Below are 129,517 nucleotides of genomic sequence, written 5' to 3'. Positions count from 1 at the left end.
TCATTCCCTGCCTTTTGGCTGCAGCCATGAGAGGACATCTCTTGGGTTTGGTCACCTTGATTGCCTCGAGTTCAGCTTTCTAATTTTAGTTTTCTACCTATGTATTTTGTCTCAGAGAGGTATTTCTTACATACTGCAGCAGCAATGATGGACAAAATCATTGTTCAGTAGTCTTCGGATTCTTCTATTTGCTGCACTTTGAGCCAAGTGTTAACCACTTTCAGATAAAATACGTTTAGCCTAAGAATTTTTGTAACAATGCTGAGCCCTGCATCAGTTTTTAGCACTTCTGAATCAGCAGCTACTTCATTTTGCACTTTACTTTTAGTAGAATGACATTATTCTTCTGAAGTACCTCCAAACTTCTGTTTGCAAAGGCAGATAAGAGCTTTTAATTTCTTACTGTAGTCACAGCTTGCGTCTGGGCTTAATGGCTTAATTTCTCTGTGTGGAAATGTAAAGATGAGAAATGACGTGCACGTTCTCAGGTTCTGCTGCCTGACAGTTCCCACCATTCTAGAAATGAGATTTACATGGGGTAGGCTGAGCATTTAGATTTCACTGGTGCAGCTATGCCCGAGAGGATCTATTGGATGTTTGTTGGGTTACAGGACATCGATGATATAGAATCTGCGTGTGCTGGGCTTTAAATAGGAGGCATTCCAGACAGAGCATGTGTTTGAGTCAGAAGTACAACATGTAATTGCTGTTGGTATCATTACAGGTTGTAGGCAAATGCTGCTGGAGCTCTGAGTGCAATGAAAATTTGCCTCTGTTTCTAAACAAGAGCTAAAGTTTTTCTGCTTAAAGTTTGAAGGATAAAAATGTATCCATGACCTTCAGTGTTCAGATCACCCGAACAGCATCTGGCCAGCTGGATGCAGGCCCTCACAGTGCAGGGGAAAACACTTCACCCCCTTGCTTAAACTGGGGAAAGTCTGAGCTTGTGAATGAATTTCTGGCCAGTTTTAGAATTCTAGCTTGTAAATATTGAGTAGCTGGAATCTCTCAAGTACAGCTGTAGTATGCAGCACTGGTTACTTGGGAATAATTTGTGTTCCCACTGCTTTGTAATTACCTACATTCTGACAATGCAGATACCAAAACTGTGTTGCTTCCAACAGCTAAGAGTGATTTCTAAATTTTAGAATATATATATAGTAAAATATATAATATTAAAAGATATTAAGATCTAATACATAGAAATAAATCTAGAATACATAAAGACATATTAAGGAAATAGTCCTTTCAAGACCATTTGGCATTGTCTCCTGGAGAGACATCTGAGACATCTTCATCTGCTACATAAGACATAGGGCATTCAAGCCATAAGAGAATCACACCTTGATCAGATGCTCAAAGTAGATCACAAATATTCCATCAGTGTCCAGAGTAAGGGTAAAGCAGGGAGACCACATGCTGGATGGAGGAGGACAACTTTGTTTTCATGAAGTAATAATATGGTGGATAGCTGGAGTAAGAGGGAGAACTGGAGAATACTTGCCTACTTTCTGCTTTTTAGTTCCTCCTCCCTCTCCCTCGGGAGGCTGGGGCAGTCTCTGGATACAGAGCAGTTCTTCAGTGCATAAAGTATTCCCTGTCAGAATGGGATGAGCCAGCGATATCCAACACAGTACACTTGTGCTTCATTGTCTAATCCCCCCGTTTGAGTTACTGAGTGAGGCAGCTTGGGCTGAATTCTGGAATGTGCAGTGAGACAAGGGGAAAGCATGGATGGATACAGCTGGTATGATAAAACGAGAGGAAGTTCCCAGGACAGCCAGGCTTTCAGGGTGTTGTGTTTATCTCGCCTATATAAGAGCTCAGGAGAAGTGCCCATGGTGGCTCTGAGGCAGCAGAGGGTGTGTTGTGCTGGTTCTCTGACATACCATTGGCTTCCAGGAGACCAACCCAGAATCACAGACCTGGGGAGCAGCAGTCAGATAAGGATACTTGAATTGTCAAGTGTGTTTGCTTGTTGAATCTACTTGCACAGAATGGGTTCCTTCTGCTCTCTGATCCTTTGAGGTCACCTGACAATGAAGGGCTGCTCCATGGGTTGCAGTTTCAGATCAGTGGCAAGAATTTGCAGAGTTATTCATACCGTGCACTCCTAAGGAACTTCTGAATGGAGCCCCAGGATCTGTGTGTGGGTTCTTACACTGGCTGATTGTGGAGGTTGTATTAATAACTCTTTGTTGTGTAGTGCATAGATGTTGGCCTGTGTAGAAAGAGAACTAAAGGGCTGGACAAAGGCCACGATGAAGCTCTCTGGCACTTGCTTTGTGACATTCAGCAACTCAATGGCTGCTGTTGTCTTTGTCTGTAGGGAAGCTGTGCTCACAAAACCACTTTGAGCACTCAGCCTATGCTAGAAACAGCATTACTGATGCCACTCTATTTCCTTGCTCTCTGTGGATTTCTAGATGCCAAAAATTCCAAGGCAGCATCCAGGATGCTCCATAATTCTCTTTGCAGAGAAACCAAAGCACATGGTCTGGGGAAAGCTCAATTTGGTCTGCATTCCATCATCCCAAAGCAGTGTCACCAGCCTTGCCAGTTCCTATGAGCTACTCTGCTTGGTGACTAGGGAACTTTATTTAGCAGGACACGCAATCAAGTAGCTCAAACTGGGAACCTATTAAGAGCAAAATAAAAAAAAATATTATTGAAAGAAGCTAATTAGGTATATAATATCTGGAATCACATCCATGGATAACTTAGTTATGCATTGCAAAAGTGAATTGTTTATAAATAAACTGTAGAATCACTTCAGTCCCTAACTTCTGCATGTTGTTTGTTCCACCAGAGCTTGGATAATCATTTTATGAACCAATTTCCTGAGAGCTGAGCACCCTTCATGCTTTGCAGTTTCTCCTGACTTCACCTTTCAGGAGCTATACACAGTGACTGCAGTATGGGTGTGTGTATAATGGCTTGGCAGCCCTCCACAGTTGTGGAATTTACAATCATTGCTGTATGTGTAATGCTTGGAACAGCTTTTTTTTTATTTATTTCTGGTGTGTGATGAATTAGGCCATCTGTCTCCAATGTCTGCTCACCCTTCCCCCCACTCTCCTCTTGCCTGGTATGTTGGCACTCACACCCAGTCAGCCAAGGTCAAGGTTTGGAACCTGGCTGTGTGACCTTCACTGCTGAGACCTCGATGGCTCAGTCTTCAATTTCCTAGGGTAATTCTCCAGTATGTTATGCACCCACTGGTCTGAGATGCCGTGCAAGGAGCAGGGATCCATTTACAGTAGCATTAAAATGTGATAATAAGGTCTTCCTTCATGCATGTAGCGAATATTTGAAGAATACTTTATTTAAGCCCAAAGTTAACCAGAGGGCTAGTTTTCAAAACATAAATGGGGCACTTCCTGATTTGCACCAAAAATGGCAGAGGACACCTGACCAAATGAACTGAACATAGGTCTGAAGATGTTAAATGCAGATGCACTTAGACATTACTGAGATAGGGGGAAGCTTTGATAAAACACAAATAAGAAAGCCAAGTAAAATTGTCTTGGCTTGTTTAATTGTGCTCCTTGCCTAAAATGAAAACATATGATAGTGACATAAGTATGAGCAGCCAAACAGGTATGAAGGTGTACCCTTATAAACTGGGTTAGCACTAGTAACTGTAGAACTTGATCCAAATATTTCTGAGATTAATGGGAATTCTGTGGAGTTTGTTGGGCTTTGGATTAAGTGCATAGATGCGAAAGACTTTAGGTAACAGCTTGCAGTGGTAAAGATCTCTGCAAGCACTTGGGGAATCTTTGGGAAGCTCTTCTGTAAACAGCTAGATCTTTAGCATCAGTGTAAGACTGGAAAGCTTATTTACTGCTGTTGGCAGCCACCATAGGGATATATGAGTGCCTGGGCAGCTCTGCAGGGAAGGAACTTCTGCAGTATTGCCAGTGGTGTTACAAAATGATGAGTCAAGCATTTAGAAAAAAAAAAGTGTATGGAAATCATGGTTCTTTGTTTTTAAATAGAAGGCTGTAGGTTCTTTTTGTTTGATGCTTCCCTTTTGGCCTTTAAAGGTGCCTGCAAATTACACTTCAAAGCAGATGTGTGTACCCAAGAAGGCCAGGAACAACTTCTTAATCGAAACTTGAAATTGCCATGCAGTGATATGACTAAAAGATGATATGGAGTATTGTGCATTTGTATTAACATCTTTGGAAGAGATGTTACTGAGCTAGCAGAGGAATTGATGGAAGGAGATTTAATGCAGTTTACCAGCAATGAGGAAGGAGAGGAAATTCTTGCATGTGGAAAGTAGATGACAGAACAGATGCCTGGAAATGAGTACCTCTCTTGTGATTCTACATCAGGATTGCCTCTGACAAGGAAATACTATGTGTAGTGCCATACAAATTCTATGCACAATATTATTTAACCCAACAACTCCAAAGGGTTGTTAATTTTCAGCTTTTTTTTTTTTCCCCCACTTGACTCCGTGTTTTTGCACCTGTTTTGACTGCAGTTTGAGAGGTTTGTTCTTGTGGGTACAAGCAGTCCTGTCTGGACAAGAAGCAGCTGAAGAAGTTGATGCTGAAGGATGATAAGCTGTTCTCACCCCTTGAGAAGAGTCTAGCCTCCAGACTCAGCTGTGGTTGTCTATTAGCAGATGGGATTGCTGCTCTGAGATGAGATCCTGTCTGTGTCGCACCAAAAGGTTGGTCTTAGAGCAGACCCACAGGGTCCCCATGAGTGCCCGCCTTAGCACAGCAAGGTGGGTACTGTGCCACCCCCTCATACACGGCCCAGAGCACCCATTTACAGGCACTTGTAGGACCACAGTACAGAGAATCAGTAGATCTGCCATGAGGGAGCCTTGGCTCTTCCATTAGAGGCAGCACAAACATAGCCTCAGTTTTTCCTGTTGGGATTTAGCTTAAAAAAAACCCTTAAACCTTTCTCTGTGACTTTACTGGGACTTATTGTGGAGTGACCCAGAGGAAGAAAAAATGAATCCACTGCATGTAACCTCAGTGTGAGGAAAAGGGGGCTTGGTGCTGGGGTGACTAACAGAAAGTTAAATGTGAGTGTTTTCCTAATGCTTTTCTTAGTCTTGAAGTGTTAATTGGCCTTTGAGATTGGGCAACTTTTGATCAGATCTCAGTGTATACTGCAGCGTAAGGGATCTCAGTTTCAAGAACAGAGATGAGCTTTTGAGTTGATACGAAAATCAAACATTCCCTTCACTGTTGTAATAGTTTCTCTGTCTTAATAATCCATCTAAGACCAAAGCAGAAGATGATCTGCTCCTTGTAAGGAAGAAAAGTTTGGAACTATAAAATTCAGACTTTGAGACTTTGGTGTCTCTGACTTTATCAACTGGCAGAAAATTAGATGACATCAAAGAATTAATGGAAAAGAGCTTATTAAATTTTGAAATAAATTGCAAATTGTCACGTGGCTGTAATGTTAACAGGTGTTTTCGTGTCACTTTACTACAAAGAGAGCACCATTATGCCTGGATAAGGGTATAACAGCTGAAGCTGTGAACTGTGATAGAGACATAAGTTGAGCTTTCTGGATACACCATAAGTTAATTCCACTGTCAGTACTGCACGTGTTAAGGGCTCAAAAGTGCAGAAATTTTACTTTGGTTTTCTTAATAGTAGTTGAAATGAATTAAATTATTTCTTAAATTTAAATAAATAATTTTAGTTAAAAAGCATTCAGATGAAATATGCAAGTAATTCTATCCTAAGACAGAGTTGGAAAAATATCTAGGTTTTTTGTGCTTGTTTTTAAAAAATGACAAAAATACCTCTATTCAATTTGAGTTTTCTCTGTACAAACTTGGGATTTAGGAAAAAATACACCCCTTTTCTGAAAACAGAAGTGGGAAAAAAACCAATTCTTCATGTGCTCATTCAGAAATGAGAGACCTCACTGCAAGCTGGGTGAGAGATTGCTAAAACAGACCCATTTCCAAAGACCTTTCAAGTGGTGAGTTCATCTGCTGCATGAGCCGTTCCTTCAGCTTGTCTCATCTTTCAGCCAGGTGGGTGTGCAAGGAGTGGTGATAGATGGCTTTTGTAAGAAATGGAAATGTTTTTTAGCAGTCAATTTTGAGTTAAATTATCCAGGATGCTTAACTGCAATTTTCCAGTTTAAGTCCACACCGATGTGAGGACCTGAATGACATTTTTTGCTATATTCATAATATCAATTACATATCTTTGCAGATTTGATCTATGGCTGTTATTGGTGTCTTAAAAAAAGGTATGGCAATATTTTAGCAGTTATTTATAAATATTTAAGAAGGTAGAATAATCAGAAATGGACACAAGGTGAAGAAGTACTCTGTAAACACTGTAGAAGTGTCTAAATGCTCTGTAATTTCTACATGTTGATCTGGGTCATATGTTTTCATGGAAAGAACCCCAAAGAAGGATAGTAGTTGCAGTAAAAAATCAGCTGCAGGCAAACATGGATGAGTTTTGCCAATGAAGTTTGCTTGAGTGGTTTATTGGTCCCTTGTCACCTCTGATCTGAATGGCTTTACCTCACAGCTATGGGCTGCCCTGAAAGATTTTTGTAAAGCAGGGTGAGAAAGTATGCCTTTAATGAGGGGACAAGATTCGATGCACAGTGTATTTCTGAAGGATTATCAGAGGTCTGGGCTGTACAGTGAGATACGAGGCTGTGGGCCAAGTGCTTTCAACCTTTTTCAGTGTAATAATTCATGGAAAATGTGCCATCTTACCCATCCAATTGTAGAATTTGCAGAGAAAGAGATTAAAAAAATTTAATGCAAAACTGTGTAGGGAGTATCGATGACTGATCTGAAAGGCAAAACTGTTTCCAAATTTTCATATCTACTCTATGACCTATAAGCCCAGCTCCTTAAAAAACACATTTAAAGCCAAACAAAACTCATGGGGGTTAACAATTCCTACGGTAAGACTTTAACAGAATCCATGGTCCATAAATCACGTTCACTGGTGGGATGCCAGTTGCAGTATATCTGAGAAGGCTTATGGGAGTTTGGGACTTGGGTGTTCTGTTTGTTTTGAACTTCTTTGCACCAAAATTGGCATCCTTATAACAGCATCGCAAACTATGCCCTCATGAAAAATCTTATCATAGATGGTTCAAAAAAATTTTAAGTCTAGTTATTTATTGTTCATTTAAAGGAGTCTCTTTTATAGCAACAAAAGTCCTGCCCTTGATCTGGGCTGGTGAGAGGAAAAGATCACTCACCAACTTAGCCTGTCAGGAAAATTGTCTGGGATGTAGGAGGGCAAATACAGGTTGTGAACTGCCTGGGGGAAGGCTTAAAGCCAGACAGCATGTCTGTCATCAGTTTGTAGGCCTGCCCATCCCTTGCTTTTGTGCATAGGATGTTTTCGGTACTACACTTTCCACTGTAGTGGAATACTCAGTGAAGATGCTGAAAAAACAGCTTCCCCGAGTGTATTATACAATCTATTATGTGGAATTAGAGCTGAAATAGCCCATCCAGTGGGAATGGGCTTGTTTTGTGTTATCCTTCCAGCAGGGGTTTACCCATGTGTACTGGAAATTACAATATTAAATGCTTCAGCACGGAAATTTTGTGTGAGGATTATTGGACTTAAGTTTTCTCAGTGTACTGCAGTCTGGGCTTCCTGCTGGCACAGGAGCTTTCACCGCAAAGGTTTTCAAACACTAATGCCTGGAATTAGGAAACTGAAGTCTGCTGAGGAATAACAGAAGAGAATGTTTTCTCAGTTTCACTCCTTCCGCATGACAATCCCTGTTAAGAACCTTTGCTCTTCTCTTACTTCCCTCAAGCAATTTGTTTTAAGCTTCCCAGCTGAAACAGAGCCACAGCATTTTTCCAGCTTAGCAGAATTGTTCTTTTTTCTTAAAAGGCCATAAAGACATAAACCTTGGATACCAAAATGTTATATTTGTATTGCTGCTTTTATTTTTCCTTCATCAGATTTACACATAAAATATGTGTACACAGGAGACTGAGGTGTTTCAGATACTGAGTGTATTAGCACCCTCTCCTGAGCTGGGTCAAGGATGGTTATGTGCAAACGAAGCTGAGGCAGCTTCACAGCTGCTGCCTCCTCAAAGTAGAGCTTCAGTTGCTGTTGCCACCCCTATTTTGCTGGATACAGCTCGGCACGTTCAAGGTCACTCTTTCCCATTCTTGCAGCACAGAATGTGGTTGTGAGCACTCGCATCTGATTCCTTGGGATTGAATTCTTACTGTAGTGCTGAGACCTGTCCGGGGGTGCCATATGTCTAATCTTAAAATAGATCCACCAGATGTTTAGTATCTGAGTGCAGTGTGACTATTTAGTGAAGATTATATTTCTTTGGGTTTTAAACAGCAACGCAATTGTGCTGTATTTTTAATTCTGTGGTCATTGCAATGAGTGCAGCCAGTGCTGCAGTGGTGGAAGGCAGGTTTTGAATCCATGTGATGTATCACTACCACGTGCTTGGTGCCTTGCTGCTGGCCTGATCTTGTGAGGTGTTCATCACAGTCCAAAAATAAAACTTGCTCACAATGTGATGTATGGAATAGTCTTACAGGGGAAAATAAGGGAGAGCTTTATTGCTTCTATCTCTTCACATTGAGACTGCATGAAAACTGTAAAATATTATGCCATAGCAGTAGCCTTTCAAATTGCCTCTGGGTTTGCAAGCAGTGATTACAAAACTTCATAATCCTTTATATAGCCTTTTTTTTTCTTCATTCCACTAGCTTAGTTCCATAGAACTTCTTTCTTTTGGTGAATGTCAAGTAATCCTGAAGGGTAAAGGGATTGTTTTGGTAAAACATTTGCTGACATTTCTATCTGATTCTGATGGTTTATAAAAAAGTTGTATTAATAAACAAATTATTATTATGAACAAAAGAAATTGCATCATTTAACTACACAGACCTAGCATTTCACTGCAACCACTTTCAGCTACAGCTATGCCACTTCAGCCTTCATCTCCTGAGGCTGCAGTGCTCCCACTATAAAGCAATTGGTCACACCTCATTATTGAGGTTATTTGCAATAGTGTACAAAGGACCAAGTAACAGATGTTTTGAAATGGCTAATCAATTTTTATAGATTTAATTAAGTTGATGCCTCCACATCTTTCCAACATGCTTTTTTTACAAAAGCTAAGGAAAGGATCTTAATTACAAAATTCAGTCAAGCCTCTGTGAGGCTCAGGCTTCAACATTAGAGCACAAATATTGCTTGCATGCAGTTATAATATAATATTCTAGTGTGGCCACTTACACTGGAGTTTTGTGTCTCTGAACTTCACTCTTAGAAAGTTACATTTGGACTTAGATGTATGACACTTGTTGTTTGGAGTGACACACACAAATCCCCATAGACCAGAATGAAAATTCAGCCCTAATCATCAAAGGGAAGTGAGGACTAAATGAATGTGTCATGCGTATCCAATTTCTCCACTGATGATCCAGAGAAAATAAATCACAGCGGATGTCCTTCCATTTCTTCTTTGTTTCAAAAGCTAGAAGGAGCTCTCTATTAAAGTCGCCCTGAGTTTCCCCAGGGAATATTAAAATAAATTAGTATTGGCTGATTAAATATTTTGACCCATATTGAAACCACTGAAAAATGATAGACCTATTTTATCATGGCAGCATGCCAGCTTATTTTTTGTGTACTACTGGAATCAGAGGATAAAACTGGAGGAGCACATCTTAACTAAACTAATAACCAATTTCACTCATTTTTCATAAATCCTTTTTCTGAGATTGTACTCTCTCAGAGAGATTTCTCGTTCATCAGCCTTTTAGTGATATCTGGTGTCTATCTGTGCTGAGATCTCCTGTCATCTTCCCAATTATGCATCAGAAAAGACAGCAAAAGTGATACACAGAAAAGAGATAAAAATGGGGAAAGGCACTGCATGAAGGTCTGGCTTGATTAAGTGGAAAATTTTAAATGGCACCCAGTGCAGATAGGTATCCAAGTCACATTGGTTTTCAATGAGAATAGGATAGCTCATGGTCCCTCATCTCTCTGAAATGTTCCCTTACACCCTTAGGCAATTTAATTTGGAAAGAATTGTTGGAAGAAATCTGATAGGTGTATAAAATGAGCAGTATAAAAAGCATGCTGCCACAGCAAGGGCAGTGCCTTGAGACTCGGAACCTGCTCAGAAGTTAATTGAAATCAATTCGAAAGACTTCTGTTGATTTAAATAAGCTCTGGGTGAGCCCTTGGGAGAGCTGGTTTCAACACCCAGGTTTACCATGGATTTTTTGAATGGCTTAAAGCAAGTCACTCAGAATGGAGGCCAGAAATTTTAAAGGGATTGCTCGAAGTGGGGAGAGTGTGAGAGGTTCTCCATGCAGCCTCACACTAGGGCTCTTTCCAGAAATGTGTTATGAGCTGGTAATGTAAAACAAATAATAATTTCTACTTAACCCGTGGTGCTTACAGTTGTAGGATTCTGTCAAGACAATTTCAAAACATTTTAAAAATGAGGATTGAGCATTTAGGATTATTAAAACAGCATCTGTAGTCAGATTATCTTGGATAAAAGGCTGGGGGCCACCAATCCTCATGTTTCAGAGCATAAACTTGCCACCAGCTGGAATAACGAAGCAGACACCTCAAAGGAACAATATGCTACTGTTAAGCAATTTATTGTATCATTTACAATATGCTGTCATGCAGCCTTACCTTTATGTGGATGCTCCCTTGGAAAGGGGATCTGTTCTCACTGCCTGGGGAATGGCAGAGCCATCTGTAACTTGTGTAACTGGGGCCATTTCCTTGGGGTGATGGAGGTTCCTGGTGAGTGCTGCACACTCAGACGCCCTGGGCTGGATCTTTCTGGTTGCTTTAACCTCTCATAAGCCCTCACAGTGGTTCTGGTGCTGTCAAGAAGGTTCTGCAAGCTACAGGAGCCAGGCAGTGCCTTGTCAGATGAAGCCTTAGACATCTGTTGTGGTTTAAAAAATATGAACATATCCTTGTGTCTCTGGGGTCACACTGGAATTGCCTGTTTGTGCTGAATCCCAGACCTAGGATAGTGTTCCTGCTTTAACAGTTCATCACTGCTCAGCCCAGGGCCCTTGGGGGTGAGTGCTGAATGCCTCTCAAGGCTCTGAAGAGCTGAGATTCCCTACCTACACTTTGGTAGGTTGGTTGTTGCTACTGCTTTGCCAAGTGATATCTCGGAGACCCCAATCTGGAATTCCAGCCAGTCCTTAGCTCCTTCCACTCTTCACCTCCTAAATTCTGTCCATTTTTAGGAATTACTTCCTTCCCTCTGGCTCCCAGTCCTACTTTCCTTCTTGAGTGCTCCAGACAGGAAAGTGCAAAAGCTGCACTTTTCCACCTCCTCCCCCACCCTAATGCAGCACTCTTCTCCTTCAGAGGGCCCAGCAGGAATGCTGCTGCTGTCAGCAGGAGATGGGGTCACAGTCCCTGTGCCTTGTATTGCCCTAACCATCAGCAGCACTTGTAGTTTGGGAAGCTGAGATGAGTGTTAGCAGCTCTCAGATGAACACACACAGCCTGGGCTGGGCATGGATCACACCAAGTGACTGATGGCTCATCCAAGTCCTATGTGCAAAAAGCAGGAGACGGTTCAGATGTCTCAGAAAAACTTTTCTACAAGGTACTAGTAAGGCAGAAGAATTACCAGGAAAAAAAGATGACATTTAAAGAAATGTAACACAGATAATGCATTTTTTCCCCCAAGCTTTTAGTCACACAGGACAGGGAGAAGAAGCCACCAAATTCTGAAATTTTTTGTATCTCCTCTTTAGCAATTATTTTGTTGCTAGGTGAAAATTTACTGACATTTTTCTGGATTGTCTGAGGCTACCTAGTGAGGCTGGTGTCACCTTACTTTAACATATCTAACAAATATTGTCCTCCAGGATGTGATAATGGCTGCAAGTGCTACATGTTGAAGTGAATGAAAGATCAATTGGAAGTTAATTAGGGCTTTTGGCTTTTTCTGTCTACATCAAGAACAGAGCAGTAGAGATTTCTTGGAAAATACAGTTGAGGAGAGGATAAACATATGCTGTCACACTGCAATGTTTGAGCACCATGATCTGTGCCAGTGAAGCAGAATTTCTAGGGAGCTCGTTGCCTACCTCTGACAGGTCTCTAGTGATGATTCCATCGAACCTCAGGTTAAGATTAAGAGTGATTTTATCTCCCTACCTCATCCCCAGCTCCCTGGGATACCAGCAAGGTGCAGCCAGAGTAAGATGAGCAGCCTTAGTTCCCACTGCCTACAAATCCTGTATCCCCTTTGCACTTTGGGCCTTCTAGGAAGAGTCCATGGCTGCCTTTTCTGCTGGGTGCTGTTCCCAAGGCAGACAGAGGTATCTCGTGGGCCATGCTGAGCAAACTCCTGATACCCATCTGTACTGAAGTGGGCTGCAAGCTTCTTCCATACTGACAAACTATTTTCCCCCCATTGTTTCTCCTACTCTATAATAGGCACGGAAAAAGCAAATCTAAGACAGCTGGTTGGATTCCTGCCTTCTTCATGTCTCTTCTCCATTGTGAGAATTTCTCGATGAAAAATTTAGAAAGTTGTTTTTCACGATGTGAACTGAATAATTCATTTTCCTCTAATCATGTCTTAGGAAAGGACAGACAGTTTAGCTGGAGATATTAAAAAAGGTCATCTGGAAGAAAATATTGCATCCAAAGAACTACTTCTGGTCATTGGCCAAGGTCTATGTTGTTTCAGCTTAATCCAAGAAACAACTTTTATGAGAATATTTTGAGAACTGATGGAAGTTGTTTTACACTTACATGTTTATTCCAAAACAAAGAGAAAGAAAAATAATCACTGATCTTGTGAAAGCTTCACCAGAGTCAGATTTAGGGAGAGGTGACTTGCATATGAACCAAATTCCTGCTGCTTTGCCTTCTATATGTTTATATTAGCTAAAGTATCTTCAATACAAAAGGAAGACACCTATTGAGAGTCCCAGAAACTCAGAAGACTGGAAATCAGGGTAACTTTGGAGAGGTGGGAACCTGTAGTTCAAATTCATCCTCTGAAAAGGCAGAGGAGTAGTTTGGACTTTCCTGACATTTCTCTTTACTAAGAACCTATTTTTATTTACTTACAATTTTATCAAACTGGAACTACTCGAGTTTAATTTTCCCCTTTGGGTTCTGTCTTACCTTCCCTCTGCCTGTCCTTATCACTGGGCTTTTGTTTATATCACAGAGGTCCTGAGAAATTTCCTCACTTCTCTCAAGCATGTGACCTCACTTGTAATGTCTGTGACGCTGCTACACTTCTAGTGTGTGTTCTGAGAGGGTAAGGACACAACTGGGACTGTGAGGAAAATCAAGATGAATTATATAATTCTTTCAGGAGTGTTACCTTTCTTATGGGCTGAGTTCTACATGAGCTGACTGATAAAGCTTGCCCAAGGCTGCATATTTGGCAAGTGATCTGCTTACTGGAAAAAACTGTGTGAAATGTCAAGCTCTCTACGAAAAAACAAGTGGAAAGGGGAGAAAAAGGAAAAGGAAAGGTATGATTTTAAAAGTTGCTTTTTCTTTTTTATAGCTTTTTGTTCTGCAGGTGCCCTGCTAAAGAAAAAGAGAAAAAAATTGAAAAGTCTATGTTTTGTAACTACAACCTAATTAATTTCTTTGTGAATTACTAAAGCTAAGGGAGCTTCAGTGCCTAAAATTTTTTGTGTGTTGTTAGGTTCAAGGAAACTGCTGTGAGGTTTCCCAGTTTTATAATTGAGCATTTCTGGAAATCAGAATTAATTTCATAAGTGATTTTAAGTAAAGACTTTTCCTGGCCAAAGGCTGTTTTTGTTTTTCTTTGTATCCCAAGCAGGAAGTAATCCAAGGGCTTTGCTTTGGTCTGTTTGCAGACTGTATGGTAGTTCTTGCATTCCAGATTGTATGTGTGTAATATTTGGAAGATTAGTAATGATGTGTTATCACAGCCAAGGGCAGTCCAAGTCAAAGCTTTGTGGACTGTGACTGATGGGTGGGTTTTATGCCACTTCTTTCACTCTGGGATTACTGGATACATTCTCATCACACATCTCTTTTTAACAGTGGAGGGAAAAGGGGCTGGGTCTATTACTGTATTAAAGCATCTGACTCTGTTCAGACAAGATTCTTTAAGTGAGGAGTATCCTAATATGATCATATTTATTTTATATTTTGTATGTGGAGATATGTCTTCTTTGAGGCTCTTGCTTAAACAGATACTTCCTATTAGCCAAAATATTTAATAATTTGTATTTAAACAAGCATCAGTTAAACTAAGATTTCCTTAGGCTCCAGTTCAGGGCTTCCTGGGTGGGGCTGAATTTAAGGCACAATCCATGTGTGAAATCTTGTTTTCTGTTCAGGGTCTGTGCCTGCAATGGCTTCTCTCTCTGGGAGAGACACTCTATGATTTCCCTTCTCACCAAGTACAAATACAAACACTCAAAATATTTGTGTTATCTCTCCTTTTGTCTCTCTCCATTAAAACGGCCTTTTCTTCTTCTCTACTTTGACTGTATCACTTTCAAGGCCCTCTCCAGATGCATGGTCATGCCATTTATTAACATAAATTGTTGGCCATCTTCAAACTTCATGAACAAGGGAGGACTGTGAAGATTGCTGGACCTGCAATAAACACAAGATATATAAACTTTTGCACTTATTGCTTTCCAAGGGATTTGCATATTTCATTGCCATCCCAGAGTCTGCTCGCAATCCTGGAAAATGGGACACCTAGGAATATCTCTTGCCCCAAAGGTGGATCATGTTTAACTCATTCTTGATGGATATTTTGTCTAACCTATTTTTAAAACTGATAGTGTCAGGTGTTTCAAAATTTAGCATATTCTCTCATTTACCATTAGCAGGTTTAATCTGAACTTCTCTTGCTGTGACTTAAGTCTACTTTCTTCCATCTTCTTTACCCTGGGTATCATAACCAATTTATTTCATTCTTCTTTAAAGGTTATTTTCTGCTTTCAGTCTTCTCATTTCTAGACCGAACAATGCTCTTTCTGTCATCTTTTTTTTTTTTGTGGCTCTTCTTTTGTAGGCTTTTCGTTAGTTCTGTTCTTTCTTCTGAATTTCTCAGTCCAATTCCTACTTAAGTACCACTGCCAGACTGGATATAGTGTTCTTACTGAGGCCTTACCACCACCAAGAAAAATAAGGGAATAATTATTAGTCAGATGAAACTCCTATTTATACAGCTCAGGTTGATGGATGCCTTCTTTGCATGATATTGTTGACTCATGTTCAGCTCTGATCCTCTGTAATACTCCCCGAGTCCTATTCAGAACAACTGTTATCTGTCTAGTCCTGTACTTTCCCAGACAATATTTTCTCTTCCTAAGTACAGGACTTAGCACCTGTCCTTGTTCAGCTGAATCCCGTGTTTTTCAGACAGTTTCTCTGATCTCTCCAAATCATTCTGAAAACTCTTGCTCTGCTCCAATTTGCCTACAGCACTTTACCCCACATGCATGTTTCAGATGTGTGATCTGTTTTGTTACCCAGACTGTTGAATAACAAGATAGGAAAAGGACTTAACCCTTACAGATTCCCAAATTATACGCCTTTCTAGTTTGACAGCAAACTACTCACACCAGCTGTGAGTGCAGGTTTCCAAGAAGCTGTGCATCCATCTCCTTGTAGCCTCATTTACAGTGAGTCACTACTTTTCTTTTAAGATTATTTTCTGAGATAATGAAGCTTTTCCTGTGTTACCTGGGACCATGAGTTTTTGCTCTTTAATTCATGTTTCTTTTTATCCCAATATTTGTCTTTGTTGTTGGTTTTCTATGCCCTTTCTCACAAGATGCTAATAAAGAAAGAGGTAAACTTACTATTAAAGTGGGGAGTAACAAAGGAGAAGCCCTCCAGAGTTCAAATCAGAATGTTTTTCATTCTTATCATTTCCGTGTCCTGGGTGGCAGAAGTTTCAATAAACTAATCTGTCATCACAGATAATAATTTTGCCCTCCACAATTGTCTATCAAGACTGCTTTGCCATTTTTCAGTCCCTATGATAATTATTTACAAAATCTAATTCTACAATCCTACGGATATTCTTCAGAATCCCAATAGGAATATGACTTTAAGAGCCCTTTTAGTTTTTCTAAAGGGGAAGGACCAGGTTAGCAGCTGTGGTAGTTCTGTGAGACAAGCAAGAACTGCAGTTTATGAGCTGAAAGGCTAATTTTAGAAGATGCCCTCAACAGGTGAGCAGATCATTTCAGGTAATTTCAGAGTCCTTTGCTTCTCTGCATCAAATGTCAATGTGAATTTTCCTGTTGACTTTTACTCTGAATATATAGATTGCAGGAGCTGAGCTAGATTCCAGATCAGTAAGATCATGTTTTCCACTGGAAGCATTCCAGATGATGATAAACATCATCAAACAACTTCAGGCTCAGCATGAATGTTGATGAAAGCATACCCCAGACTTCAGGAACACATAGTCTTACCTACCTTATCTAAATGCCATGCGAGTTTGAAATCAGTGTAGTATCTGTGCAGCAAATGCTGCATGGATTTGGCACGCTTTTGCAAGACATCTTTCCTTTCAGCTGTAGGTCTGGTCTGCTGCGCTGGGCTGCCTCTCTTTACAGGGCTGCATGTCAGAACATCAGTGGATTCCCCACTCTTATTGTTCATTCAGGGCCCACGGCTCCCTCAAGAAGGTTGTCTCAATGTAATGGCTCAGCGCCACTGTCTGGCATGCAGAACATTCCTGGTTTGTCTCCGGAGATCCGCACTGCAAGTGCTGACATGTAACACCACAGCTGGGCAATTTGTCAGCAGACAAGGGGAAGGAGCCCTGCAGTCAGGTCAGTCGGTCCGTCAGGAGGCACTGCAGCCCTGCCCTTCGCTCCGCACGGGCTTTGCACCTTCCCGCGGGCAGAGCAGCTCGGCAGCTCACGCCAGCCGACAGGCCCTGCACAAGTGGCCTGTCAAAAACTCAGTCCTGCAAAACATCCTTCACAAGTGAGAGGTCCCAGGAATAGATCTGTTTGCCACAGGCCGGATCAGCAAGTGTCAGTCATTTTAGTCCGGACCAGCCTTCCTGACGGGGTCTCTCATCCCCAGCTACTTTCAGTGATATTTATCTTTTCCTACTGTCCACCACATGCTGGGCTCTAAGAACATCAAAGCAGAGCTTAGGTATGATAACTCCATCAGTCACCAGATCTTTCCACTAAGTGTTTCTGAGAAAACTTTACTCAGAAAAATAATGGTGAGAAAATAAATCTGGTTCTGTGTTGGAGACAGCATGTCAAGCACAACCCCCTGTGGTCAGTACTCCTTAAGGAAATACAAGTTTTTATTGATAACTACACACTCTCTTGTTTTAAACCACAGATGCTTTAAATGCTTAGCTCAGTCCATGCAGTTCCAGCATCAGTAGCAGTGTATAAGAACTATCAATAATCAAGCACATCCTTAAGTGAAGTGAGCTTTGTTTTAATACTAAAATTGAAGCAAAATTCATGCAGAACTTTGACAATGAAACTAAAATTTTTCTTAGTTAACAAGGGCCAGCTCTACAAATTGATAAAATCACCACAGCCAAACATTAGTTATAGCTGCATAAATTGTGCAGTGTTTGGTACTGTTCTACTTAGGCATACTTTTAGAAATCATGCATCTTCATATAAAATATAAAAACATCTTTATAATCTATGTCCAGTTTGTCCTTGTGCATCAGTAGTATTTATCCCTATCAAATGGTACTCAGCAGTTTTGCAGAAATCAGTGTTTTACCATGGAGAAGGAAACCATTAAGGCTTAGACTTTGCCTTCAGCAATGTATATATCCATAGAACTTGTATGCACATAAAGAGGAATTAGTATTTAAAGGCTTGCAAATAAAGCTTTTTAAGGGCTGGATATTATTTCTAATCTACTCTCTTATAAATCAAAAATTACTGAAGTAAAATCTGTACTGAATATATTAATTACAGGTATTTTTATTAATAGTAAAGGGGTACTAGTTATTAACTACAACTTTGGGGATGAGAAGAAAAAGTCCCCACCCATGTATTAGAAAGCAATGGGTTAAACAAATAAATGAGCAATTACTGTTAATTCTCTAGTGTTTCTGGGGTCATGAAGGATGAGAAGCAGAAGTGAGGATGACTGGGAGCAGACCAGTTATGCCATGATATGAATGGAAGTATGTAATAGTGAGGGCATGGAAAGATAAATTGGGTTATTAACATGCATATTTTGGTTATCTGAAGAGCTGAAAGTAACATCAAGGATTTTTTTAAAAGCCTGCTGTTCCTCAGAGTTGTTTAACAATCATTTTTTACTGTGCCCATTATTCTTTCCTTAATTACTTTTTGCTTTTCTTTAAGAAGTTGGGTAAAGTAGTTAAAATGGTAAACATTTGCCATTTCTGAAGCTAGAAAGGAGCATGATACTAGCCCTTAATGACATAAGCCAGTATTCTGGGATCAAACAGTGTGTATAAACATCCTAGGAATGATCAGTTGCGCATTCTAATGTTTTCTAAATTTATAATATGTGAATTGAGGATTGTACTGTCACTGGCTTGATGTGCTGAGGGAATACACAGCTTTTCACAGTAACCACAAAAAGACAACATTAATTTATTCCACATTGTTCTGCATCAGGACTAAAATTCTGCAGCATTTGTCTTTCATTAGCTGGCTGCCCCAGCATATTTGAGAGCCTCAGCTACCCACGATTGAGTGTCTGATAGCTTGTCTCCAAAGCTTATCCTTCTGCATCTTGATCTGCTTGAATCTTGAAGGCGCATGATCTGCACATTGCAGCCATCAGTCCAGCCCCTGAGTTTTGTCTTTCACCTTTCTCAGGTCTGAAACAATGCTGTCTCTCTCAGTGCATCATTCATAAGCTTCATTTTCTGATTATTCAGGGGTGATTATTTTGCTTCTAACCTTTGCTTAGTCAAATTCTTCAGGTGATGCTGTTCTCCTATAAAAACATCTGCTTTATAGCCAAATACTTCTAAAGGACTAGATTTCCCCTGTATTTTCCTTTCAAACCAATAGAAAACTTTCTGCTGCTTTCAAGTGTCAGACAATTTTGTTTGTTTGCTTATAAAGCAACTTGAGCTGAATTTTACCTGGTCCTTTGTAAATGTACCCTGAGTATTTCTGAGCACCACCATTCCACTGACATGCAGTCATGGGCAGCGCAGCCCGTGCAGGTGCAGGAAAATGCAAAGCAAGAGTAACTGCAAAAGAACCTACCACTTGTGGCCACCTGTTGCCATTCACACCCAGTGAAAAGAAAATCACTGAAAAGAAACAAGTGAAAAGTGGTGCTGATTGAAATATTTTTTAGGAGAAGCCAATAAAAGTGAATAGAGACTTACCCAAAAGGCAGATTTCATATACCCGGGCACTGTGAATTTCTGCTTCAGTCTTCAGCTTCTCTATCCAAACAACCATCAGAGAGAACATCAAGAAAACATGTACAGCAAGCTCCAGAAACAAAAGGGTTCAGCATCACCTGGGAAAAGCTAATATCATAATCTGCCAGGCCTGCAGTTTTTTTTCATTTTTTCAGGACTTTGTGGGTATTTTCCTTCATCAGTTTTGGAAGTCGAGTGAGAGAGCGCTTTCCTGCCGCCTTCCAGTGTGTTAAGGAGTACGATGTTGCCATTCTTCCTAGATGAAGTCTTTTATTCCTGCAACTGGATACTTATATTACTTCAATCCTATTTAAGAGATGACATCTCATTCTATATGAAATCATGTTTGTATTTTAATGACTATTGCTTCTGCAGAACCATCACAGCACTATCTAGATCACGCTTTATAAATATGAATTAAAATACCTGTGCACTGTAGTAACAGTGAAAAACAGAGTTTATTCTCTGTTTTGTCTGGGTGCCTCACCCACTTTGGGGATAAGCCCTGTTCCACACGCAGTGGCACCTAGGCTAGCTCTGCACTTTGCAGCTTAAGAGAGCAGGACACTTGCACTGGGGAACAAGGCTTGCAGCCAGGCCAACCCTGGCCCAGAGGTACTTGTGTTACCTGGGTTTTCCACCTCTCTTTTTTTTTTCAACCACATCTTTCCCCTGACAATGGAGAGATGATTATATAATAATTTTCAAAAGATTATATTTAAGGCAGTTGATTCACAAAATATTAAATGTCAGGTCACAGAATAACAGGTTCAGGCACAAATCAACAATAGGTCTTACTCAGACTAATAGGCAAATTGGCTTGTTATAGTCTTATTCTTAGATGTGGTTCCTTGCTGCTGTGTAATTCTACAGTTAGTTGAGCTCTTAAAGCAATGAAATTATAGCTGGTTTTGTTATTTGATGCTGGACTATTTGGGGACACAGCATCCTGTGTGTTCCCATCTCCATCCCTTTTCTAATTTATGCTTGTTTTCTTTTTCCTGGGTTCTGCTGTTAACCTACCTCCTAAAAATGTAGTATTCGGGGTGTGAGTTCATTTATACCAGAGACCTGCTCTTGATTTGTCCTCATGCAAGTTAGAACAGCAGTTAGATCAGGATTTCAGTTTTAGCATGCAGACTCCTACAACTGGAAAGGCATTATAGAACACGGGGATTGTTTAATTGTATTTGGAGATGCAGTAAGCATATTAATCTCAGCTGAAATTATTAGCTAGGAGCGGTTTTCTGCATGAGCACTCGTCCATGGCATAGATACTTTGAAAAAATCAACAGTTTTAATCAAAAATCATAGATATTTAATACATAGGAAGCCAGCAACGGGAACGTCAGTGTTTTGCCAGTATCATTGACAAAATTCCCATTAGCTGACAGTTACACAAATACAGAATATGACTCTAGCTGAGGGAAAAAACATACAGATACAATTTCTCTGTGTGCATAAGTAACCATGTTCGCTATTAGGAGAATAGGATCTTGTGTAGCAGTTTGCACTTGTTCAGTTCTACTGCCAAAACCAGACCCTAAAACTATGTTGTTTGGCCCAGCCACTGTTCTTATGGCAGCATTCCAGAAATACTGTAAGTCTTGGACAGAAAACTGCTTATGTTGATTTCTTGAATAAGAGGGTCCATGAACCTTACTCAGACTGTGCTTGCTCACACCCCCTCATTTATTTCACCATAGGACACCCTCTGAGTGAGCCTTGTGCTGGTGCATTGAGGTAAGGCAGGGACCAGCTGGCAGTGAGGGGTCAGTGCTCCTGATCTGCCACTGCAGATCATGCCAAGCCAAACACTGAGGCATGGCAGAAAAGGAGAAAAAAACCTTGACAAGAAGCAGACATGGGGATAAGGACTGTGGCATTAGAATGAATGGAGAAAATCTTTCACAGAGTTTTAGGACCCCATGCTGAGACTGAATGCTGAGTTGTACACTGTATGCATTAAGTGCAGAAATAGTAGTGCCTAGTAAAACACACTTGATCCATTTTTACAAGTGATGTAATATGTCTGTGCGAAGTAACACGTTCTTCTGACTATCCACCTTCTAATCCAGGGCCATGCATTAGTGTCATAGCTGTGCTCCTGCTGCCCTCTGAGCCATGAGTCACCATCTTTCACTTCCTCAAATAATTACAGGCAGCAGAAAGTGGCTGTCACTTGGTCTCTCGAGAGCTTTCTCTGCTGCTCAGGAAATTCACACAAAGCTGCTTTTTCTCTGAATGATCAGTGGGCACCTGAGATTTGCTTTAAATTTTGGGCAGAGATGGCCCCGCATGCTAAATTTTTGTTCCCAGGCATTGCCTCACCTGTCTGTCAGACCTTACTTTTCCTTTGCTGGGACATCAGTCATCTTATAGCTACACAGTGCTGACCACCACTTGGTCCTTGCTGAACCAGAAAACCCATAATATTGAAAAATTTCCTTCCTTGGGGGAAAGAATGTGGAGCCCCATTGTTTGTACTTCTCAGAATATAGTGTGTGCAAGTACATATGTCTAAACAAGTACTAATTGCCATTCATTTTTAAAAGGTGCATTTGGTCTTATGTTACCATTAAGTAACTGTGCAGCCCAAATCCAGCTCAATTGTCCACTGTCCTGCACCTGGTTGATGCTCTCCATCTGCAAAGTGCAAAGTACGTGATTAATGCAACTAACTTAAAATTTTCCAGTCACCGGAGGTGGCATTTTGTTCCCATTTAGAAGGCTACATACTTGTAAATGACTATACCAGGTGCAAGGGGGGGAAACCTGACCCCCTTTAAATTCATCTTTCCCCTGAATTAGGATTAATTTTTCAAAGAAGCCAGGATGTTTCTGCTTTCCTCGGTGCGTGTGTGAGTCTGTGTGCCAGGGGGAGGGTGCGCGGCAAGGAGAGGCAGAGCAGGAGCAAGTACTGAAATGGTCCTTGACTCAGCCCTCTCTAACAGAGCACGTTACAAAGGAAGCGGGAAGACCTGGAAGGAACATTTTCCGTGTTATTTATTTGGTATAAGAGTACAATTTCTGCTTCACTGGGCACCTGAAATTTCCTCCCAAAACATGTGCAGGCAAAACTTTTTGTCCCACTGTGTTATCATGCAGCAATTCCACTCCTTAATCCTGTGTTATTACAGCAGTGGGTAAAGCCTTCCCGGGTAGGTCTTGATCCTGCTCATGTATGTGTTTGGAAGGGGGAAGCCCAGGATCGACATCCTTTATTAAAAGCCCATATTAGTTGGGCCCAGACTTGGGGTTTGCTATAGAGATGACTTGTTACTCGAGAAGGTTTATATTGTTGGCTAGGGGACACTCTCCTCTCCTGTTTTGTATCAGCTGACAGAGCCTATGTCTGATAAATGACTAATAACATTTCTGCAGAGGTGCTACCGGCGAGGGATTAGAACCATATGCGTGCTTCTCCCCCTGCCCTTGGGAAAGGGAGAGATTCGATGTTTGTAAACCGCTGCCGGAGCGCGCAGGGGCCGGTGCCGCTCGCTCTTCGCTGTACAGCCCGTTCTTTGCTACGCGCGTTCTCGCCCCCGGGCAGGGCCAGGTGCCCCGGACAGGTGCTCCCCGGCCACCCCGAACCGGCGGGGACACGGGGCAGAGCCTCCGGGCTGCCTCGGGCGCGGGTCCCTCCCTCCAGACAGGTGCGGCGGAGGAGGGAGGGCACGGGCCCTGCGCCCAGGTGGGGCCGGGCAGGGCGGGGGGCACCGCCCGCCCCTCCCGCCGGGGCTCCGCGCAGCGCCGGCCGCCCCCGGCGGTGGCCGCAGCCCTCCCCAGGGCGGGCTCAGCCGCAGGGGGCTGCCTGTCCCGCCGCCGCCAGCCCGGCGGGGGGGCGGCAGGGGGAGCGCGGTTGTCTCCAGGGCCGGTCTTCTGCCCCCTCCCTCCCTTCTCGCTCCCTCCCTCCCCTCCCTCCCTCCTGCCGCCGCGGCCGCCGAGGGCTGCGCGGCCACCCGCGCCTCCGGGGCTGCCCCGCATGGTCCTGGCCGCTGCCATGAGCCAGGCCCCGGCTCCCCGCGGCGCTGACCCGCCGGAGAGCGATGCCCGCAGCGGGGCCCCCGGTCGAGGGATGCCGCCGCCCAGCCTGCCCCAGCTCCTGCACAAGTAAGAGCCGCCCCGCGTTCCGTCGCGCCGGGAGGGCGGGCGGGCAGGCGCGGGTCGCTCTCCCTCCCCGGCGGCGGTGCCCCCCTTCCCTCCCCCGCGCCCAGACTGACAGCCGGGGCGGAGGGTCGGCCCGGCATCGGCCCTGGCCCTGGCTGAGCGGTGGCCGCGGAGCTGAGATCTCCTGGCCGTGCGAGTGGCGGCGGGGCCGTCCCCTCTGATGGGGGCAGGGACTGCCCCAAAGACCGGCCCCGGCCCCGCTCCCCAGCAGAAGTTTTCTACCCGAAAAGCCGCCCGTGTGGGTTTGCCGAGGGTTCACCCTGGCACCGCGTCTCTCTCCCCCGCCAGGGAGCTGGGCCGGGGAGGTCTCCTCCGCCGGCCCCGGGGCGGTGTGAGCCGCCGGCCCGCACGGCCCGGCCCCGCTCTGCTGCTGCGGGTCTCCCCGGCAGGCCTGGGGCGAGGGGCTCGTGCTGTGTCAGGAGCGATCGCATCCCTGCAAAACTGTCACGGGAAAAGTAACCTGTGTGTGCGTTGAGGGCTTATTAATGAGCACAACGATGCGAGTGGCATTTTGCTGTTTCGTTTTCCATCCAGAAAGAGGGGGAAAAGCACTTCTGGTACACAGATGCAGTAGTGCCAGCGATACTTTTCTGGCTAAACGAGAAGCTTGAAGACAAGCCGAATGCTGTGTAGTTAGTACGTGAAGCATGAGTAACGCCCAAGTTGATCTGTGCTGATTCAAGGTGGTTGCGTGCACGGTATCTGACTTTGCCCAGGTCATACTGTATTAAAAGAGGTAAGGGCTTTTAACGGGGCACTTGATCTACTAATTAGCGCCCAGCCCCGGAGCTGTTAGAATTGCCTTCTATTACTTTAAGATTTGGTGCTTGTGTTGACGGGCAGGACGCTGGGTGCTGCGCAGTGGTGTAGATTGAGAAGCACTTTCGATATTATGTCCCAGACCACCAACTGGACTGAGCCCGTGTCCGACCGTCAAGCAAAGCCAGAGTATGACAAAGCACTGTGGAGCTGCCGCGGCCTCGCCGCTGGGCTTGCGCTGCTTCCCTGCAAAACGCCTTCACGAAAGGCGCTGGTTTAGGCATCTTCGTCATCAGTTTGTTAACAAAACCAAACAATGTAACTAACAGCAAATTATTTCAATTCTCTCACATTGGCAACATACATACGTACCTGTGTATAAATACATACGTGCGTGTATGCTTTTGCGTTACAGCAAACTTGAAGTCGTGAACGTTTTTTTAAGCTGAGAATCACATCAACTTTTATAAATATGTGTGTAACTGTGCTTTTAGAGTTGCTGCAGAGTGAGGCCCATAAATTTGATGCTTGGTTTTCTTTTAGTCTGTTTGCTTTTAAATCTTGGTTTGTAACTTAATCGTGAAAACATTCAAGGTTCTCATTACCTACATTTTTATTTCTAATTGAAAGTACAGACTTGGAGGTTTGTACTGAAACTGAAACACTAATGGTCTCTTCCTAAGTCCACTGGGTAGCTTCAGTGGCACATATGAATTATTGTGCAACTATTGTGCAAGGTAATTTACACTTACTCAAAATCAGTCTTAAATTTTATACTACAGTCTCTAAAGATAGCCTTTATTTTTTCGTATTTCTCAAGACTTTATGTGGATGTGTATTGCGAGTCAGATAGGTAGAGCGCTTCACGATCGTATTTCTGGTGTGGCGCATGTTATGTACGAGGGCATCACGTTTTTGCTGGTCACGCTTCCTAGCAAATTATAGGCAGGAAAACTTGAAATGGTTTCCTTTTGAGCCTATCTTTAATGGAAAGATTTGAGAGAGATGCCATGTTCTGACCGTTCTTTGTCATGGTAATGTGACGCCAGATGGCAAACATTGAACATCTCCATCTAAGGTCCTGCAACTCGATCGGATGGTTTTGTAACCGGTGGTTGTAATTTGGTGTGAGTCTCTGTGCTTACCTGATAATTAGTAAATGCATTGACTTGGAAATGCAGGCAATTTGTGTTTTGTTTTGCCGATAAGAACTTGGTACTTTATAATCTGAATTGGATATCAGTGATTTTTAGGAAGAGATATGTTGGGGAATGTCCGAAGTTCTCTTCCGAATTAATTTCTAATATGCCAGAACAGGTATTATGACTGGTAAAATAGGATGAAAAGGAAAGCAGTGATTCTTCTACAAAATGAAGTCATGGTTTCATTACTAGGAAAGAAAACATTGACCTCATTTCCTGAGCATTTTGATTTTCTTGTCTTTTTTTTAATAACAGTTGCTATCCTTTTGCTCTGCAAGCTGCAGTAAACAAGTGTGCAGCTGCAGAATGCTAATTCAGAATCATGTAGATGAGAATATTCCATGGTGTTTAACAGAGCACCTCTCTGGTTCAACATTTCCATTATAATATTATATAAAATATACCTTTTTCATTATACCATTTAAACTTAAGGAGCTCTCTGGAACCTTTCTTTCTTCCCCCCTAGTAGTTTTGTTAGAAAGTTTAACAGATTTTAGGTGAAGAGCAATGTAATGTAAAAAATGGCTTCTTAGATGGGCAGCTGGTAAACATTCACTGTGAGTGCTGAGTTTGAATAAGGATTCAAATTTAGCAGAACTGAAGATGTGAGATGTTTTTGGTAGCTGCTACATTGGCTAAACTCATGAAACATGGTAGCATGTACAATATCCATTAAATGTTTCTCTGCTTTAATGCTTATAATATAATTTTAATATAAAAGTATTACTAAATCCCTAATTTGAAATTCCTTGCTGATAGTACCCAAAAATAAGATATAAATTGAAATATGCTGTGTACATGTTGTACTTTTCCCCCCGAGTGACAGTGTCAATTCAGTTGATAATAAAGGTCCAATGATAAGATTTACACAGCAGTTAAAGCATTCTATCTATGCAGATTTTTGTGATGTGTGATGGGAACATACTTCTTATTTTCTAAAACGGAAAGCTTTATTGCAGTCAAAGCCTGCAAGTTGTGGAGCTGAGAATTAGAAATTGCTGGAGAAGGGAGACCTGAATTTACATGTTACAGAGGATGACTTACAAAAACCTACCCTTGCACTTGAAATAAAGCAGAAGACTAAGAAGAACAGTTGTGGCGGTGCTGGCCAGTGTTCATCACCGCTTTCTACTGCAGTTGTGTGGAAGGAGTGGAAATGCAGGGTAGGGACTGTAGTGCCAGCAAGTGATAAGTGTATGGGAAATCTCTGAAAAAACAATGTGTGGTTGGAACTGCTGGTTTGGAGGTTTTTTCCCCCTTTTGGTAAGTCTACTTTTATGAGAAAATTTCTGTTTGTGATTTGGAGGTTTTGTTTATAATTTTTGCAACTGAATTGCAAAATGTAATTTTTAGATGACAGGTTAGTGTGTGACAAATTTTAGCACCTGCTGTTTGATTGGCTGGAGTGCCTAAGCAGCATGAGGGAGTGGAGACTCCTATTAACTCCAGGTGTGTGATTCATTGCAGTCTGGATGAGCAACTTGCTGGAACAGAGAGAAAGGACTGAGTGGCTGCTGTGGGTTAACTATAAAGATGTTGTATGAGGAGTGCTTTTTGTGAGAGTTCTTGCTTAAAACATGCCACAAGTAAACTCCACAATTATAGGAAACCTAATTGTATTGAAATGCAACTCTTTGTATGCGTTTGGTTCTAATGATTTGTCAGGGGTAATATCTGTCCAGTGGAAATGGAGCAGTTTTTAGCTGCCTATGTTGATATAGAAAGATCTGTTTGTTTTACAAATTGAATAAAGACGCCTTAAAACAATGGGGGGGAACCAAAGTTAATATTTTTTTCCTAAGGGGTTTTGCCCTGGAGATTTTGAGCTCCTCTGGAAGGAAGATGGAATTTCCAACATCTGTGCCCAAGTTGTCATCAGTTTGTGCCAGGTCTGGGGGCAGAGAGGAGTAAGCAGGCTGGTGCTGAATGCTTTGAATCCTTTATTTTCTATAGCAGCAAGGAGGAAACTTGTCAGGAAAAATTACCTCCAACTTATTTTTGTGGTTTTTGTTTTTCATTTTTCAACTTAAACGCATTATGTTAAACGTGCTGGTTTTTTTTGCTTTCTTGTCTGTTTGTTTTCTGTAGTGTGGGATTTCCTTTTTCTTTTTTCTTTCTTTCTTTTTTTTCCCCCCTCCAACTCAGGGTCTCTCAGGAGAGATAAAATATGAAATGTACTCCCATTATATACATTAGTCATGGCAAATAGTTTGGCATATATGGCAAAGGCTAAGCTGATATTTAACAAGGGGACATTAGGAGAAACACTGGTTTTACTGTTTCTCTTCTTACTGTTACTGATACAGGCTTTCAATATTTATTTACCTTTTAAAGTACATCTCCAAAATCTGAATTGCTTCCTTACCCGACAGAGCCCTGAAAACTCAAGGAGTTTATGTTGAAACAACTGTAACAGCCCTGAAAGGAGATGAAAACAAAACAGAAAGGGCTGTAGCTGTCTTAGCTGAGCAGCTTTACTGAAACAAGGGGCAGGAGCTGCAAAAGCAGACTGGATGGTGTGGGACTTGCCGGAGAATGTGGGAACTAAACCTGCATTATTAAACTCCTCCTTGGGTTTCCCATTCATTGTCTCTGTATGTTATGAAACACACAGTGAGGGAACTGCAGTTTTCCTGGAATTGTCTGGTTTCTTGCTGTGTAACTATCAAGACTCTTCTTAGACCTCACCTGAGGTTAAAATCAGGACTTAAAATGCATGTACCAAATTTGTGTGTGCATGGAGGGGGCAGAGACAGGGGTCCCTGGAGGGTGCTTCTTCTAAGTGTAGTTGTTTTCAAAAAGTAGCAGCAGTGATGATGATGATGATCTTCAAGTCAGCTAATTAAATTTCTTTTTTATTCATTTATATTTTATATATTTTCTGTTTTGATGGAAAACATTGATCCCTCCTGTAAATCAGGTGTGACCCAAAGCTTAAAGATGACTTAATCATATGGATGTTCTCTGTTCTAAACAAAAAAGAATGAAAGTGTGGGGTTTGAGTTGGTTTGTTTGTTTTCTTTAATCTCTCATTTAAAACCCAACAGCTTGTTGTGAGAAAAGCACAGTAAGATTGAATTTAAGGCTTGAAGAGGGAGCATAGAGGTACAAAGTGGAAGAGAGTCAGAACAAAAGAATTCAGAAGGAATGCTTTGCATGCAAACATTTCCATGTAATCTGACTTGTCTTATCAGTTATCAATGAATTCTTAGTTGTCCAGAAGTGTCAAAACTCTATCAAATATTTTAGTGGAGAGACAGATAACAGTAGTGATAGCACCTTTAGTTAAAAGTTAAATAATACGTAATTTATAAGAAGCAATGTAGTAACTGGCTTTTGGAGTACAACACATGGCAATGGAGTTCTCTTCAGTAAAACTCAGTTGCCTGGATATTACTCTTTTATTGGAAATTTAATACTACTGTTCCCAACAATGGGAAGACTGGAAAATATGTTCTTTTGGTTTTCCTCTTAATTCAGCCCTTGTCCATCCAAAGCTATATGTGCCTGTGTGACCTGCTGAGCCACTGCTACGCTGTGGTGATGCTTCTTAGATTTTTTTGATCTCATTTGGAGGAAAGGAAAATAGAGATGGGTAAAAACCTCCATAATTTCTAGTTCTGATCAGTTATGGGGGATGTCAAAACAGGATGAACTAGATCTTCAAAGATGTATTTTTACTTGATAGCGGACTGGAGAAATTTATTTAGGAAGGTAAAAAATGGATTGTTTGCATGAAATAATAATTTTAGTCACTTTAAAATACTCCTTCAAATAGAATCTGCTTTTTCAGAAGAGTAAGCTGTCTTGATTATTTTTTTATTTAAATGAATTCATTGCATCTGATTTGCAGCTAGACGCTTTATCAGACTGACTTTACTCCCCTGCATATACTCCCCCCTTTTTTCCTCCTCTTCATCCTTTGTAACATTTTATAGTTGATTTAAGGATGTAATCTCTCTGTTAGCCTCTGCCCCTCTCTATGTCCAGCTGCTTTCTCTTTGTCACGCTAATGACCCGTCACAGTGAAGCTGTCACTTGACGCAGAGGGTGAAACCAGAAAACCTGCCCCTTTGGGTTTTAGAAACGTTTAATATCTGTTCTGTTCTGACAGCTCAAACCTAGCCTATTTTACAAATGCCTCTTGCCTATTTAGAAAAAATGCTCAATAAAAGCCTTGGTTATTCTGTTGCAGGAAGAGGGCAAAGGCTTGTTTTCTTAAAGGATCAGTGTGAGCACACAAGTGGTTGGTTTGTACCAGGCTAACTGCATTTTCATGTGTGTGGATGTAAACTTCTGAAATGTGAGTTTAGCTGATATTGATTGTACCACAAGTTGTGTATTTACCTCATGCATCTGAGGAACCACAAGGAAGATGAATTTGTTGTTTTTTTTCTGCATGTCCCTGGTGGAAGATGAGCTGTGCAGGACCAGGGTGCAGCTGTGCCATGTGGCTGTTGCACGCAGTGGTGCTGTTCAGATTTGTCCTTCATCATCTCCATTTTTTAAAAACATGCAAGTTTCTCAGCAGCCTTTGCAGAATGCTCCAAAGATGCCATAAGCCCTGCCTGACTCTGGAGGTGATACAAATCCGTAGCTCTACTGGTTGTGAGGTGTAGCCCATCTCCTGCATGATTTTAACTCCACAGCCTGTGTTACTTGAAACATTAATGATGGTGACTGCCTTCAGAGGGATTCTGCTTCACCACTTCTGCATTACTTCTTCCTAGGAAAAGACAGGGACAGGATAAGGAAGTGTTTCAATCCCGTTCTCTTGAATAATGTCTTCTGCTGGCCGGGATAGACAGAAAAAATGGTATTGTGGGCAGGTTATGAGCAAGCTCCCTGACTGATTTCTGATCCCCAGGTCCCTTCCCTGGCTTACTGGCTTTTGAGATAATAAAATCATCTGGTGTTACCTTGTCTCAGCTCTCCTCAACTTGCTTAAATCTTGTTATTTTCTCTAGAGTAGGATGCAGAGTATTAGAATTCAGGCAATGGTAAATGTCTTGAATTTGGTAATGTCAAAAGCTACAGTTTTATAGATTGTGGCTTTTCTTTTTTCCTGGGTGGGGGAGATGTGTGAGTTGATGGTGTCTGTGAGCTAGGGCTACTTTGGAAATGTGCAGGAGTTATGCTTGCATTTTTACTTTAATATTTGTTTCAAGAAACAGACTTTAAGTACCTCTGCAACAAGTGACTTGATGGCTGATGTTGCCTTTATTGAGGTAACAAATACTCTTCTGTGGGCTTTTGCATGTTGTATAATTGAAAAGCATCAGTAGGTTGACTACATTTTATTCGTGCAGTAAGAAATCTTATTTCTGTCTCTGCTGAAAGACATGTTCTCCTCTTAGGGGAAGATGTGATAAATAATTTTATCAGATCGATGACACATACAGTTCATTAAACCGACCAAGTTTTATTGTTCTCTTTTTGGCCTCGTTTTTTTAAAAAACTGTAAGATAAAATTGCAAAATACTTACTGAGAACAAAATGCCATATGGTGTTTTAATAGTGTCTTTTTCACTCTTCTTTCTGTTTTTCTTGGAAATAGAGTGAGAGCAGATTAACTTCGATACAGAAAAGTTTGCTCCAGTCCCTGCAGAGCTGTGCATACCTGTGTGTGTTTGTGTGGTTTGTAGTCTGTATGCTACTCCAGAGATTGTCAGAGATTTCCTCTGCTCCCCCACATTAAATTCTGTCAGAGATTGTACACAATTCAGACTGAGGACAGGATTTGGAGGAAAGATGGCTCTTGTCTACTGAAACCATAGAAAGAAATATTAGCAAACTAGGATGAGATTTTTTTTCCCCACCCCTAGGCTCTTCTTATCTTCCAAAGTCTTCCGTTAACACATCTTAACATTCACACCCTTGCTATCCATGTACTCTGCACCATCCATTTGTGTCCCACTCGTGGCACATTCTTGTAAGGTCATCAACAGCTTTCCACCATCCTGCCAACTCACAACCAAACACTGGGCTCTTTTCTCTATTTACTGTTTCATTCAAGGTCACTGTTCTATTGTGTAGCAACACATTCTCGTGGTGCAGGCAGGGCTTACCCTTTTGTTGGCATCTTTCTGTTGACTCTCTCTGAGATGGCCCAAGAGATCTGCCTCAAGTCACTGTGATGTGCATTACACTTAGGAAGGTGTTACTGATGTGTCTGTAGGTGAGCATGTTTTTAAGCACTGCAGAAGAGTAGTGGTTGACTGGGATGGTGTTTATAGATACCTCTGTAGGCAGCATGGGCAAACAGGTTCACAGGTAAAGTGCAGTAAACAAAAGAACAGAAGTTCTGTGGTACTTGAATCCAGGTCAACTTCTGTATTTTCTGCACTGGTCTGGATATTATTTGAACATATCTTCTCTTTTCCAGCTTCTGGAAACCCTAAATACTCCAAATTTGGCAATGAAATTTAAGTTTGTCGCATGCCATGTCTTTGGTATATCAGGCTTCTAAAAGACATGGGATCATTGCTGCTTAACCTAGGTTTTGTAGGTTTCTGCTTTGCAAAGTATTAAAGGATTGAATTTTCTTCTAAATAAAAAAAGGAGTTAAATCAAAATTTGCAAGGGCTAGAAGTGACTTTTGTAATTGTATGTAGATGATTAAAGTGCATCTGTGCAGAGTAAAGCAATGTGTCTTTATGTTATAAATTTATAACATAATAAATAGCATAACATAAATATGTTAGGTGGCCAAGAGTTTGCTTGTCAGTGGTAAATAAGACTTGAATTCCTCTTTGCATCTCATATATACTGTGAGACTTATCTTGCAAAGCCTTATTCATACACATGAGGATTATTCATGTGTATAAAGCTTTAGAGGATCAGATCCTATCATCTAAGTCTGCAAGGCTTCATGACTTTACTGCTTGGTTTGTGGGGTAATTACTAATAGGAGAGACCTAATGGAGTAGAAGCCAAAGAAAATAATAGAAAGTTACCTAGTGTTCCAGCATTGAAACTTCTCTTTTAAAAGAGGGCATGGATCTGTGTGGGGAGAAGTGTGGATCCGTGCTCCCTTGTGGTGCTTACTAGCATATTAGTGCTCTGATGTGTTTTAAAACAAGTACTCTGGAGTGTTGAAGCCTCACTAGCTGGAGAGATTTGTAGAGTCAGAGATGGAGAGGGGTTTACAAAGAGCCCATCAGCTCCTCTGCGCAGCGCTGCACTTACGGGTGGCCATCAATGCTGTCTCCCAGTTTGTGCTGAGCATTTGGGAGAAATAAGGCATGGCCTTGCATCTCTCATCTAAGTTTGACTACTTGCTTTGTTTTCCCTGTAAGTTCTCAGGACTTTGTTTTGTTACATTTGCTGCAGTTTTTGAGGGAGTAACATGAAAATAAAAGATATAATTTCTCCCTATATTCAGAGAAGCTTTTATAAATTTTATGAAGATCCCTTTTTATCCCCATCCATATGGCAAGGACATAAAATATCAGCAACTACTATTATTTACTGGATTGCTGGGATAATTTATGGGGGGAATCTGCTCTAAATTGCAAGACAGCATTTTGTAGCCTTTTCTGTACAACATACCGTCTCTTAGTGTGTATATTGGCAGTACTTGTCATCTCCTCCTGCTCTGTACAATATAAGTCTCTTTTACACAAAGATATAAACATGCAGAAGAGACTCCCCACACATTGATCTATTTAGTATGATAGATTTTTTTCCTTGCATATCCTTCTCTAAAGCATAAAAACCTACTATTTTGCTTTGATGTTTCTGTAGTTTCAAGCTGTATTATGTGGAAGTTGGTAGCAGTGTTCAAAGCCAAGGACTTGATTGGCAAGTTTTAGCTGTGAGTAAATTTTCACAGCTGATCCATAAATCCCCAACAGACCATTAGGAGCTTCAGAGCGGCTCTGGCAAACTCCCCTACAATAATTGTAGTTTTAAGTTTGTTATATTTAGTTTTCTCACCTCTTAGCTCTGTATCTACTTTTTATTCCAAGTTAGCAGTTTGCACAAATAGCACAGTGTGGGAGGAGGGCTCACTGGTTGGCTCCCAGTGGACAAAGCAGAGACTGACCAAGAGTGTGACTTGTGGCAAATGGACCCCAGATCTGGGGTTAGACATTTCATTTATTCAAGGAGACTTGGAGTATGTAATTTTTTGCCCTCCACCTCCATCCCCTGTTCTCAAGAAATAAAACCATCAAGGGAGGCAGAAAAAATGCTTCTTCAATCTTGAACATGATAGAGTTTAGTATATAACCATGTGAGACAGAGAGGCAGCTCTTAATTTAAGTTCCCTGAGGTAATTGTACTTATTTATCTGTAGCAAAGCTGGCAGAGTGACCAGCTTTTAGGAGTGACCACTGCTCTAAGAACAGAAGTGCACGGGTGGCAGTGGTGAGAGCAACAGGCGTTGGTTTTGGGTAGCAGTGTTTGGGTAGCAGGGTTTGATGGTAGCAGTGTTTCTGAACCAGCTGGAAGCCTGGCTTTGAGAACACATCCCTCTTGGGTTCATTGCTCTTTACACATGCAGTAAAACCAGTGCTATAGTGACTTTGTTGCATTTTCCATAAGCCCTGGAGAATGCTTCTTATAGAGTAGTGCCCCACCAGACAGCCTAATAAAGCTGGAGGAGAAGTTCCTGTCATTCCCCCGGATTTGGATCCTGCTGTGTGGGCTCTGGAAGCAAACTCAGACTTGGCTGCTTGTTTGAGCAAGTAATGAGTATTTTGTACTTTTCCTTCTGAAATCTGAACTGCTTTGCCAAGGCTGTACTCACCACTTGGTGGAGTCTGGTGTCTTACCTTGCTGAAGGGACAAGGGGGCTGTGTAGAAGGAAGGAGTGTGTCTGCGTGGGAAACTCTTTCAAAGGGATATTTTTCCTTTAGAGGATGGAAAGATAAATTGAATCTCTTTATCCTCTTCCAGCCTCTCATAACTGTAACCCAATGAATGGTTTGTTTACACAGGAGGGTAAAAGAGAAGCATTATCTGAACTATTTAGGAAAGGAAATTAAGCAGATTTGGTCTTTGAAAATTTTCAAAAAATTTTTTGAGCAGGAAAAGCAGAAATTTTATTCATATTAGCAGCTTCGTCAAACAAAAATGACTTCATGTTACAATTTTAATTTAGGAGGATCAGAAGCTTTGTTGATTAGGGTCTTGTTAGGATAAGGATAGAGTAAGTAGCTATAAATAGTGATACAGTGAGTGATGATCTCTCCCTACAAACTTTGTGTTGAACTTAAGTAGGAGAAGGTAAAAATATCAGCCAACAACCTTCTTGCAAGGAGGCATCTCTGACTAAAATGAAGGGATCTTCAGTGAAACAAAAGGAATTGGTCATTTCTTCAGTCTTCAGTTTCAAGTGCTTTAACTTCATTTAATGCAATAAGTCAAGTGGAAGTTGTCATTCTTGTGGTGAGAGTAGAGTGCTCTTGATGCCTGGGTCAGTTTTACTATCTGACACTTAAACTAGAAATGCTAGGAGTGATAAGAGTAAATGAGCTAATTTCATGTGTACAAATGAAATGCAGAACATGCTTCTGCTGAGAGAAAAGATGGTGCCCTTCATTTATATATCACAATAAAAAAAAGTTTTTAGAACTATATGGAGCTTCTGACATGGATTTGGGATAGGTTGGATTGTGGAAAAAATACAGTAATTAAAAATGCGAAGCAGTGTTAAGATTTAAACCAAAAGGTATCAGTTACGTGAGTGTGAGTGACATACATCTTCCTGGGGTCACCTGTGTGAGTGTTGTGCTCTGCTTTATTTCCTCACGAGCTGAATGGATGAGAAGCAGGTCACTAAGAGGACAGCATGGACCTCCTATGCGTTGGGACACACAGTTCACTAGGATAACGGGCTATAGATTAGAATGGCAGGGCATCCTCACCTAGGAACTGCTGACCAGCAGGAGGTTAATGCAAACTTCCACTAATTTGCATTTCACCTCCCTGGCAAATAAAATTTGCAAATGCTTGTTCACAGACGTAGGTGGAGTGAATCAGTGACCACTATTAATGTAGTGTTCCTCTTTAGGTGGAGCCTAAGGTGAATCTACAATTAAAGGCTAAACATAAGAGGGGGCGGGTGATTCTAGATTCTCCTACTGATTGTTGCTCCAAAATACAAGCAAGAAAATGTAGCTGTGGAAGATGAGGAGAGACTTTAGCAGGCTTGTTTTCATCACAGGATTAACTCCTGCCTAGGTTTTAACTGTTGCCATATATCAAGAAAATAAGCCTTAGTTAAAAAGGTGCTTTTGAGGCAGTTGAGGATTTGGGGAGAATCTGATCTTCACTTGGATAGTTGACACTTTGGGAAGAATATGCCAGAAAAATAATCTGCAAGCTGGTTATCCTCTATTTCCACCATTCCCTGGAGGACAGAAAAGTTCTCTGTGTGATGCCATTGACCAGGAAGGGTTTCAGTCCTACCCCACTGTGAGAATTTACCAGCCCCAAACAGTGTTGGATGGCCAGGGACCTGCTGTGGTGAAGCTTGAGCTGATTGATCAGAGATATGTCAGGAAGGTGAACTGCGTGAGGGAGCCATACCCAGGGGAAGAATCCTTCTTTATGTGGGAATACCTGTGTGCTTCTCCCCAGCTACTTTGGGAGAGCCTGGGCACTGTGCCATGATTAAGTCAAACAGCTTTTCTTCCCCCCACACCCACATGCCTTTCTGGTTGGTATTGACGTATTTTTTTCCCAGCTGTTAATTAAAATGAGAATGAAGTTAAACTTATCTTAAGGTGCAAATTCAATCATTTGCTTTTCCCCATGCTCATGAGAGAAAATTACACCTTTAGTAATTGCAAGAGATGACTGATGGGAAAACTAAGTGTTTTTTCCTGTGTGGATGTTATTTACCTGTGAAGTGGCCAGGGCAGTCGGGCTGTTCTCCAGCTCGTGTGTATGTCTTTGAGAGTGCAAGTGATTTGAAGAAATAAACCAGAACTTTTTCCTGTTGGAAAGGGTGCCTAGACTTATCTAGGGCTACAACAGGATATTAATAGAACATACTGCATTTCCTTCACATAAAAATACGAAGGGCACTTTGCTGAGAAAAAATCCTGCTGTCCCTTTCTGTCTTTGGGACCAGCTCATCACCCAGCTAAAATTAAAACGTGAAGTCAGGCAGTTCTTGCTCTCTATTTTTAAACTGCTTCAGCATATGAATGTGAGTGTGAAATCTTTCTTTAGGCCTCTCTTAACTTAATTACCTACTTATTCAAAATATTCTCTTCTCAAATTGCTGAGCTATAATTATATTAATATTTTCTGTAGACACACTTTAACTACTTGATGTTTGTTTACTTAGTTTTATGCTTAATTTGTAATTCTGTAGTTATTTACAGTGATGGAAACCTCATGGTAAGTGTTTAAAATCTATTTTGATATGTTAAAAATTAACAAGTAGATAATGTTTTTGTATATCTGTTCCATGTTTTCTTCTGGAAAATATCATGAGGAAGTGCACTTAAAGTATTCAAATGAAATGAAAACAAATGTCTTGTTATTCTTTCGTTTATTCAAGTCTTTTGTTTTCTGCAAGCTTATTAGGATTTTATTTTGGTTTTTTGTCTTTTGTTTGTGTGGAAGGAGTGATGTGGTCCCAGAACAAGAGGTGCAGTGGAACTGCTTATAGATTTGTACCATTTTTCTGCTGATTTGCCTATACTGAATTCTTCCTGCATTTCAGTCAGTCTAAGAAAAATCCCTGCAACTGCCTTTCAAATTGAGCTGTCTTTGCTTACATTCAGCAGTCGTGTTTTCCAGTGCCACAGTCTCAGCCTGCAGAGGGTGTGCTTCCTCCTGCAAACCCTCCTCTCCCAGCTCAGCTCCCTCAACACACAGTACCATGATCACTGTTCTGCGCCCAGAGGTACCAAGGGTGTCTGTCCACCTCTGTCTCCTGTGGCATCTGTCCCTTGATTTCTTTGACTATCAGCTGTTTGGATCACAGGCTGTAAGACTTAATTCCCAACTGACCCCTTTCACTGAAAAAGGACACTCCTGAGAGAACACAGCGTTCCTTTGCGTACCCTTTTGGGACTGGCTGTTCCTCCTAACCATAGTGCAAAATGGAAATGGATGCTCTTTCCTTCTCAGTGTTTCCCTGGTTCCTTTGCTTTTGTCAGTGGGGAGATCTTGGGAAGAATTTTCCCTGCAGTTTCCCGTGTCTGGTCAAGCAGTGTTCAGGCTCCACTGTGTTGGGTCGTTTGTGTTCTGTCAGGTAGATGAAGCTGGGTAAGGTGGAAAGTTTCGAAAGGCGTTACCTTCAACATCCGTGTTCTCCTGGGGCGTGCATATGGGACTCTGTTTGTAGTCCTGCCTTTGATATCTAAATGAGTAAATGGCCTGCTGCAAACTGTCTTTAGGGTGGCTGGTACCTGAGGACAACAGCAAGTGTGGTTACATCTCCCCAGGAAATCCCACCTGCTGTTCTGACTGGTGTATTTCCACATACCTCCAGCTTACCAGAAATACCGGAGATTTCATAGATTTGGGTATTAGATGACAGCGCATTTGTATCACTGGTGAGAAACATGTTGCTATTCACGGTGTTTAGTGGCAGTATAGTTAGATAGCTAGACAGTGATATTAAGTAACACAAACCTGGAGCCAGTCTTTTGGGCACATCTTCCCATGCCAATCTTGGTGCTTGGAACAGTTTGCTCATTAATTTGTTCCAAGCTTCCACCCCCGCCCTGCCCTCTCCAGAAAACCCTTGGCAAACCATCTCTTCTGTAAATGCTTCTGCCTTGGCTGGCCACTGCCCCTCTGTTCATGCTCTCCTGTCCTGTTGCCCATTTTTTACTTCAGATTGAAAATTCGTCAGCACAAAGATTTATATGAGCATTTTGCATCCTGTAAAGAAATACACAGACCCCTTATTCTTTCAAAAATGAAAAGTTTCATATTAAGACTTCAATACAGATGTGATGTTCACCTAGACAATGGTTTGGGGTTTTGTTTATAATGATAATTATATTAAGAGATTGGCTTTTCTCCAGCTGGAGTCTGTAGTCCCATATTAGAAATGCTAAGCTAACAGTGTCTGCAGAACTTCTGCTGCTGTGATCTTTGTCTGCATCTTCTGCTGCTGTTTAGCTTTCAAAACTGATTGTTTTGTATGTTTGTTTTTGTAAATGGATTAGTGAAACACATTCTTGACAAAAGTATCTTGGCAAAATCAATGAGTTTTAATGGTGTTCACATACTCCTGTGCTTGAAATGAAGCTTGAAGAATTTGTCCTCTGGAATGTTACATTATGTTTTGGCCACTGGAAATGAAGCACCTGACAGCATTAAGCTATCAGAAGGATTTCCAGTCATGGGCAAGCAGCCATTATGTATGTGTTGATCCACAGTAGGAGAGTTGGACAGCTTTTGATTTACTGGCGCTCATCTGTTCAATCTGAGCTGGCGATCAGCACAGCAGTTATCTTTAAAATTGATTGAAGAGTACTGAAAGGGAAAGGAGAATCTCATGGGTGTGATGCAAATCTAGAAGAATTGCTGACTGTTCTTCTAGATAATGTTAAAAGTGCATTTCTCAAGGTGGCAAAAAGAACTGTTTTGTAATTTCTCTGCCTGGTTAAAAATAGCTTGCCAGTTTTGTCTTATTTTAAAGCAGATGCTTTAAATTCTCAAATATCCTTTTCGATAGATTGCGTTAAATAACTGGAGAATTAGAAACTGTATCTGGTTTTCAGCAGCTCAAGCATTTATACATTTGTTTGAATGCTGCAGAGTTCACGTGAAGAGATGTATTAGCTGAGCTAAACATTTGGTTTTAAAACAACTATAAAAAGTCTCATGTTTTTGTAATATTATGGCTTTAAATAGTTTAAATAGCTGTAATCAGAAGAATTTGAAGCATCCTCATTTTTATTTCCAAAAATGGCGCATGAAATGTATTTATTTAAGTGGATAGTAAAACTAAAGAGCCAGGTCATAAAGTAGTGTTCACTGAAACCAACAAAAATAATGACAAGATTCCTGTCATGTGATCTGATAAGGAAACCAGAGCAAATAATTTTCTTGTGTAGCATATCATGCAGATGGAATAGAAAACATCTATTTCAACATTAATAATTAAGATGTATGTAATGTATTAGTATTTTTATGTGTTCATATGTTTTTTGTTGTTTGTGTGTGTTTGTGCACTTACATACAGTTCTATTTATTTAAGGAGCTCCTATTTTAGAGATTATGCAGGATTTTATCTATTAATATTGCTAACCTTTCCCAACATATAAATACTCCACTGTGGTCTCCCACACGGCTGATGTGTCATCCAAAAAGGCCTGTGCTCCTTTCACCAGGGAATTGTGTAAAAACAGTGTTAGGATGGTGATGTATATGATAAACTATATTGTCCAAAAAGTCTGTTGGTTTCTTACTGTATTTCTGGGGCAGCCTGGGTCAAAGCAATGGGATGGTGGAAACTGTCTTTTTATTTTCAGGGCATGATTTTAAAAACAAACAGACTTGAACTGTTCCAAATCCCCCCCAGTGGTCTGGCTTTTCTGTCAGTTGAGATTTCAGATTATTGCATGGCCTGTGACATGACCTAACTTCTACAGCAATTTCCAGAAGGTGCTCCTTCTATAAGTTTTACCACATTATTAGTACATTTGTGATGAGGTCATCCTGACCTGATTGTTTGGAGCTTTGGGGATTGTAAAAGAGTTGAGAATGTTGTATGAACATGGCTTTGTGTAGAATAGATAAATAGATAATGTTTTCTTGAGCTGTGGTTAATAACTTTGTTGCATATCTCCTTTGGAATACTAAAGTCTTGAAACTAAAGTGGGAATGGCTGCCTGGAAAAGCCAATCCACAGTTTTCAATTACTGAGCTCTCCGCAGGTTGCCCTGTCAAAGGCTTGGCTTTGTCTTCCTGGAAAAAAATATCTGAAGGAGCATGGTGGGATGTGTCAGCCCAGGGCTATTTGTAAAGGTGATCCACTGTGAATCTAAACTGCTTCGTGTTGTTGACCCTTGTTGGCTTTCAGCCGTGGAACAGGTTTCACAGAAATGGATCTAAGTGGTGTTGTATAAACTTTGCTTTGCATGTCAGAAGCAGTGCTAGTCCCTTGCTGGCAAGGAGGAGGTCTGGCTTATCTTGTAGCTAGAGTGAACCCTGCAGCGCACATATCACGGGCCAGGAATAAGCTAGGATGCTGTGCATTCCTAATGGGAAAAGTGGGTGATACTAAAGGCAGCTTTGACTATAGAAAACACAGTGTTTGTCTCTGAGTTGCTCTCTGGTGCATTCTTAGGGCAGCATTTCTCTTCAACAGTTGACCATGAGTGGTTTTTTCTGCCCCTGTCAGCACAGGAGTAGCATATAACCCAGGAATAACCTATAGCCCCTGTGACTGCAGTGCTCTGCCTGCTGCCAGCCTGTCCCACACACTCACTGAGCCGTGACCTAACTTTGTGTTGTTGTCTAATGCCATCACGCCTCTGAATCTCACTCCATACCTAATAGAAGGTGCTAACCAGTGACTAGGGAATCTTCCAATCACCTTGCTGGTCCTGGAGAGCTATATCCCAGTATGGTTTCTCTGAGCTAACTAATCCACCGCAAGAATGGATTTAGCAAGACAACTTATCGGTGGAGATTTGCATTGGTATATAATTGGTTAAGGATATAAACTGAAATTCAAGTTTGTACTTAGATATGGTTTTTATTAAGAATAATATCCTACTTAGGATTTCAGTAACATATTTTACAAATCACTCTTCAGATGCTCTTTCTGAAGCTCAAACAGTTACGTTATAAATGAAGAACGGATTCAGGAGGCTTCACAGTATTAGTGATTATCTTGTAATGTTTTCCAGATGGCAGAATATGATGTAATCCATACTGCCCAGTTTGTTTCACTGCACTGTATACTGTTATACCCAATAAGTAACCAAGAGACTTTAAGAAGCTCATCAGGCTGTTATGACGATAGCTGGTTAATCCATATGTTCTTTTTACTTTAGGAAAACTGCAGAATAACAAATCACTTGTTGGTGAATTCAGGAAGATTGATTGCGACTCAAAGCTCTGAGAGAACTGGATATGCAACTCGGATTAGCTTAGCTCAAGCTACACACTGGTGAATGAATTCCATTTTCCTCAGGGCAATGAAGTAGTTTACATCTGCTCGATTGCAGATTTCCCTAGCTGCACTGGGTAGTTTTGATTCCTCTCTGGAGAAGTGGCAGGAATGTTTATTTGTTGTTGTTTGAATTGATCCGAAATAAAACCACAGCACTAGCATCACTGGTTGTGTGGGCATGGTGGCGAAGGTCAAATTAATTGTAGCTTGCAGTTGCTCATAATTCTGCCAATGTTCGTGCAGTAATGTTGTTTACTAACTGGTGCTTTTATTAGGCTGACAGACCATTATTTGAATGGCAGACCCATCAAATTTAAGTAGGCACTTAACTCAGGATTTTCTCAGCATTAATTGAAGGCGCCAGGGGTACTGTGTGGGACAGGTGCAGTCTTGCTGTGCAGAGGGAGGATTTGAGGAGTACATGGGGAACGAAAACTCCCTGTGCATCCTGACATCCAGCTGTGTAGGATTTCTCACTTGAACCCACATGCAAGAAGTCTTCAAAGGAGATTAGAGCTGGGGTTGGAGGTTTCAGTCTACTGGCAGTTATCCTGCGGAGTGAATTTTGTAGGCACATCTTTAGGCTATCCTGCCCTTTGGTTAAATCCAGAAAAATGGGATGAAGAGAATAACAAAAGAGTCATAAATATATGGTATTAACTGGCTTCTGGAAAGAAGAAAATTTCCTGAAGTGGGTTTAGTACTTTGTGGTTGTCTCATCATCTGTGGAGCAGCTACCTGTAGGTTGCCATAGGTAGGTTCAGATCACTGGGCTGGTTGATCTGATCTGTCAGAGCACTCTCTACCCTGTCTGTATGCATTCAGGCAGGGAAGGTTGGAACAGGAGCTGAGAAACACTGGAAAGGAGAGCAGTTTCCAACACAGTTGTCGTTTTGATGGCTGTGCTATGTTTGCTTGTGTTGCTGTTTTCCCCAGTGACTCCCTCATCTGGTTTTTATCATGTATGGCATTGATTGACTGATAGCTTTTTTTATTTTTCTTTTATCATGTCTCTGGGGAATTCCACAGTTCAGTATTAGAACATCCCCCTGTAGGGAAGGAGGGAAAGAGGAGAGGTTTGCATAATGTACCTCTCATTTTACAGTTTCCCGATGATCTTCAGTTTGACTGCTTGTAAGGAGCATTTGTTGTTCATAGTCACTCAGCCTGGACTTGTTTATTGATTCAGGCCATCTTTGCTCACTGCAGTGTTGCTGGTGATTAATGTGCTTTGCCATTCTGATTGCTACGGTTTGTCTTGTGAAACAAAATTAAAAACAGTGGCTTATGGAATTGAAGAATAGCAGAGACCTAATTACATTTTCCATTAAATATTCCTCTGAGACCGGGGGAAGAGCTGTAATGCTCAGTTTCAGGTAGCCTCTGCCTCTTTCTCTGCATCTTTTGAGTATGTGGAGAATCACTAGGTTGCTAGTGATTTAAGGGCTGGGAGAGGGGACAAAGAAGGGGAAAGAGTCCTGAAAGGATGGTGTTTTTATGCCCTTCTGCCACAGCCCTTCTCCCTTTCTTCCTCTGCTCCTCAGCAACTTTTCTTTCAGGTTTTCTCCCACACAAAATCTTTTAGTCTTTCTGACGTCCTGTCGTGTCCATGATCTGCCATATCCCTAATTTCTTCTCCTTTACCAAACCTTCTTTGGTTTTAACATTTTTTTGTGTGTGTGTGTAATAATTGACTGCTTCTTCCTCAACAGCTGAACTTTGTGTATAAAGCACAGAGAAGAAATATCCATTGCTTCTTCCTGTTTGCAAGAAATGCCATAGAGAATCAAAGCAGATTTGACACCTGGAAGGGTTTTTGCTCAGAAATCCAGCCCACTGACTTGGTTTGACATGATGGGAATGGAAATTCAGCATTTGATGGACTGAGGCCAGAGACTTTCAGACTTGAGAGAAAGAGAAAACTTTATCTTCTGGAAATGTAACATTTATCAGAAACCTGAAAATGCTCTATTAACAACAGCTTTCTAGCACTATAGGGTCTCTACTCAAAAATATTTTACTTTCTTGATGAAGGCAGTAGCAACTGTAAAAGACATTACCTTCCTGAGGAGGAGTAGGGAACCCTTTCCTGTGTTTTAAAGAGACTATAAAACGAGTCGAAATGCTGCCTGGGAGGATTTTTGGCCTGCAGGGTGCTGCTGTAAGCGTAGATTTTGTGTTGGCTCAGCGCACAGACTGCAGGTCTCATAGCCATGAGCGCAAAAGGTCAGGATCACATTTAGCCCATAACTATCAACTCTGTGATACACTATTAGTCATAGAAACTTGAGAAATTTGTTAAGAAACCCTGAGTTTGGTTTTGATATCGCAGGACAGCTTTTAAAATTCCATCACAGTTTAAAGGGGTACTCCCAGAACAAAAGTTAGTTGATTAAAATACAGTGTTTTTAAAAGATTTTACTCCTTTTATGCTTTTTTTGTGAATTAATAGTCATCTTCTAATTTTAAAAGAAAAAAGTTTTCTGTAATTGTAAAACCTGTCTATCTAGAAGTAAATTTTTTAGGCATAATATGGTTAAAATACTTCAATGGAATGATTTAGTTGCAGGAATAGTACAAGATCATTTTAGCAACAATAGGTTAAAAAATTATTCAGATACTAGTAAGATTTTATTTTTTTTACAATGTACATGTTCCCTTAGCATTCTTAATTACATTTTGCTTCTCACCTCAGCCCTCGATTTCTAATCAATCCCAATTAGGCAGTTTTTGTTAATCAGTAGTGCAGTACCATATTTTGTCGTTGTTTTTTAGGAGCCGTTTCATTAGGAGCCGTTCTTTATCTAAATCTGCTGTGTCAAACTGTAACTTCTATAGGGAAGCTACAGAGCAAACCATAAACCACGTCCCCTGCATAAATCACTTTAGTCTTTAAACATCAGGTTGTACATAATAACCTTGCCCTTTTTCCGTTTAAAGGTTTTATGAAGCAGTCACGTGACATGGTCTGTTCAAGACTTTTGTTCTAATAACAAAAAAAAAAATTTTGCAGAAATAATAGAACAGGATATCAAACTGTATTGTTTATTTTCTTCTCATTGATAATAAGTAAGATCAAACCTGTAACCATCAGGAAGTCTTGCCCTATGCAGATACTCTTTTGAGTAGGTTTGTGGGGAGTGATGGGGCACTGCAGTGTGGATGGGACAAGCAGAATGGAAAATCACTCAAGTTTATCCATCAGTAAATAATAATATACTGTGGCACATAAGACAATTTTACTGTAATTAAATATTTTCTATCTAGGTAGATTAAACAAAATAGCATCCCACATTTGTTCATATTATAGCTCATTCTTGCATACTACATCAATGTATTTATTCTTTCCAAGGCAACTGCAAAAAGGTCCAGTTTTTTTGCTTATTCTCCAGATAGGTTGAGCACAGAAATTTAAGTCATTAGTTCAAGTTACTTTATGAGAGATACTGGATTAGTCTTATTTTAAATTGTTTAACATCCGTGTTTTTATATGTAGGGCAGAAGGAAAATACATATTTTGGTTTGTATCCCATGAAAAAGATTGTGTGTCATATATATACGTGTGTCACATATAGGAAAAATCTTGAAACTTTCTCCATTAAATGATGTTGGGTGTGTTTGGTTTTCGTTTTTGTTTTTGTTTTTTTTTTTTCAGATCAGGCTTGGAAATAATTCATTAATTTAATTTAAATTTGTGAATACAAATCTTTTAAATAAGAGGGAGTGCACATTCAGGAACAAATTTAATGTAATAATGCTAATTTCATCTGGTTTAGTAGTGATTTTTATCCCAGTCTGTATGCTGATACTCTGTCAAATGTGACTAGTTAAGTATTACCAAATAATACCTATCCTTTCAGATACTATTTACACATCATTTCCCCCCTTGATTTAGTGAAATTTTTGTTCTCTCTGCGGCCACTCAATGCTTTAGAATTCCACTAAACCAACAGGTTTTGAAAGGCAGATATTAAATATTTTCAAAAGCTTACTGATATTGAATTTAGAACATATTATGAAATTGATGTTATTGTGTATTCTTGAAAAAAAATCTGTCAGTGGTCAGTTTATAGACTCTAGAATATATGATTTTAAAATAAGAGCAAAGATTTTCCTTTAAAAAGAAAAAAGCTTCTTACACAAGAGAGTCTTTCACTGGGAAAATCTTTGTTTTGTTGGTTTGCGAAGAAATCTGCATGTCTCGGCTAAAAAGCAACCCACTACCTTTTTATTAATTAAACTGCAAATCTCAGGAACTCGTTTATTTAATTTTATTATGAAACTGTAAAATTCTGTGGTAGAGAAAGTGTGGGTTCAAAATCTGCCTATTTGAAACAGATAAAATGAATTGATCAGTAATTGGTAACTCCTGGTGGAACCTGGCAGACGATCTTGTTGTCAACACTTTTACTTGGTCATTAATCTACAAACAGTTACTCAACATTAACTTACAAACTGTCCTGGCCTGAAGTTCTGTTTCAAGCACCCTGTTCCCTTTCAAAAGATAAACTTTCCATAGCCCAGTGCTTATCTGCCTGGCTTCCTGGCTGACTGAGTTTTAAGCTACACGGGCTCGGACAACGCATGCAGTCGAACTGTGCGAACTTACGTGAGTGCTCAGCAAGAACATGGGGAATTACTGATTTTATATCACAGGAAAGCAGACAAAATTTTATAAGAGGAAAAACTCAAAAGCAAAGATAATGAATCAGAAAAGGTAGCGTATTTCATTTAACTTGATGATATTGGTTTGTTATAATTGCTTAGAGTAACATGTGGTAGTTAATGCTGTTTCTTTCTGTGGTACTTAAGAAGGAGGAGAACATAGTGTATCTCACTGCTGTGTGTGGCTGTCCAATCGTTTGTTAGAAGCATTTGTGCCTCCAATGTGTAATATTGTGTTAAGTAACAAAGGCAGAGGAAGGTCTATGTGTTTTGTTTTTAATTTTTAGCATGAATGGGATGGTGGTGCTTTTATAAAGAAGACACCTACTTCTGTTGAAAGCATAATGCACAGACACAAGAAAAAGGACTTCAGGATAGGATTTATTTTTCTTAATTGCTCCTATTGCTCTTGAAAAACATGCTTTTTCTCAAACATCATTCAGAGTTGTTGTTCCCAAATGATTCCACAGCAGATATGGATGCTGTTACATGAAGTGCTTAATGCAGTTTGAAAAACAACTAAGAATGAGATAACTGTGGAAATGTTCTCTGCTGCTTTCAGATGCAGACAGTCTATTTTTGACCTGGAGACTAGTATCAAGCCCTGGGCTTTGCCAGGTCAAAGGGGTGGGCACCAAAAACCTTATCTCTTTTTTCCTTTGTTGACAACATATCATTATCCTTCCTGGGTCCTGGGGTGACTGCTTGATAGTGCTGGTATTTAAAACACCTAGATAGGAGAAGTCACAAACTTTTTTCTATTTTTAAAGATGCACTTTTTAAAGTGGCTAGCAAGGCTCAGTGAGCTACAGGACTGTGGGATGAGACTGGGGCAAAACACTGCTAGTGAGGCCAGGAAGCCATAGGAAACCATGCTGCCTTCAGCAATGCTTTGTTAAATAGAGATCTATTAAAAGCATGAATCAGTGCTACATTAGCATTAACTTGGAAGTACAAAATATATTATAAACTTTTTAAGTAATTTATTTATTGTTTCTATTTATTAGGTCTACTTTCAGAAAAAGTGTGTTTCTCTGGTGCATTTGGAATTTTTTAAATTAAACAGTTAATTCTTCTGTTTGTTTTTAAGAAGGACCACTGCAATTGCATAGTGTTTTACGTAAGGAAAACTTATTTATATGTGCATCGTTTTTTAAGATTTATTGTTACGTAAGCAGTGAAAACTCAATTCTATGCCTTCATAAAGGTAGGCATTGAAGGAAGCTTTAAAACAACAAACAGAAAGAGCACATCAAATTTCATGCAAACCATTAGAACGCTTAGTGAAGGATGTGGTCTGTGCTGGAGCATGGTAGTGGACAGATTCACTCACATTATGTTAATTGATTGGTTTTAACCATTTAGTGTTTTGGGCTGACACTGCTCTCCTGCCCCAAATTCTTGGACCCTGCAGTGTTGAAAGAGCAAAGCAGTTTAACTGCAGAGTTACTGCTCTGTCTCTGTGGGTTAGTAATAAAGAATTACGTAACTAAGAAACTGTATGTTTTAACTGGCTTTAATTATGTTGGGATTTAAAACCAGAACAAAATAATGTAAACAAACTGTAACTGTGAAAATTTATGAAATCTGCAGCTATGAAATTTATGAAATCTACCCAGGTTTTTTGGAAGAAATTATGAATATTGACTTGAAGAAAATCCCATCAGAGACTGTGCAGAGCTTCTCATTGTTATGGTATCACTATGGATAAATATGTGTGGGTTTGGCAAAATGGTATTGTTTCCTCTGTTTTCACTCTCTTTTATATCATAACTTCCTTTACTGGAAAGAAAGGAGAAAAGGGAAAGAGAAGGAAGAATTTATTCAATATAGGCATTTAGCTGGCAAATGGTTCCCTATCTAAAGACACATTTGCAAAATTTAAGCAGAATTTTGAAGGAGGTAGTGAAAATGCATGAAGTTCTGTGCTAACAGAAAAATGAAATGCTCTTTAGTGTGTTCAGACTGTATAAAAGTGTAATTATTAATACTCACTAAGTTACCTCTGTCTTTTCATCTTAAACATCCATGGAAAATATATGACAGGAATATTACAGGAATATTTTCCTCATGGAAAATATGGAATACTCTTTTCACTGGTTACTGAGGATTTTTTTATGCCATTTGTTGACATGCCTACTGACATGAGCAATCCTTGTGTAATTGGCGATAGTGTTGAATTATACCTGAAAAAGAAAATGAAGGTGACAAATAATATTTGAACTTGTGTTAATGAAGCCTGGCAGAAATTCCTATTTAATGCCTGCGTGTGTATAATTTTATTAGGCAATGGATGCAAGTCTCTGCGTGAGGAGAAAATATTGCTGTGAATGAAGAAAAACTGAAATCCTTTCTAAATAAATTCTTAATCAGAGACAACATAGTCATGATTGAGGCAGTTCACACAGTCCAATAGCTCATTTATAAGGTCTCCCCAAACATCTTCAGTGTGTTAACTGCTGTATATATAAATATTCGTTATCTCGTGGAGTTAATAAAATGGTTGGAAAGAGTTTTATGAAATCTAACTCAGTATTTGTGTAACAAATGAAAAAAAGTGCTGTAAGTTGGTATTGAGTAGGATTGAAAAGTAATTAGAAGAGCAGAGCAGATATTCTTTGATATCATACTTCTTACTTGTATCACTGTATATAGTTTCTCAATTACAGTGTGATGTGAAAACCAGGAGGTAGAACCACAGAGTAAATCATAGCCTAATTATGCTCCTGTTTTTCCTGGAGCAACAAAGATCCTCATATCCTTTAGGGGAAATTTGACAGCATATCTTATTAATTACAATTATAATAAATGGTTTCTCCTGTAGTCATCCTCATGAGAGATGCTCCTATATTAACTACAGTCCTAGCTATTAACCAAAAAAATCTGAATGAGACAACTTGGTCACTCCATGCCCTGGGAGTTTGTAGTTCTGGCTTCATAGATTTGTTACATGATCTTCTAAAAATTATAAATTTAGCAGCACAAACTGCTCTGAAGCACTTTGTAATCCTATGGATTGTAAATGTAGATTAATCACCAGTGACTCCTAGGACTAGATGAGTAGATAAAAAAATGTTTACCTGTTAAAAAGTGTACTGTCTGTTTTTCAGTGGATTATATGTGGTTTCTGGTTAGAGATCTGTGGAGTTGTTGAATGGAAGTTTTTTTCTTTTTTAGTGTCATTCACCTGTGGTGAAATTGTCGAAAAAGTGGAAAAAAGCTTAAAAAGGAAAAAAAAAAGGAAGAAGAAAAAAAGTACTATGGTAAAGCTGGCTTGGTCTCAGCCAGATCCTCTCTACCTCTCCAGTTAGAGTTGGGATTTCTTCTTTAAGCCACATCTTTTCAAGGATTTTAACAGCCAAAATACTCTGTTTGAGTAGTAGAAATGGCTTAATATCTGCAACACGCTGATATTTTCTATGTTAAAATTTGTCATGGTGACTTTTTAAATTTCCCAAAGCCCAGCTTTCAGCCTCTTTGTGTATCAAACAGGTAATACAAGTCAGCAGGGTATTAGAACCATGCTGAATGTAACCGATTCCTTCAGTGGTGTTTTGCTATCCTTCACTTGGAGTTTATTTCTAAAGCACCTTTTTTTTTTTAATTGTAGTTGGAGTGAAAACTTGAGAGGTTACCTTTTAGCAGATCTTACTGCTGATCTTCAATATGGTTTGAGTAAAATGTTTCCCAGTAAATGAAGTGGCAAAGCAAACCACGAATCTCGTAGCTGTTGCAGCGCTGTACGTCAGAAAAGTGGAGTTGCTGCACTACGAGCTAAACTTTTCAGTCCTGGCAGCAACCTGCTGTGTACAGCACTGTAAGCAAACTTGTGAAGGAGTTTAAGCTGCAAATTACTTATTTGCACAATACATAAAATACCATGTTGATGGGATATGAGGTTTATGTATCCTCTATAAACACTCCAAAGCCATTGTTGAAGTACACTTCATAAAATCAGGATGGAATTGTATTCCTTAGGAATAATTAGTTCTGGAACAGTTCTTTACATGTGCCTTTTTACTCGGTGTTTATACATTATAGGCATAAAACTAAGCAAATCATGCAGTTTTAGAAATCTTATTATGCCAATAAATATGTCCTATCCTGTTACCCCCAAAGAGCAGCAGAGGCAGCATGAACTCTTCTGTTTCAGGAACACATGAATACATTTTATATTCTTTTTTGTATCTTCATCATATGTCACAGCGAGTTTGTACCAAAAATTAATGTTTTAGAGACTTCTGTTCAACTCTCTCAGAATTTTACTTGCATGTAAAGTTGCCAAAAGCAGTTGGTTCGCGCTTTTCTCTCTGTTATTCATTAGTCCTCCTGGAACATGAAAATTTCTTTCTTAGGATTAGCAGTTCTTTTTCTGAATCTTTGTTTGATGAAACCTGGCAGGCAATCCTCCATGTGCTCTCTAGTATCTAAGCAAAATATATGTTAATGTCCACTATTAAGCTTTGTTAAAGAGCCCACAGAATGCGTAAATTCTGTATTTCTCAATAAAAAAGGTAAAGAGAGAATGGGAATCTTGGTTTTGTTAAGCAGGAAAATTATCTCACTGTGTTCAGTTAGTGATTCCAAATACTCCTTTATGAATAGTTTATGTGGAACAATTTGAAGCGCAGGCCCAATTAATTCTCACCGACGGATCTTAAATTTTAGAACTTTTATTCATGGAAATTTGTTCACTTACATTTTTGGGCTTGAGAGAAAACCAAAGCAAAAATTACCTTAAATTAAACCAACTGTCCAACCTGTGGAGATGTTGGTAACCTTGACCACTCTCATGGAAAAGTGCTCCCTAAAGAGCCCATGGAATTAGTGATTTTTTTTTTTTCCTTCGTAACACAACTGGGACAGAGAAACCCCGTTTTCTTTAGTGAGAATGTTTGGATGCCCTCCAGTAGACTGGGAACAAAGAGTTGTCTGTCAGGGTCTTGGGAGCCCCCACATCTGCTTTTTAAAACAGGATGTGGGGAAGGGTAAAAATCCTCTCCATTTGTGACGCTAACACAGCTTTGAGAACACCTGGAATTACTAGACCCAGCATTTGATTCTTATCACTGGAGCTGGTTTCTGATAGACCAAATGCCTTTAGGGGCCAAGTTTCTCTGCTGTGTGTGAGATTGTTGTTCAGGCAGATTTTCCACTGGAGGATCTGGACCCTAAAATCTGAACTCAGCCCTCTCTTGAAAAACTGTAAAATAATTTAAACAAATAGCTTCTGGGAGACTGTTTAGCCTGTTTCTAGCTTTTATTAAAAAAAAAAAAAAAAACACAAACCAAAATAATAAAAAAAAACAAAATCATTGAGTAGTTTTTAGAGCATTTCACTGTCCGCTCAGAATTTTGTAAGCAAATGCATCAAATTTATGCCATTATTTTTGTTAATTGCATTCTGTTTTACTTGATTTCACTTGTGTAAATGTCCAATGGAGCAGAGAACATTAAGCACACAACCAGGTTGTTTAAGGAAGTTCCTTCTATGCTTGAAAGAGTGCTAAAAATTATCTGTGCATTTTCAGTGGAGCGTGAAAGTGTTTCCTCTGATCAATGTGCAGTGAAAATGGCCCAGGTACATCGTATTATCAGTCAGCTTTTAACAGAATTGATTTCAGCAGTTTCCTTAGATAATTGGCTAGCTAATAAAAGGAAGAAGAAATATTTTGGTAGACAATTTGTCAAGGGAAAATTGTTTCTAGACTTCTTCATATTAATTATTCATCTGTCTCTGTTTTCTACTAAAGGTGCTGTTGGTGAAATAAGTAATGCTATTTAATTTGATTAAATTTGGGGTTGGTTTCTGTGTATCATGTAAAAAAGATTTGTTGGGTATCTACTGTTTTGTTTGTTTCGTTTGCAATGGGGAAACAATAATGGGCTTCCATTCCCTGGCTGTAATGCTGCTACATTTAAGGAACAGCAATAACAAAACTTATCTAGGAAAGTTATAAAAGACCTGCTTTCTATTTAAAATTTGGGTTTTTTTAAATCAGTGGCCTAATTGCCTGCATATTAAGTAGTGTAAAATTTCCTAATACAAAAGTAAAGAATCTGGTCCAGAATACATGTTACAGTAAATTTTACAAAGCAATCATAATAAAAAAATGTGGTTACAGTCATCTTTATTTCTAGAATTTTGAAGTTTGCAGGAAGGCTCTGAAAGCAAAGGGTTGACAGTCATAATTGTAATTATGTGTTATTGAGACTAGTAGGTAAGTATGTTAATGACTGCTTTTTGTATTCCCTTCTCATCATTTAGGATAGCACGTAATCTTGAAAGTTCATCAACTTTGATGTTTTTATATGGAAACCCCCCTGCAATTAAAGAGGTTATACAGTACTTAATGAGAGGCAACCGAGTGTGTTTTTTCTTGTTTTGTTTTTATGATAAATCCTGACAACTACAGATGTTTGCAGCTTTTTCTGTCAGGTGAGTTTCTGTTGGTTTTCTTGAGTACAAGTCTGAGTGATATGCTCAGAGTTTTAAAATTTGATTGTTTTAGAAGTCAGCTTAAATTATTAAGAACGAATATTCAATTTCATCTCTTGTATAATTTTCTTCTTAAAAAAAAAAATCTTTAAATTGCCACGAACTACAAAACACTTAATGTCTCAGATGGGTTGGATACATCTTTCTTAACACAGGAGTCTGTGAAATATTGGAACTATAGCACTGGACATATCTATTCCTAAGTTAAAATAAAGATGATGATAGGATTGTTTCAAGGTTTAGTTTTAAATTTTAAAAATAGAGAATATTTTAAATGGAAAAAGTTAAGCAGTGGAAGGAAAATCCTGATGACAGCATTTGTGTTAATCTGGCTTACAGTTTGCCTTCACTCTCTTCCGACAGTCTTAATCCTCCGTAATATAAAACTGGCTATGCACTGCTTTTTTGTGAAATAAAATATCATCTAGAGGGGAAGAAGAAGAGTAACAGTTATAAACAAAAAGCCAACGTTTATAATAGAGGCTTTTCTAATCACTTGGGAGAAAGTATCATAGTCGCTATAACTTTTAGAATAATTTTCCATTACTGTATGCTGGCCATCTATTCATCATATAAGAAATTTGTGTTTCTGTATTGCTGTTCTGAGAAGTTCGAGTTGCACATTCAGCTAGAAGCTGCTCTGCTGTTGGCTTGCTGGAATATAGTACAATATTAATTTCCCTAGATATTGGCTGCTATAGTAGTGTATAATTTCTGTTTCTTTGAAGTTAATATACTCATATTAATACTGGCAGTGAAGAAATTTTCTTGAAATCCTCACTGAGCTCCGTAAGTTCTGTACTGTCCAGAGGAAACAGGGGGGAAAAAAGCAAAAGCATTTTGATGTTATATTTAAGTGTCAGTGTACTACACAGGTTGAACAATATATGCTTTTCACATCAGAAAAGTCTTCAATGTGTTTGGAACTAGATTTTGGGGGGCGGATTATATAACAGATCATTACATAAATGTTGTTAATTACTATTAGTCCACATGTTATGATAGACAATTCAACTAATGGTTGTTTAACTATTACAGTGTTTTTAATGTTGCATTTTAAAATTGCAAAGGATATAAATTTGTTTTCCTTTGCGTGTGTTTAAATATCTTGAAGAGATTTTAGTTTTCTTTGAATTGTATAACTGTACTTTTCCTTTCTGGAGCCATTTTTGTTCTTGTAGCTTAGGAGGAAGTGTTTGCCACACAAAAATACCAAAGTGTGTTACCCCTTCACTTTAAAATGTAAAATACAGAGCTGTCGCATGCATCATGAACTCCCTGTCTAAACACACGCACATATCGGGAGGTGAGTTTAGGAGGCTTGAAACTAGCTGACTTTTTTGAAAAATAGAGTTTGTATTTGATTCCTTTCAAATTTTATTTCCAAACCAACTATCAGTGCTTTCTTTTCAAATACTTTTTAAGGAATATGCAAAACAAAAACATCTGAAAATTATCTGATAATGCCTGTAAGATCTGTGTAGAGTAACGACTGGAAAATAGGGAGGATGAAATTACAGACAGTGCAATAATCTGCCATGATACCGCAATAACTAATTAAAAATGTAATAGCTAAGTAAAAGCGTGAGGATGTTATCTTTCCCATGATATTTAGGGAAGGCACGGTCTGTCACTGCTGGGAAAAGAGTGGGCAGTTGCAGTAAACCTGCTGTACGACCCACCTGGCCTTAGGTGTGTGGTGTGGGACTGGAGGTGTGAGGATGGTTTGCCCCTGGCTCCACGGTGGCTCCACTGTCGAGGCTCCCGGTGGGGCAGGCGGGTGTCCCACAGCTCACGGGGCCGCACGGCCGCTTCGGAGCCGGAGCTCTCGCCCTCGGTGTCACCGTGGGCTGGACTGCACAGGGACCGAGAGGTCTCTGTGCCATTCCCCTTGGTGCTGTGCACATCTAACAGCAGTGGTTGCCTCTACCTCAAAGATTTTGTTAAGGATTAGAGGGCTTTAGCAAGGATTGTGTGGTTTCGTTGCTCCAAGCGTTGGAAAATGTGGTTGTGGCTTAACACGGGTAGAGGTTACAGCCCGGTGTGAAAAATGAGCTCCGAGAGGTCCCCTTAATACCGTGAATTAAATAATGTGAGTTGAAGCACAAGAAAGAACAACATAAAGGTGGAGAGAACAAAGGAGAGGAATAACACCAACAAGTAAACAGGGCACACAGGCTAGTTCTGGGAGCATGCTGGTTGCCTTGAGTAAACAATTTAATAGTAATTTGCCAGTATATATTTGGCTACTGGAAGGCTCTGCAGTATCTTGCATCTTTTTTCATTTACATATTGATTAAAAATAGAACATATTACTCTCTCTCATGTGAATGAACTGGGATACTCCCTGAGTGCAGTTTAAGATCAGTATTATAATTTAAGCCATAGAAAACACAGGTGCAGAGAACATAAATAAGATTGCACATGCTTTTGCCATTCCATATCATGAACTGCTTAATTATCCTTCTTTGCTTGTAATTGAATATATCCAAACCAGGCTTGTGTTTATGAACAGCAATGGGTGGTATTTCTTACAAGATTCCTTGATGAGATTGCCATATTAACTGAGACTCTTGACCAAAAGTCATTTTATTACCTTCTAGTCTAAGATCAGTAGGTGGGGGTTTTTTCATGGCTTGATGACAGATGAGATTAGTGCTGCACATGGGAATATTATTTGTGCTAAGATGTAAATGAAAAAGTTTTATAGCAGACAGTTAAGAAGGCTTGCACCTTTTTCTTTTTAAATGGGCATGAAAAGCATTGATGTCTGTCATCAGTGGTAATAGTCAACTCCAAGGAAAAAAACACCTGCCTGGAAGCTTCATGGGGTAGTGAAAGACTGTCTGTGTTCAGGCCCGTTGTTGTTAGTGTAAAGCCCATTTGGAAGTATCTGAGGTTGGACTTTTTGGTGATTTCTGCACAGCAAACTGATATGTCTGATTTGGATTCCCAGTGAATAAGCATCAATCTCACCAAGCCTGCCGATTGTTCTCAGCAAAGGGAGACTGCTGCGTTACTTCAATCTCTGGAAGGAGCCAACATTCTCTGTTGTGTGTCAGCTACAGGGTTTACTTTACCCGTTTCTGGCTGCGTTGCTGCTGTTTGGTGCATCAGTAGGATGCTGATGGCTGAGGTGGCTGTATTTTCTAGTAGTCTGAAGACCTCTGAATTTCAGCTTTCCTGTCAACTGGGGTTATGTGTGGCTTTCAGTGACCTTCTCAAGCTGCTAAAGTGGCCACATTTTGTTATGTGTTTGCCCACCTTGTCCGGTTGCAATTGGGACTTCTCCATTACTCCTGTAGAAATTGAGTGTATGAAAGAGGGAGGAAATCCGCATTGAAACCAGTGGACCTCTGAAGTTAGTGTCAGAATTGCAGTCAACTTGCTTATTAGTAATTAGGAGTGACATTTGACAAATAACCTTCCCCCAAAACAGACAAGAAAAGAAACATCACCTTTTCTTGAAGCTCACTATGTGGAAGCAACATACAGGCTTTTACACACTTTTTTCAATTTGGGGAGGAGCTAGGTTTATTCAGGCCAGTGTTAGGCTGGAGAGAGAGGTTTGCAAAGGGGTTACCAAGCTGTTGGAAGAATTACTGTGACATTGCTGCAGTTAGTGAGTTTGTCGTGTTGGGGCACTGGAGTGACAACGTGGCTGGTTGATCTCTTCCAGAAACCTCTGAACTCCAAGAATAAGTTTAGAGGTGATTATAGTAATGCTGTATCATTTACATAACTTATCTATCAGTAACACTTCCCATATTGTCAAGTGTGTGTGTTTATATATATATATGCCTGCTGAAAGGATTGGGTTCAAAGGATAAACTGTGACAGTGATGTGGACTCTATTTGACCTCGTAAAAAGGTAAGTACCTCCTCCTTGGCTGTAATAAAAGAAAAAGCAAATGCCTGCCTTAGCCATTTCTTCTCCCCCTACAGAGGCAATGCAGGACTTGTAAGAAAAAGGAGCAAGTCTGATTATAGCCCTTAAGCTTTTGATGACAATCTGGTTTGGTTTTTGTTCTTAAGCATTTTATGTTGTTAAAGACTGGACTCACGTTTAGGATAAAGGGCTGAAATAACAAGGATTTGGGTCACTGTTGATAGCAACGTCCATAAGTGTGGCTTTTCACCAGGCTTCATGCCATATTAATCACAGTTTGAGGGAAGTGGTGGGACTTGTCTCCTCACCATCAGTGCCCAGCCTGTGTGCTGCATGTGTCAGCACAATGCTGCTGGCAGATGGAAGAGTTGCAGTAAATATGCAGAGTTATGGTTTAAATGAAAAAGCTGTGGGAAAGGAAATACATTAATCCACTGCGGCTGTTTTTTCTTTTAAGTAAGCCTCTGTAATAAATTGTGAGTTTTTCCTGGACTTACCCTTTAAATTTCTAGATTCCTTTCTTGAGCAGAGGATGGAATAGAACAGGAATTGAACTGAAGCATAAAAAAATAAAATGCAGAAGCAACTGAAAATTAAATTAGGTCATGTATGTGGAAAGCAATTATCTTCCATGTAGCCTTTTTTCTGAACATACTTAAGGAAAACCTAGTCTAGCAGATCATAAAATATGCACTATGCATACAAGTGTATCATCTGTTCAGGTCATCTGATGGTGTGGAACTGATGTTTAGGAAGTACTTTAAAGCCAGAAAAAAATAGATCCCTGAAATATGGGAAGAGCTAAACTTGAGGAATGATTGAGTACAAGCTTGATCTTTGCAAGAATACTAAATGTTTGATCTTTTAATTCGTTGGGATTTAGGTACTTTCTTCCTACATAATCAGGAATTTCATGTCTGATTCTCTTTGTTTGATGTTCTCAGTTTTAAGAACATTTAGCATATAATTACTCTCACCAAAAAGGAGAGGATGTTGACTATTTTACAAAACTTTTTTTTAAATTCAAAACTATTAATATAGTTTTGAAAGCGCTCTTATGTCTCAGATGCCTAATTTTTGTTTTGATTCTTATGTCATCATTTTGTTATTTCCTTCAGTTGCCACAATTTTTGTATCCTGGAAGGACCAGATATACTAAGAAGGCAATTTCATGTGCCATACAAATGTGGAAGAAAATAACATATTTTTCTCTCCCATGTCCCCATCTCCATGCATTGTAAATCACCTTTGAGGTGCATGAAAACTTTATTCCTTACTTTTGCAGAGGCCCCTGCTCAGTGTGGCAGCAATGCAGGACGCTTTCTGTTCCAGTGCAGTGTCTCCAGTGTCTCCATAGGGTTAGGAGGGGGAATGTTTAGGCTCTTGTTCTCTGTGGATGCCACAGCTGCTGTTGGGATATGTGGCACAGCCAGTTTGCCTGTTTGATGTTGATGTGGGTGTTGCTGCAAGGGCTGGTGACAAGTGACTGTGCAATGAGGACATGGGTAGCAGGAGGCTAAACTTTCTGTGCAGAAGTGCTGTTAAAATGGAATAAAATGCCTGCTCAAAACAGGGTAGGAGTGGCAGAGCCCGCTCACAAAGCTGAGCTCAGAGGTGGGCACTGATCCAAGCCTAACGTATCTACAAGCTGTGCCAGTTGCTTTTGATCCTTATTGGGATAGATGAAGCTATGGCAGAGGTCTGTGTTGTTACATCTAGACCCATTTTTTGTGCTCAAGCCAGTTTATTTTAAGCTATCTTGAAATATCTCTATGCTGCACCATAGTGGGTAATGTATGCAAAGTCGTGCATCTCAGTGCTATCAGTTGCAAATTGCTCTTCTGTCACATGGAAACCTTGCGAGGAAAAAAGATAAATAGATGTAAATGGTGTAAAACTCAAGCTAAACTGTTGCTGACTCTTAAATATTGGTCTCTTGCTTTCCAGAAATTTTGTGGAAGCTGGAAATACTCTAGGAAAAGGTGGCCAGCTAAGGACACTGCTGAATTAAGCCATGGCTTATGTGTGTTCTGTTGTGTGAGTAATTTCATATCCTCCTAAGAGCTTGTTGATCTTTTTACAAGGGTTTGATGTGAAAAAAATCGGGGCAGAGGATGATGCAAAATATGTATTACACAGCCAAGTCATGCACAGTGAAATGGGTAAACCCCATGTGCATGTGCCCTGCGGGCACCTCCTCATTGGTTAAATGTTATTTTGGTCAGGTCTGTTACGATACTTGTATGCATGATCAATTTTGTTCACCTTCTTGTGGCTTTTCAACACTGAAAACACATTGAAAAAATGCAAAGGTTACCTTAATAAGCTCACAGTCAGGAAAACCGTAGCAGAACAGATTTTTTTTCTTTTTTTTTTCCTCTGTCTGCTTTTTTTCTTTCCTTTTTTTTTCTTTTTTTTTTAATGTCACTGAAGTACATTGTGAGCAGAATAGCTTCAAGTTCAGCTCTCAAAGCAGCTTTTGTCTTTAGACAAAAATCCCTTCCAGAGGAAAGTTGTGTGCTGGCCAGCGCTAGCTCTGATGCAGATGGGGCACCTAATTCCCTTGTGAAGGAAAAATTGTAGTCATGTAAAAAGGAGGAGATGCAGATGTTTTTCTTGTTCAGATCCTCTGCTCAGTTAATGCTGTACTATGCACCATGTGTGCACCGTGCCATGTGGATCCTGCAATTCTCAGAGAGGCTTTCTTTAAATGTACACTGCAGCATTCCAGAGCTGTGGCGACACAGATGCCCATCACAACCTTTCTCTTTCATGCTTCTTTTCTAGTGCTTGATCTGTGCCAGATACAAAAGTATCTTAGAAATTGGGCTTTTACAGACTAATTTTCCTTGTTGCTTGTGTTCTCATGTGATCTTTAGTCCTTTTTCTTGCACAAGTTGCATTTGTTTGTTGTTAGATAAAAGGTGTGATTTCTTACTTGCAACCACAGGACTGCAGTCTGAAGTTTCATTATTGTTTGCACAAATTTCTGCCACCGTTGCATTTTGAGATACAGAATGTGAATCTCTTCTACTCCACAAGTTGACAGATTACTTTCCTTTTAAGTATTTAATTGTTTTGTAGCTTGTCAAAGTAAGATACCCCAGATGTTTCCACCCTACCAGAGTAGGTATTTAAGAACAGCCTGATGTCTTGTTGGGACAGTAAACCATGATTCTGGCCTCTTGTCTGAGTGCTTTGTGAGCAGTGTACCTAGTGGAAATATCTGCTGACACATATGGAGACTGAGAGGAAGGATAATACTATGTTACTGAGGCTATTTCAACATCAAGGAAACAAATTCTTCAGCTGAGGCAATGAATTCCTCAGTCTGTTGGAAAATAAGCTTCAACTTAATTATCTAAAACATTTTTAAAGTACCTTTTGTTGCACTGGAAGAAGAGAACATAGCTATCTTACACCAGCTGTCTTTTTGGTAAGTGTCCGTACATAGACTACCAGAGGCCGTGACATTCCTCTTACCCCATCTTGATAATCTGAAAATCTTCTGTGCTGGAGCATCTGCTCCAGGGCAGTAATGTAGGAACGTCAGATAAATTCTGTATTTCATTCCCTGGTGGATACATTAGCCAGCAAGTTACACAATAATCTTGTGTGAGGAAAAGGAGTTACACCAAAACCTAATGGGATCTTTTCCCTAGGAATCAGAAAATTAGAAATACATTAATCACAGTACATAAAGATATTGATGACTAGAAGAAATGGGACTGACTCTTGACATGATTGCATTATCTAAGAAAGAAATTTTACACTAATCTTCAGAAAGAGTACTCTAAGCCCAATGCTTAATCCTGTATTATATCAGAGCCCTAGCTCTGCAGCACTTGAGCTGTAGAACTCCTTTCTGCTGGGTTAGTAGCAGCTTTTCTTGGTCTGTCCTGAAATTTGGGGCCTTGTTGCATGACAGGATAAACCTTCTAAATTTGAGGATCATCTGCTGTTTTGTTTCCTGAAATACAGTGTCCCTCTACCATAGTTTTTCTTTCAAGTTTTATTGCTTTTTTTTTTTTTTTTAATATGAACATGTGAGAGTAGCACTGTTGTTCTGATCACCTCCCAAAAGCAGCAGGAGCTCTGCATGTTCACCTGCGTAGCATTGAACTCCCTTTATCTTCAGGCATTGGAACAACCTACCCAGAGAGGTGGTGGATTCACCATCCCTGGAGGTTTTTAAAAAGAGATTGGACGTGGCCCTTAGTGCCATGATATAGTAATTGGAGTTGGATCAGGGGTTGGACTTGATGATCTTAGAGGTCTCTTCCAACCCTACCGATTCTATGATTCTATGATTAGCAGAGCAAAACTGAAAGCTTGAAAATGAGTTGAGGGGACAAGAGAGGCAGGAATCTGATGTGCAGGAGATCCATATTGCCCTACACATGTAAGGATCATACTGCCAAAAGGGTTTTTAGTCTCTTGGATATCATGAGTCCAAAGAGACATACATCAACCAGTTGAACATGGTTTTTAACCAGCCAATTTCAGTTTCCTACCGATGGTTATCATGATGTGTTTTAGCATGTTCATCAGAGGGCTGTGAGGCTTTTAGCCTTCCTCTGAACTGACTACTGCTGCAGATACAACAGCTTTGTTCATCAGTAAGTTAATATTCATTTTATTGAATGACATTAAGTATGCTGATTAAATAGTAGTTGCAGTCAGTAAGTTCTAACAAAATTAGCACCAAGTGCCCTGTTTTTTCTCTTGATGAATCAGATCTCTGAAAACCTGTTAGAACTCAGTCTCTTTCTTAAGAGTCTCCCTGTTTGTCTGTAAAGACATATCTCAAGACATCAGACATCTTGCCCTTGTTCACCTCTCCTGTGCTCTGTTAGTCTTCAGAAGCTCTCTGCAGCCCATGGCATTGCTCTTCAGGAGGTTATTCAAGCGTGCTGGAATGCAAAGTGACCTCCGCTCTTAACTAATGCTATGGAGATCAGTGGGAATGCAGCAGCATATCCCAGCAGTAAATCTGGCATCCTTAATTTCAATTACATGTATTTTTCTAAATCACTTGTGCAACCAGGCTGAAGTTTGGGCTCCATTTGGCTCAGCAGTGTAAGCTAATTCGAGGACTATGAACAAATCTTACTTTTCAAAATTGTCTGCAGTTCAAACTGCATTGTCAGGAACACAGATTTTGGAGATATTGAGCTGCATCAATAAGCAGTTGAATGAAGCAGCCTAAAATTTATTTCCCTTGTAAGATTTTTTTAAACAAATTTGACACCTCACACAAGAGCTCCATTGCACAAAAGTATGTGAGAATGATGCATAATTATGTTGTTGCACAACCCAAAGTGCTTGCCAAGGAGTAGATAACTATAATCTTCACAGATGTGGGAGATAATAAGGTGTTAATCTATTTATTGTCCCAGCTACTAATATGAGCAAACATCTGATTATTTTGAGAGGTACATATGTATGTGAATATATGTAATAAATAATTTCTCCCGCGTTCCATTCCAGGACAAGATTATTATAATGTGCTGGTTTTGGCACAGAATGTGAAATCATTTGGAAGATAAAGTCAGTGCAGAATGTGTCAGCTTGCTTTTTAGAGCAGTGTCCCTCTATGAAAAAACAGAGCTTGTATTGTGTGATCTGAACAATTGGGCTTTTTCTTGCAAGCATTTAAGATATAAAATTTCTGACTCATGTTTTTTTTCCTCTTAGATGATCCAAGCAGGAGCTCCCTGCTTAAGGGGCAGAGCCTCTACATCATTCACAGCTGAGATTTTTGAGTAGCTTTGGCCCTTTGGCTCAGGAGGCTGAGCTGGAGGAACTCCCTGCAGAGAAGCTGGAGTTCCTGATGGTTTCAGCAACATGTGCCCGGGTTCCCAGGGCACCCAGCCTGGGATGGAGGCAGGAGCTGAGCCTCAGCTGCAACCAGTGCTTCAGGTTCCTGCCTCCACAAATGCAAAACTCAGTCATGCACTGCCCAGCACCTTGCTGACGATCCAGCAGACCAGCCCTGACAGCCCTGTCCACAGCCAGTTCTCCCAGGGCTTGCCAGGTTGGCAGCTGGATGATGAAGAACCAGTAGCCCAACCTTGGAGACTGCAGACTATAGTAATCTGTCAGGAAACCCCAGGAGACCTGCCAGTGTTGTCTTGCCCAGTACTTTTGCACAGAATGTTTTGATGGCAAATGAATTAAGGACTCAGAGACAACACTTTTAAAGGCATAAGTGTATGGTTAAGAGAATGCATTCTTTTCTGTGGAAATAAGTAGAAATCTTTTTCTTGGCTTCACCAAAATTTGGAATAACATCAGGATGGTTGTTTTTAGTTGCCCTGATTCTCCTAGGGAATGAGGTTGAGGAGGTCATGGTAGCTATTTATGTAGTAGATACTAATTCACTGTGTAAAATCATTTGCATTAGTATTTATCTAAGGATGATAAGTGATGCAGACTGAGCTTGGGTTCTCATGGACATTAATTGCTAGAAGACTTGTGTTCACACAAATAACAAACAAGAATTCATCCAGAATAATTTATGTGGTAAACTGGAATTGGTGAGGAATGGAGTGATCATTCTGTTTTGAAAGTCAGATTTCAAAATTGTTTTCTGTGTTTAGAGAATGGATTCCAGGTGGGGCTGTTTACCTGATTTAGATGCAAGATGATCTATGCATTATTTAACATTAATTCATTATGAAGAGAAGAAAAATGGATGTCTGTTTTGACTTCAGAAGTTCAAATTCTCTTAATTAGGCTTATAAAAAAGGCCCAAACTTGTTTTAGTTTCTTGTGGTAATTAGCCAGAGAAATGTTGCATTGTTCCCAATCTAGGCAGTCCAAAATCCAAATTATAACCATCACGTGACTTTATTTGTTGACCATGAGTTTTATCTATTAACTGTACAGGACATCAATCAAAGGTGACTTAAAATCTAGGCTTATCATATTTGTGTTGTGGTAGGCAAATATAATAATGCAGTATTCCCAGGGAGAATTGCTTTGATTTGGAAAAACATGCAATTCCTTCCTCCATCCTTTGTATTATTACCAGGTAGAACAGTAGAGCAGCTTTGCTGGGCTGAGCTGCAGTCACTGTTTAATAGAGCAGAAAAGACCCATCACAGAGCATTTGAGTCCTGATCCTGTAAATCATTACCTGTGATAAAATTCTTGTGTTTGCCCAAACCTGATCAGTTAAGATCTTGTTGCCTTTTGCAGCGTCCCTCAGCCTCCTACCCAAGGCAGTCGGCAAGGCAGAGGTGGGCCAGGGGACTTTTTTAGAAACTTCTTCATGAATTTGCAGTTGGGACATAGAAAGAAGATGATAGACAACAAGAAACTAATACAAACATAATAAGTGATAGAAGCAGAAGAGGAGATATTTCAAAATGCTGTGCGAAAAAAATGGCTTTGCATTTCATATCTGAATATTTCACAGGGATTTATGAATACATGCAGGGTTAATTTGAGGTGAAATAATATTGAAATGGATAAAATGTGAAGTGGTTGTTATTCAGTAATGTATCCAATTCTCAAGTCTGGGTTCCTGAATTCTTTCTTCTTTCTTTCTGCAGAAGGGCTTCTTATGTTTTCCAGATAACTTAATTACCTGCTGTTTCTGTGAGGTTTCTGGGGGGTTTTGGCTCTGCATGTCTAATTGGCACTTCCCACTTGAAGACCTGAGCAGCATGGAAAGCCTGTAACTCTGAGGGCAGCAAGTCCCCTGTATGTTTCTGTAGGCACAAGGGTTGAAAGACACACTTGAAAGACACCACAAAGGTCATTGCTGTAGTGTTCACTCAGAAACTTTATGGCTGATAGAGAAGGGTTAAATTTATTTGCCTGTTGGAGAGTAATAAACAGTTGTCACTGATCATAAATTATCTCAACTGCAGGTGGTCTTTGGTAACCACAAATGCAGACTTTATGACCTATGTTCAAGCTAGTAAACACTCCAGTGCATCTCTGCTGGCTGGGCTAAAAATAGGCCCTAACCCCAGTGAAATCTACTTTAAGGCTTTCTGTGCTTAAATAACATTTGTGTTTTACTATCTGCACTGCAAGAGGGTCTGAGTAAGAGGGCATGATCAAAATAGTTTAAATCCTTAGGGAAAATAAGAAAAGTCTAGGGGAGAAGTGATTGCAGCAGCCATGTGTGAAGGCTGATGGCTAACACTATGAAGATTTGTTTATATTTGTACCTTGAAATTATGTCAGTGCTAGAAGCAAGGAAGCAATATCCTTGCAACATCTCTAAAATCTCAATCAGCATCATTGCCATTTGCTTGAAATTGTTCCTCAGTGTTTAGATTATTTTTATGCTGCAGGATAATTATTTTTATGTAATCATGATTCCAATTAATTATTAGAAATCTTAGGACTCCTGCATATGGTTATGAATTGTAGCTGCAAGACAAAGAAATGCATCAAGCCTTAGAATAGACAAGCAGTCCTCCTTTCCTGACACGTTTCTGGAAGTTGCAGTTATTTAACCTGTGCAATGTTTCACTAATATCTAGATAAGCTTAAATGAGCAGTGAACACCTGGGCTTTAGAGCACTATTGATTTAACTTGTTGAAGGCTTACTGAAGTCACATGGGTACACTTCTTGCTAGTTAAGTGTGTGTGCGAACCCAATTCGTTTAAGAAAATGCCAGTGTCGTGGTCCTGCTTATGGTGGGTTTGCTCAGTTTCTCTGCCTTCCCTCTCTTTGCTCACATGTAAAAAGTACATTACACTCAATAGTCAACAATCCAAAACCGCAAAACATAACTAAGCAGAATTACTAAAGCACCTTGGAGTTCTTGAAAAAAGAAAAGACTCTGCAGATTGAAACACCAAAGACTAATTTTGGGGTGGTAAGTCCAGCAATACAAATCTTTAATACAGTAAATCCAGATTGAGGTGATTTCTCAAGCTCTTACAGTGTTGCAAGATGGGGAGGAGTTTGAACAGCAAGAATTAGTTCTGTGTATATTTGCACAGTACATACCAAAACCTCTACATTTTTCTGGACTGGTAGGCACTAAGACACAAAGTATTTTGCCTGGAATCTGTTTTATAATTTCCCCAGAAAATGCTATCCCCATGCAAGCAAGGATGTTAGCGGAAGGGGTGGGATTCGCTTGCATCTTTCCTCAGCAAAACACTGAGGCTCGTTCTTATCCCCTGGCAAAAGTGGGAAGGAAGAAGGAAAGTTATAAAGATCAGCGTGGTGAAGTGCTGACAGTATTTCCAAACAGTGTTTTTATTTTATTTGCATTATTATGAATTATGATTGACCAAATTGTTTGGCCTCACAGGTAGGTTTGTCTACTTACAATTCCTTATTCTGAAGACCCTCTAGCTGTTAAATTGATGTTGTGTTCATTCCAATGCCCAGGAGTTCATCCATGTTGTCCGCTTTTAACGAATGGTATTAGGATACCAGTAGTTTTGGATAGATGTGGTCCACTGTCCTGTGGATCTCAGTTATCTATGCCTACCTTTATCCAGAGAGCTAAGTCATTATATTATAAAAAGAGAAGACACAATAAATGTTAGTTTGTATGGAATTAATTTAGTTTAGTTTAATCACAAATGATTCACTATGCCTTGTTCTGAAAGCATGTGTGCACATTTGCTCCAAGAAGAACCTTAAGACAGGTTATGGGAATAAAATTATTCCTGTGCTTTTTTCTTTGGAGAGTCTGACTCTAGGCATTGAACTACTCACAGTTGGGTTTAAAATAACCCAAAGGGAAGATGGGAGGTATATTGTTTCTATTGTAAGGTTGGCTACAGAGAATTTTTTATAGGGGTTACTCATACTAAATTATAGCACTCAGAGTAATTTCTCTTTCTATAACTACTCTGAATGGGCAAATGGAGAGATAGAAAAGGGTTCCTTACATTCTTTCTTGGATTTATGTTTTTTCAGTGTACCAAATTAGCTTCTGTGCTGTGCTCTGTAGCTTATAACAATCGCTTGCTGCTCTTCATGTGGGAACGTGCAATCCAGTTCTGCTAGGCCTGTCTTGACTCCTTGGAAACAAAAAACAACTTGCCCATCCACACGTAAATGTTACAAACTGCAAATTGCACAGGGGCAAGTGAATTCCTTTTTGCATCTGTTTCTATGGCAGGTTGATGTTCCAGGTTATTTATATCCTGCAGTCATTGCCAAAGATATGATGTAATTTCCTAACTTGTGGCCTCATGACTACTTGCTGATGTTATTCTGTTTCACAAATAGCATGAATGAAATACAAACTTTGTACACCTAAAAGAAATCTTGTCTCATCTGCTTCTCCCACCTGTTGTCTCTCCATATCTGTAGAAGATGCTGCTGCCATTGCTGCCTTTAGAGATCACGTGGCGAACTGCTCCTCCAAGGGCAGTTCTTGTATGTGCCAGTCTGTGAGAAATTCGAAATACCTTTTCTGTCTTGTGCTTATATATACGTCGTAGGCTCAGGGTTCATATATATCCCAAGACACTGGTGCCTATGGTTTTATCTGTTTGCATATGTATTTCAGCTGGTCCAATAGCCTCCCATTTCTTCATCTGACAGGCTTACGCAATTTTAAATCCACTGCCCTTGTAAAAACAATAATTTTATGGTTTATAGCTGTGTGGCGTGTGCACAGTAGGCTAAGCTGATTGGTAACACCAAGGTTTCCCGTGAAGCCGGTGGGATTGACAGCCACAGCTTGATGATGAAGACAGATGGAAATCTGCTGTGTCTGCAGGCGGTCATGCCCAGCAGGTTTTAAGGCTGCAGTTATGTGAACACCAGTCACACAGTGAAGTCCAGGCCCCAAACCTCTGGTCCTTGGAACTGGTGGGATATGGAGGAATGAAAACAGCTTTCCCTAAATGCCTTTTATTGTTAGGCTTCTTGGCTTGCTGCTTTGGAGAGTTAACACAAGATGCTGGTAGTAAGAAAAGCAGCAATCTCGTTGAGGTGAGGAGTGAAGTCTAGATGTATTTCTCCTGCTTTCCTCAGTGAGGACCCAGGCTACCTCTATTTCACTTCTGTTGTTGATGCATTTGCTGAGTACGTGTCAGGAAAAGCTGCTGTCACTTGACGTTGCTTGTGTGCAATGACTGTTACCTCTTCTGGTGAGCTAGGCCAGGGCAGGTGGTGAGCAGGGTTAGTGGTTGTGTTTGGTCGTGTGTTGTGGTTGTCTCTTCTGAGGCACTGGGATCTGAATGCCGGTTTTAATCAATACAAAGAAATTTTCCCTTATTCCTCTGTGTCTCTTAAGACAGATAACCAGAAGCAACATTTTTTTTTTCCAGCCAAGAATAGGAAAAAATTTGTTTCGTGCCCATTGCTCATCTGCAAGAACATTTAAAAAAATACATTGTTCTCATTTTCCTTTACATTTCACATATTTTTGTTTTTATTTTTTCCTTCACACCAGTTTTAAATCAAAGTATGGACCATTTCAATAGGAAAATGTATGTTTAATTTCTTTATATTTGCCTCCTTTTTTTACCATACAGATGCAGTCACTGTAAGTGTGTGACAGTGGGATACAATTATTTACCTTTACAAAATAACATCCATGTTTTGATAGCTGGCTTTAGTCTCTCCATCATCATCTAATTTTGGGTTTACAGCTGGGACCTTTTTAGCTTTCTACTCTTACCTGCACAAAATGTCTCTAGATGTAGCTAAGAAAAATATCCTGTTCATCTTGGTTCTGATCTATAACCAGAAGATAATTGTCAGGAAAAAGGAAGAAAGATGTGCAGCATCCTATGAACTGTTTTGTTATAAGCCAACAAAATTCATCCTATTAGTAGAGCCCAAGCACAACTCTGGGCCAGGTTCCAGGGAGCTGCAGAGCTCCCTGCATGCAGCAGCTCATACCTCACAAACTGTAAGGCAAAGCATGTCTGGACATTACAAGAAGCAGATATGAAGGCATTGAATTAACATTTCATTTACAAGATTGGGTGCTGTTGCTAAGTCAAATGTACAAACTGAGCTCAGATTGCTGTGAACAGACTGATCCCCTATTACAAAATACGTTAGAGAGAAATTGCTCACATGGCATTGGTGGGTTGTGGGAGACCAACAGGAGGGAGCTGATATTCTCAGTCATTTTAAGAAATGTTGCTGAACCCTTGGGGAGCTATTTGTGTGACTAGGGTCATAAAGCTGGTGAGATATTTCGATGGTCAAACCAGTGCCAGGTCAGGTTATTGTGACTGAGCAGTGCTTTGAGCATTAGATGCAGCTCTTGCAAGGGAGCTCACCCAGCCCCAGTGGAAGCAAGTTTACATTTGCCTAAGCCAGGGCTCTGCCGTCGTACTTTCTGGTCCTTGCCTTGCTATGTGGTGCCCATTCACTTCCCTCTCTGCTCACGTGGTCATCCAGACTCCTAGAAAAAAAAAAGAGAAATGATGCTGGATGTTACAGTATTAAAGAATTGATGAGTAACTCATATCCACTGAGTTTTGACTGCATAAGGATTAATTTGATAATCAAGTTCTGGAAAAGAATCCATTAAATAAAACCAGAGACTGATGGGAACTAGTCTGTTGTATGGCATTGTGTGGGAGGAGAAGGAAAACAGATATGGAATATTTAAAAATGGGCCATTCAATATGCCAGAGATCTGATGCAGCCAATAGTAGCACACTTAGCATTGCTAAAAACAGATAATAATCTTCTAATGCAAAAACCACAGCACACAGTACCAGCTGAACCCATTTCAGACGTCATGAACAGGGATGCAGATGAATTGATCAAGGGAGTGAGATTTGGTGGTTGCCTAGGGACCAGTGAGCATGACCTACTTCCCAATGAAGAGGCTTATGCTGGTTTGTACGGGTAACACGCTGATTTGGTGTTTCTGAAATGCTGGATTCATCACTCTCAGGAAAATCTTTTGAGCAGAGTTGATAAGGAAGAAAAAAATAGAAGTGAATAAATTAAATTGGAGTTCTGTTAAGAAACACTTGCAAAATATCTACTGCACTCTTCCCACTCAAAAACTGAAAAACCAACAGGGGCGTTCTGGCTGGGAAGTTGAAAAAAATCCATGGTTGATGAAAGAATGAGATGTCTCAGGAGAAAGACACTAGAAAGGAATGAGACCAAGTACCAGCTAAAGAGACTGTAAATGAACTAGAATTAATGCAAAAAAAAGCAGAACTGCTCAATAAATATCTCACTTTTCAACCAATACTTCATTTTCTATTTGGAAAAGAGCAGGATAACCTTGTTGTATCGAATGAGGAGGATACAGTACACACTTAAGTCAATATTTAGTAAGGATATAGTAATGTTTTTCCTAGTAGAACTGCACTGAAAATCAGCCCATCTGGTTAGCTGCACCAAAGATCTGAGAAGTTGGATCCCGAAGTTCCTAGAGATTTTCACCCTGAGAATGTAATTAAAAAATCATGGAATGTGGGAATAAATTCAAACTGAGGAAGAAGGGCTAACTATTGAAAAATGATGACTGGGGTGGTCTGTGTAGCTGTAGTGGGGTTAGTCTAATAAAAGTAAGGGAAAATATTATAGGAATTTTTAAGGTGAATACAATTGATAAAGACAATTGAAATAACAAAAGCTTAGAGGGTAGAAGTGTGATTATTTCAGTCAGTGTAATCTTCTATTAAAAGGAGTTAGCTGAACTTTTTTTTCCAGAGATTTTTGGTTTTGTTTGATAAAGGTAGATAAATAGATAGTGAGATTTCATGTTTGCAATGTATTTTGCTTCATACCTCCTAGTCTTTTTATTTTTAGGGAAGAAACACGTTTTCTGTACAACTTCTGACTGTATTAAAAAAAACCAAACTTAGAACTATGTCCAAGAACCAATGGTGGTAGTGAATTTCCTTCAGAAAGGGATCTATTCAGTGTGATACCATAGAGACTTGGAAACAGTCTTATTCAGCATTTTCACCAACAGTTTGGATTAAATCTAGATGTTGTTCACTATGGGGGCATAAAGATTACCACAGTTTTGAATAAGACTGTAACCTCAGTTTGTGCAGCAAGCTGAGTCCTTGTTAACACAACATATTTTGAAGCCAAATCCCAAGTAATAAGTTCAGAAATGTGTATTTAAGTTGAAATAAAATTCCATTTCAATAGTGAGGGTAATTAGCCACTGCAGCGCATCAGAAGGAGACAAACCCAATCAATTCTCCCTCTGGTGACTAACCTAGATCAAGACAGTGGTGTTTTGCAGGAAGTCTTGCTCCCAAGCAAATGCAAATTACTGGGTTAACGAGGTGAAGCATCCCATATTGTGGCACACAGGGCAATGCAGGGTGACCCCATGGTGTGTCCAGACTTGAGCTTTACAAAACTGGTTTTACCCAGCATTATGAGAGGAGGACTGGAAAAGGCAGATGAGGCCGTGTCAGGATTGAACCAAAGCATGCAAAAGGAAAAAAAGCTTGAAGAAGCTGTTTCCAGATAGAGACAGGGAACTCAAATTGCATTTATCCAGCGGAAGACAAGGAAAAGATTAAAAGAGGAGAAGTGGTAAAAAGTGGTATAAATCTCTCATCATCCCCAACTGCTTTGTCTCTCATTGACTTTGATCTCTGGCTCATGAGCAAAGATTTTTTCTGAATTCCAGTTTGTGTTCTTTTTAGAGTCATGGAAACAGCTTGATCACCAGTAGTCAACACTGAGTACTGCCTCCTCATGCCATGTCATCATATCCTGCTGTGTTGCCCACAGCCATGTCAGAACGAAAACCAAGACAGGCTGGGGATGACCCCGATTTGTCTCTTGCTAGAGCAAAACAAGCCCTGTGTGAGGAATGCTGAGATATTTGATGGTTCAGGTATGCCAGTCTCCAAGCTCTCAGACAGGGGATAACTTGCAGTGGTTCCACGTTACCATAAATAGGGCTGTCCACACGCTAGTGAGCAGCCTATGATGGAATGTAATAAAGGTCACAAGTCTATGAGTGTCTGGATCTTGTGTGTTTGCTGTTGCAGTATCAGAGGCTTGTCTTTAGTTTTCTCTCAAGCTGAAGATATTTAGGTTCTGTAGGGGCATTTGTACTGGACAAGTAGACGTCATGCAAATACTGTATATGACTCAGCTGTTGTGTGTTGTCTTTGATGTAGAGGAGGCTCATAACTTAATGGAGTGTGAAGAGATGTTTATCTAGGTCATTTTGCTCATACTGAAAGATTAGCTCCTCCAAAGTGAGTGTGTACATGTCACAGCAAGGATTTTTGCTTTCTTTTGCTGAACACTTTATCTTACAGTGAGGGTGCAGCAAGTGCTGCCCTGGAGTAAATATGTAGATCTAATACCATACTACAGAGCTTCATTGACTTGTAGTGTCCGGGGCCTAAATCCACCAAAGAATTTGAGTATTTCTTATATCGGAAGCAACAGAAGCGGTTATTTGATTTATTCTTCTGCCTTAAACCACTGAATGTTAAACACATGCTTCAGTGGCCTGGAGGAATTAGTGGGAAAGAAAATAATTATGTGATTTTTAGTTTTTTTTTTTTTTAATTAAAGTATTGTGGCTTTTTAGCAAGTTTTCAGCTCTAACCGTGGGTGGTAATGCTGCTTCAAAGAAACTGGAGTATCTTTTGAGGGAGGTTTATAAAACTTTGATAAGGAAATCTTAAGTTTGTGGCCCTGTTAGGGTGTTTAATTCAGTGTTCGAGAAAAGAGATAATTGTTCATAAGCTGTGAAACGTCAGATTACAGTTGGGAAGGTTCCTCTGTGCTTCACCTAAAGCAAGTTACGTTGAGCTGAATGAGAGCCTTGGGTTGGAATTGCTCTGGTGGTGTAGAGGACCCTGTGCTTTTACGTGGATGTAGGTGTTGTGAAGCCAGTGGGCTTTGCCCTGGGGCCAAGAGGTGAAGTATTTGCTATTGGTAGACCAGTGAGGTGAGTTTTAATTCAGAGCTCTGAGACCTTTCACAGGTACAACCTCCATATTCTCGTAAGGCTTCTTGAAAACATCGAGATTTTTTTCATACTGCACTTCTTAATAAGGACTAAACTGATACACTTCTAGCAAGTTCTTCCTCTTTCTTTTTTGAACAATGCTGTGAACATCTAAAGGAAGAAAAGAAGACACAGGGATCTACCATAGCGGTGGTGAGTGGCTTAGAGCTTAAATTGGGCAGGTTTGATGGTGAAGGTGCAAGATCCCTGACCTTCAGAGAACATGACAGTTCTACAAATCATTGCCCCTGGGTAAATTGCAGTGGGTGGAGCTATCTAGGAGGCCCAAGGTTGCCCATGAGATGTGGTTTGCAGCTGCGCCAAGTCATAAAAATAATTTGGAGAATCTAGTTGTCTTCATGAATTCGGTGTATGTGTCTCTTAATGTGTGTATGATATGTGTAGTTGTTTATATTCACACAAAGGCATCCACGTGTGTGTATTTCACCACAGAGACTTTTCATTTCTATTTCATTTCTGCAATTTCTAAGACGTATTTGTTCTAATTTCAGTTACGCATTTTTGTGTACATTAAGTAGTAAGAAAAAAAAGAAAGGCCTCTAAAATAACTTCCATTATTTAAAACTCCATATATTGAACATTTTTAGAGTTTACCTTACCTGCACACATACTACTGATACCATCTTTAAGTGGGCTTATTCCTTTTCACTGCTCCAAAGACTTCTTGTTATGAGAATCTCAGCATATGTTGTTCTGGTTGATATCAGGTGGGTTGTCAAAATTTACAGGTTTTCCCCAGCACTTAATAATTTCCTCTTTTTTCCTGGGTTCAAGCAAATCTAGCTTGAGCAGATACTTCATTGCATCCAGCTCATCTGCATGGCAACTAGTATTCATAGGTAGCTTTCTTTTTCCCTTTTGTTTCTGCAGTAAATGGCTGCTGGGCCTCCCTGATGCGTCTTTTAAAAAGTAGAAAAGGTCAAATATGAGTACAGAGTACTTCAAAATTACAATAGAAATGAATCTACAACATTATTCTGTTGAAGGAAAGTTGTATTGTTTGTAAGCATTTTCCACTCCCTGCAAGCAAGTCCCACTGGAACAGAGAGGGCACAAGGGCAGTATTGTCTGTGAGTCCTGGCCTAAATCTCTGTCCTTGCTGCCCCAGCACCCTGGAGCAATGCAGAGGCAATTGCTTTAGTGCAGCAGGCAAATTACTTTTGTAAGCAATTCAGCTGCTGCTCATGAGAAACAGAACTGCAGGAATGGTTTGATTGACTTGCATATAAATGTGGTCAGAAGATGTTTCTGGTGGGGTTTTGAGTCCCAAAGATTTCACACTTCCCCACTGCCCTGTGCAGGTGCCAGGGTACTGATCTTGAATGCTGGCCCAAAATTCCCTGAGAGTCAGTGTTCAAGTGCTGGATGCAAGTTATGAGACCTCTGCAGATGGTTGCAAGGTGGTTTTTTAAAACACTTTTGGGAATGTGAGAGCTGGCACCAAAATTATTTTGGAATGCCGTCCGTCAGAAAGATGTGATGTAAAACAGATTTCTGTGCAATGTTACAAGTTGGTACAATATTAATGGGGTTTAATTAGTATAATCCAATGTAAAGAGAGATTGTTTTGTGTTTCCTCACTGCTTTTTATGGAAGTTTCTGAAGCACAAGGCATAATAGTATTTTTTGAGATGAGTTTTATTTGTACACTGGATAATACATTAAGAGAAGGCATTTAAAGGGCTGCTTTCCTCACTGGTGTGAATTTTACAATTTCACTGGAATTATGGCCAATTAACCAACAGTAAACTTGATCAAAAAGCTGATCTAGCAAACCTTTGTTCATTTTGATGAAGATCCAAGAACCAAGGCAGGGAATTGGAAACACTTCTACCAGTTGGTGTTCTGGGACAAACCCTCTGTGAAAACCATTTCTTGGCTCAATTTTCATGGCTTCATGTGCCCTATAAATTACTGGGAGCTGACATCTGTGGGTGTAACATTATTTAGCAAATGCACCTTTTGCAAATTGGGACATGGAGTGTTTTGAGGCTTGAAATGGCATCTTTGGTAGAAGAGGTTAAATGATGAGCATTTGAGCATTAAGGGAGATTCAGGGCTTTGCAAAGGCTTGGCAGGAAGAGGATGCTTTTCTGTGACAGAAAATCTAAATCGAGATATATTTCTGTATCCCAGAGTGTCATCCAAATCACATGCTGCAGCTTGCTTGTCTTTCTGGTAATGCTGTTTCACATACTGTCAGCAACACTGAGTGTGTTTTTTCCCTTCCTCACCCTGTGTGTGTCAACATATTTACAGCTGTGATTAAGAATCCTCTGTTTTATGTTTCATATGTTTTTGGATTACATTACACTGAAATAAGCCAGTCTTCATCTGAAGGTGCTAAAGAGCATGTACATCCCACTGCTTTTCCAGAATAAAAGAACTCTGAGAATGAACCACAGGTGAAACAGTAGAATAATGTGTGCACACTTAGGGAAAAGGTTGGTGAGAAAGCTGAAGACGTGTAGTTGGGCAGGAACTTACTTCTACAGCATGTTGAAAAATGTCATAAATGTATTCACAGATTGTTTAAATTCTGAAGGGAGGCCAGAGGGTTTCTAACATGGCAAGTGAAGATTTACTGCCATCTACTGTGCAGCTGAACACTGGTTATATATAACACATTTTTAAAAAAATGTGATTAACTGGGTTAGTGTATGTTGTTTTGAAGGGGGGGGCGGGGTATGGGTTAGGATTTGAGTTATCCCAACCAGACGGTGGGGTTTGAAGTTCTACTTGAGCAATGGCAGAGCGATGGTCCAGAGCAGATGCCAATGCATCAGCTTTTGCATTGTGTGTGACCAAGTGGCCGAGTACAACCCTGGGCTGTCCCACAGGGCCTTCAGCTACAGATGCCAAGGGTTTCTTTAAAGACATCCTTTAAGTGCTAGAAGAACATGCAGCTGTTTGTAATGGATCTGATTTTTATTATCTTCATAAGGTAGGTAGAAGACAGATCCTAGGATACTAATTCAGATTGCTGTGAGGGATGAAGTGGAAAGAGATTTTTTCCTGCTTGCTTTTAGGAGTTCTGCTCAGCTTTATAATTTAGGGCTTTTTGCTATGGTATTGGAGTTCAGTGTGAAACTGTACAATAACTATTTTATTACTAATACAGTTTGCTCTTGCTCCATCAGAAGAACACCTCAGGGTGCCTACTGTAAATGAGTTCCTAAGATCGTAGTAGGGCTTGTGCATTTTCACTTATAAACGTAAGTGACCCAGATGTGTTAGAAATGCCAATATATATTTTTTGCTAGACTACTTAATATTCTACTACTTTAAAAAGTGGTACTTAAAACTGACAGATATTTTTAATGGCATTTTGGGTTTTCATGTTTGAAACACAGTAGTGTGGAATTCATTCATTTGAGGGAGGGATCTTACAGCATCTGCTTATCTTTTCACCCTCACTGTGCACCCTGCTGCTCTAAAACCTGTGATTCCCTGGAGCATATTGGGGTCACAATATCCAGATGTAGAAGAGGGACAAGGATTCTTTCCCCAGAGGAATTTGGCTTTTTGGCAGTCACTATAGGCAGACAGGTGTGGACAACTTTGGAGCTGGCTTTAGGTCTGTCACTCGATAGGGCTGCTAATGAGCTGTTTTATGCTTCCTTGATGTAGTGGATGATGTTGTAATTCCGAGGATGGTCTCAGGTTTCCTTTTGGGAGTATTGTCCACAGCTCCTCAAGAGATCTTTGTACAGGATCTTTCATGGAGCTGTAGTTAAAGTCTTTTCTGATGTGCACATATAGTTATTCTTTTAGTAAATGGGAGTGCCCACCCAGACACTGGTATGCTTGAGCATAATGCAATGAATTACTTTCTTCATGCCTGATGGGAGGGAATTCCACAGCCTAATTGGCTGCACAGAGCACTGAGCAGGACCAGAACATGGAGAACACTGTGCCTTGCAAATGGCAAAATACCCCTTTCCAGTCAGATGTGGAGCGTGTCAGAGTCTGTAATGAGCCCGACTGAACCTTTACCAGTGAGAAGGTATGGAAGTTTTAGAATTACATGGAAAAATTTTATTCTGTCACTGTGGTGTGATAAAATTGTATTGGAAATGCACTGAGGCTCCCATGTGACCATTAACAGCATCTTCTCAGATCTCAAATATGTTACATAAAATACCCAGAGGGGGCTGAGTCTGTACTGCTGAAATCAGTAAATATTTTATCTTTGGCTGAAATGAATGATAGATCAAGAATACAGCCTGCGGTGCTTTTTGTATTTACGTTTACTTTTCAGTAAGTTGAAAGTTATGACAAAACATATTGGACATTAACTGTTTCTTTTGTTTGTTTTCTCAGAGTTTGAAAACCTGATCAAATATGTGTCATCTCTGAAATGCAGTTTTAGAAATAAGTTCAGGTTTTTTCACATTAAGTTGAAGAAAACTTTTTTAATACCCATTTTCCTTAGTTTTTTACCATTTTTCACTCTTACACAATGGTGTTTAAAAAGGAGATGCCCAGCTACTTTCAAAGCAATACACTGTGTTTTGTTTGTAATCTTCTTCCTTTGGACAAGGAAAAGCAAGCAATGAAAATTTTAAAAGTCTTTATGTCTTTTTCAGTGTGAACAAGTATTGGTTAGAAAGTTTTTATGTGAGTAAATAGTTTTCAACTGTGGAAAAAGGAAGATCCAGTTTGTTTGAAATATCCCCAAATCTGTCTGTATTCCTAAAAGGGTTCCCCAGGTATCTTCTGTGGGTTTGTTCTTAATGTGAAAGCTGTTGTGAACCTCTCACACACTCCTTCAAAGAAAGTACTTACGTTCAGATATGTGTCATTCGTACATATGATTGTCTGCATCTACAGGAAGGTGTAATCAAATTCTCTTGCAATTACGAGCCAAGACCAAACATAAAAGAGTCTGACTTTGGTGTGTCTCCTTCTCTTGACATATACTAGAATTTTAAAGCGATGTATGAAATTTTTAGGTATCTCTGAGTAGTTCCCCACTGCTCACTGCTCTGCTTCTCTGTGATTATTTGGCCACTTGCTTTTAGGTGCTGGGGAGAATGATAATATTAGAAGAGGGGGTTTGAAGATAGAAGGAAAGGGGGCCTTGGTTTTTAATGCAAAAGGTAATGCACTCTTGAGGAGGAAGAGGGACAAGTGAGCCAGTGGTCCACAAAGCTGATTAAGTGGGAAGGAAAAGAGCATTGCCAGTGCTGTGAAGAGGGTGAGGACTAATAACAAAGCCTTCATGTCCCAGGACCTGCAGAACCATTTGAGGAGGAAGAATGTAGGTGCAGGAGCTCTGTCATGGACTGAAGGGGTGAGGGGCCATGCACATGTTATGAAGGGGTAGGTTGCATTAATTTAGACAGGAGATGCATGTTGAAGTTCTAGCTGTAACCTGAAAAGAAAAAGGCATGGATAGAGGATCAGTGGAATTTGGCTACCAGCTGCTGGAGGAAAGAGGAGAGGACTCATAAGGTTATCAGGGTGGAAAAGAGGACAGGCAGATTAGAGGAGGACAAAGAGCACGTGAAACTACAGAACATCCCTTGTCAGAGAAAAGAGATGGTCTGAAGTGTGAGAACCTGCCAGGAGGTCAGGGGAGACTGCATCAGCAGTTTGCTCGTTTGGATATTTGTTGAAACTATTTTCAGGTCAGTTTGGGAATAAATACACACATTGATCTGATACCATTTTCTACCCGTTTTCTCTTGTACTGTTTATCCCTTGCACAATATGAATCAATTCATTGGTCTTTCACTCAATCCAGAAAAAGACATGGAGAAGGCAAGTGCATGGGCTCTTTGCTCCTCTTTTTCTGCTTTTTCTTTCCTTTTTACTTTGTAATAGTCTGAAAAGGCTTTATCGCAGTTTGTTACGCTGTTTCTCACTCTTGGGTCTGTTACATTCTGAAGCCGGACATCCCCATCTAGTGGTTATTCCACCTTCACTCACTGAGTACGAGTTTGGGGAGACGGATGCCAGCAGTAAGATCAGTTGTAGCCCCTCTGATACCTTAGTGTTTTCCTTGTAGATGTCTTAAATTACTGTGAGTACAGAATAAAGTACTTAACATTTTTTTCCAAAAGGAAGGGTTTTTTTACTATTTATAATTTGCATGTGGGAAATAATTTACTGCTGTATGGAAGGAAATTGTTTTACTACTGTTTCTGACACAGCAAATACACATGAGGATGTTTGTTGTTATAATCATATATAGAAAATAAAGCAGGATCAGGATTATTTGTTAACAAGAAAATGACAAAAAGAACTAGTTACTAGACACTACTCTCTGAATTAAATTATTGCATTAAAGTAAAATCTTTGGGACTTCATAGTGTGTATAATAATGCAGAATCATATTTCTGCTGCATGTAGCCCTTTGTGACCTTCCAGAGAAAAATATAATCCCTTGTTTTTCTTGTTGGAGCCCTACTCCCTGCAGGTTTCCCCACAGCTCAGTGTTATGTTGCTGATGGGCGTTGCTGGCTGGCTGTGAGTCAGGAGCAGTACAAGGCTGGTGTTTGACCCAGAGTTGCCCAGGCCAGGACTGTAGTGCAGCCATACGACCCTCCTTGGCTGCGAGCGAAATGGTGCCAACAAACAAAAATTTCAGGCTTTCACAACCTGAAATGGGGAGACACTTTCAGGACCACTTGGGATGGGAGAAAGAAATAGGTGGGGAATCTCCCCTGTTATACAAAGGCAAACTCAAGGTGTGCATCAGGTTGGTGATGGCAGACCCCCAGCTTATTCCTCGCAGGAAACGTCATATTGCTTTCTCCACCGTGGGGTCACCTCCCCCTGTGGGCAAAGAAATCTCTCATGGACTTGATTTCAGGAATGGAGCTAGAGTTTTCTTTCTCCTCAATCTTTTAATTAATTTTGTTTCTCTTCTTGGAGGCCCTTTTACTTTCTCTACATAGATACATGTTCAGACATCACAAGGTAATTTGTTGGATCCTTCATCCTCCCCTGAATTAAAACCTCTCGAGATCCATTCAGTATTTGCTTTATGTCCGGAAGGGCTAAAGTGTAGCCAAGGCTTACAGCTGCCTGCAGGGTTTTCTTGGGTGCTACCCACACAGCTTCCCCTGTCTGAGACCCAGTGCCGCTCACTGCACCTGGGAATAAGTATTTTTTTCCTGTGTAAACTGAGTGCTGAGTTTCTCCCTTTTAAAATCTGTGTTGGTTTTTAGATGTCTGAGGGGAAAAATTGCCCAGAGGCAGCTCCCATTACTGATCAGGAACCGTGGTTCAAGGGGAAGGAGAAAGTGGCTGTTTATCACTTCTCCTGTGGTGGGGGAACTTATTCAGAAGTGTCTGGCTGAGTACTGGGTGCAGGAGCTGGTGTCCACATCAGCTGAATTGTTCACTCATGTTTATTGCTGGAGATGACAGTATGAATATTCACCTGAAACTCTGAGAATTTGTTCCATTTCCACCTTGCTCAAATGAGTATTTTTAACACGTAGTTTATATAGTCATTTTTCAGAAGGTCTCTTTACTGGAAATGTCCTACCCAGGCACTTTGTGTTCCCATAGCTGATGCAGAACTGGTTCTACATTACATCTGATTTTATTTTATTTTATTTTATTGTAAGCTGTTAATGACTAAAAAGCCATTGGGTGGCAGTATCAGCCAGCAAGCACCTCCATTAGTTGCTGAGCTAAATGCAACAGTCTCGGTAGGAAAGATTAGAAATTACAAGTTTCTTTAGATGGAAAACATGCATCGATTTGTATTTGAAGTGGCTGAGTTTAACTCCATACCATATAAGTTTTGAAAATCTTTTAAAATTAAGTGTGATCTCTTTAATTTCTTCAAAAGCAGAAGTCTTCATTTGTAATATCAAGATTTTTTTTTAAATAAGTACCTATGAATGTAGAATAAAATTAAGCAGGAGCTCTGGGCCATGCACTGTGTGCTTTTAGGGTGTGCTTGAATAGGGGCTTAAGTGCTGTTTGAGCTTGGTGGTCTTGAGCTGTGCACACCCCTCAGGGTAACAGCATCTGGGATTCATGTCATACATTTATTTTCATTTTCCTTTTGTTCACTTTTCGGCTAGTAAAAAGCTCATTTATGTGTTCAGCTTCATGTTTGGAAAATAGTATTTGTGATGACCTCCTATATAATTGTTCATTTGGAAGCAGCAGACTTTAAATATCGGTGTATTTGTAATGATGTAAAACTTGCAAAACTAAGAGTGCCTGCTGTAGGCTCTATTTGTAGCTAAGGCTGTGTTTTCTGTGATAGGAGTTGTAGTTATATTTGTCATAGGGTATGGTGTCAGCTTGATCATAGGCATTTTCACAGAACTACTGTTCTTTATGTTCATGCTGGTAGCTCTCAGCGCTGTCTCCGAAGTTCAAGGCTGGCAAGACTATGAAAGCTGCAGGCAAATCTTAATTTGTTTGTAATATCCTTCACTACACAAACCCCATCTGAACAGGAACATTTTGAGTGGTACCATAAAAAGCCCCCTGATCATGTTCTTCACATCTTGCTTTCAAATGCACCAGATAATGCCACTTGTTTAAGCTTAGTCATGTCTGGGGGAATGTCAGGAGTCTGCATCACATGAGCTGCTCCTCAGGTTTCCCAGCCTGCATCAGCATGTTTTGCTGGATAGAAGCAGAGTGGTGATGTTATTAAAATCGTTCATCCTAGATGTTAGGATTAATATTTAAATCTCAGGCTTATTCCTGTTGATTTTCATGCAGCATTTCACGTTTACATTCAGCTGCTTTATGTGAAAATACTTTAGTTCTTTCTTTCCTTAAGGTGTATGCATCAAATGGAAGAACACACATTCTAACTCATTGCCCTGTTTGCATTCTTGTAGACAATTTCATTTTCTGCTCGCCACCCAGACTTACCACCTTGGGGCAGCTTTGAGCCCATCTTTAGATTAATTTGAAACACTTCTGTCATTTCCACGATCTGTCTATAGACCTGGTGTTGCCGTTGGCACATCCTTGCTCATGTGACAGATCAGCAACCTTCTCCCGAGCAAACACCGCATGCAAGGGACAGGGGAAGCACCCAATACAATCTGGGTTTGTTCCCTCCTGTCTCCTGCCTTTGTGGCACTAGTGAGAAGTGCACCACACCTGGAGATGCTCCAAACTGGGCAGATCATTGAGCCTTTACTCCTCAGCATCAGTTTCGGATGCTCAAGGGCCACTGTACTCACCACGCCAACTGTGCCGACTCTGGAGAGAATGAGAGATGAGGAACCAAAAAAGGCTGGAAGCACTGAAACACTGGGCTGTCTTACACCTTGCTATCAGGGGACTTTTATTCAGGACAAAATCTGCTCAGCGTGTCTGACTCCGCCCTAGGGCTCTGTTCCCAGGCCTCTGATCCTGTTTCAAGAGTCAGGAGTTGATTGGCTTTGCTTCCCAAGGCTTCAGGCCTGTGTTTTGTCCGTCCCATCCCCACAGTCCCTCCCTTGGTGCACATGGAGTTGGACGCCCCGCATGTGCCCATGTAGGGAAGGGTGTAACTATCTTGTTGACATCAGCTAATCCAGCCAGGCATGTGAAGGGGCAGGAGAGTGTGATGCTCACATGTAGCGCGGCAGATGGCACTTGGGACTGGCTGTCTCCATCACACCCCTCAAGACCGACATACAAGACAGGGAAGGAGCTTTTTTGCGTACCTCTGCATACTCCAGACAGAGCTGCTGAAGAGCTGGGCTGTCCTAGACCCATGTACTGAGCACACTCATTCCTAGAGGAGAAAATGAATGAGTCTTTCCTGTGCTGCAAATTAATGGCAACTCTGCAGTACTTTTAATTTCTACAACATCTGTGCATTGCCTTAGATGAAAATAACTGAGCAGGACAAGATGGCCTGCAATAAACACTGTTCTGTATTAGTGAAAGCCTCGCTGACTGTGTCCTTTTCCAGAGGTATGGTCCAATGGGACAAAACTAAATGCTTTGTTACTGAGTTTTCATCAATGGCATCTAGGTAGCCCTCTGTAAGTTATCCTTATGCTAATGATGGAGTAGGCAGCAGAACGTATTGTGCATATTATTCTCTTTCAAGCTCCAATGATGAACAAAGACTTTGCTTTCAGTAGACAAGTCAGAGGGTGAAAGCTTCTGAAAGTATTACGGACACAGAGACCGCGGACCAGATCACAGCTGGAAGACCTGACTGAAGGGTTAATTAATCTCATGAGAGAGAGATGTCGAGACTGATCCGTTGTGCTGGAGGATTTTAGGTAATTCAATTAAGTAATTGAAAACCAACACACCTATGGAAACTGCTCAAGATCCCTTTATAATTTTGCTGAACATTTACACTGTCTTCAGCTGCTGTCCCACCCACCAGATTATTTTCCTGTGTGATAATGAACCACTGCATTCACTGTGGACTACAATACAAAACCCACTAGGAGTAACAGAAAGGTATAAAGAACACCATTAAAGCAAGTGACTGTCCTCTGCCCTTAGATGGGAAGCAGCTGGCAGAAGCCCAGCGTTTCTCTGCAGTGAAAGGTCTTCAGCTTGTGTTATACATATGAGTGACTGCAGTTTTGCTGTTCCTGCTTAAAATTTAACTATTTTCTCTGGTAAATCATATTTTCTATCGAACTAAAATACTTGTGTTAGAGTATTTGATTAGCACAGTACTTGAACCGCTACAGAAGTGTGAATACTGGACACATGAGGAAATGTCAGCTCTGTAGAGGTTTTCTTGGCTAGAAAAGGCCACTAAGCAATCGACTCTGTCCTTAGGTGTAACACAGATGTCTCATCCTTGGTCACCCAGAGGGTCCTTTACCTTCCCTAAATCAGGTTTCACAACTCATCCTGGCAGGTCTGATACCAGGGAGTGGGAGTGACCCTGACCCTGGCAGCAGCACTACACTGTAATCTCACTATTATATATGGGCAGTTAGATTTGATGCTGCCAGTCTCTGAAGACTTACTCTACAGACACTTGAGCAATTAAAAATAAGTTAGAAATACTGATGTGGGCCTGTTTTAGTATTTAACAGTAGTTGCACCCATAATCCTAGAAGACTATGATAAGGTTTGTCACTGTTTCTTGATGTCACGTTAAAAAAGTATTTATGAACTTTGAATGGGTTTGCTAGTGGTTGTCCAAAAATGTCAATGTCCAGGCACCCCAGAATTTTGGAATCACAGATCTCTGGAGTATTTCTGGTCTTCACTTTATTAGTTGAGGTATAGACATGTGAGACAGATGTTCAGTTTTCCTGTCTGTCATAAAGAAGTTGTAGATGAAGTTGTCTGATTCCAGTCCCAGTAAGGAAGCTGGTTTCCTGTCCTGGCCAAATCAGGCTGTAATGCTGCTGCAAAAAGAATTGCAGCTGCCTTTTTTTAAGATCATTTGTTTGAATATTGCTATATGGAGCAGGATGAGAGCTCAGGAGGAGTAACTGGCTGCAAGTAAGAGCAGAAAAAATATATGTGAAGTTTTCTGCATGCAGTGTGAAGACAGCTTCTTAAACTCCTCTTTCTTGGGTGAAGAAGATATTGCACTGTTTTACTGTGCATTACATTATAGAGGTTGAGATGGATGAACCAAACTCCTTTTAATAGAACTTATTTGACTGTTACAGAAATACAGGAATTCTTATAGCAGATCCAACTGCAGTTCTGTCTTCGAGCATCTCATTTCTTGGGTATTATAAAAGCATGACTCTAAAGCTCATTTTTGTGGAATATGGAGATAAGCTTCTTCAAAACTCCACCCTGTAGATGGTGGTTTATGCCAAGAGATCTTCAGGCTCATGTTCCATCCAAATATCAGAATGTGCCATTATTCAGTAATATTCTCTTAGTGGGATTCTCCCATATCTGGAGATCTTGGTCTGTTTTTTCTTCTGAATTCTGCTGTTTAAATATTCAAATTGATCCGTCACATTCCTGCTTGGCTTGCATTGATGCATCTGACTTCTCGGGATGTTTTCTAAATGACATACTGATGTTTTTTGTAATAGTAATACTATGATGCAGAAGCTCTGGAGATAGAGGCAGAATCTGAGTGGGTTTTTTTGTGCCTGCTGTAATAAAATGAGATTTTTAAATGCATGAAGAGACGTCAGAGTCCAGAAATTATGCTGGGCAATTTATATGAAAAGATTAACCTCTCAAGTAGAAAGCCATGCTTAAACAATCTCGAAGTAGAGTATTAGAGAGCAAAATTTCCTGAAAAGCTGCATCACAGGACTTAGAGCTCCTCATCAAATATGTTACTGCCTTTGACTCAATGATTTCTCAACTGCTCAGCTAAAATCTGTTCTCAGCTGCATTACTTCGTCTATGGTTTGGGGTTTTTTTCGATCCAAGTAGTCTGAATGATTTTTTTCCTTACCCATACTAATATTCAAAGACTGCCAGTGAGCCTTTCTCATCTCACCAGCCCCTGGGAGCATCATATTACCTTAGCAGAGGGCATCAGGCAGTTGGGAGACCTTGCATGTGCTGACAAGGTGGGTATTGAAACTATCTGAGAACAATGAAGATGCTCCCAGCTAAAATTTAACCAGCTGAGAGACTTCACTGTCTCTCTCTGAAGTGCATTAGCTTTCAAAAGTAATATTTATTTTTGATCACTTTTAAGATTGCAAAAAGAGCTGGAAAAGCACATAATAGTGAATGTTAAATCATTTAATCTGAATGGCAGGTCTTTCCTTGTGAGGAAGCAGGGAAAGGACTAGCTGCTGGTTTCTTTCTTTTTTTGATTTTTTTATCCTCCAGCTCAGCAAATAGATGAGGCAGGGACATGCCACAGGGATGAGACTTGCCAGATTGCCTGGAACGCTGTTGTTTTGGGGCAAGATCTTTCCCTGGGTGTGAAGGGAAACTCGAGTATCTGGTGACAGATGAAAATGCAGGTTAGGGAACACAGAGAACTGAGAGAGTGAATTTTTTCCCTCTCCGGAGAGATCAGCAACCACGCACCCCATGCGTTAGGTAGCATTTTCTGAAATCAAATCGCCCATGTTACTCGCCTTGCTTTCCATCACTGGCCTGCTTCGTCCCAGTGGAAAAAGTGCAATTCCATCTGCTGACACAGTGCAGTTGGCCGGCACTGCCTGTGCCGCCGATTGGGCCGGCAGCTGCGGGCAGGGAGGAACCTGCAGTGCTCAGTCACGAGCCATCTGCAGGCAGTGGGGAGGATTAGCTCTGCTCCCAGCCGGAAAGGTCCCAACACAGTTCCCAGGCTGAACTCACCATATGTGTTTCACATGACTGTCCTGAGGTTGACATGAAATGGAGAGTTCAGATTCAAGTGAAAGTTGGTTTGTGTTTCTTCGCCCCGTTTAATGAAATGCAGATGCAGAGCAGAGCGTGAGGGTGTATGTGCTGAGGGGTGATGTGACGGGCTGTAGAAAAGCCCTGTAGCTTTTACTAATTCCTTCTACTTCCCCTGAATTTTCTGCTGTTTCCTGATGGGAGTTGTATGTGGAAGGAACCCCCTTGGACCACCTGTTAAGCGCCTTTCCCCTTTCAGTCACGGTCCTTGCCATCTCTCAAACATTGTGGTTTTTTTATTTGGAGGAAAGCCAGAAACTTGAACAGTAGTTTGCTCCTTTAGAGGGATGGGGAGAACTCTCTGACATGGCATGGGAAGGAAGAAAGAAGGCAAGGAAAAAATTAGAAAACATTAGAAAACATCCCTTAGAAAACATGGATGGAGACCCCTCCAGGCTCCACTTTGAGCGAGTGTGAAGTATTGCAGAATTATAAATTAAGTTTTTTATAAAGGTAAGAGGTGCATATTCACAGGCTGATTTAGTTTGCCTTACTGCAAGGTAATTTTGGAAATGGCATCTTCCATAGAAGGCTCATGTCACATACAGAATGCCACTGCTATTACAAAAGACTAATTTCCAGACTAATGCTGGAAAAAGGAAGTTTAACAAGCTCTTGCTGTAAGGAGCATCATCTGATGGACTAAAGAGGCTAATGTACCCTTGGCAAAAATAGAAATATTGGCCTTATTTTGATCTTTGGATATGAGAGAACAGCTCATTTATTTCCTAAAAACAGAATTTATTTCTTAATTCACATATATACTTTTGCATGTTAGAAACAGGAACAGGAAAATATCAGGTTTTGTGTCTATGTTAATTTCTGAATAGTGTGAAATATGGGAAGGATCATTAATTTTGTCACCCAGATATAAGGCACGACATATTTTAGTTTAGAAAAGTGCAAAACTTGTTCTGAAAAGCTTTGGTTTACAAGGAAAAGGTGGATTGCAACAAGAAAAGACCTGCTGAGATAACTCATCGAAGACTGCATTATGGATGTGCAGGCTCTGTGTTGCCTCTTGCCCTTGCTTTATAGTCCCAGCAGAATGTGTGGCACAGGTCAACACTCGTGCACTTTTGGGGCAGTGGATTAGCGCTGGATGAGGAGTTTCCTTCTCGCTGAACGTTTCCAAGCAGGCAGACAGCTGACTCGAGCAATAGCCCAAATATCGACACTGTCTCTCCTCAAAACCTCAATTGTCCTTAGGAAGAAGCCAGCCTGAACATGGACAGGTTACTCTGGGGATAAGATGTGATGTATTTGAGCGCGTGTTTTAAGAAATTTTTAAAACTTCAGCTGGGTAATGCTTCTTGCCTTCCAGAGCAAGGACTTGCTTTGTGAAAGTCGGTCCCTCTTGGTCTTCGTTAGTGAGCCGTGATTTTTCCGCAGTTTGCCTAATTAGGCTGTGACCCTCTTCCCAGTAGGATCCCTACTGTGCTGTACGGAAACAGGATTTTGGTGCCGATACGTGAAGAGACCGAGAACATATGGCATAAACATCAACTGATATTGTTTGCCATCCACACTTGCTGCGTGTAATGCAACAAGACCGGCTCCTGGCGGTCACGTGATCCGCCTTCCAGTCCTCCATTTGGGGTGGGTTTTTTTTCATTTCTAAAGTTGTGACTTTCTGGAAGGAAGCTTGTAAATAGCTGGGGCACAGAGAGCAGGTAGAATGCCAGTGGGATGTTACCAGGAGGCATGTGCGCCACACTGACATCGGCTCCTGGCCGCGCTTGCTCCGCACCCGCTCGCTGCTCCCGACAGCCCTACATGTCGCTAGAAGGTAAGATCATGTCGTGTCATCCGTGTCCTCCCACCACCGCGCCGAAATGCCCGTGTCCCCCGTCTCCAGCAAGGAGGGACGCCGATCTGCCAGAGTATCTTAGCGATCTTTAAAGTTTAATTTTAAATACAGCTCTTTCCATAGCAAAGGGAAAAGACAGGCAAGTGCAGCTCTGGCGGCAACGGCTAACTGGGATTTCAAATTAACGATACGATCTGGTTTGTGCAGTCGCTTCTTATCGTGTAGCTTTTTGTAATACGGGGCTTTTAGATTTTAAAAGACATTCCACACCCTATTGTATCCTATTGATTTGCCATGGTTAACCACCCTGTAATAAGCTTCATAGTCTGTGTGAGAAGGCACAAAGCAGAACTATATTAATGTTGTTTACAACTAGTGGGCAAATTATTATTTACAAAACGTGAAAGAAGTCAAACCACCAAAACATTTCAAAGATGTTTGAATTTGGAAATGCCTTCATTAGACTATGAATAGAGTTCCTTGGAATAAAAAAAAAGAAGAATCAGAGCAACATTGCTATTTTTTGTTTGGTTTATCATCTTATTGTTTGGGGTTTTTTAATGACTTTTACTTTATACTTCAAGACAGCTTTTTATTTTCAGAAATAAAGCCTGGTAAATAAATATGATAATTTAAAAGAAATTTTTTTTTTTCAAAACCAATAGCGCTCATAACTTTCTTAGACATCTTTTCACACAAAAAATGAGTCTGAGTCTCAGAGTGTTTTGTAGTGTAAGCTTCTTAGACAGTTGGACAACAGCTACTGAGCAGAGCATGCTCATTGTAGTAAAAATGGACAAAACCATCAAGAAAAATTAAGAGGAAATAGTGCAGTGCTTAACCAAAAAGTAGTGGCCGGCCATCTCCATTGACAGTTCTGTCAGCAGGACTGGGCAAATGCCCAGCTGGGTGTCGTGGATGGGTTAATATCTTCACACTTTTTCCTTGCTCACAGCTGCCACATGCAGTGCTCTGAAACCTGATATTTTTCATCAAAAACTGATTCTTATTTTCCATCTTAGTATACTAATCAATTTTACCATGCAGAGCTTAGAGCATATTAACTGTCAGTTAGTCCTAATTAATACTGAAGGCAGACAGAAAGGGAGAACAAAATAATTGACATTATTTAATATAAAATGCCTCTCCCAATTTTGTTTCCTTTGTGGAAAACTCTTTGGTCACTGTTCAAAATTTAAGCATGGTCCTGTTTTGTGTTTTGTTTCACAAGGTTGATTGAATGGCAGTTTATTATTCAAGACAATAAATTAAACTTCTCAAAGCCAAAGAGTTGCAGCAGTTCTGGCACAGGCTGTTTTCTGCCAGAAGGAACGTGTTCAGGTCTGAATCATACAACTGTTGCCCTTTAATGTAAGAAAAATAAAGAAAACCTCCTATATATCTTTTAAGACTCACATTAAAATTTCTTTAGCATAGAAATTAGGGTGCATTAAAGAAAAAAGTGAGCAACATTCATTGCAAAACAGATAATGAAAGCTTCTAGGCTACAATATGCTGCATATTACTTCTGCGTAACAGTGTGAGTATTATGGCCTAGTATTAAGGGCTGATTTCAAAGAGATCATGAAAAGTTTATTAGAGTTACAGAGCATTCTGAAAAGAGCAAACTTCTTTGATGTTTTATGTTTAAATTAAATATAACCAAAACGGGATACAGGAGTATTGCTCTTGCTACAGTGAAATCAGGAAAGGCTTTGCAGCACGCTTCAGTAAGAGCTGATTTAGGTCTGGGCTTCATAAGGCTCATGTATAATTAATGTATGTCAGTAACACATGTGGGTACTAAAACAATAGGAATTTATAACATTTATATTGTTTTAAAATATACATAAAAGGAAAACTGAAAAATAGGCCTAAGTATATGGTCACGTAATATATATATCTTAGGAAATCCACAGAGGTTCAGAGATTCTGTTTTTCTAATCAGAAATCTGATTGAAAAATAGCTGAAGTTTTGAGAGGATTTTTATGGGGGTTTTTTGGTTTCTTTTTTTTCTTTTGTTTGGTTGTTTTTTGGTTTGGGGTTTTGGTGGTTTTTTTTTTAGATTTATTGTTTTAAGTTGCCTACTTTTCAATATTAGCGATAAAGAGAAAGCAACTCATGTTGGCCCCTTCAGATAGGAGCTATTTCAGCCTTTCTCTTTGTGCGCTCTTGTGTATGTTGGTTAGTAACACAGCATGGAAACAGCTTTTAGAGGAGATGGGGATCCTGGATTAATTATGAAATGATTGTGATGCTCCTGGGTGACTTGTAGTCCCAAGCTGTCAGTTTTCGGCTGGCCTGGGGTACAAACAGAAGAGCTCAGGTTTGCGTGTGATTTCTGTAGCCTGTGCCACTAATGTTGTCCTAGAGATTTAATTTACTAATATGCTTTTTCATTAATCTTTCCAAGTGTATCATTGGGACTAATAGTTAAAAATCAAAAGTGAGTTTAATTTGGGTTTTTTTTTTTCCACAAATGACAATCCTTTCTTTGAACACAAATGAAAATACTTTAGAAATAAAAATCCTTCTTAGTACTTTACCGCTTCCACAGTTATATGTCATTTTCCTGTCTACAAACTGAAGATATTACCTTGGTAAAAGGGCTTTTATATTGTCTTATGTTACTGTGAAATAGAAATGGCTTATTCAAATGAGGAATTATCTGCCTACCACATTATGGTTCCTACTTTAAACATACAACTGAAAACAGCTGTGCCTCCAGGCACTGTGAGATATTGATAAATTCAAACTTATTATTATTGTAGTGGTTAACAATACTATGCAGAAAACACATTAGCAGGAGGTGTGGTGAGATATTACTGTAATATCTTTTCTAGTAAATACTATATGTCAAGGATTATTTTTCTGTTGGGCATTTGCCTACGTGCTCACGTAAAAAGCCTTTGAAGGGTTTCTGACTTGTTTTCTTCTTTTTTAAGGGCTGTGTTCTCTTTTTTTTTATTAACATAAGCTTTCCAGATAATTTCTGCCCAGATTTCTTTCATTTTCAAGGAGAGGCTTGGAGCAGCACAGCGAACACCAGGCCGTGTGGCAAAGCAGCAGGCGCCGTCCCCGAAGCAGGGGTGTATTTGGTGGAGCTGCTTGCCCTGTTCCAGCCGGAGTTCCCTGGCTCTTCCAACGCTAATCCTTGTCCCTGCCTCTTTGCTCGCCCTATGGGTTTGCATTACAGTCCATACCACCTTTTCTCATTCTTCTCACGCCACAAAAGGTCTTCTGTGCTCCTCAGCCTTCTGGCAAGTCGCCGTCAGTTTGCAGCCTGGGGCAGGAGCAGGAGGGTCTTGGGGCACGGACGCACAGCACCCAGACACCATCATCTGCACAGGGTCTGTGGCTGTTCGGGTGATGAGGTTATTGAAGACCCTTCCTTACAGGAGCCCTGCTGGGATGCTGGTTGGCAGGGATAATCTGACCTGTGGACTTTGCATGGTAAAGGGGTATTTGAAGCCTGGCTGATGAGAGCAGGAAGGGTGCTGGTGAGGCAGGCGCTGGCAGTGTGGCACTGCCGGAACATCGCAGCACGCCCCGAAAGCTCCACAAAACTGTGGCATGATTTCACTGCTAATTTAGAAGTTTGCAATATGTTACCAAGGGCACTGATCTGGTGCTATAGCTGTTTCTGACAGGTTTTAGCATACATTTAAAACAATTTTTAAAAAATAAGTTTCTTTTAACTTCTGTAAATAAAGAATTTAATCTCCTTGGGAAGAAGTTGCAGCTAGATGGTTGCAGTATAACTAAAGGAATTAGTATGGCTGCCTATTGAAATTTAAAATGTAGACCAGTGTTCTGATGTGCACACTAATTCTCAGAGACGTCTTTGACATACTGTGGCACATCATCAAAACCAAACAACATTTAAATATCATGAAACAATATAGTAATTTTTACAACTTCTGGAAATCATTACATATAGCCTTAGGTTTAGGTGGTACATTTGCTAGACTATATCCCTTACTTGAAAAGAGCTGGACTTCATGGAATTAAATATTTATGGAGAGATGTGTTGCGTGGCATAAGGCAGAAATAAATCTAGTATACAATCTGGAGTTATACACAATATAAAAGACGTATTTTCAGTATAAAGTGTATTATGGGTAACATACACAGGAAGTGTGATGACCAGCGCAGGCTTCGATGGTACCTGGTATTGTTGTTCTGGCGTTGAAAGTGCCAACTGTTTTTTATCGCACTGTATTCAGCATTTGAAAGCAGCTAAATGCAATAGAAGCAAATGTTGTTGTAAAGAAACCAGGATTGGTTTTAAACAGCAATCCAAACCAACTCTCCCAAAACTATAGAGCAAGAGTTGTTAATAAGAAATCAGTCTCACCAGAGATGATCCACCCTTTAATTCTTGCAAATGCATGTAGAACAGTAGCTTTTTTTGAACAGAAGTGACTGTGAGGGAGGAAAGAGCATGGTCTCTTCAGCATGCAAAGCAGAGCTGCAAGGTGGGTAAGATATCCTTGAATTACTGGTGTTTGGAGAGCAAATGGAAAGTACACCACAGTTCCCTTACTGGGAACGCTCCTTAGTCTATTTGATGCTTTCATTGATAACTTGGATGAGCAAAGCATCCATTAAATCTGCAGCTGATGCCAAGAGGAGAGGATTTACAAGTGCTCTGGAGGCAGCATGGGAGTCCGGAGTAATCCTGACAAACTGGATCTGACGTAACCCAGATGGAGTGGTGATGAGGACAAAATGAAATGGTGATACAATTAATCTGTTGGATAGTCAAAAGAAGCAAGGACTGAGGTGTTCTTTATTGTGTGGGAAGTCAGACCAGCTGAGCTCCAGGGATTCTTCCTAATGAGCATCTCTGGGCAATATCCCTTCAGGAAAGTGTCTGAGTGTAACAGGGAGCCACAGAAGGGACTGTGCTGTTATGAAGCAAAGCAATCAGACTGGGCATTACAAACAAACAATACACAATACAAAATGTGCAGAGAAAGGAGCTGGGATGATTGTAGAGAAGATATGATGGCAGCTACAGGAAGGTGAGAGAAGCCCTTCTCTGTGTGCATGGGCAGACTGGTTTATGCTGTCAGCAGTGAGCCATCTAACCATCCTCCTAAGATCGTTTCCTATTTTATTTCTGTGATCACAACGAACTGTTATCCAAGATAGAGCCATATGTTCTGCCCTTTTGTCTTGTCCCTTTCTTGGTGAAAATTGCTTGGCAGAGAACATTTTGGATTGAAAGTTTCAAGAGTAGAGACTCCTCCCTTGGTAGGAGCCAAGCACTTAACTCCTATCAGCTTTGTAAACATCGAGGTTAGCAGCTCTGTGATAACATTTTACATTTCATCTTCCTGCTAACTGTTAGGCTGGGTAATTGTCCAGATGATAAAGTTTAGCATTGCCAAATGTATGCAAAACTCACTTGGCAAAGCACATGTATACATTGGCTGATGTTTTATTTTCCTCTCTCAGTAGTATAATGGAGGGCTTTAGAAATCGTTATTTGGGATAAGAAGGGTTTTACTTGCAGCTTATACATGTATTAAAGTAGCTTAAGGTTTTTAGTGCTCCCCATCATTAGCTGGGAAACATGATCTCTTTTTTTTAATAATTTCTAACCATAACTCAGCACAAAAAAGTTTGGTAATAAATTATTTCAGAGCTTAAATTATAAAGGTGGAGGGTTTTTCTTCTTTCAGCAGTCTTTCCAAGCTTTTCTGATCAAGAAAGCAATTTTACTAAAACCAAAAGAAAATACTTCTGTAGAGCTGAAGAGAAAGTGAACACCCATTTAGTATCGGCCAGAAACAGTCTAGAAGTATAGGAAAAAGTTCATGTATCCATTTTTTAACCAGTGTTCCAGTCTTTGTTACATAAGTGCTGGGTTTATTCAACAAGCAAAAATGAAAATAAACCCTGTATTATTAATGGGATCAGCAAAACAACATAACATAAAATGTAATTATAATAACAATAATTATTAGTATAATGACTAATTACTATTATAATTAATATATGTTGTTGAGATTGCTGAACTTTGTCTTTACTCCTACTGGTGTTTGAAACATGACTTGGCAGTTTCCTTGTACTCAAGAGGCTGAATTCTGTCCTCACATACAAACATATAATTTCAGTGAAGTATTGTCACATGCTGCATTTTTCTTTGAAAACTGTCTTGCCAACTTTGTCTATCTAACAGTCGATCTGTATATTTTTAAGGCTTTTTTATTTGCTTTTTTAGTACAGCGCCAGTTGTTTTGGGTGAGTTTAGAGAAGGCAGCTTCGTGTGTTTTGCATAAATGATACATTGCAGGGAAGGGATATTCACATTTCTGCATAAGAGAATATAATTTATTTTGTGCTTGGATAATTAGGAAATGGTTCTGTGGAATGTATTCAAGACTCCTGGATTACAAATTTATAGTTTGCTAACTGTTAGAAAAATTGATTCAGAAACAGCTTTAGAAACCAGCACGCTACTGAAAACATGGTTTCAAATGTAGTACTGTGCTAGTGCAAGTGATGATACATGTAGATTACTTGGGTGTCTTAATGTCATTGGCCACTTTAATTCTGAAATTTTAACAGCTTGGGAAAAAAAAGTGTACATTTTGGAACAAAAAATATTAAAAATTTTTCTTGCAAAAATTTTGACAGGTAGGTGTAATTATATATAAAAGCAAATATAACATGGGGAGGGAATATAAAAATCTTAGAAGATATGCAAGATTCATGGAAAATGCAAGAAAACAAATTCTGCACTGCTACAAATTACTTTTTGTGGGTTTTTTTAAGTATTCAAATTCACACTCTATGCAGTATTTCAGATATCTTTGGGTCTAAATTCCTACATAAGTAGTTCCAGCTCAGATCATCACTTTATTCATTCAGATTTTTTTATTTATTTCTTAATTTTGAAAGGTGCTGGGCAGCACTTGAAAACCCTTAGTTTTAATACTTGAAAATCAAGCTCCGGGTTGTTGGTCTGTTCTAATAGACATTTTGTGGTCAGCCTTTTCATCACTCTTGTAGACAGGATGGCTCAAATAATCGAGACATCTAGATACCTTACCTCTGACACTGTTTCTGGATGCTAAAAGCATAATAAGGATTACAGGGATAGGAGATGGGCTGAATTGATTTATAGCAATATGACCTTGCCAGTGTTTGCAATCTCATTGTGAGTCTTGTAGTAGTCAATGTACCACTTCAACTCCTATCTCCCAGAGCAGCGTGAACACCCGCCTGGATTATGGATTTCTGTGTGGAAACTGTACGGCAGCACTCCTGCCTGTGAGTATTTTAGCAAAGAAAGACCATTTCTGGCTTTCCTAGTTATGCAAGAGATTGCTGGTGCAGGCCAGCTGTACAGTGGATGTTAAATAAATAATTGCAGAGGACAACTTCTGTTTACTTTTTACATTGCTGACCTTATAATCGGGAATGTTTTGCACAGGATAGAGCTGACTTTGTCTGACGCAGGCCAATTCCCTGAGCACTGGATGGAGAATGAGAGCTTCATTCAGCTGCTTTCAATCATCTTACAGCAGAGACCCCCCACGAGCAGGTGGGGGCTGCGTTTTGGTAACCTGAGGACGAGCTGGGGTGGGAAGTGTGCGTGTATGAGTGGTGAACAGCCCCCACAAAATGTTTTAGTGCTGTCTTCACTTTGTGTTTGCACTTTCCAGTGGTTTAGTAAATCTCTGACAGGGTTGTTTACAAAATTGTGTTATCAAATACATAAGCATTACGTTTGTAGAACAGAAAGAGGGAAAGAAACTTTCAAACCTGTGCATGCTGGCCTTGTGCATCTCTTATGTCGTGTATTTCATAGCAGAACAGAAAACCTCAAATCTGGGTCTCTCTCTAAAAGATGCTTTATACACAGCTCTTCTCCCAACCTCCCATCTGCATATCTGCTTTTCCCACTGACCCATGAACAAGCCCTTCCTTCTTTGCCTTGATTAGATGATAAAATATTCTGTTTCTGCTGTGGGAAGCTAACTCTGCAACCTGAAACACCCTGAAATCTGGAAATTCATAACAGACATGGATTTTGAAGCTGTGGCTGTTCCCAAACCTATTGGTGCATGGGAGCCTCTCTCCTCATTAATTCTGTCCCTCTGTGAGTGGATTGGAGGCTGTGGCTTTTCCTTACGGCATTCATTTTCCTGCAGGTGAGGTTTCCTGCAGTCCCACACCTTCCCACTGCTGGCTTGCAATCCAGGGATGAAGCCGATGGGTGCAGGGAGCAGGGTGCTCTCCTGCTCCGCAGCAGGGCCCAAAGACCATTTGTTTGAGGTGGCTGGTGTGGCTGTACAGGGCATTCCTGGCCTTGCCTTCCCCATACCTGGCAGCAGATCCCAGGAGTGAGAGCTGGGGAGCAGCAAGTGCCCGGGCCTGCCCAGCCGGGGGTGCTCTGACAGGGCACTACTTGTGTGCTGGGAGGTTCTTAGAGACAGCACTCCAAATCTGATCAAAATATGAGGCTGCGGCAGCTTCAGGGCTTGTGGCAGTGTCAAGTGAGATGTTTCTCTGGAGAGAAGGAGCCTGTGCCTCCATCCAGCAGGTAGCCGCCAGAGTTGGGAAGTGGCTGCAGCTGTTGAGATACGCTCGCTGCTGCGTAGGCTTGCAGCACAGTGGAATTGTATTACTGGTAGCAGGAGTCATCTGTGGCTCCTGAGCCTGAAAACAATATATGCTGCTGGCTTTTCTTTTTATTTTAAGACCACCAGGCAGTTCTTATTTGCATGCTCTATAAAACTTTTTAGAAGAGTTTTGCAACTTACTTAAAGAACAAAAGGTACAACCAGCTACAAAATGGAACAATCGTCAGGACTGTGGCAAATCCTGTGCAGTACAACATAAGTCAGGGCACTTCAGATGCTGGTGGCACAATAGAGCTCAGGCGCAGGGTCAGACCATGTCCCCTTCAGCGATGACAATGTGTGTCACAATGTGGCATCCCCTGCTTGCTGAGCCCCTCACACCACATGGACTCCTTGGTAGCTTTTATGGGTCCTCAGGATCTCACAGGTTTTTTGGGCTGGGGTTTCTGAGAGCTTCCATGTTGTTTTGACTGTCCTTGAACCCTGACTCTCATCCATAATCAAATTTACAGCAAGCTGTGTTCTAGGTGCAAGTCAGAGGGTAAGCAATGGAAACCACATGGGAAAACAAAAGGCACCTCAGCTCTGAAGCTGAGCACTGGTGTCAGCTTGTGCTGGCAGGGAGTCGTGTTATTACATAATGATGCACTTATCCAAACGGCGGTTTGTATTTTGGGAGACAGATGTGCCTTGCAGTTGCTAGTGGAAGTTAAATGTTAAATATGAAACCCATTCATTTTCTCTTAGTCATACTTTGGATTTAAGCAGATGTTTTCCTAATTTGTGGTTTTCAAATGTAGCATGCTGACAAGACATTTATCATTAACTACAACTTCATCCATGCAGTTTAGCAAATTGGCCAATTATTAACAGTGAGGGTTGCGTGATGCACAGCTCCTGCTACTTTGAAAGGCCTCAATTGAAACCCAATATGTTTTTACAATATAAATTAATTGAGCTTTGGAATGCATCCCTGTTTTGTAAGTGCTCTCTGCTCTCATTGTCAGAACGAACAGCCATTTGTAATACACTGAGTAGCTGTGCTGTCTGTGAGCAGAGGTCCTGGTGGTGGAAAGGGAAAGATAACATTTTTCTGGTAGGGGCATGGAAATGGTTGATGGTATCCACATGTAGGCAGCATGACATAAGGAGGGAGTGTGGCTGTGGGGTGGTGTAGGTGCATGGAGACCAGGCTTGCTTTGCCACAGATGATGCAGGAGGCAACCTGAAGGGGTGCAGGGAGAGTGATAAAAGCAGGGTGGATGCAGCTGCCTGGAAGTTAGTGCTGCCTAGTATTTTCCATTTCACTTGCTTGTAACTTTGCTAGACTTTCATAAAATCATAGAATGGCTTGGGTTGGAAGGGACTTAAAGATCATCTAGCTCCAACCCTCCCTGCCATGGGCAGGGACACCTTTCACTAGACCAGCTTGTTCAGAGCCCCCTCCAACCTGACCTTGAACACCTCCAGGGGTGGGGCATCCACAGCTTCTCAGGGCAACCTGTGCCAGTGTCTCACCACTCACTTTACCCATATTGATTTATTTTTTCCTGGTTTCTGTTTGCAAGGTTTGACAAGGTGGGAGGAGGAAAGTTTGGTGGTGGTGCTGTGAAGTGGTGAGGTGTTCCAAAGGTGCTTCCCAAAGCAAGGAACCACCATGTGCCTGAAAATGTCATCTCCTATTTTCTCAGCTCTGGAATTCAAGCAGGCGATTTAGTAATCATTCATTCATCCCGTGTATGGGACTTGAAGGAGAACACTGAGTGCACCTCTCATTTCTAGAAAGTATAAAGACCTTGATTTTCACCAGCTAGCACTGCAGAAATTTTGCCTTACATTCCAGCTGAACAGGGAAAACTGTTCAGGACAGTCTGTTCATAGTTGCTTCACCTTCTGCCAGATAATTCACTTTTTTTTCCTCTTCTATATTTGCATCTGCTCAACAGGGAATCTATATACTTTGTTATAGAACAGGCTGCTGTGGAACTGTAAACAAAATAAATGCCTGTGGTATATTTCATTTTGCTTTATGCAGCCAGATGTGCTAGGTGTGAAGTACCTACAGGGCTGGCTTTATAGTCCCATTTGATGTCCTTTTCTTCACAACCTCCTGTTCTGTGGGAAAAGGGAAAAATGGTAACATCACAAAACCAGTCAGGAGTGGTGATGTCTCAGCAGGGAGGCTGGAGGTTGCATGAAGTGCAAAAAGGGGAAAAATTGTTGATTGGAGGATGGTGTGGGAGGGTCTGTGTGACCTCTGTTCCTGGTCTGCATTAAAAGCATAAGCCCTATGGGTACTTAAAATGAGCTGAAGGCCTGATCCAGAGGTTGATGAGGGATGCAATGAGGGCTTTAAAGTGAGATCTTCGGAGTAGTTTTCTCCCCTAGTAACTTTGTAGCTTTTTGATTGAAAGGGATGCAGCAGCAGATGTGGAAGGGAAGATGGCTTGTTATGGGTATGTTCTCAATCACCCTCTTGCTTTCCCTGAGTTTAGGTAAGCTAAATCTCTGGAAGCAGCTGTGTATCCCATGCTGGGCTTTAAGATGAGACAAGTGTAGGTAGATGTGGGGGTGAATTTGGCTAACCCAAATCCTTATCCCTTGCAGTGCTGCCAAGCTCCTGGAAAAGAGCCCGTTCTCTGTTGGTGCCCCGAGCCCCCTGCTCCCCTCGCCGGCGAGCCTGCAGCTGGCCCAGCTCCAGGCGCAGCTCACGCTCCACAGGCTGAAGTTGGCTCAGACGGCCGTTACCAACAACCCGGCTGCTGCAACCGTCCTTAACCAGGTGCTCTCCAAAGTGGCCATGTCCCAGCCACTCTTCAATCAGCTGAGGCACCCCACCGTGATGAATGCCCCACAGGGCCACGCCGCGGGGCCACCGCAGGGGCCTGGCATCGCTGGCACGAGGTTCCCCTCCAGCGGCATTGCCTTTCCTACCCAGAGCCCGGCCTTAGCCACGCCGGGGAGCGGCCTGGGGCCTGTCCAGGCCCAGGCTCCCAATGCCATTGTCATGAGCCCCTTTGGAGGTGTCATGGCTCCAACCTCTGGCCAGCAACCCGTGGTGGTGGGCCTCAACAAGGCGGGTGCCTCCACGTCCGCTGCTGCAGGGGGCTTTTATGAGTACAACAAGCAAAACGCCGCCACGGCCACCCCTCAGGCGTATGCCTCGGAGGGTGACCAGTCCAGCCAGCACAGCTTCCTCGCTGGTGGGACCCACACCGCTGCCTCGGCAGCAGGGCCACGCTACGAGGGTCACTTCGGGGCTCCCAGCCAGCTGCAGCACGAGGCGTCAGCAGCATTTCCCAAGGAGTCCTACGGGGCAGCAGCACAGCATGGGGCAGCACGGGCCTTCCCCAGCGACCCGCACACCAGCTCCCATCCGAAAGGAGATCCCGGCCCTGTCTTGCATGGCAGTGGTACAAGCAACCAGTGGGAAAATATCCCTAATTTCCCCAGCCAAAACAAGCCTGACCTCATGCCCAGTGACAGCCTGTGGCCGTCAGCGAGTCAGCAGCAGTATGAAATAAGAAACGAGCTGTACAACCCCGAAGAGCCGACACCTGACACAAAGTTCAGCGCGGCCGCCCCCCCCGCCTTCGGCCGCCTCAACCACAGCACACAGAGCTTCGGCAGCCCTCGCATGAGGCAGAAGGAGGAGCGGAGCAGCGGCGTGCCCGACCTGACCACTCGCTCCCTGCCACCACACCAGCTGGGCGACCTCCGCGGCGTGGCCCCTCTCCACTTCCCCCACGTCTGTGCCCTGTGCGACAAGAAGATTTTCGATCTGAAGGTGGGTGGTTTTAGGGCGTCCCTGGGGCACAGCTCAGACCCTTGAACAGGCTACAAGGTGGCTGATCTGGCCATCAGCTCCTGCCACCCCTCGCCGCCAGTGTCCATCACAGCTGAGGTGCCCCGAGAGAAGCAGAGACAAAGAGTCATAATTTGGCTTAGGTTGTTGTGCATCTGTTTCATGGCAGTTACTGGGGTTTTGAGATCTGGTTTTGTTCCGCATCTTGCCGTGAAAGATGGTGAGATTACAGCGCTGGCATGAGGTCTGGGCTGAGGTCACAGCTCACCTCATGGGCCCAGAGTGAGGCGGGGAGGAGCTTGAAGCTGATCCCCCAATTCTCAAGCTGCTGTTGTAACCCCATGTCTGCAGTTTCATCTGATTCTCCCTTTCTGATCCCAAGGGCTTCTCCCTAAGAGCCTTGTGGAAGCAGTTTGCTTACACAAATCATCACATTTTTTATAAAATTATTTTAATAATTCCTCTGTTGGGATCTCTTCCTCCTAGTATGTCTCAGGAAAATTTAGGGCTCAAGGTCCACAGCAACTTTGGCCTGGAAGCAAAGAAGCTGCTCAGGACATGTGGTGCACACCGTGTTCCCACTTCTCTGTTACACTGCCAAGGGAGCTCCAAATTCAACCTCACCCTCGAGAAGCAGCTTCCCAGATCCCCAGAGAGCTCGTGTGCTAAGTCACGTTATATGGATCAGGTCTGGAGATGGCCACTTTTGTGGCCCTCTGAACCCCACAGCTATCCATGGGCTTTGGCTGTGGTTGTTCTGCTTTCCTGGTGAGCCCTGTACAAGTCCCTGTGACCTTTTCCATCATATCACAGGACCAGCACCTAACCGCAAAGGCATGTATTCTCATGCTTGTGGTGGCCTGACAATAAAATGACAACAGCATGTATGTAGGAAGGAAAATGGACAGCAAATGAAATAGTACCTAATACTTACATACCCTGGGGCTTTGGCATACTTGAATATATTTGCTTTCAGCTTTCCCTTTTACTCTTTTAGCAACTGCTTGCAAAAGGGTTTGCTGTGATTACTGCAGCTACAGGCCTGGGCTGAAGTAGTCCCTGTGTAGGGCATGCTGGGCATTTCTTCTTTTCATTAAACATTTAGAAAGAGCAGGGCAAATGTTATTACAGTGAGTTTCAGTGGGTCCGTTAGGTAGTGTTTAATGCACTGCCTCAGTTGGATCATTGAAGTGTAAATAGCTGAATGTACCTTGACAAATGCTGCTAATCTATTGAAATAATAAGCAGCATTGTGGCTGCCCCGAGTACTGAACACCTTCTTTATGGACATTGCAGGAGTTGAGGGTGCTTAGCACCTTACAGGATGAGCTCTTCAGCTAGAGTGAAGTAACTTAATTCATTGAAATATACTGAATTTAAAAGTAAATACAGAGAAGCTCTGCTTTTGTAAAGTAACCTATAATTTAACCTACAAATAATGAAAATGAATTAGATGAATAATAATGCATTGGATAAATAATAATGCATTGGATGCTTGGCTCCAGCATCACATGGTTTGATCTTCAGCATCTCAGTATTGGTTTTAGAATAAGGTAAACTGAACAGAGGAATAATCTCTTTTAAATTTGTCTCATGATTTTTCCTGTGCTCATCATCTCTTTGTTTCAATATAGGACTGGGATCAGCACATTAAGGGAAGTCTTCACATCCAAAAATGTATGGCTTTTTCAGATAAGTAAGTATTATTTTAGAGTCACTTCAAACTGAACTGCTAACAGAGCATCGCTTACTTCAGTGGCTTTACAACTGGGAATTTGCTGCCTAATAATTAAGCTTGAATATTTATGGCACATTATGCATGCTTCTAAAGTTCTTTTCTTTCTTTTCCAGCACTGGTATCCGGTGTATGTTAAACTCAGGAGATGGAACGTTGCATTTATCACCAAATAATGCAGCAGTTTTCAATCCATCTAGTATCGAAGGTAAATGGTTGTATGTGCAATAGTTAAAAACAATTCTTTTAATTGAAAGGGAATTCACTTTCTGGGGAGAAGTGGGCTTTTTAAATGAAAAGTGATAAAAGTTTCCAAGAAAAAATTTTGAGAGGTTGTGCACAGAAAGACTAAAAGCCAATACTGTGCCTTTCTAAGTATGAATTTATTTTTCTTTCAAACAGCGACTGTTTTTTTACAGTACAACAAAACAGTGTATAATTTGGTGTAGAGGCTATGAAATTACTTATTATGTAAATGGGGCACTGCTTACTGAGCACATTAATGCAATTGATATTAGTCAAGATTTTCATGTCTGTAATCCATTATTTAGATTATCCACCAAATGTCGGCACATCTTTTATCACTACGCCAGCAAGATCCTTTGGCCAGCCAGCTCCTACATTTTCTTCTCCTCCATCAGGGGTAAGAGTGAGTACCTAAGCAAACTGATCTCTGTGTCAAGGTTCTTGTAGAAGTCACTTCTGCTTACTGGAATTTAAACCCTGAGGGCTTCCTTTCAAACAATAATCTGAATATTCAGTCTGTTATTTCAACTTCCCTGCAGCTCTTTTATGCTTTTGATTTTGGCTAAATATGAGCTTGATTGTAGTTTTTGTTTTGTTTTGTTTGTTTTCCAGTGATAAAAGTTGTTTTCTTATCAGGGAGATTTGGGCAGCTGGGTAAATGGTTTTGTGGGTATCCCACTGACCTTTCTCCCCCATTTTCTGAGTCGTTTCAACCCAGGGAGGTCAACTTCAGCTTGGAATGAATATTTGGATTAGTCTTTAGTTACTCTCAGTATCTGTCCTATCAAGCAGCCTTCTATTTGTCTGGTTATTTATTTATATCAATTGCTCTCTGCCTCTCCCACGCTGGGGTCCTTCTCCCGGGTTGCAATAGTGGCAAAGATAGTGGCTGCAGCTTCGCTGTTATTCGCCTGGAGGTTCCAGATCAGTTCATTATACTGGACTAACTTTTCCTTAGTTTCTTTTAGTGTAGTATTTATATCATCTGCTGCCACTGCTGGCCTATCAGCAAGTTTGCTTTGGTGTAGAGCCTTCCATGGTTTAGGTGTACTGGTCCCCACCCTGCATTCAATACAGGTCCCCAGTTATATTGCTCTAATGCACACTTGAATTCCTAGCTCTAATCAAAAAATGCCAGTAAAAAAAACCTCCAACATTAGAAGTGGTTCTTACACTGACAAAACACAAAGATTTTAGAAGGGGAAAAAAAAGGCAAATAAAAGCGAATCATATTGATAATGAAAATACGAAGTTGTTAGGTTAAAATTAAACTCATCACATGTCAGAAAGCTGCAGCTAAAGCTGGAGACACCAAGAACTTATGTTAGGGCGTTCATGGAATAGCAGCAGTAATCCAGGGGTTCAAGTTTTCACCTTGTTAGCTTTTGTGTATATATCCTGATGTGGTCTCAGACACTGAAAAGCAAGGCTGAGTTGTGTCCCTGTGCCACTCCGCTTTGCAACAGGCATTGCTTACAGGAAGGTCACCCAGATTTCCTTAATCCAACCAATTTTCTACCGTGCAGTTTTACTGTGCAAGAGGTTATTTGAAGGGGTTTTAGTTTCTGCCTGTCACAGACACTGTGTGTGCAGGGGAGCAAAGAGCAGAGCTGCTCATGACAGCTGCCTCCAAGGTCAGAGGTGGAGTAGCAGCGGGTGCAGAGGAATGTTCCTTTTCATCATGTCTGTCAACTTCTCAACAAATGAAATTACTGCTAATACCAGTGTCATTTCTCCTTAGAATCTGTCACTATTTATCATTTAAGCTGCCTGCAGAAATCCTCCTCCTGAATGACCTGCAGTATTATGAGAGATAAAAGAAACAATAACTTTGATTTTCCTGTAAATCCTCTTTTTCTTCAGAAGCTCATCAGATGAACAGGGAGCTATATTAGAGGTGTTAAGACCGAGTTTGCCAGCTGTCATTCACTCTGCAACCCAGGTGGCTTATAATTTATTACACCTTTGCACGGTAGTATTCACTTTCAGCTAAGCTGCTGCCATTTAACTGAGCAGTGGGAGATTATACTTGACCCTGCATGTAATCATAAACAAAGTGTTCAGATTTCTGGAAGGGCTTGCTCTGTGCTGTCCATCTGCAAATAACTCTATCCGTCTTTAAAAGGCAAGTGCTGCCAGTCTTGACTCGGGCATGGAGAGACATTAGCACTGGGGAGATGAGACTGGCCATTTCTTATTGTCTTTAAAAAAATTCATGTGAAGCTTAAGAAAGGGATAAAGAACTTGAAAAACAAGAAGTAAACAAACAAAAAAAGCTGTAATAATTTGGTGAAATAATATTACAAATTATATGAGGTGCATTTCACTGCTGTGCATCTTTTTTTTTTTTTTTTGTAATATCATTGGTAAAAGCTGCATTGGTAAACCCCCATAGACATAAGTTACAAAGCAAGTTAACTTAGAATCTTATTAAAAAATGCATTCAACACCTGTCACGCGACAGCTCCTTTAACTTCCTGATTGTGGATTTGGAAGCTGTATATTCCTTTTCTGGCTGTGATTTACAGCCCTATTTAATGAATAGATCCAATTTAACTGCAGTCAGCTGACAAGATCATTGCTTGATACAGCCTGTTGACTTCTGGCATGAGTATGTGACCACTTCTTAATCATGAATTACAGCAGGTTTATGGCATAGCATTTTAATTTAAGCCATTGCCAATTGTGGGGAAGTGGTAGCAACTTACAGTTGTTTGATTTAATGTACTGAGGAGCGTGTGTGGGCTCTGGAGCCAGCGCAGAGAACAGCCAAGTCTAGTCCCATAGACTCTTACACACCATCTTTTACCAGATCTAACAAAATAAACAGAAGATGCCCACCTGGGGGGGTGTGTGCACTGGGACTGGATTTGCTGTTTCCTTTTCCTCTGCTAGCTATAGTTGTGTTCTTCTGTTCTGTGCTACGTGCTGCCATGCCAGCTGCATACAGACATCACTCCTGTTCAAGTGGAGTTGCTTCATCTTTTTCTCGGGATCAGATCTGTGTTATTTTTCTGCTAGAGAAAATGTCTTACTTATGGACTTTTGCACTTCTTTGACTTACCTTACACACCTGGACAGGCTCTGTGAGATGCAAGCTAAGTAGCAGATCACTGTATAATGCAGGGTCTTGCTGCAGCAAAAATACACAAATGGTTAAGTGGTGAAGCCTGGAAGGAAGGCAGTGAGATGAAGGTGTAAATAAGATAACATTAGCTCTGTAACTTGTGAACTTGCTGACAAGCCAAACATTTGTGATGGCTCTGGTGAACTTGATCCCACAAGATTACGTGATTTGCATCTTCCCTTGAATGGCACAATTTTAATTGAAGGTAGAGTTACTTCTCCAGCAAAATCCTAACAGCAGAGGTCATAAACATGGAAGTAGTCTGGAAAGATTTAATCCTGTGTGACTGATCTGTTGCTTGTCATTAGCTGGGGTAAATTAACTTTCTGTCTGGGTATACTCTGATGCCTCTTTGCATAGAGAGTGTAGAGCTTGCTTTCCATGTCAGGGAGATGGGCAGTTCTTTGGGAACTGCCCCAGCACTCTAAAATAGACTTCCACCCTTGGAAAGCAATTACCATTCCGGTGCTATGGGCCTGTGCCAGCCCAATTTGGGAGACGTGGTCACTTGTCAGTGACCAATCTGGGAGACGTGTCCAATGGTGACTGTGCCCCCAGGGCAGAAGTCCCTCCTACTGCGTGTTGTTGCAATGAGAGGGGAAAGTAGAAGGTTTTCTGACTCGAGGTAGAGCTGTGTGTCCTCTCACGAGTTAAATGAGATCACTTTTACCCCTGGCCCAGTCTTTTCCACTGTGGCAGAAGAAAGATGTAAATTCAGCCCCTGCCGTCCTGAACACCTCTGTAGTCACCTAAACTGATTTCTGACATCCATAAATTCAGCAGGGACTGCAGTGAGCAGTTAGTTTTTGCAGCAATATCATTAATCTTGTTTGAAGGGGAGCATCTCCTCTAGAAATCCTTTCTAGACTTTGTAATATCCAGGGATGGAGACTCCATTGCAACCTGCACTGCAGTTAAACATGTATTTCTAAACATTTGTATTTCTAAACCAGGATGTTAAAATGCAAGTTTTTAAAGAAGAATATTTGTCCTTAATAACAGGTACACAGAGCAGAGCATTTTTTGCAAAAATGTAATATCTAATCTAGTAGATGGAATATCTAAGATAAAAACATTGGTTTGAGTTGGTTTTTTTCCCAGTTTGCCCAGAGGAAATCTACACTGGGTCGAGTTGTTCACATCTGCAACCTCCCTGAGGGAAGCTGCACGGAGAATGATGTCATTAACCTGGGCCTCCCATTTGGAAAGGTCACCAACTATATCCTCATGAAATCCACTAATCAGGTACTGTGCATTTAGGGCACCACTATTGACATCTATTGGCTTGAAGACAGAGTGTTTGGGGAAAATCTCTTATTTTATAATAGAAACTTATATATATAAAGCCTACTCCTAAAATAAAAAAAACAGTTGGTGTTCATAGAATGAGATGACAACAGACACAAACATGGCCACTGCCTCATAGTTCTTGTTAAAAAAAACAAACAGAAATCTCAATGAAGAAGTGTTGTAAAACTGTGCTTTTAATAATATTTTTAAAGGGAATAACTTGGCTGCCTTCTCTTAGCCATTTAGTAGGGTTACTTTCAGACTTGTCTTATTCTTCATGGTAGCTTAAGTCTGCCCTAAGTAGCTTAAGTGTACCAGTGGTGTAAGCTGGTAAGAGTAGAATATCTTCTCTCACATACCTGCAGCAAACAATATGGTTGGATGTAGAATCCACACCAGTGGTCAGTGTTTGAAATTGTAATGTTTCAAAATAACTGAATCACAGAATGGTTTGGGTTGAAAGGGTTTTAAAGACTGTGTAGTTCTAACTCCTGTGCCATGGGCAGGGACACCTTCCACCAGACCAGGTTGCTCAGAGCCCCATCCAGCCTGGCCTTGAACACTGACAGTCAAGAAAGATTAGATACTAGTCATTCCATTTTTAACTAAACTGGCTTCTAAAGTCGCTTATTGGCTTTAAGAGCTCGTTTGAAAACATTTCTTGCAGTTAAAAGAAGGCTGAGAAAGGCACCGAATGTTAGTGTTTCTGCTTCAGAGCTGGAAATCTACCCAGTTTTGTACTATCAAGACATTTTGCATAGGAGGAATATAAAGGAAAATTATTTTGCTGCCTTTTCTCTCTTATACTTTGTATTTTTAATAATGTAATAGATTGTAATGTTCTCCCCATTTGTGCTAGGCCTTTCTGGAAATGGCTTACAGTGAAGCAGCTCAAGCCATGGTACAGTACTACAAAGAAAAACCTGCTATGATAAATGATGACAAGTTACTTATTAGGATGTCTAAAAGATACAAGGAATTGCAGCTGAAGGTAAGATAGTTATTCCTGATCAAATTTTCTGAGTTTCTGTGGCATGTCCTGGAGAATACATCAAAAAAAAAAATCCCCACATTGCTTGGTCTAAAAAGGGTCTAAAACACAGCCATGTGTAAGATACAAGATGTCAGCAAAATAAGGTTGTCTGGTCCTTTTAGTCAGGCATTAAGCCCGAAGTGATGTTTTTTTCACTGCTTGCATGCTTGAGCCATAGTACAATCTTGATACCAAGCAGTGATGGCTAAACAGCACATTGATTTCTTTTTATTTCCTTCTTGTGAATGACCTAAATTAAAAACCATGATATTTTTTTAAAATAGAGTCAGAACAGAGCAATAGCCTTTAGACTTTGTCTGCAGAGTATGTGACACTTCTGTTGTAGACATCTGGGTGATGTCCAAAAATCACTGCTCTTGTGAGCGTATTTATGAAGGCTTATTTACTGCTGTGTGTAATGCCAAGAGGGTATTTTTATTTCATGATAACTTGGACCAGAACTGGTAATGCAGAACTTAAAAGCTCCATATTGTATTTACTAACATGGCACGAAGTTATTTTGTAAAACAGCTCTGTAATGTTCCAATTTAAGAGGCCTTTTGTGAGCCTTGAGGAAAAACAAGGAACTCAGATGGTTTGGTCTAACCTTTGGAAAAGTCTCTTTCTCTCCTGTATCTGTATAATGGTTTAAGGAGACTTAAAGGAGTTGCCAAAAGTTCATAAACCAGGGCAGTCTTTCCAAATGTGGTACATTGAAGGATTCAGATGTTAAGTGGTGGAGGCTGTGCATCTTGACACAGAGGCAGGAGTTACTGAGGAGAGGTAGTAGTTTGCCTAGATTTCAGGAAGATTTTTCTGCTCTTCCAATGGCAGTTTTTTCAGGTTATGGAATTACTTTGCTCTGCACGAGCAAGAAAGCAAACAAAAGCACAATATGGAAGGGGGAATATGCATGAGCTATTTACCACTACAAACTGCTGAGTTCCTGCATGATTATGTTGCTCAGCTGTGCATGCTCTAAGTGTTTGAAAAATTGCATGCACTCCAGCCTGTGTAGTGCATTCTACGTAAATGATCTTGAATCTCGAGTAATCAACATTCCAGTACGCATCTTTCTTGCACTTGGCTTTTCTGAAGCTCTCCTATCTAAGCATGGTCTTTTAGAGCTATACTCTACAATGAACTAACTCTGAGATGAAGATAAAGCAGTTCATTCCCAGAGGATGAGAGAGAGGCTGCTATACATATTTAATTCCATACTAGAAAAATTTTCTGTTTAGTTTCCTCTTAGATCTAGTTCCTAGAAAATTCTCTGTAGTGATTGTGTAACAAGGAAGGACGAGCCAGTTTTCAATAGCAGCCAAGTATGAGGAGACAGTGCTACAACGTAATGGAGCAAACTTTCCATTTGTATCATTTTACCGCTTTGATCGTGTTATTGAGAAACCAGCTGCAGAAAAGAGTGTAACCACAACACTGAAACTAAATATTTCTGAGCAATAGTATAATTGAATGCATGGATACTGTTTCTTGAAGGACAAATCACCTATATTAGCTTGGAGAGTAGTGCAGCATGCTAAGCAGTTTCTTTGTTTTTGTTAGAAACCAGGTAAGAATGTGGCTGCTATCATCCAGGACATCCATTCGCAGAGGGAGAGGGACCTGCTGCGTGAAGTGGACAGGTAAAGTTTCTCCACAGTTTGGAACTGGAAGTCTGTAAACCTGTAGGTAGAAGAAGCATTATCCCTGTGCTTCCCTCTCTTATTTCATTTGCTTCCCTAATTTGGATTTCACTTATAGAATAGTGTGTATTTTTATGTAGTCCAATGGTAGGTACAGGACCTGTATAATGAGATCAGATTGAAACTGTGCATGTTATGAAAATAAAAGATCTCTTTCCTACTGATGATGATGACTCAGAAAGTACTCCTGGCATGTGAAGAACGCAGAAATGAAGCTGTTCCACTCTCCTCCCTGTTGAGTGAAAAGCGTAAAGGGTGGGGGTGCTGTGAGACCTGCTGGGAAGGAGCTAATTCAGATTAAAATGTATTTGGGTACATTTCTGATCTGCCTGACTTCTGGACTTTCCAACAAAATTGGAGAGGAATTACAGTCCTAAAACCTCTCTTTTAAACAGGTGGCTGTTGTCACTTTTGTCTCAGAGATGCCCTAGCTTCAGCATGCAGACATTAGGGTCATTGTAAATGTATTAACATATTATAAGCTTTTAATGCTAAACCCCTATGAGATGCTTTTAAGAATGAATGAATATATTCTTGACAGTTCTGTGGGGATTTAGTTAAGCTCTGTGGATATGACACTGCCTTTTCTCCTATTCACTGTGTTTGCAGCTGTGCAGTGCATGTCTGTGAAAGCCCTGGGGTCTCAGGTTCGCAGTCCCCAGGGCAGTCCCCATGAACTTCCAGTGTACAAGAACTTGGTAGTCAACAGTGGGTCAGCCAGTTAACAGCTGCCTTTTCCCTCTGCAGCAGGTATGGCATGGACAGGCCCCGCTCTCGCAGTCCCATCAGCCGGTCCCTGTCACCCCGATCCCACACTCCCAGCTTTACTTCCTGCAGTTCACCACACAGCCCAATGGGGACCAGCAGGACCGACTGGGGAAATGGGAGAGAGGCATGGGATCAGTCCCCGTATTCTCGACGGGAAGAGGAAAGAGATAGCAGAGAATGGCGAGAGAATGGGGATGAGAAGAGGGACAGGACTGACACATGGGTACACGAGAGGAAACATTATTCCCGACAGCTGGACAAGTTTGATTTGGATGAACGGCTTGAAGGAGGCAGAGGACACCGAGAAAAATACTTAAGGACTGGTTCCCCTGGCTCCCTTCACCCTTTATCTGGCTACAAGAACAGGGAGGATGACTATTACCGAAAATCCTCTAAGTCAAAATCTGACAAGTTTCAGAGGCAGCAGCAGGATGTACCTGGGAGATCGAAGAGAAAGGAAGAGGCAAAGTTAAGGGAACGCAGGCATTCTTACAGCGAGGACACTGCCAGGGAGGAGGTGGCTGAACAGAAGCACAGCAAAGCATCTGAGGGCTCCAGGCAAAAACAAAGTGAGAAGAATAAGGTGAAGAAAGCCGAAAAAGACCAAGAAGAGGATGCTACTGCTGAAGGCAGTGATGTGAAGGAAACCAAACCACCAGAGAATGAGGTAAATAGAGATCTAAAAGTGTATTTAAAAGAAAGTAAATGCTGAAGTAATATATTTAGAAATATCTTAGAGCATATGTTGTAGATGTTGTGCCACTGACATGAAATGTTTTGCCATGATAAAATCACAGAATATAGTCCTAGAAGAGACCTTTGGAGGTCCTCTTGTCCATGTCTTTGTCCAGATCATGCAGATCTGTTAACGCATTGCAGTGTTGGGTATACTATCATTCTGTGTCAAGCACAGAATCTTTGGGTAACCACTGAGGGCATGGGGACAGACAACTGAAAACAAAACCAAGTGACAGTGTGCTGTTTGCATGCAGGTTGTATGTGCAGGGGCAGTTGCCCTCCTGCTCTCTTAAGTCTGTGCAGAATACCCCATAGCTGCTCTCCATAACCTCCTTCCACTCAATGAGGATTGAGTTATCTGAGAATTAAGCGATATTTTACAGAGATGCACAATATTTATAGGACGATATGTGGAAATGGTTGTTACGCTACTAAAATGGGGAATGAACTTTCAATGAGGACACTTTCTTTCTGGATAACTCAACAGAGGAATTGGTTTCCATTAATCATATGTCCCTACTCTGAACTGTAGTAGAGATAATTCACACCACTCCTTTCAATGTGCTGGCAGGAATCTTCTCCCATGGCAGAACCACTGAATCAGCTTACCTATAAAATTACGGGATCTCTGGAGAAATACTTCCAGTTGTAAGGTGGCAATGTTTGTGGATTTGATTCTCCGCTGGGAAAAAGTGGGAGGGGGAACAGATCAAGATGCCTCATTTGCTCAGTCTCAGTACAGCCCATACTCATATCCCCACCCTGTGGGGATCTGGTTACTGGCTCTTGGCCACCTTGCCTCCCCCAGCTCCCCCTCAGTGATACGCTGCCGCCATCCACCCCCAGGGCTGCTGGCATGGGAGGCTGCAGAGCTGCTTGGCTGACCGGGGCTCCATTCTCGGTTGTTTTCAGCTGACCTTGTGTTCGTTCTTCTCACGTGAGGGCAAAGTTGATGGAAATCTCTAGATTTGTAACTCAGCTGGTCTGTACCAGCTGCAGCACTACCTCATGCCACAGATATGTGTGTTTGTACCACCTTTTATCATCTGTCTCCTTTGGCTGATATTTCACTATGACGTATGGTTCCTTGGGAGGAGATGTCAGAGAGAAATGTCAGACAGCATCCTAAATCACCAGTGTTGCACACTCCTCTGCATGTTTTTCAGGTTGTTTTACAGTGGCTTTGTTAAAGGCATACCTCTCAAGGGACTACTGCTAGTAATTTATTTCATAAGGAAGAAGTAGTTTTGAATGTCTTGAACTAACATGTTGCTTTGCCCCTCTTTTACTAAGTTTTGTTCTTCCGAATTATGAACTGAGCAAGCAGTTGAATTCTCAACTGATCCTACATCAATAAACAAAACTGTTGAGGTTTTCTGCAGAGTTTTAACACTGCTGCTCTCACCATGTCTGAGCCAACATAACAGATATGTAGAGAACAAAGGAGTGGAGGCTGGAAATTTTAATGAATTGACATTTGCCCCCACCTGTCTTCTAGCCAATTCTGTGATATAAATTACACCTCTCTAATTTTGTTTAAAATTCTTTTTCCTAATTCTTATTTGTGCAGCTCTGCTAATGGAATCTAATTGTCATGCCTTTTCCCACAGCCTAGTTGACTTGCATAAACTTTAGAAATAAAGAATGTGACCTTGTGAGTGACTTTGATTCTCTAAACCCAGAATAGAAACATACTAGAGCACCACTGTGTGTTGCTATACATGTATATGTATTTATTTTAGCTTGAAAAAGAGGAGCAAGTTCCAGAGAAGAGCTCACCTTCAGATAATAAACAAGGAAAAGAATCCGGAGAGGTTCTGGAAAACACAAGAAAAGAGAAGGTTGGTCACACATTGTTAGGGCAGCTATATGACCAAATGAGTAAAACCCCAGGTTTGGTAGCACATTTTCCCAAATGAAATATTAATCCCCCATGAAGAAACATGTAAAGGGGTTGTAGAAGGAGGTTGTCTAAATTAACTTGCCTTATCTTGACCTCTGCTTTAAGGGACAGCTTTTCCTGAAGTCTCCAGAACTCTTTTTTTAGTTACTCTTTGCCCATGTACATTGCTTCACATGCACAGCCCTTGGCACTGGCAGCTGTAAGAAACGTATGCCCGAGTGAACCATGGAACTTTGCAAACCATGCCCAAAAATAGGAGATGCAGTCAGTTAGTGGAGAAAGAGGGGAATAATGATGAATACTTTTCAGAGCATTGGCCCTATGAACTATAGATAGTAGCCTCTTCTGATTGTTTCTGGTTTTAATTAAATAATGCCTTTACAGAACCCCTGCTGCTGCATCACGGTCGGGGAGAGCAATGTCCTTGGAATTCCTCCAGCTTCATATCTGTAGGGTCATGGGTTGATGGTCAGATATGGAAGCTATTGATATCTGTTGCTGTAGAAAACTGATCTCCTGGCAAGAACAGTGTCAACTCCCAGAGTTTTCATGCTGTTTTAGGATTCTAGGAGGGGAAGTGTGGGAATGGCCAAACAGGAGGAGAATACGGATTATTAATAGATTATGTGTACACAAGGAGTCTGGGAGTTGAAATCTAAGCTGCAAGTGTGTCTTAGAAGTAACATATACCTTTTAATTCTAAGACTTCTGAAGTCCAGTATTAGTGTCTGAGTCCTGCAAGTCCATAACTGCATGAATGAGGTATTTCAGAATATGTACCTTGGAGTATAATTGTAAACCTGATTTTTCTGTGCTGTTTACCAGCACAGTCCCTGGCAGAGGGCTCTTGCTGGCGGAAGGAAATGACTGCAGAAGGAAGCCACATTTTCTCAGTCACCAGAGGAATTTAAAGGACCTAGTCCAGCCAAGTGAAAACCCCAGCGACTCGACTGGGGTTCAGTATGTTTTCATTGCACTGATATGGAGGTAGAGGAAAGGGAGAGGTTCTTTTCCTTGAGTATCACACAATAGCATCAGTTGCATAATAAAATATAACAGGTTGTGCCTTGCTCTACTGCTTACAGAAAAGTAAGAAGCAGGAGACTGGAGAGAATGTAATCCCCAAGGCAGTTATAGAGTCTGCACAAAGTGAAGTTTATGTGATAATTCAATAGAGATTGCTTGTCTTTGTGCATAAGGTTCGAAATCGCAACACCAAGGCATATTGTTCTTTGAAATAATAATGCAAGGGGGGTTAGGCATGGCCAGACCAAGTTTCTTCCTGGTTTTAAAGCCCACTTTTTAACAGTGTTGATCTATAATCACCAATCTCTCAAATGTTTTACATCTCTGTGACAGGACCGAGACTGGGAGAGTGGAAGTGAAGTAGAAGGTGAGACCTGGTATCCTGCTAACATGGAGGAATTAGTGACAGTAGATGAAGTGGGAGAAGATGATTTAATTATGGAGCCTGATATAACCGAGCTTGAAGAAATAGTACCAGTTGATCAAAAAAATAAAGCTGCTTCAGAAATGTGCCCCTGTATGTCAACTGTGTTAGAACTGAAAAACAATCACAGCCACTTAACCAGGAGTGAAGACAAATTTGCCCATAAAGCTTTAGAAACAAATTTCAGAACAGCAAAGGGCAGTGCAGCTTCTAGCGGCTGTCAGGATGATGATGAGGATGATGGTAACGATGATGCTGTAACTGAAGCATCAAGCCTAAATCTGGACCCTGAACAGAAGCCAGAGGAATGGAAAGAAGACCAATCTGCTAAGGAGTCTGATCCCCAGCAGAAGGAAGGAAAAATTGATAAGAGCTCTGACACTCATTTAGAGCCTGAAGATCACCATATACCTTCTGTTCATCTGAAAGAAGAGGCTCTCCAGCTCTCTGATGCATTTATAGATGATTACAAACAGATGGGATCACAAGGAGCTGAGAGCAGAGAAGTTACGGAAACGCTTGTTAAAAACACCAGTGAAGAAACAAGACATGGAAGCCAAGAGTGTCCAGAGGCCAAGGGTAACTACTGCTTTTTTTCTCTTCAGCCCGCAGAGAGCCTTGCATGTTTTCTCTGACAGTAGACTGAAATTTATTGCTAACGAGAATAAGTGTTGCTAATAGTATCAAGACTTGTCCTTGGAGCCGCTCAGTAAAAGAACCCCAGTGCCTTTGGCCAAGCTAAACCATTAGAGCCTCTTAGCTGAATAGTGTAAAGGAAATATGATAAGCAGCTTGCAAGCTTTCTAAAAGGCATAAGCTGCTATAATTGTCATGTCAAGGTTCACATGAGTTTAGCTGAAGTCTTTCAGTGCCTTGCTAAATTTATTTTGAATTGTCAATGAAATGAGTGACAGTCTCTGAAGGTCAACAGAAAAGTATCTGTAATGTCTGGCTGGCTCCTGGACAAGGTGGGTATTCTTACACACTGTACTGAAGCATTAGTAACATGGAAATCATCTGTAGATTGTTACTTCTCAGGCCCCGTTCCACACAAATAAATACCTTTTGTCAGGACTTGCCTTATCATCTCTTATCTACTGGATTCTACCTTTAATATAACCGATAGGACGTGCTGTGAGGTACTGTCAATAAATATAATCATAACTACATATTGATGTTTTAGCTGTCAGGGAAAGAGGGATCTTGAGTGTCTGAAAGTGAGTTCAGTTCCTCGTCACACTTTCAAATGATACTTGAGTGAATGGGCTATGTAGAGTGACATGAAGTAGAAAACAACAGACTGTGTTGGCCAGGAATGCTCTTTTGTTATTGCTACCAGAGCCCATGTGATGGATGAGGGGTTGTGAAAAGAAGCTGATGGAAGATTTTTGAGGGTGCAGTGCTGGAAACATTTAATGTGAATGTCTGGTCTCGAACTAATTTCTTCCTCCAGGATAAATTTCAAACTCACTTGGTTTTCAATACTTACCTGTTTTGCCTGAAGACAGCTTGCCATACTTTGCATATTTGGAGATAACATTGCCATGCAAACTCCCTGGGACTGGGCATGGCAAAGCTGGCTACCCTGGGCTGCCCAGGCAGCCAGCTGATGAAAGAGTTGGGTATCTCAGGAGCATAGTTACTTTAGTGTTTTCAGCATCTCAGCTTCCAGCTTGTCAGCAGGGAGCCTGGAAGCCCCAGGGCATCTCATGCTTCCCAGGTTTCTGACATGGACTTGATATCTGGGATCTGCAGTCCAGGACTCTGAGCCTTCTGCAAATGCAGCTGCCAGCTCAGAAGCACTGAAATCAACTTAAGTGGGACTTAGGTTTCCACGAAGGCCCTGGATGTCTTAAGAGCTTACTGGAGATTTTCCAGTTCTCTGCTACAGATTTGGAAACCTGGGATGGACTTAAAATTAACTTGAAAGACAACCAGTCTGGATTTTATATTATTTTCTTTTAAAATCATGTAATAGACATATTTAAAACAGTGAAGAAAAATTCTTTCTCATAGCCAGAAACTGCAGATCTTTGAACTACAGACCTGAAAGACAGGAAGGGTTTGGTTGGGAAAAATGTTTGTTTTATGAGAAAATATATCCCTTATCTAGGTGAAATTTGCAATGCAATAGAAATTTTGTCAGGGTGAGGGAACTAATTCTTTGATCTAAGAACTGAAGAATAGGTATCAAATCAGTTTATCTGTAATTCTGTTGCTCTGTGATAACAAACTTCTCTTTTTTAAAATAAAAGTAATTCATATGTTGAGAATCACAGGAAGGGAGAGCATCAGTTCTTTTCACTGGCTATATCTGCCCTAGCAAATCAATCCAGTGTTTTACACACCTTGAATCTCCTGCTGCATCCATTAATGTTGGTCAGCAGGGACCAATCATCCCAGTCCTCCTAGCCAGGAACCAAAATCTTTTAGTGGCTAGGAGCCATAGAGCAGAAACTGTCCCTTGGAGGGCTGAGGATGGGAGAAGAGTGCATCCAGGGAGAAGATGACAATGATGCTGCAGGGATCCTACAAGAGGCAGGTTTGGGGATTTGCTGTCACCAGGTCCTGCTGCCCCCACCATCTCAGGAGCCACTTTGTCAGCCCGGCTCCATCACTGGTCAGGCACTATCACATGTGGTTACAGAGCTGAAGTCAGACCATGCTTGTGCCAGAGACACGTGTAATGTTATAGCTCTACTTAGAGATTAAAATATGAAAAAAAACCCCAAACATAACAAGAAATTAGAAATAGAAAAATGCTGTACTCGGAGAAATAGGGGTGACTGCACAGTGTAGTACAGCTGTTGGAGTTGCACTAAATAGGCCTCTGATTTGAATGGAAAAGAATATTTTCCCAAAATTTACTTCATTTTTTTTTCTCTCCAGATTTTACTTCATTTACAGATCCACCCAGAAAGTGCTCCCAAGAAGTTTACAAAAGTCTCTTTAATAAACTGCTTTCATTCAATATATTTATTCATTTGTTAAGCAAATTCTAGGTACCTGGAAATGAGATCTCTGGAATACCCGGAGGTGGAGCCTAAACAAAGGCACTCTCCGCCAGGCTGGGAACAAGAGGACGTCTTCACCGAGCTCAGCATTCCCCTGGGTACGTTGGGCCGCCCACTGCAATACCCAGGGCTTACAACAAGATGTCACTTTAAGGCTACTTGCTATATTTATTTTTCGGAACAGATGTGAGGAGAGTGAAGGAACAGGGTATATGATAGAGGGATAGCTGTTGAAAGAAAGGGTCTTTTGATTATAGATCATTGCAAATTTCATTCCAAATGAATGGCAAAATGTAGCTGTTAATGTCACTGGTGAGGTGAAATAAGTTCCTTTGAATGATATATGAAATACATATGAAAAAATACTTAGTAATTTAAAAGTCTTTGTCATGAAATTATTGACTATCCTTCAATATAAGCAAAAGTATTGGGTTTACTGTGTAAATACTGATTATGAGTAAAACACCTAGAAGAAGTACATCCTAAAAAGCAATTTTTGTAATTTAAGCATGAATTTACTGCTAATAAGTACTATTGCTTTTCTAGCCCTTGAGGTTACAGAGTGAAGTTTCCAGTCTATATTATGTGTGAGAAAGTACATTTTAAAATATGTATATCTGAGAGAGAAAAGAAAGGTGTATTTGCAATGCACAGGATTTTAAACTGCAGCTCAGTATTGCAAAATTAGGGAAATTACAGAAGTGAATCCAGAATTCAGTCTTCCTGTCCCTGTCATTTAAATAAACAGCACCTTTTTTCTTTGAAAACAAGTTTATTGCAGGAGGGGTAAGGGTTTCAACTGACACTTTAATGTAATGCTGAATTTCTCAATAGGTGTGGAATTTGTGGTGCCTAGAACTGGGTTTTACTGCAAGCTCTGTGGACTCTTCTACACAAATGAAGAGACAGCAAAGACAAGTCACTGCAGGAGTACTGTTCACTACAAAAATCTTCAGGTAAAAACAGACTTGAAGCTACCTACAATGAGCTCTTGGGGTGGATTGTGTGTAAGGTAGAGGATGCAACAAAAAATTAGCTTTTACTCTGTGGACAGAATTCAGATGAAGTGAAATTCAGATAAGCAAACTTTTCAGTAGTTCCAAATGTTAACACACTAATTTCTCACTCACAGATCCTTGAAATGAACTTCTGCATCATAAGTAAAATGGGATCAGGTGATAGTTTGGTCTTCTAATTTACATTTGACCCTTGTCACTAGCACAGCATGCAACTCAGATCTTTAATTCTCTGTTCTCGAGGGTCCCAGACGTTTCTGTCACCAGGAGTGAGCCCTGCAGCAGTCTTTATTACGTCTTAATTTCAGGAGCACTAAACATGCCACTTGTTCAATAGTGTTGCCAGACTTATTTTTGCCCTAGTGTGAATTTGTGCAGCGTGTTTCAGCATGCAGTGCTCTGTGACGCACAGGCATTTCCTGTGACCCGCTGAAATCACCCCCCTATGCTGCAAAGCAGCCGTACAGAGCACCACTGCTGAATAACTTCTATAAGGACATGCACAAGCATGTCATTACTTGTACAGTTTCCATAAGAATATAACATGAGCACGTCAGCAGTTGACACTAGCACACAGAGACCACGTGTGCCTGCAGTGCAATGAAAAGACCCTGCATTTATCGCTTTCTGATGCACTGTGTATAGGATCAGTCATGAGCATTCACTGCCCCATGCTGAGGACTCCTCAGAGAAGGTGGCTCTGCCTCTCAACTCCAGTCCCTGCCTGTGAGCAGGGGGTGTGCAGTGCAGAAGACACTTGTGTTGGCATTCTCGTGTTGGCATTTTCATACTCTTAGCAAAAAGTCATGAAAGAGCAAAGCACAGCTGCTCCTTCTTTCTCTGTTCCTTCCCTCTGCCCACAGTAAATGCTGTAACTCTGCTTCCCTTCAAGTAATAGCTCTCTTTTCTTAGCTGGTTAGTAGGCATTGAGTTTTCCAGTGATGCTCAGAGTCAAATAATTTCTCTGGGAGAATTTTCTTCATGACTTTCCAGAAGTTCCATAGCTGTAATAATAGAAAGGCCTCTAGCTTACAAAGACTGGGCCTGCAGAGCTGTGATGCTTGCTCATAATGGATCCTCCAAGTGCAAGCTTGAAAAGCAGGTGCCCAATTTGCATGCCTTTTTTGTGCTTCATACAAAAAATTCCAGAGGGATTCACCAGAGGTGGCACCACTTGGTGCAGGCTGTGTATCCCATGCAAGTTTGTCCTGAAGAAACTCATACTAAAGCAAAGGTAGCAACTCCAGCCCCTGCTCCTAGAAACTGGTTTTATGGGAAGAAGAGGGATTTTTTTTTAATTTTCTAGGTTATTTTGTTAAAGTCATAAGAAAAAACAGTCCAACTAAAACTGACTTAGTGTGAAAATAACCTCTTTTTCTCCCTGTTATGACATTTCCCTTGAGTATTGTGGTTGATAACTAACACTGAGATAAAAAAACAAAGACTATAAAAGCTGTTAAAAATAAATCTGTCAAATGTGGTAATGAAAACAGACTGTTCTGTCGAGGTCTACCTCTTATCTTACTAAATACAGGAAGTAAATATCTCAGCCAACTTTTGCCTGCTGAAGTGGAAACTTAGCAAATTTTAAATAATTGTTCTGTGTTACTAGAACCCTTTTAGTTGCAATAATGCTCACTTATGCACTCTGCAAGAAATGTCAGTCTTCTCCTGTGATGATGCAAGTTAATGAATGTATCCACCAATATAGGAACTCAGAACTATGACTGTATGTGAAGCTATGGGAGTGCTGCTGCAGACTGTGTTTCTCTTCTCTTGCCTTCATCCAAATACCACCTTCCAGTGACAACAACAGTGTTACAAATGCTGTCAGGGCTTTGAGTCTTTTATAGCTGATTTGCTACTTCTTGTCTTTCATGTGATCTCCTTTAGCCACATGTAAAATGTATGTTCAGTGTTTGGATTTGAATGCAAAACTAAACAGCTGGTTTGCCAGTTTTCTTCTGAAAGTCTTTTTCATATGATGACAATTTTGTCTTGAAGTAAAATAGTCAGCTTCATCTGAGTATAGTGTCCTTTGAAGAATAGCAATTGCTGACAAAAAAATCAAATGTTTCTTTGTCAGCCTTGCAGACTTTTTGCAATTTTCAGTTCTCTTCAGCTTAATAAATGATTTTCCCAGTCAGTGTTTATATTCATAGATCCACTGTGTTTTCCATGTACAAAAAAATCCATTATTTGGCCATCACTACCACAAAAAGCTGTCAGATTCATCTGCTGGAAGCTACCTTGGCAACTCAGTGCAGCATTTTATCCTGTTTTCCAAAACTTGTATTTCAATGAAAAAAAAGGCACAATTTTTTCTTGATTGCCATTTTGCTACAAATTAATCTGAATCTGTGAACTTCAAAACTGGTGTTTGTGGTACTCATGATAGATAAACGTGGTGTATAAAACTCACTCTTATTTTGGTTGGTAATCATTAAAAACCAAAAATGCATGGGTTATCTAATCCAATGACAAGCGTTAGTGATTTATTACAGTTCATGGTGTACAGAACATGTCTTCCCGCCTTTATGGACCCTATATCTCTGCATAATATTGTAATATTTACTCTGGCTTTCTGCCACATGGAATTTTGCACCCAGAGATCAAGAATGAGGGTTGTGTAATTTCCACAGCCAAACCTCTATATTCTGAATAACAAGGGCGCAGTTGTCACTTTGTCACGGATATGTCCATTCATTAACAGCACTGAGACTATTTCAGATGTACCTCTTACATTCAAAACTTGTATTTACGTGACAGAATCTGGCAGTCCTAACACAGCTCTTAGTGTTTTTACATCCATTTTACATTTCATCTCTTCCCCATGAATGCCAAAAAGCAAACTGTAGTCTGGGGGAATCCTACAAGTAGATAAAATTTTGCAGTGATGTGGGATGGTCTTTTCAAAACAAATCAGAATGGATAATTAGCTAGAAAAGGGAGTTTTATGATCCTAATAATGTGCAGGTCAGTTATTCTTGCATGTCATAAATGTGTAAGTCATTAATAAGAATATCTCTGCATGATTATGTGGGAATTTCCCATGTGTCTCTACACTAGCTGCTGCTGAAGAAGCTTCTTTCCATCCATTTCTATGTCTGCTGACCATGAATAAATACTTTGAGCACCATTTTCAGACCCACACCCATTCATCGTCCATTTTGTGTGCAGCTCTGCCAACTAAGAGCACTGCCAAAAGGCTGAAAGCCTCACTGGCCATGTCTGGTTTTTTAAATCTCACTGAGTACTTAAAGCAGTGAAAGGCTTTATCTTCAAGAAACACAATAAATGTAAATACTCCAGCCAAGCTGCTAAATTGTGTTAGTTATTACTACACAGTGTGATTATTCCCTTAAAACAAAATGTTCTTGTATGAAAGGTGTATCTCTGAACTGGACACACTGAAAATGTAATATATATGCTTTAAATGCTGTTTTCTGACATAGTAGTACTTTCCTAGCATAATTCAGTTGACTCAATGGAGTTTGTTCCTGCCCTATAGCACATGGGAGTAGAGAATAGGTAAGGTCAAGTTACACAGTTAGACTGATGGGAAGCAGAGGCCCTCCTAGTTCTGTCCCTACTTCCCCTTGTGGCACAGAGTAAACCACTGAATTTCTGAGGCTCTGAGTGTATTCAAGTAGTTTGCCTGACACAGCCATATTTCCTGGCTTGAGCTTTCACCAAAGTGGGGCTTCTGTGTGCTTTCTTCCCTTTTGACATACTGGAAGAGTGAGAGCTCTGAAAAGGCATAAAGAATTCCATGTTGAATATTTTCAGTTTTGGTAACAATGCTTTGGTTTTTTTATGTGATTGCAGAAGTATCTATCCCAGCTTGCAGAAGAGAGCCTGAAAATGAAGGAAGAAGGCAGCCATCTGCCTCAGGACGACACTGGCATTGTTCCTCACTTTGCAAAGAAAAAACTATGATGCAGATGAACTGGAAGAGCTATAATGAGTGAATGCTGATATTTTATTTTTTTTTAATTTCTATGATATAACTGTCAATTTGCACTGTACAGAGGAGGGGAAATAAAGAGCATGTTTCCATGCATCTATGCCCAGAGTGCCATTAAAAACCAAAATGCCTGAAACTGTTTCCCACGGTGAAGCAATGCTGGCATATCTGTAAGAAGTGGAGCAATTCTTTCTCACACTCTGCGTGCTGGGAGTGGTTTCCTAGATTAAATCAGAATTCTCAGGGATTCTTAAAGTTTTAATTCTGATGTAACACATCAGGTCAGGCGGAGTACTTAGAAGCACTCAGCATCCTCCAGTGGACGCTGGAAGGAAAGGAGATGTGACTATAAATAGGCTTTAATGTTGCTTAAAATATCTTCAGCCATTTCACTCATTGCCCCAGTGAGAAGTAGGATTTGCATAGGACATTTAAAGCCATTGTGCTAAAACTAGTCAGTAGAAGGCATAATGTAAACCCCATCAGCATCCACCTCCATGTCTTAGAGCTTGGTGAAATGATAAAATGTTTGTGTTGTTAAGCACTGACTGTACAATGCGGGTATTGTGAACACTGAGGGAGCCACAGTCTGTCCCAGGGACCTCGTAGCCTGAACCCAGCACAGCAAAAGCAGTTTGAATGCACATGCTGACAGCCAGCCTGCTCTGGTTTCAGCATTTTCCGTAGTGTGGTCAGGATGTTCTCCAGGTACCACTGTGTTTGAAACTCTTGTTTTTGATAATTCTAAAGGGTGCCAACTTTGAGTCTTACAGACTTGAAACTCTCACGAGAGGCTTTTTAAAGTGCCACATGTTTGGACCATGTCTCTTTTAGACATTTTACTCAAGATCCTTGCTTTTGGGGTCTTTTTGTTTTCTTTAAAGCTTGCTTTTCCTCAGCTTGGCAACACTGAATTTTCCTGATTTTCATGGAAAGATGCCAGAATTTTAATATTGTTTTTGTATTTTATTTCCCTGAATTTTTTAAGGTGAATACAACAACTGATGGCTCACGGAGTGCTGCACTGAGAACACAGGATGCACCAGCAGCTCTGGCATTATTATGAGCTATTGTTTCTGCACAGTTGTTGCTTAGTATTTTGCAAAGTCCCTTTGAAATGCACTGTACAAGTTTCTGGTTCATTTCAATAGGGCTTTGTGTACTAAAGTGAATACTCATGCAAACCATTGCCAGAATTGATCCCAGAGTTTATAAAATGTCCCATGCAATCTGGGCAGATGGAGATTTGCAGGCGCATTTCCATTCTCTGCCTGACTCTAATATTCATCACGGTATGTTCTGTAAAAATTGCTGGTGCTGGATGTCCTGTTTAGATGTTGTGCAGAGGAAACAGATTCTATCCCTCTCTAATCATTCTATCCCTAAGAATGACATGGATGTTGCAACATATTGCAAAGTGGCTAAATTGCCAAAACTGCTTTCACCAAAGTATTTGTGCCCTTATATCTTGTGCCATGCTTGTTCTCTGAGGTACCCTGTAGCCAGGCAGTGTGTCTCAGAGGTGCCTGGTGTTGTTGCCTGAAGCCCTGCTCCATTTCATGGCCTGTGCTTTCCACTCGTTTTTACCAGAGGTAGGTTCAGATTTCATATTTGGAATTCCTGCTTCTTGCAAGTTGAGGGATTCTTTGCATCCCAGATTCGGACAGGGCCAATCCAAAAGACAAGGGGAAATGAAAAACATTACAGCCTAAATCCTCCTTTGTCCAAGCTCAAAGTATGTGAAGACTTTGGTCCGTCTGTCATTTAAAACAACCTACATTTTTTGTTGTTTTCCCCCATGGGGAAAAAAAAAAACCAACAAACCAAAACCAAACCAATATTGCAAACCAGGTATTTTTCCTTCAAGGGTTGGGTTTTTCTTTGACTGTTTATTTTTCACATTGCAGTGAAACTTGAGCACAGGGCTGTTAGGACAAGAGCTTGTATTGCAGGCTGTAAGATGATGAAAATGGCAGTAAAGATTGTGCAATTGTCTTCTAAAGTGCAGCTCTCATGTATCATCTGAATATGAAGTTCCCTTCATACCCTTCAGCACAAACTGAGCACAGGGGAAGGAAATCACTACAAATGCAAGCATAAAATCTTTGAAGCTAACCCTGCTATCAAACTGGGGCTCTCACCGGCCTAATGGGAGCTTGTTAGACCATGTGGTTAAGCTTAATTGGACGTGAGACATAGCTGACTGTATATCAAAGTCATATGCCTCCAGCAACTTTATCCCCAGGTAACCTCAAATGAGAAAAGTATCACTGTTATTATTCTTTATTTGTATTGCAGTAGAAGCTACAGGTCCACTGCCTTTATTATAGGCAAGGCACAAATCCACAACAAAGACTTTCCCAGGCCAAAGAGCTTTAAATCACACTTTCTGAAAACAGACAACAGGTGGATACAGGCAGGCAGGGAAAGCAGCAGGTAACCATGAGATTTTGACTGGCAGCAGAAGAATAATTGAAATGAGTGTTTACCCGGGGGCTTATTTTTGGATTTATGAGAGATGATTCAAACTACTTTTCCCCTTCTTTAGTTCTGAACCAGGTTTATTCCCATTATTCACAGCTTTCATTTAACCTCCTTTTTTTTCCTGGACAGTTGCATTGGAAGTGCAAAATCCCATCTTGATATAGTGGGTCTTAGAAACCTTTCCTATCCTTAGGGTTAGGGTTAGTGTTAGGGGTCACTTCAGTTTTGGTCTCCATCTGGGGCTCCAAAAGCTGGAGTCTTGACCAAGCTCACCAGGAACTGTCCAGTCTCCAGATCCCCTGCTGGGGTCACGGGTACAGGCCCTTGCTTGTCACTGAGGAAGGAGGAAGCTCTAGATGGCATCTATGCCCTGTGCAGTTTCCTCTTCTGGAGGTAGATGACTCAGATGAGTGATGCAGAAGCAGAGCCCAGTCCTGAAGACGTGATCAGACCCAGATATTTGTAGAAATAGATTGGACACCCTGTCCCTTTGAGTTCTGTCCTAACACAACAGCAATCTTTAAAATCCTGGGAATGGCCAAACAGGCAATTCTTCTCTCTGAGAAGGTCCTTTCTCCCCCTAAACCTCAGCATTTGAAAGCAGTTAAAAGCAATCCCAAATCTCAACGAGCTCCTAGTGATCCCCATGTTCAGTTTTCAGCCCTATGCACTTTGAGAACTCGGAGATAATCTCCTTCCCTCTCCAACAGGCCATCATGCAATGCTGACAGGCACTCAACTCCTCAACTTGTCTCTACTACCTATTTTGCTGAGGAAGAAGGCTGCTGTAGGCAGCCCCTTACCTTCCTCAGCTTGTGTAAAAATGTGTTGTTTCTTTTGGTTTATTATATTTAAAATCTTGACTTTTTTTAGTTGGCATAATTCATCATCACTATAATCCACGCTGTTTATTTATATATCTATATATCTATATATATATAGCACAAAGAAGGCTCAGGTCTAGCCAAACAAATATTGATATTTAAAAAGGAGCTTCCTTAATATATACAAACCATTTCAACACATCTCAACCAAAGATTGCACTTTTTTAATAGGGACTCTGTTTTTCAACTTTGTGAAATCTGTATTGATCTCAAATAGTCTTTAATGTCAATCTGCAACTTACTTTCTTTGAAGTAAAAATTGAAAGAATTTAACATTTGCCCCATAAGATTAGACAAAGTTTCATATTGGCTTTAACACTAAATTAGTGTTAGGCTGGTTATATTCAGGGTTTTTTCTATTCTCTAAGGATTAAGGCTGTGATTTGTTGAATTATACTTGAACTGGACCAGATGTACTATTTATTGAGCTTATATAATCTTGTTAATTTAAGTTTTGGCTTGTAAACAGTTGGAATTTGTTAGTACTTGTTTAATTATGTAGGAACTGTCACCAGTATTAACTGATCTGTGTAACTGATTGCAAAGTGTTTCAATTTGTGTTTCTTAAAAAGAAAGATTTTAATAAAGAGAATAATAAAGCATATACATTGGTGGGCAGTTGTCCCAGCAAAAACTTCTAGCTTCCCAAGGGATCTATTAAAAATCGCAAATTAATTAAAGATAGTTTAAGGGCTAAGAAGGAAGCAGGGGGACAAAAGGTTTGCTTTTAAATATAATTTCTACAAGTTGTGGTTCTTAGCAGGCAGTTCCCACTGTACACATTGAGAGTGATTGCCATCATCTGGTGCTGAAGTTGAAGTGAACACATCTCAGTGATTCACTCTGTAATTATTATTAATTGTTATTACCCACTCCTGTCCCTCTAGATATGTCCTCACTTCCCTTTTTCTCTTAATTTGTGACTGAACTGGGCAAGCTGTCTGTCCCCACTGGCTTTTCTCTGTTTCCATCCAGGTTATCTTCTCAGCTTTCTGAAAGCGTCATATAAAATCTTCCCCAGCCAGGCACTTTCTCCATCTCATCTCAACCTGAGTCCCCTGTTTGCCCAATTACTCTGTTTCCCCTGTGCTCTCCCTCTGCCTTTGCTGGTTTTTGTTCTTTTCAGCAGACCGTCCTCCCTGGTGTGCCCCCAGCTGTACAGGGACCGTTCCCGCTCTCTGGCCTTCTCTCTGGCTCACCTCCATTGCCACTATCCAGAGCTCCTGGGAGGAAATAAAGCTCAGTCAGTGTGATGTAAAGACACACTTGTACTAAATATTTAAAGAATGTAGTAAGGACAAAAGCTGAGGGGAGTCTTTACCACCAAATTTGCTGAATTCATTCAGTGGAAAATACTGGGAGGAAAACTGAGACAAGGCAAGGTCCAGTCCTTGTGAAGGCAGGGCATGGGGCACTATCAAAGCACAAACTACACCTCCCACCACCCACTGAGGGAGGGAAATGGATCCATCTGCCCCACTGAAAAGCTAAGGAAATCAAAGGGCAAAAGGCAAAAAGGCTGGCACTTGGGTTTTCTGGCTCCCCAGTTCATTAAATCAGTGTCTCTTGTTTTGCAGGTGAGGTTGTGCTTAAAATACATGTAATGTATTTTAAGCACAAACAGCTTCGGTTCTTCTGTCCTGGATATGTTGAAACCTTCTTTTATGTGATACCGTCTCATTGGATCTATGAATCTCTCACTCTAGAAATCAGGCAAATTGACATCATATATCCATAACAAAAAAATTAAGTTGAAACCGTGGTGTTCAAACATAATGTTTCAAGTCCAGATTTTGTCACACTTCATTTTCTTGCCGGAAAGGGCAACTCAGGTCTGAAAAACTTCACAGGTGAACACCAGCCCACACCCAAACACGAGCCTGGCCTTTTGACACAAGGCTGTTACTGACCTCAGTGGGACAGCCAGGCTTTAACCCAGCTGTCCTGCCTGACCCACAGAGCAGACCAGGTCAAGGCTGTCTGAAAACAGAAGCCCTCCCTGGGAAGCTGACTGGAGGAGGGCAGGGGTGTGCAAGGAGCTGAGGATGATGCTCCCTGCTTTGGATCAGGCTGATATGTGTGTCGGCTGGTGGACACTGCCCTGGCACATCAGCCGTGCTGATCAGGAGTTCCCTGCAGCACATGCTGGCCCTGTGTGAAGCAGCCTCCCTCTGCCTGCTTTCCAGCACCAAGGCAGCCTGGGACTGTGCTGTGTTTGTGCAGGTGGCAGCAAGGGCAGCCCCAGAGAACAGGTTTGCCTCTGCTTCCTTTTCTACATCTGACTCTGCCAATCTCTGCTTATCTGTGTCAATAGGTTGGGCTCTCCTCGTGTGCTTGGCTCACCTGATGCAATGTTGCAGCATGAAACGATGACAGCATGTGGTATGTATTCGTGAAGGAAAAGTTCTCCCGGTTGTGCACAAGATGGAAACCAGGGATTCTTCCTAAAACATCTTAGTAGAACATCTTGGATGAAACAAAGTGTCTCCTTTTCCCTCACACAAAAGAGATACCCATAAGGATCAGCATTAAATGGCATGAAGCTGTGTCAGGAGGTTTAGGTTTGACACTAGGAAAAGGTTCTTCACCCAGAGGGTGGTTGGGCACTGGAACAGGCTTCCTAGGGCAGTGGTCACAGCAGCAAGCCAGAGTTCAAGAAGCATTTGGACAACAGCACATGGTGTGAATTTTGGGGTTGTCCTGCACAGGACTCGAGGTTCCTTGTGGGTTCCTTCCAAATCAGGATATCCTATGATATGATATGATATGAAGTGATTCTCATTGCAGGGCCCGAGGTGGCTTTAGTGACCTGGTGGCCAGGAATCCTCTCCAACTCCCCTGCCATGTCTCACCCCCCTTTTGCTTGCTTTAGTGGAGCTACGGTGCATTACAGCACTGTACTAGCCTGACATATTCACAGCACCACAGAAATATGACTTCCCAGATGCTGAAGTGAAAGAAGCAGAGGTAGTTTCCGCTTCTTCCTTCCCAGCTGTCCCCTTTTACTGCAAACACGAGGGTCAGTGGGGCCCTGATGGGTGTCACAGGGGATTGGGAGCAAACAGGGGAGTGGTGGGGCCATCAGGATCCTTCTTCCACACTGTGAGAATGGTTTTCTTAAAGCTCATCTGCACACAATTGCATCAGCCTACTGCAAGGTGAGTTTTCTAATCAGATACCCAAGGTGATTAAAGCCAGCAGCTCTCTCAGTTCACATCAGGCCTATTCTGGTTAAAGCATCATTCAGGAGCAGTGTTCAGCTACCTAATGTAACTTCCTTTAAACTCAAATAGGACTGTATGTCAATTGTTAATTAACTGGGTCAGAGCTGAATGAGTGGACATGTCTGAAAGCTTTTTGTGAATTAGAAGGCTGCATAAGGCAGGCTGAATCCAGCCTATTTAATGTTTAAATAATTGCTGGGCAGAGTTTTGGCCACTATTTCTCAAGGTAAGACAGTGAGTATCAGCAGCACAGCCCTGGGTCCGGAAGCAGCTTTTTCAGCCTATGCCTTAGAAACAAAGCTTCTTCTTTAAAAGGTGTCCTCCCCTTGTTCCTGAGCCTTGTTTGAGAACATGTATATTAGTTCCACCTTCCTTAAACACTGTCTTGGTGTCTTTAGAGAACACAGGAAGTCTGTTTTGTTTGTGGGTTTCTTCTCTGGCAGGGCTGTTTTTGCATTGCAGCTGGTTTATCTTTGGCAGATAGCAACGTGTTCTTGGCAGCAAACTTTCACCTTGAGCTCAGGGGGTGTAGCCACACTGTGTTTTGCACACCTATGGCGGGGAACTAGGAAAAATTTGCCTGTTTCTGTCGCTGCTGAGATGTAAAAACCAGTTTCACAGCAGTGCTATTAGTGTTTTGTAGAGGCCCTGGCTCCCAAGACTTGAGCACACCGGAGGGCTGCATGTGTGCGTGTGTGGGCATGAGCAAGACACTTGCTGTCCTGCTTGGACTTCAGCATTCAGCAGCTGGCAATTGGACGTACTTCATCAGGAATACAATCACAAATAACATTGTTTTGGTG

General features: G+C 40.9%; 1 protein-coding gene across 3 annotated transcripts; it reads left to right on the top strand.

Annotated features, from left to right (window-relative positions):
- The first annotated feature begins 58,692 nt into the window (after window positions 1–58,692).
- Window positions 58,693–126,092, top strand: RBM20 (RNA binding motif protein 20). 3 transcript variants are annotated; one of them, XM_027692132.1, is made up of 14 exons: window positions 58,693–58,730; window positions 98,935–100,114; window positions 101,767–101,828; window positions 101,984–102,075; window positions 102,419–102,510; window positions 106,342–106,485; window positions 107,390–107,521; window positions 109,127–109,206; window positions 110,017–110,701; window positions 112,515–112,613; window positions 114,035–114,704; window positions 117,118–117,237; window positions 117,974–118,095; window positions 121,984–126,092. In XM_027692132.1, the coding sequence occupies exons 1-14, from the start codon at window positions 58,708–58,710 to the stop codon at window positions 122,092–122,094; spliced, it is 3,612 nt and encodes a 1,203-aa protein (XP_027547933.1). In that variant the 5' UTR covers window positions 58,693–58,707; the 3' UTR covers window positions 122,095–126,092. The 3 variants fall into 3 exon arrangements, with proteins under 3 accessions (XP_027547933.1, XP_027547932.1, XP_027547934.1); XM_027692131.1 differs by having other exon boundaries at window positions 110,014–110,701; XM_027692133.1 differs by lacking the exon at window positions 112,515–112,613 and having other exon boundaries at window positions 110,014–110,701.
- Window positions 126,093–129,517: the final 3,425 nt, after the last annotated feature.

This window comes from Neopelma chrysocephalum, unplaced genomic scaffold (genome assembly GCF_003984885.1).
Source record: "Neopelma chrysocephalum unplaced genomic scaffold, ASM398488v2 Primary Assembly neopelma1_85, whole genome shotgun sequence".
NCBI classification, from domain to species: Eukaryota; Metazoa; Chordata; class Aves; order Passeriformes; family Pipridae; genus Neopelma; species Neopelma chrysocephalum.
The sequence above is the reverse complement of the archived record's forward strand: the minus strand, read 5'-3'. Positions and strand labels throughout refer to the sequence as shown.

What these genes read in the sequence shown, in the direction of transcription:
- RBM20 (XM_027692131.1), top strand. Translation starts at nt 58,708, where the DNA reads ATGGCTTATGTGTGTTCTGTTGT. An exon ending in TGTATGGCTTTTTCAGATAA is followed by an intron (nt 101,829 to 101,983) that starts GTAAGTATTATT and finishes TTTCTTTTCCAG; the next exon opens with CACTGGTATCCGGTGTATGT. An exon ending in CTGCTGCGTGAAGTGGACAG is followed by an intron (nt 109,207 to 110,013) that starts GTAAAGTTTCTC and finishes TTCCCTCTGCAG; the next exon opens with CAGGTATGGCATGGACAGGC.